Source organism: Dicentrarchus labrax, unplaced genomic scaffold (genome assembly GCF_905237075.1).
Source record: "Dicentrarchus labrax unplaced genomic scaffold, dlabrax2021, whole genome shotgun sequence".
In the NCBI taxonomy this organism is placed as follows: domain Eukaryota; kingdom Metazoa; phylum Chordata; class Actinopteri; family Moronidae; genus Dicentrarchus; species Dicentrarchus labrax.
Genome location: NW_026136702.1, coordinates 25,279,494 through 25,384,025, shown reverse-complemented (window position 1 = coordinate 25,384,025; position 104,532 = coordinate 25,279,494). Strand labels below are relative to the sequence as shown.

The 104,532-nt window shown below is 40.5% G+C and overlaps 2 protein-coding genes across 2 annotated transcripts; both read right to left on the bottom strand.

The window, feature by feature from the left end:
• Positions 1-551: 551 nt before the first annotated feature.
• Positions 552-53,254, bottom strand: fbxw4 (F-box and WD repeat domain containing 4). The gene is made up of 9 exons (XM_051424103.1): positions 52,865-53,254; positions 49,030-49,125; positions 48,067-48,252; positions 46,980-47,112; positions 46,214-46,299; positions 17,948-18,013; positions 5,487-5,624; positions 873-1,014; positions 552-771 (listed from the first exon to the last, which is right to left on the bottom strand). Exons 1-9 carry the CDS (start codon positions 53,047-53,049, stop codon positions 637-639), a joined length of 1,167 nt encoding a protein of 388 aa, XP_051280063.1. The 5' UTR covers positions 53,050-53,254; the 3' UTR covers positions 552-636.
• A 13,123-nt stretch (positions 53,255-66,377) lies between these two features.
• Positions 66,378-73,489, bottom strand: fgf8a (fibroblast growth factor 8a). The gene is made up of 5 exons (XM_051424519.1): positions 72,883-73,489; positions 72,752-72,788; positions 71,694-71,874; positions 69,552-69,658; positions 66,378-67,531 (listed from the first exon to the last, which is right to left on the bottom strand). Exons 1-5 carry the CDS (start codon positions 72,912-72,914, stop codon positions 67,247-67,249), a joined length of 642 nt encoding a protein of 213 aa, XP_051280479.1. The 5' UTR covers positions 72,915-73,489; the 3' UTR covers positions 66,378-67,246.
• Between the last annotated feature and the right edge of the window lie 31,043 nt (positions 73,490-104,532).

Genomic DNA, 104,532 nt, shown 5'->3' with positions numbered 1-104,532 from the left:
TAAATCTGTGTATATATGCAGCAAATCAGTAATAAAATGTATCCTCTATCCCTAACCTTATTTTGGAAGCAGTTCTTAATTATTTTACTGAGTGAAGTGAAAGTGAAGGTGCTGCGAGAGGACAGACAGACAGAGCACAGCACTTCCACACAGCACCTATGTGTCTGAATTTAACAAATACTCCAATGTTCAGCTGTGGAAACTCACCTTTTTAGACTTCTACAGGCTACTTTGAATTAGTTGAGGTTTTAGTCAGACTTTAGATGGAATTATTTTAAATGCATCACATGTAACTATCTCTCCTTTCTCTCCAGCATGAACAGAAAGCCTGCACTATGAACCTGGGGTGCAGAGTCTGAAAGACACAAACATTTACCAATGAAAGATGCTCTCCAGTTAGGAGTTTGGAGATAGAGTCAGGATCACTGGAGTGTCCCTTTAAACACTTACACTCATAGCTTGACATGTAGAAATGCTCAGTTCTTCCAAAACCAACAGCAGAGCACAGAACTGATTGGTGGATCAGCAGTTAAATTGAAAATGGGAAAACATTCATTGTGAAAATAGACAGCTTTATTGAACAGAGAGTGTGTGTGTGTGTGTGTGTGTGTGTGTGTGTGTGTGTGTGTGTGTGTATCATCTGATGTAGACAGGGTTCTGGCTGAAGTCCAGTGAGTGCAGGGTGGTGGCCAGCGCTGCGTACAGGTGAGAGCTGCTGAACCTCAGGCAGTACACCGGGCTGCTCACCGGGTCTGTGCTCAGCTGGAAGAACTGCAAACAGCATTACGTTTATTGTTTCACATCTGGAATTCAGCTCATAAAATCTTGTTTTAAACTCTCACTGTATATGTCCTGGGGATATATGTACACACCTGCAGGCATTCAGTCTGCCGTTTGTCCCAGAGTCTTACAACGCCGTAGTACGAGGAGCCGCTGGCAATCATGTGATTTCCGTCTGTCTGGATGCAGTACAGGGCGCTGTCATGAGGCTCCTCCCACTCCATCACACACTTCCTGTTGGGAAGGATGGGAGAGTTTGATGAGATGAGTAGAGATGAAGAGGATATTTGTTTTTTTCTGTAGCAGCACGTAATGACTTGTTGAAGATGCTTCTTCCTTGAAAGAATCTTCCCAAATGCACTGCAGTGTGTCTGGGGTTTTACTGACAAAGACTGCTCAACAGCGAGGGAGAAGCAGTGATTTTTAAGGTGGAACAGTTTTATTCAGTGTTTTTAGCGGTTTTAATTGTTTTGGAGAGGAGGAGACCTCTGAGGAGACCTCTGTGGATAATGGGGCTCCCGGTAGAAACCTCCTGAACCATGAACACTGCAGGGAGAAACTGACTGCAATGACAGCAATGGTGGAGAAGACAACTCCCAGGGAGATTATGATTACATTACATCCGCCTTAACCATACACCACCAGAACCCCTCTCCATAGACCTTTTTAACAGATTTATTTTTCTGCAGGGGGACCAAAATGCACTGGACAAATTAAAGCGGCAGTGCATAGTGCAGAGTAAGTTCACACAAATGAAGCACAATGAACGAAAAACTCCTCCTGAGACATATAATCGTTGGTCAACTAAAGTAAACTATAGTGAGGCTTTAGATGTTAGCTAGCTATTCATTTGTCCGTGTTAGTAAGCAAGCTAGCCAGCTAAAAGCACAATCACACGATGTGGCTCATAAAAATCACTTCAAATAAAAGTTTCAAACAATGTGAACTGCAACAACACAGGTGAGATCACATCTGTGTGTATGTTGTAGAGGTTTGGAGACAATGCTGAAACTCCATCTCTTGTTTACAGGAACACCCAATACTGTAGTTAACAAGGAAGTGTGTGTGTGTGTGTGTGTGTGTGTGTGTGTGTGTGTGTGTGTGTGTGTGTGTGTGTGTGTGCAGTAGAGCAGGGTGGTGGTGGCTGTGGTTAGGAGAGGGGAAGTATTTTGGGGATAAGTATTTTCTGCCAATAGACATCGATCCTCCATTAGTGCAGCCTCATCAATAAGTGATGGAGAGACACCAGGGGCAGACAATGGGGCAGCAGAGATGTCTGGAGGTCTCTCTCTCTCTCTCTCTTACACACACACACACACACAGATAAAACATACAAATGCACACCTCTATGGGGGAGGTCACCCACTGTCATCCTGAAAGTGAAAAACACAAACTGTACAGAAACGGTACACACAAACCACACACACACACACACACACACACACACACACACACACACACACACACACACACACACACACACACACACACACACACACACACACACACACACACACCTTGAATTCTGATTTAATCTATACTCGCAATAACAGAATTATATAAAAACATATAAAACATCATGGAGAGATAGCAATCTAAGATGTGTGGCTAGGTGATAGGTAGGGCTTCAACTAACCAATCAATGATGATGATCAATCTGTACATCATTTTCCTGATTAATCCATTAGTTGTTTGGTTCAGAAAATGTCAGAAAATGGTGAAAAATGTCAATCAGTGTTTCCCAAAGCCCAAGGTGTTTTGTCCACAAAACAAAGATATTCAGTTCACTGTCATAGAGGACTAATGGAAACTTTGTGTACAATCACCTGAAAATAGGAATCATTGTGTTTTTGTTACATTAGAATGAGACAAACCAAACACTGGCTCTATACAGGGTCTTTCACATTTCCTGTTCTCATTCCCAGGTTGTCAAATGTAGACGCCAGCAGTGTTCAGTTAGTTGCAATTTAAAACTTCCCCCACTAGATGTCACTAAATCCTACACACTGGTCCTTTAAAGCATAGTTAGAACCATTAATTGGGACATCAGTCATTTGTGGAAGGATAACATGATGCATTCACTGAGTTACTGGCTAGCTTTGATTTGTGATAATGTAACTTTAATTTGTAATTATGTAACACTATATCTGATATTTATCACCAAATACCCATCATGCCTTTTTTATTACCGTTAAGGTTTGGCAATATGTTATATACGATGAGACAACATACACATTTTAACTGTTGCATATATATTATTTTAGCTGTTCATACCATGGCAACTATCGGTTTAATATTTCTGGTTGTATCAGAGCAATTTTGCAAATCAGTGAGCAGGACTGATTTATTGCAATATATAATATGTTTATATTACTGCAATGTAGGTATTCAATTTGCAGAATTAACCAAAGACAGTTATATTGTCAGGGCAGCTCTTCATTAGAATTTTCAGAAAATGTATTATATTACAACATAGTTTGTTGTATTTTAATCATTTCATTTTTAATCATTTGATCTGACTGTTAGTGAATTGTTCCTATAGAAGAAACAATGATAACTAGCATTCACAGTCAAACTGATCATTCACTAGATCTATTAAGCACCATGAATCTCCTTTTTGTCTATTGCAGAGCATTTCTCCCCAACTTCCAGACAACCCGAATCTCCAGCACGACCCTGGGAGCTTTTCGAGGGCCGGTTAGATTTGACCGTATGAATTATTGATATCTAAAGAGGGACCCCCCTCTGCCAACCTTCACCCCAACCCAACCCCTTTCAGAGTCCCCAGAGCGATCTGACAATCAGATCTGATTTGTCTTACTTGACTGATCCCCCAGAAATACGGCCTGACGCCCCTCTAACCCTAAAACTAATGCTGCCCCTTTTCCAGCCATGTTAGGGTCCCTGCTGGCATATAGTGAAGTGAGGGCTGCTGCATTAATATGGACACCACAGGGCTGCAGGTTAGCTCCATGTGCTCACACTGCTGGAAATAGAACAGTAGGCTTGGGATGATTCCTACACCACGGTCTCAATGTTATGTCTGATGCTTTTCCATCTTGACAAGAAGATCTAAGGAAGGCAGGGACCTAAGGTTTTTATGAGATAAGTGTTCAAATTTAAAGACAGTAGATATTCTCATAAAGTAACCAAACTATTCGTGCAGGAATATGCTGTAATATTAGCGTGCTGACTGGCTCACTTAAGATTTACACCTATGATGGACAAGACCCAAGATAATCCGATGGTTGGACTTGCCATTGTGGGTTTGATTCAGGTTATGACGGAAAGAGACCTTTTTAAAAAAACTAAATAAATGCACGATGTTCACCTGGTTAGCTCGACATGTGGAATAAAATAAAATAAATGTGTGATGTTTCAATAAGTAATCGAGTAAAAGAAATTTGATCACAGTATTGACCAAAATAATCAGCATCATGATTTTTGACGTATTCGAGCAGCCCTAGCACACACTATAGACAGGACTGTAGAAATACTGCTTTCAGTTTCACTTTTAAATGCTTTTATCTATATATGCTTTTATTAATCTTATAGCACTTCAACTGACATTTCAGTCACTTAAATGTCTTACTCTGATTTCAGTGCTTACTTTTCAGCTATTAGTATGGTTTACATACAAACTAATACCTACAAACAGCTATCTGCATATGAATGCTGAATCTATAGGCAAGTGACTGAGATTTTAGCACTGGAAGTGTGCTGGGGCAGTATTCACAAACATTCCGAGAGCTGCCAACTTAGCCTAAATCTTTCTTGCAGGAAGTCCTAGTCCTTCTAAAATCAGAATTTACTCAAAATCACTAGGAGAAACTTTATTAAGTTTAATGAATTCGGCCCCTGGTTTCCATTTGAAGTCCGAGTTGTAATGACTTATCATGTTTGAGCAGGCTTTGGTCACATGCAGGTTAACAGTTAACAAAAAAGGCTAAACGCATTGGCTGCAATACAATCTCATCACCCATCAGCTTTCGTCTGACAAGGATTTAGTCTTTTATTTCTGTACTTGAATGTATCTGCATTCATATGCAGATATGTGTTTATAGATTTTAGCTGAAATGTGTCTTTCTGGTCATTTTCGTGAATCAAGTTGCCAATTGGAATGCAGAGGATGCCTCAGCCCGGATATCTGCTTTCTGGATACACCGGAATCCCCTAAACAATGGCTATTGCCCCCGGAGGCCAAATCGTCCGAGATTCCATTAACTGCCTACTGGGTTTAAAGTAGAATGATTACACTTTGAAAATGACACCTCCACCCCTTTTAAATTCTTACACTTCAACTGCTTTAAGTGCTTCAGCTGTTGGCCTCAAAGTGTTCAAATCTAACACACTAAATCTAAAATATTGGACCACCAACCCAAAACCCCACCATGTGTAAGTTTGTTACTGTACAACGCCAGCTCCCCAAAAGGTTGCTAAGAACCCGAATGGTACCTTTGATCTGTTGTGGTAAAGATCTAAAGCTCTGTACAGTAGATGCACTGTAGCGGTCCATATTTACCAAGCAGATCCCACATTCTCTGACATACACTGCGGTTGGAAATATGTTAGGACCATTTGTTAAAACTGTTTGATTGCTGCATACTAACAGGATGTAATGTGCAGTTATGGTCTCAAGATAAAATCCTAAGGAACACTAACAGTTCAAGCTGAACCTGACAAAAGCAAGATGGCGGTGGGCGTACCGTGGGAGCCGGAGGTCCCAGAGTCGAATGAAGGTATCATAGCCGCAGGTAAAGAGCTGGAACGGAGACTCAAACACCATGTCCAACACGCCGGCCCCGCGACGAAACTGTGTGCCCAGACTGCACACACACTCCGACCTGACGGAGGAGAGGGGGATGGAGGGGGAGGAGAGAAAAGGAGAAATTAACATGTGCTTTTTCACATGTAGAATACGATAATTCCCATGTGACATGAAGTAGAACTAAAGAATAAATGTGACAAAGGGCAGTGAAAAAAGTGATAAGTCAATTTGCAGTTGGCTTCATTTAAAATGCATTTCACTGTGGGGGCAGGGTTGATGTTGAGTGGTATTTTCCTATAGAACTCCATGCAAAAGTAATCATTACTTTTCTTATTACTCCCCGCCAACAGTAATTAGTTTCAGTACTAGTTATATTACTTTTCTGCTAAATCCCACAAAATTGGTAATTCCGTCCTTTCTCCCCAAAAATTCAAAGATCAGTCATATGCTCTTCTCAGACATAGAATCTGTAACACAGCTGGCTTCATCTGTCTGGTAAAGTGATGGCTTCTTGTCATACTGACATACAGTAGCTGTTTTTCATGAAAATGCTCATTATGGCTTTATACAGACACAGAAAGAGGCACAATGCTTGCACTGTAAGTGACAACTGGGACCAAATGCATAAAATTTAGAGCATAGATTCATGATCAGCGTTGGGCTTGTTACTCAAAAACTGTAATTTATTATTCATTACACGTTATTCTTTTCAAAAGTAATATCATTACTTATCTAGTTACAGTACCAGTTGTATTACTTTTCTGCTACATCCCACAAATTCAGACTTTATGTGTTCCTCTGTGTTAGTGTCAGGGTAATCGCCCGGTAAGAGCAGCTAAAGGTTTAAACTAACAGCTTTTTGTGAGTCCATAAAGGTTATAGGCTAGATGAAAAACACATCTGGCTCAAACTGATGCAGAGACACAATCTTTTAAAGAACGTCTCTTATTTAGAGACATAAAGTCTATTTTGCAAGTTCTTTTATACCTGGGGCTCTCCTGTTGCCTGTGTGCATTTACCCAATGATCTGTCTGAAAGATGGAGAGTCAAACATTTCATCCACCACATATCAGCCACAAGCTTCATCAGTTCTTTGTTTCTTGTATCCTGATGTCCCCGATTAAAATCCAGTTCTTTTTGTAAAAAAACAAAGTAATGGGAATATATCCAGCTGTAAGAGTTTCTTCCAAGCTAGCTTCCTGCTTGATGACATTCACGATTATAAAAATGAATCTGAGGATGTGATTGTAGGAGGTGACAACAAAAGTACAGCTGTCACTATTATTTCTGGGCGGTAACTAATATATTAAGGAAATGTATTAGTAATTAGCCTGGACACATTTGAATGAACAGAATTTTGTCATGTTTTTATTATTATATATATTTTATATATTATCTTATTATTACTACCATGACCGTTTTTCATACTTGTATTATAGCATTTCAAGTTACATTTCCCATCTTCAGTGAAATTGTGTGTACTTGAACTGACACAGTGTTGTCTGCGTGTCAGTGATCCTGGATTAGTGGACACGGCTCTGAATGTGGGCCTGGGGACACACATAAGTTGTGTGTATGTACAAGTGATAAATAAAGTTTGTGTGTCTGGGTTGATGTGGTGTGACCTGTGTGTGTGTGTGTGTGTGTGTGTGTGTGTGTGTGTGTGTGTGTGTGTGTGGAATGTGTGTGAGCTCCATGCAGCACCATGCTCTTGTGATCACAGCGCTGTCCCGCTTGCTCCTCGCCTCTTGATTATTGGAGAATAACTTGCACTCAGCAGGGCGGATTATTGCAGAATAACTGTCTCTTTGTTGCCATTTAATACCCTCCATGACCGTGACTGTGTGCGACTCTCGCACGTTTGATACCTGCCCCGTAGCAACCATTTAAAGGAGGCCGCTGGCCTTGGCGACCGAGCGGCCCTGTGCTTCGACTCGTGCCCCCCTCCCTCGCCCTGGAGCTCAATCCACAGGCTCAGGCTGGTAATCCCCCAGCCTTACCCCAGGGGGCCTTCTTATTGGACCAGGGCTTTCCCCACAGGTCGCCTTATTGGGTGAGAGCTTTCTCATTGCCAGGGTCTCATGACTAAGCCCAGGCCAATGGGGAGTCTGTGATGAGGCTGAGTTTGTGTCTGTGTGGGGTAGTGACCCCTCGTTTTCCCCTTACCACTAAAACCAAGGAGCTTAGCACATGCCACACAAAAAGAAACTCATTCAAGCCAAAGGGATACGAGCCTGTTCATTCATAACTAAATAATGATGTCTCCATCACAGCACCAGCTCTCTAACTAAAAAGAGATCATCAATTCATAACCCTACCCTCTGAAATCCTTCACACTAGCTCTGAAAAACCAGTTTGAAAAACAAATGTGAGAAGAAAATAAAAGCTAGGTTTCCATAAAATGGACCTGACATCTGTGCATGGATCTTAAAGCCAGTAATAGCACCATGCGATGAGCTGGTGCACCGTGCAAAACAGCAGGGATTCTCAAATTGGTAGGTCACTGGCTTTTATGGGCCGCGTGTGATTACAGGATGGAGGCGTAAGCATATAATCTGTCAAAGTGACTGTATCTGTTAGCGAGCAGCGGTGTGATGTTCTGATCTGACCATCCTGTCTGTTGCTCGTCTGGGTCCGTAATGCTGAATACCTGAGTCTGGCCTCAAGCATGCCTGACTGGAAAGCGTCACATGGCAGGCTCTAGAACATAGCTGACTGGCTGAGTCATAAGCGTCTGTCCTCAAAGGGTTGTGAGGGTGAATGACAGGGTGGCGTGTGTCAGTTACTGTTAAAGTCATCAAGCACAAATCAGTGGAACTGTAGTAATGCCATACTGCATGTGGAGTAGGTTAAGTAGGGGTGTAGCTTGTCATGGACCTCAGTTTTGGGGTCATGGGAGGCACATTCCCGGTAAATGCAAAACAAAGGAACAATAAAGAAATGCATGTCATTTCTGTAATTTCCTTTTACCCCAGGGGGCCTAGCCTAGCTAGGGAGACTCAAGACTAGTAGCCACTGCTATTTAGGTAAAATGTGGAGGAAACGGTGTCAGGTCAGGACGTAATGTATGACACAAATTGGAGTTGAAGAAATTTAATTTTGGGTGTAATAGGTACACATTTTTAAAATTGTAGAATGTAATAATCACTTTACACCAACAAGATTAACAAATGAAAATAATTATTCATTTCCATATAAGTTTTTGTCAAAGCCACAGGGAGCCACTGGAGAGGGTTTAGAGAGGTGAAGACCCTTACAGTAACAGTTATTGTGCCCACATCTCTCCAGTCATTCCAATATCCTAAGCCAGTCACCATGGCTGAAGGCTCAGCTTGGCCATTGTATCCCCCTCAAAAAAACGTTATCCGGGTGTGTTGAACTAGTATAGATTCCAAAATGTAAGGTAAAGGGATTCCAGTATGTTTTAGTGCCATTAAAAGTTTGACATGAGCATTTGAGAGTTAAACAGCAGGGAGCACCAGAGGGGCAGCAGCATTATGGACCGGCTGCAGCAGTCTAGTGGCAGGTGCAGGGTGTTTCAGTTTGAGTGGTTTATATCATCTGGATAACCTGTGGTTAACTTGTGATGGACTGACTGCTCCTGTTTCTTGACTCCTCAGATTTAGTTGCATAGATGTGGCCATGTTCCCAGATCTCCCCCATCTTACTTAAGTGAGTGTTAGTCGAGTGACTTGTAAATCACCATAGGTACACAGCACATTACGAACATAGGTCACATGCCTGAAAGATGCAGTTGATATAAAATGCTGACAATGCCCAAGCATAGAATGACAACAGGTCCAGTGTGTAACATTGAGGAGGATCCTGTCTCTGTCCTTCTGTTGTTACCTCTGTTCTCTCTCTCTCTCTCTCTTTCTGCCTGTCCGTCTGTCTGTCTCTCTCTCCCAACTGGTCGAGGCAGACGACCACCCACCTAGAGCCGGGGTCTGTCCTAGGTTTCTGCCTCTTAAAAGGCAGTGTTTCCTTGCCCCCGTCGCCAAGTGCTTGCGAATTGGCACTATACAAATAAAATTGAATTGAATTGAATCTGGGCGGCTTAATTGGAAGGTTGTTGGTTCGATCCCCAGTTCCTCCTGCACACATGTCGAAGTATCCTTGAACAAATATCTCCTGATGTCGTGCATCGGTGTGTGAATGTGTGTGAATGAGTTAGTTTCTGTTCGATGGACTTTGCCATCACTGAGTGAATGTGTGTGAAAGGGTGAATGTGGCACGTGGTCAGAAGACTAGAGAGGCGCTATACAAGTACAGGTCCATTTACCAATCTATTATCAGAAATATAATATAATATTCATAGGTATGTTTTCATTAGTGTATAATCACCTGAAGATAAGAATCATTGTGTTTTTGTTATCTTAGAATTAACTGTTTATCTACAGAGGAAGCCTCTTCCGTGGAGGATCTATGTTGAACCTCCATGTTTCTACAAACCAAACACTGGCTCTACATAGGGCCTTTTGAGAGCCACTGTAGTTTCTCCTATAGCTGTATTTAGTTAGTTGCAATCTGCATGGCAGGGCCCTACCAATGGCTCCCAAATCTTACCTTGCCACCAAAGGTGACTGGGGTTTCAGTGTGACTCCCTCCTGGGGACAAATCATTATCCTCCTTTAAATCTTTTCTCCAGTCTCACATTTATCATATGGCTGTTTCATAACTGATGGTATTCGTTGTGTATTATTTATATTATTTTATCTTTCATATCTTACAAGGCCCAGTGTGTAGGAGGCATCTAGTGGTTTAGTTGCACATTGGAACTCCCTCGCTTCATCCTCCCCTTCCAAGTGTAAAGGAGAAACTATGGTGGCCACAAAATGTGTGGGAAATGGCATGGGGGCCCTATCTGCAGCCAGAGTTTGGTTTGTTTGTTCTGGGCTACTGTAGAAACTGTTTAACATGGCAGCGTCCACAGAAGGTGACCTGTGATAGATAAAAACGGCTCATTCTAAATTAACAAAAACACAACAATTATTATTTTCAGGTGATTATACACTAATATACTATTCCATTCTGACAGTAGAGCCTTCTAAATGTTACACACTGTAGCTCTGGATCTAATTTGATGTTTTTACTGTAAAGCAACTTTGTTTTTACAAGTTGCTATATAAATAAAGTTGTTATTATTAAGATAGATAAAACCTTTTGGGAATGTAAGCATGGTATACTGGAAAGAAATTGTGCAGCTTATTTAATTTGGATGGAGAATGTAATCATAACAGAAACACCAAATGGCCAAAACAACAACAGAACCCAGGTTGTAACCCTAACCCTAATGACAATGATCCTTTAAGCCTGATGTAAAAGGCATCATTAAAACAACAAGGATTCAAATGGAAATGGTTTTAGGAGGGAAATAATTTTGCCAGTTGAGAACGCTGCAGTGTGGCAGCTACTTTGTGAGATGGGCAGACTGGTGGCCCTAGGGGGCACAGACTTAGTGATTGTTATGAAGGGGCTACTGGCTGTGTGACACACAGGGTCTAAGTCCTGATTTCAGCCAGTCTGTCTCACTGCAGGAGTCAGGTTGGCTTTAGGGGCCACACACACACACAAGCTGTGAGAAGAATCATTAATGAATTGACAATGTTGAAAAAAAAAAAAAAACAGAAGAAGCTAAGGGAATTATCCTTTAGTGTGGGGACAGTAAAAAGCTGTGTGTGTGTGTGTGTGTGTGTGTGTGTTTTTGTGACACAAGTGGCTGGAGGCTGTTGTAAAGTTAAGTCTGAGCTCTAAACAGGAGCCTGGGGACGCACTGGGAAACAGGCCCTCTCGTCAAAAGCCATCAGACAGGTAGAAAAAAACCCGCCCTGCTGAGGTTTTTACTCACCCTAAAACAAACAGAGGGGAGCCACACAACCTGCTGCACATCCACCCAATTTACCCCGCACCTCTGCGCCCGCTGCAGCAGGAGGAATGTGGGCTTTCCTGGCAGAGACGGCGAAGAGGAGGGGCGCTAACTGGTGGGACCCATCAACAATGAGCACCTTCAAAATGTCACATACACGCGTGCACCGCAAAGACAATACCGCTGCAATTTGTATAACAGAGCGTCCACCCCGACGCAGACATTTCACCCCGCTCTTTTCAGTTCCAGGAATGTCAGGAATCCTCGCCTGGCCGTTTGATTGTAAAAAAAAAAACAAGAAGGGCTCCCTTTCTAAAGGAACAGAGGGGAATCTTGGGAGTTGGGAGTGATGGTCAGGGTCCTTTCTCTTTGATGCTTTTTTCCCCCTCTGTGTTTAGCCATGAGCGAAGACAGTGTGAAAAGTTCGGGTGCTGCTCCAATGGCGCCACTTGTGTGGGATCCCCCTCTATATGGCTGATCATAAGACCTCTTTGTGCCGCCGAGATGGAAAAAAGAATTAATTGCAATGGAGTGAAAAAGAGAAAGTGTTAAATTAAATTAAAATCAAAGCCACCAGAGCTCAATGGGAGCACAGGCTTTATGACACCCCGTTCTTTCTTAGTGTTACCATATACGTTTTACAACCTGATGTTAGCCTATTGGTGCCAACCCAATGAAAATGAAGGTAGAAGTGTAGAGTAATCGTGGAATTTCTTTGCAATTTTTCTGTACAATTATGATCTAAACTGCTATTATTTAAAAACATTTAAATTCAGGCTGTATTCATTGTCTACGTAGTAAAAAACAAGAGTTTGTACCATACATTATATAACCTAAGAAAAGAGCTTCAGCTGTTTGAATAAAAGTAAATCTGATTAAAGTTGCTTTTATAGTCAATGAAGGTGATGTTTGTTCAGCATCAACCATGTTTAAATAATACTGTATGATTAAAAATGGGCGTCACCTGTGACAGCACCCACCTGTCACTCAAAGTGGCCATGCCCCTAATAACTTTAAGCCTTAATATAATTTAAACGGGTGAGTTATATATGAATGCTGCTTGGTGCTAACTGGCTACTACATTTGATGGCTAGTTTGTTTATTTTTACACCCTTTCTGTCCAGTGAAAACCATGTATCTCCAGATGTGTTAGGGATTACCTGTGTAGGATTTAGTGGCGGTGGTGTTGCAGATCGCACCTCCCTCGCTTACCCCTCCGCCTCCAAGCGCAGGGGAGAAACTTGAGTGGCCACAAAAATGTGTGAAAAAGTGAATAATGAATCTAGAGCGTTGCAGCTTCCATAGAAGGCAACTCACAGTGTCTGTAGACATAAAAGACTAATTCTAAGGTAACAAACACAATGATTTCTATACTCAAGTGATTCTACACTTATGAAAACATAGCTATGAATATTATATTCCATTTCTGACAATAGATCCTCCTTAATGCACTGCTTGAATGATGAGCCCTAATGAAAACATTTAAACAGTATGGCTAAAATGATTGATTTGATTAAAAATTTGAATATGACAAACACAGTGAAGACTTCTGTCTGTCCTTCAGCCTGTAAAGACTTCTCACAGTGCCACCACTATTTTGCAGAGGCAGGAAGTGGCTGCTTGCGGTTTCTTTTCTGTGATCTGCCGGTGGCGGCAGCTGTTTTGCTGGTGGTTGTTTGGTGATGCAGGTGGAACAGTGTCTTGTTTATGATGTTTTGGCTCAGATGGATGTTGAATCAAAGGGACATGCAGTTGTGCTAATGCACAGGGTGTGAGGCTGATGCTGGTGGGTGCTGCTGGAAGGTGTGTAGGGGTTGATGGTGGTGTGTCATAGGAGGAGGTGTCGGCAGTGTCTGAAAGTATTACTGGAACTGTGGGCGAGCCAGTGTGTTTACTAGTGCATGCAAGTTTTTATTCCTCACAACTAAGGCTTTAACATGTGAGGTGTTCATTTCAAATGGAAGGATATTAGCATATTAGTATTACATTTATAACAATTTTTTAACAACAACTTCCAGTTTGAAAAAACATTATTTACACTAATCATTTATTTGTTCTACTATTATCAAATATTATTATCACTATGTTATTCATGACTTTGTATCACTTCTGTCTTTACTTTCTGTAAACATTAGACACAACCGCTGTGGCTATAAAATTAAACCAACGTAGAAGCACCAAAAACTGCAGTTCCTCTAACGGCCACTAGAGGCTGGCTCCATTAGTGAGTCAATCTCCATGAGGCCCCATATTAAAATGGCCAGCTTTACAGCAGAAATAAAAATCTTTTCAGTCTGCTACAAGAATCTGTTTTGATCTCTATAGCTAATTTCCACGTTCATGACAACTGTACAGAGGAATTTATGTATAACTCACCTGTTTGAATATTAAGGCTTAAAGTTATGCATAATTAAGGGCGGGTCACTTTGAGTGACAAATGGGTGCCGTCACAGGTGGCTGTTTTCAGTAACCAGCATTCATTCAGCCTGCCTCAGCTCCATCCACGCTCCACCTCTTTGCCCATTTTTGGATTAGCCGGGAGCCAGTGGAGTCAGGACTGCCAAAATGGCGACAGCCAGAGCCAACAACACTGAGCTTCACTATGGCTCTTCAGAGACCTATGGGGGATATCACAGAGACTACGTCAATGTTTTATACAGCCTATGATGGCTACATATGTACTCTGTCCAGGTGTCCAGATACTTTTGGCCTTCCAGCGTATATGCCATTAAGTGTTGAAAATTGATTTAAATAAACATAATCCTGAAAACCCCTTTTCAGACTTTTGTAGTGAAGATCGAAAATGATTAATCTGGACATATCCAGAGTTTCGAGATAGCAAATAGAGTGTAGGATGTAAACTTATTTCAGTTGGACAGAGGGGACAGAGGGTCAACTGATTCTGCTCTGATGTGAAGCATTTATAGTCCTCTCTCTCTATGTGTGAGTGTGGATTAAAGCGATTAGCTTCAATGTAACAGTACATTTTGAACAATGCACCCTGATCACCCTCACCCTCACCCTGCACCCAAACACAGCCTGGTATGCTGCTCTCAGCTGTTTATCAGATAGAAAATCATAACGGTGGGTTGTGTGCGTGTCTGTGTCAGACACTCTCAAGGTGCCTGCATGTTATATGAGGACGATAGCAGCAATGGCTCTGACCACAGTGAGCCTTTCTATCTGCCAATAATATCTGGATGAACAACAATTTTTAAAGGGAGACATGATGGAAATTCAAAAGACGACATTCTTTAAAGGACCAGTGTATAGGATTTAGTGGCATCTAAGTGAAGTTTGCAACTAACTGAATACTGCTGGCGCCTGCATTTGATGTTCTGGAAATGATAGCGGGGTGTGAAGTGTGTAGGACACACTACGGTGGCCACAATTCGCAAAAAATAAGAAAGGCCTTATCTAAACACAGTGTTTGGTTTGTCCGTTCTGGGCTACCTTCATGGAAGGTGCAGTGTGATCATACACTAATGAATTATATACTTAATCTGCCAATAGATCCGCCTAAATTTTATACACTGGACTTTTAATTAGACAAACACTGGCCTTACTGAAACGTAATGGAGTGGTAACTGTTGCAGTTTAATAAAAAATTATTAATTGGATTACCATTTTAAAATACATTTCTAAATAAAGAACAATAAACCACCATGCATACAAATTACAACACTTCACCTTGACTAAAACCATAGCTAATCTTACAGTTGACAATCCATTATCCATTATCATTGGGTAAAAATACATCACCATTATTTTGTCTTTAAAGCAGAAAAGTGGGCAATCTCACAGTACAGTGCAAGTTCTGTCTTCCAATCTTCCAATACACAAAGTAATCAAGTTATGTTACTTTAATAATGTGATACATGGATTACATTACTGACTAAATTAATTAACAGGTAATTAGTAATTAGTAACCCTCCAATCCCTGGGCAGGCTTTCTAAACCAGTAGGTCCCAACCACTAGGGGTCACCAAAGCTTCACAGGGGGTTGTAAGGCCCTCTTGATTTTAAGTAATATAACATAAAAAATGAATTTAGTTAAAAATTAAAATTGTTATCATCATCGTTATTCAGACATGATAGGACCATTGTAGAAACAGTGTGGTATTTAGTATGTCGTCCACAGAGGGAGTGCTGTCACTGCTGGAGAACAGCACTGTAATGATATGAAAGAAGACAAGTTTTCTCACTTCTCTCACAGACTGGATCACTGATGGATTTTAAAATTGAACTTAACTGTATGGACCCCAATATGCATAAATATACAAATACAACAGGTGAAAATAACACATTTATACCACATGCAAAAAACTACATGTTTTTGCCTAAAACTGTATTGGATTAGCTTAAAGTTGGCAGGTGTGTAAAGGGAAGACTGCTGGGTACCCACAGAAGCCATTTTCATTTAGATATGGCATGACACCAAGCATGACATTGTTACCAATGGATGTGTTAGGTCATCTAGTTTCATATGTTTTATATAGTTTTAAAATGGAGCTGGCTACAGCCTCTGAAAGAGTGCAAGTGGAAGAGAGTGTGGTGGCACTTGGGGTGGCCAATCAGATTTCAGAGGTGCCAGTGACACCCAAGGGTTCCCCTCTGGACACACCCCTGCAGTTCAGACTTCTGCCATGTTGGAAATGTTTTGAAAATGTTTCAGGTCTGAACTACCAAGATCAACCCTGTCTCCATTACATACTTCATATTCACAACAGCAAGCGCCAGTGTAACGATTATCTGTATCTTAGCCGATAAATTATCAATAGCATGGAATCATTTTCAAAGATGGTTTAATGAACATTGTGTTCCATCATAAACGCATTTCCATGTCAGCGGCAGGGCAGTTTTGCACACATTATCTAGGTCTGTTACACCATGTAACCATGTCAATTTCCCCTCACCAGCTGCAACCTCCAGAACAACCTGCCCACCCATCCCTGTTTCTCCAGTCTTGTCCCCTCCTCAGATTTCCCAGCCATTCGGGAGCAGGAAGCAGCTTTTTGTTGTGTTGTGTCGTGTCAGCCTGTTTTAATTGGCCCAGGTAAAGCTGGGAATTACAGCAGCCTTGGCAGGGATATATCAGGTTTAAGCCTCTCCTTTCAGAGACAGGAATTTCCAGAGGCCCCTCATTTCGAACTGCTCCTTGCTTAAGACTAGCGTGTTCTGTGGTGTTTTCAAACCCATGCTTCACTTGCTTTTTGGAGTGATAAAGGGCCACACTGTTGCTGCAATCAGGCAGGGATGCAGTTATGTTTAACAGGGAAAATTGACATCAACAGAAGCCATTTGGGAATTAATATGGTAAATAAGGTATACAAGAGGACATTTTTTGGCAGTGGAACTTGTCCATAACTGATAATCACAGTGTGTTCAACCCATAATGCACTGGAATCTCTCCCTCTGAAAACACTGAAACAACACATAGAATATATGAATGCACATGCACTTAAAGAAAGACACACACAAGTGTATGTGTGTATTTTCTAAGAGGAGTTGATGGTGACTCTACTGAGACAAGGTGTGGTTGAAATGAGAGAGGAGGAAGAGGAGGAGGAAGAGCAGGGTCAGTCTACAACGAAGCCAGCCAGATGAGACAGTGAGAACAAGAGTATCTTGTACTTTGGTGCTGTTACACTTTAGTGTTTTACAGTAACATTACAGATATGTTGGCTAAGGATCCGCTGATATGGTTTTTCAAAGCAGATACAGATACAGATTATTAGTAGTCAAGGAAACGGTAACCAGTATTTGGAAGCGATGTACATTTGCAGTAAAATTAAAGAAACTTTGTGTCAAAATTTAGAATAACCAGTGGTGGAGTGTAACTAAGTACATTTACTCAAGTGCTGTATGCAAGTACAATTTCTAAGGTACTTGTCCTTTTTGAGTATTTCCATTTTATGCTACTTTATACTTTCACTTCACTTTTACTCTTTTTATTTAATACCTTCAGTTACTATTTATGGATTAACAAATAGTTGCACATTATCATTACAAAATATAAATCAACTATTACATGATGATGTAGTATAATAAATTAAGCTACACAGCAGTATTAAAAAAACATCTAAATTAGCTCTACCTTTGCCAGCTGCAACATTCAACAATGATATCATCATCTGCCATCTCATGCAATTTCCACAATTTCTGTCATTTGGATTACAAGGCCAGTATATAATAAGCAAAATGGTATAGCTACATCACTGTTTACAGTAGATTTGATTTGCTGTGCGTTGCTTATTGCCAGGTAAAAAAAACAGTAAATAGAGCAGCTGCATCTGTTTTATGGAACTTTTTAGTATCGTTAAAAATTTTGAGCACATATATGGGAAACAATGTCTTTAATGTTATTTAAAGAAAGCCCTACTAGACCTTGACTTTGACCATGTGTGTGTCTGTGTGTGTGTACAGAACTATGTATCATTCAGCAGTAGCACATGGGATGACAAAACATCTGATGTATAGAGAACAAGATTTTCTGTGTTACAACAATGTACGGTGATGCTGTAGTGACTTACCGTTTAACATCCCAGATTCGAAGAGGAGAGAGGTTCTCACAGCATGCAGTGCCTGTTACAAAGGAGCTGTAAACAGAGAGAGAGAGAGAGAGAGAGAGAGAGAGAGAGAGAGAGAGAGAGAGAGAGAGGGAGAGAGAGGGAGGGGGGGGTGTAATTAAATCAGCTGAACTAAAACTCTTGACTAACACATATAACAGTCAATATATTAGAGCTGGCATCACTGACAGTTTATATAGTGGACAGAGCTTCCAGGTCTGTGAAGCCAACGCGGAAGTGTCTGTCTAATGGCCAGCAGGAGGCAGCTCCATTGGCTGTGAAAAATAAACTCTGATAGTACTGATTCTTATAGGGAAAGGAGTCTACTTATGACTTGATTTATTGTCTCAGTAAACAGTTTCCTAATGAGTTTCTGGTCTCAGTCTCTAGTTTCAGTCTTCTTCCATACAGCATGATGTTCATTTAGTAACTGATGGTCCCATTTAGAATAAAACAGACCATAAAGCAGGGTATGCTTTAGGGCGGGGCTACCATGTGATTGACAGCTCATTCTCAGTGAGTCCATCCAGCTCAACACACCAAACTCAGATCAAACTGTCAAACTAGGCAGTGCTGATCAGATATGAATCCAGATTCTGTTACTGCGTGCACTATTATGTGTGTGACCAGGAGAGCCATTGTTTCCTGCGGCAGATGAATAGTAACTGCACATCCAATAAGTGCAGCTCAACTCGTTGTCGTACGTCACCACTGGGCGACGTCACAATAGGTTCACACTTGGCTGGCACTAAGGGCGTTTTCACACATACCTCATTTGTAAAACTGTAGGAATTGAGAAAGGTGCCACCGACCACAGTCCGGAACAAAAGACCAAAATTTGGTCCGAACTAAAGAGGTGGTCTCGGTCCGGATCAAACTGAACCATGGTTCGGTTCGTTTACAGTATGAAAACACTTTTTGGATGGTTCGGACTTTCGGACCAATTACAGGAAGTTACCATACGTACCATAGAAGAAGAAGAAAAAAAACGGAATAAAACCCCCGCCAGAACAAGCAAAAATGAGTCGTGGAAGTACGTGGGGAGAGGAGGAGATTATATGCTTATGTTGGTAGTAATACCATAATAACGCAATCGGGATTTGCTCATTCATTTTCATTCATACGGAAAAGACTACCCACCAAAATGACCACACAACAACGTCAAACACACGCCCGTCTACTCACCGATCAAAGGGAGACGCAACACCGGTACGTGGTGACAACACGCTGTAGGTATGTCATGGAAAGTTCTTTAGTGCGCTAGCAAAATTACTATGTGAAACCGAAAATAACAGGATCAAATGTATACAATGTAAGCAAATGTGAACCTTGGTCCGGACCTTGGTCCGGACTTTTAGGTGTGAAAACGCCCTTAAACTCCCTACGTGCCACAAACTCAGATTTGACATATTTATATAGTACAGAAAAACAGTGGTGGTATAAAAATAAACAGAACAAAGCCTAATTTACCACCAATCAATAAACCATCACCAACAACTGATTTACCATCTTGGCCAACTGTTAACTGTCTTCTTTCCAAACGTGGTACGTTGCACCAGTGCACACAAGGGTTTGGAGAGTCAACTGCAGAAGTACCCCCTGGGGTACAAGTACCCCTGGTTGGGAATCACTGTTCTAGAGGACAACTTGGCCAAAATGTAGTCACATCTGTGGCTGTTGTCAACTCTTCCCATGAAAGTGGAAGGATGAGAGCACAGCAAACATGTACTTCACTGTTGCTCTGCAGCAGACACAGAATACACACTCTGGGAACAGGATAGAGTTCCATAAACTATTATACAAAAATAATACTAGACTACAGTCTGTCCTTCTCTTAGCAAATTATCATGACAAAGCCAAATAAATGTTAAAAAAAGATCCAGATTCTCCTTGCTGTCACATAGCAGCACACACACGCCCCTTTAACCCTGCCTCCATCCACCACACATTGTTTCCCAGCAGAAGAAAAGAGAAGAAAACTACAACAGTCGTGATCCTTTGATTGGAGTGGCAGGTTGGAATTAGCAGCCTAGGTATGCACAGTGAATGCCATGCATGTGGAGAGGTGGGGGGAGCGGTGAAAGGAGAGGGGAGGAGCGCTGTGGGAGCGGGCTGACGAGGTGTGTTTGGGTGTTAGAAGCTATGTAGAGGGTGGGGTGGTGACCAGGGGTGCTGGTGGTAGGGGGGCTTTCTGTTGGGCCGGGCCTGAGTCTCAGGGCTTAGTGCCCTCCTACAGGGTTGACGGACAGGGGGGAGGACCCGCCTGTTTCACACACAGAGATAGTTGGTGACAAATGCTGCTGGCTGGATGAGAATACTGTAGATGGAGATCTAGAAACAGTGGCAACGGGAGAACCCTAAATCCTAAAACCCAGAACTGAGTTAGCATTTTAGGTTCCCTCTCCTCAAAGTCAATGGGTTTTTGGTTAGATGTCTGAAAATGAGGTTTGTGGTTAACATAAACATAAGAGATTCTCAGTTTGTTCTACCATATAAGACATATCAGCGAGTACCCCGCCTGTGAATGCTGAATCGTTTACGTCTCTTAAAAACGCTGGCTGCTAACAAGTGTCTAAATGAGACTAGAGAGGTTGTCTGTGACATTAAAACACAGAGACTGATCTACTCATTAGTCCGCCTTTACAGCCTCGCTACAGCTCTTGCAAACTGTTCTAACTTACTTCTAACTTTACAACTTGAAGATTTCATTACAAGTTGGAAGTTTAGTGCTGGTGAAGTAGCGTAGTTCATTTATAGCCTAATGTTAGCTGTTTCCTTTTGCCCATCACGTTTACGCTTCACAAATCATAAAAGTGGTGTTCATTAGTGAAGATGATCCTGCTGAGTATCAGAAATCATTGTTCACCACAGAGCGACAAAAATCTCTCTTGGTTCTCCACTTTTTACCTTAACCAATGCAATGAAGCCCACTGCTATATCGGAGCTGCAACTAAATGTTTTTAAATTAACCTGAAAACCAGTTGATTATTTAGCAGATTTAACATATACGATAAACCAAAAAACAAACAGCAAGAAATGCTCAAATCTTAGAGGATAAGACCACTAAATGTTTGGTATTTTTTACCAGATAAATGACTTAAAATGATCAGAATTATCTTTCCTTTCATTTTTCTGACCCAACTGACATTAACTGACATTATTTCAGCACTAATACACAAAATGCTGGGTTAAACTGGGCAACACACTGGTTTTGGACATTTTTAGGTAGTAAGCGTCCAAATCTTAGTATCTGTCTCATTATTTCATTGGCTTACCAAGATGACAGCACTGGTTTTAGAATATTCTCCCGCTGATCTGTCAAGGATGAATACTTTTGTTATTCTTAAGGGTATAGACAACAATGCTAACAAGTCATTTGCAGGCTGCAGATGAACCAGATGTCTTTATGGAGATGTGTATGGCTAAGAAAATTCCAGAGATGGTTTCAGAGACTGACTGTACGTATATTCAAACCAGCAACCACATTTCTGTTGACCCCAAGGTTAACTCCCTGCCTGTAGACCACAGTGAAGGGAAGGAAGCTATTAGCTCCAGCTGTGGTGGAGCATAGGTCAGGAACGCTGTCAGAATGTGATACGAGACTGTACCTTCTTTTAACTACTCAAACAAGACAACCAGTGCCACTGTTCTGTTGTCACACTGTATCTTCTATGTGTGGAAACTGTGCTACGGTCCTGAGACGAAGCTAAAGCACTGGCAATGAATTTCATTAGAAAGTTCAAAAAGTAATGATGAACGTGGACAGGCAGTCCTTAAAGTCAGTTCAGAAAAAATGGAAATTTGGAGCACCCCAGTAGTTCACCTGGTGGAGTTCGCACCGCAAGTAGTGGGGCTGAGTCCTTGCCTGCAGCCCTTTGCTGCATGTAATCCCCCTATCTCTCTCTCACCATTTCCTGTGTCTCTTCCCTATCCCTATCAAACACTAATTTGAACATCTACAATGTAATATGATCTGATACAATCAGAAGCTTTGAGTGGTCAGAAGACTAGAAAGTAGCATTATAAGTACAATCCATTTACTATTTACCATTAAAAAAAAAATCAGGAAACACTTTATAATAAGGGACACAAAATTCTGAGCAGGGACTACAGAGGTACTAGTCAGTATGATGCACCGTCATTACGTCAACGAGTTGGAGTATTGCCATTTTTTAGCATAATAAAAGTCATACTGTTATTATCATGAACAATATGTTTTGGAATATCGTGAGGAGTGGGGTGTGTTTGGTGTGGGGGGTGGGTTAAAGGGGTGGCAGGACAGGACAGGGCTGGGGGGGGCAGCTTAATGGGCCTGACAGCTGCCTGTCAGGCCCATTAAGCAGTGTGGCCCATTGGCAGGCCCCCGGTAATTAGTGTTGGGTAAACTTATTTATGGTCCAAATGGGTCGGGCGGGGCCAGGACCAGTATGCGTGGTGGGTGACCTCTGACCCAGCTGACACAGGATACAATAGGGTTACGGTCACACTCACTATCTGGACCCTATTACTCTCCATTACTCACATTACTCACCCCTCACTGGGCCGTGGGGCTGGCAGAGGCAGGACAGGGGACACCGGCCGTACAATGAAAGAGCGACTCCCCCCCTTCTCTCACCCCTCTGAAGCACCAACCAAGCCTGATCTGAGGTCAGAGCTTGCACTGATATTATAGCTGCTAAGGTCAGAGCCTCTCTCGCCTAATGTGGGGCAGGTGTCCCCCCTAAACGCACACATATACGCACACCAACAGTCATATCTCTGACCAAACGGAGTCACCCTCCTCTGCCCCAATCTGTGCCCCCCGCCCCCCCCACTCCTCCTCATCATTAGCAGCATGCTGGGCCTCCGCTGCCGTTTGGGTAACCTCATCAGCTGGCTGTATTATCTAAGGGCCTGTGTGGCAGGGTCACACAAACTAACCTCAATGGGAACCCAGCCACACTGATACACAAACAAACACACACACACACACACACACACACACACACACACACACACACACACACAGATATGAAGAAACACATCTACACGTCTACACACATTCTCATGCATGCAAACACACACTCTTTCATGTAGGCTGAAGCACAGACGTGTTCAGCAATAACACACACACACACACACACACACACACACACACACACACACACACACACACACACACACACACACACACAAAAGTGTGAGAGCCCCTGCTGGGGGTTGAGTCCAACAGTACCAACATTGTTAGCTCCAAATCAACACGCTGACCGCACACAGAGCACCACACTTTCCCAAAACCGCCGCCGACTTACTGCTGCTGTCCAGACTGCCACCATCCTTTGATCCCAGTTCAGTACACAACAATAACATCATCTACAGGACAAGGACCCCTCAGTGCCCACAAGTCTGTTGGAGTTTACTCTGCAGATTAGGGATGAGACAATGTAAAATAGTAACACGTATCACCATAAAAAACATTATTCCATTATTTTGATCGTGAATGTCCTCTCATGACTGTACATAAAAAAGCTGTCCAGCTCTCCAGCATTAAGTCTATTTTATTACATTTATTTTGAACAAGGGGACAAGAGTGAGCCAGAATCTTTCCAGTCATTCCAAAATCCTAAGCCAAAACCGGATATATATATATAGACAACAGAAAAACAGAAAACGTGTGTAAAAAATATGTACATTATACTACAGTATATAACAACATATAGAAAATGTAAAAATATGTACACTACAATATATAACAGCAGTGTAATGAATTAATACTAATAATGCTGAGAGCTGTGTGCTAATGGGGGAAAAAAAACTGTATGCAGTATAACGGCAGTATTAATGACAGACTGACAATGTAGTGCTTTTGATTATCATCTGTAATGTGAAAATGAAGGTTTTTACACAATCAAAGACATAAAAAGTGCCTGTCCGAACTGGTAATCGCACTGCACCACAACAGAAGAAGCAATGCCAGAGTTTGTTCTGGTTCAGATAACAAACTTTTGTTCATATCACTCTCCCCTGGGTGTTAAAGAGGTATTACATTACCAAAATCTGCATTCCTAAATCATTATATCATCAAATAAATAACTTAAGTCATTGGCAAATCAATTCATTTGTGTGAACCTTTTGTGCACTTGACAATGCATGATATTAAACAGTCATGCTGTACAGAGGGCTCAGATATAGCCAAATGAAAGCCATGGTTTCTTCAGCTGTGTGATATACAAACAAATCATCAATTTGCAATTAGAGCTGCAATATTTACTATATTCTTACTATTATTAATTAATTGTCAGCTATTACATTAATTACTAACTACTTTGATAATCTATTAAACATTTTGAGAAAAACATCCAAATTCTCTGATTTCAGCTTCACTAATGTGAATATCGTGTATGAAACAGCAGCGGGCTGGAGTACATCTTGGACCGGTTATTTTACAGGGCTGACTCAGACAGACAAACATTCACGCATGCATTATACGGTCAATTTAGATTTGCCCATTAACCTAATCTTCATGTCTTTGGACTGACACAGGAAGAAAGGCACTATCTACAGCTACAGTGTTTGGTTTGTCCGTTCTGGGCTACTGTAGAAACATGGCGGTTCAACATGACAAAAAAAACTACACACTGGTCCTTTAAAAGTAACTAGAGATGAGCATTTAAAAGGTTATTTTCCAAAATAAAAGCATGCCCTAAGACCCCCCTACCAACAATTTGTTACAGAAAGAGTAAAAACAGAATGTTTACCTTTAGATACCTGAATTTGTATGATGGGATTCTACAAAGGTGGTTAATTATTCTTTAATTTTCTGTGTATCTGCAGTAGTTATTTGTCTCTCCAATAGAATCACAGGATCTAACCTGGCCACCCGCAGAAAAGAAAGTTCTGACTATGCCCAGCTTGTCTGGCCTGCAAATACATTTTTACTTTTTAACATGGCCCCTTCAATGATTGAGTTTGACACAGCTGATTTATTATATAAAATGTGAGAAAATAGTAGTAAATGAGCAACACAGTTTACAAAGTAAATTAGTTTGAGCAAATTGCTCAAACTAATTTAGTTAAGTTTAACATGACAGATAACCCAGTTAAAGAGAGAATAAAGAAGAAAAAATCCATTATTGCTTTCATAGATTTATCTTGATGAAAAAAAAATGGATTCAGACTCGTGTGCAGGTAGCCTTGTCAATGTTGTGGTACGATGCTAGCGCTCCCCTTTGTGAGTTTTGGGAAGGTGGTAAAAAAGTTGGTTTCAAGCCCTGTACTATAACTTTCATACATCCTGCTGTAAACATATACCTGAATTTCCTATAGAATGGAACAGAGGAATTCAGGGAATAATATTTTTATTTACAATCAAAGGTATTTTAAATGATCACTTACTGAATAATTGGTAGCATAAAAACAACTTTTTTGGTTGATTAGGCTACACCGTAAAGTTATTTCATAAAAAAAAAAAAAATTAAACTGATCTTAAGTAAAAACATTCTTGATCAAGTAGCTTTAGTAATTCCAAGTAACACTGACTTAATTTTGTAATTTTTATTAGTACTATGAAAACAAAATACCTAGTAAAAAGTAATTTGTGTGACTTAAAATTACTGGGAAAACCTGCTTAATCAAAAATCTTTTTGAACTTAACTAACCATTAAAAAAATGTTTTTGTTTCAACTAGTTTTTCCACATTATTTAGGTCAACACAACTTATCGAAATAATGTTTGCCACTTAAAGGGTTTATGTTGCAATTTAATTATATGGTGGTAATAGGTCCACTCAATTACTTTTTATGTGTGTATATATGGGCCATCAGCAGCACTGCTCTCTAAATATTGGTATCGGCCATTGAAAAACCCATATTGGTTGACCACTGTACTTAATCTCATCTCATTATAAGTACATGGCATATATTTGCCAAATGTAATACCTAACAGCTCAAAAGTGAAAAGGTTGGAATTTCAGTGCGTGGAACCTGGTTATGGTGGCACTTGTGACACTGACTGAATTAATTGTATTCTTGCCTTTCATAATGGCCGTCTTGACTTTTGTTGGAATTAGGAATTCCAAACAAGTCTTTCTATTAAGAGGACATAATACAAACACAAAAAGTAAGTCAGTATTTATCTCAGCCTCTGCCCCTAGGACCAATTACACATGAATGCAAGAGAACAGCCCACATCCCTGCTCTGGGAATGTGGAGGCATTTGGCGCTGGACTCCAGGGGCGGTTTTAGCTTTGCCCAGCCATCCCCCCCCCCACCCCCCCACTCCCCCCTCCCATCAGAAAGAGGGTTGTTAATTTGTTGCGCTTGACCCCAGGCTTTGTGCCTGACGTGTATCTAGTTTGTAAAAAGTGCTTTTATCTGCTTTCTAAATATGTCTGAGCTCAAAGGGTTATGATGCTTTTATATCGGTCAGGGAGGGAGACAATGGCCAGAGGGTGCAAGTGCTGACCCCTGCTGACACACACACACACACACACACACACACACACACACACACACACACACACACACACACACACACACACACACACACCTCTCTCACTCTCTCTTTCACTCCTAGCCTCCTCTCCCTTGCTCTCTCCAGCCTTTTCTTACAGAGCGATATGCATGGGCAAACATATGCATGCACATAAACATGTTCTTTCTTTCTCACAAATTCACGCTGTTATGCATGGACACACACACACACACGTATGCCCAGACCCTGTTGTCCCATCCCCACCCCCCCTGCAGTCCTTTTGGCTTCTGTTTGTGTCTCCTGTGTGTAGGGTCACCAGGACATTCCTCGGCCGGCCCCTCTGCTCTGTTCATCCGGCTGGAACAGACCGGGACCCAACACAAGCGTCCACACCAGGCACACACACCAGACACAACAACACGCTAATGTTAGCTAGCTGAGTCTGGAATCTAATAACTAGATAAAATGCAATATAAAGTTTGTAAGTATAAATACAATAAATCTGTTAAAGCAAGAATATGTAGCTTTTGGTGAACAGAGGCCATAGTACTGGATAATGGTCTGTATTTGACGCCAATCAACTATCTTTCTTTGCTCTTATTGGTTGTTTTCATCCAGGCCTGGTGGATTCTCGCAAATGCCATAGTGAAAGTTTCAGCAAATATGACAAACAATTTTTATAAAAACGACCTACTGCAGCTTTAAATGATCATGAAGACTGTCACATTAATGCAACATACTGCTCAACAATATAAAAATATCACATTACGAGATCACCTGCTAACTGTGAGTTAAGTGGTGTAATACATTGACAGAGAGAGCAATCTTCAATAGACTGATACATTACTTGATTGTATTACACTAACCGGAGTTAGTGATTTCACTCCTTTAATCTGTTTAATTGTGATATCCTGTGTTTAACACTTACATTTTCAACTCATCAAAATTGGCAAGTCTCTACATCAGGGCTGCCCCAGGGCTAAAACTTTATGGTGGGCCACGGGCCAAAAGCAAAACATTTATTATATTGTAAAAATAAAATTAAAATTAAATAAAACTGCATAAACAGCTATTTACATTATATATATTTTTCATTAATTTCACATTTCTTTTTACCAGAAACATCTGGTGGGCCAAATTCAAAACTTATGGGACGTCAACTCTGGCCTGTAGGCCCCACATTTGACAGCCCTGCTCTACATCACCAGATGCTGCAGGTCTAGACAAATCCAACAGATCCTTTTTTAGCACAAATGGATTGACATTCAGATATACACAATCATTTCATGAAAACACTCATTTCCATTATTTCCACCTGCATTCTAACTAACAAGACTGAGATTCCTGTTGTTGTCGTTAGCTCACTGTGCCGGCCTCCACCTCAGTGGATCGCCAACTTCCTGACAGTCAGCAGGTGGGCTGGGGAAAATGGGCCTGGGCTCATAAACAGCCTATCATATAACTTGATAATGGAGCATACAATATGACGTCAGTCACCACCTACATCTGTTACATCTCAAGAAACAATCCACAGGCAGTCCACGACGATTACCTGTATGCCTTCTGCATAAAATGGGTAAATTCAAAGTAAGGTGGTAACATTCAAAATGAAGTAGTTGAATTCAACCTTTCTTACCTGGTCCCTACAACCTGGTTTTTACATTATTTAACTACCTGGTGTTCATTTCCTGATGACTTTTATTTTTTTTATGTGTTATATTTTATTGTTTCTATTGTATTGACCTTCAGCCTTACCCAATTCTATTTATTGTTGTTAATTTTGTTTTTATCTGTTGCTTGAGTTTCAGTTAATGTAAAGCACATCAGGAAGCACGTTTGTATGAGTGTTGCTATATAAATAAAGTTGAGTTAAAAATAGGTCATTAAAAATGATTGACTAACTATCGGTATCGACTGAAATCAAACATTATATCTTGATACATTTTTTAGCTATATCGTCCAGCAACAACCTGGTCGAGACAGACAGCCACCCACCTAGAGCCGGAGGATCTGTCCTAGGTTTCTGCCTTTTAACAGGCAGTTTTTCCTTGCCCTTGTCGCCAAGGTCTTGCTCATGGTGGTACTGTTGGGTCTCTGTAAATAATGTTATAAAGAGTTCGGTCTAGACCTGCTCTATTTGAAAAGTGTCCTGAGATAACTTCTGTTATGAATTAGTACTATACAAATAAAATTGAATTGAATTGAATTGAATTGAATTGAATTGAAACATCACATCCAGCATCCGAACAATCAGCAGTGGCACCCCCCAGGGATGCGTGCTCTCACTGCTGCTGCTGTGCATTGTGGTATATGAAAAGTCATATTCTTTATTATTTAATCTATCATTTATTTTGTTAATTCTTTAGAGTATACATTTTTCAGCAAGGGTTTTTGTTTTGCATTGTTTAACGTATAACCTGACAAGTTTGATGAAATGACAATTATTCAATTTTTAATCTCAAGAAAAAACCCTCTCTTAATCTGGCCATTACAGTCCACTTTTGATACATTTCAGATGTTTTTTTTAAGTTCTGACAAATCAAAATGTATGCTTTTCTCACTTTAAAGTATCCAGCCTACTGTCACTACCCACAACTCTTGTCAATTTTTTGTCAAATTGAAATAGCTGTGAGTGTACAAATACTTGGGAATCTGGCTGTACACTTCAGACCCATGTGGAACACCTGACAAAAAATGTATTTCTGTATAGAGACAAATCACTCTTCTCTTAGTTGAAAGACCATTGTACAATTATGTCTGCTGTTGATATTGTATATATGCATGCCTCTTTCTCTACCTTCAAACTCTTTCCCTCCACCCTCTGGTCTCATACATATAGTACTTACTGTATAGTGTCAGGAAACGATTTTTTTAACAAAATATAAAACTGAGCTTGGAGGAACTGATTTCAACAACAATGAGAAAAACTTGACTCATCCTCTGCACTATAGACAAATAGTTCTACTACTTGTTCTTTGTTGTGTAACCTTGAGTTGCAGAATGACAAATAAGTCATTGTTTCAAGTATTTGCAGTTCGATTTGTAATTGCTTTTCTTAATATGAAACTAATGTCTAACTCATGTATCTGTCTGCCCATACTTCAACTGCATATGGTTATTCTTGTACACAGTTCTCTATTAGGGTTGCAGCAGTATATAATTGTAAGGAAACCAAAAATCACATGTACAATTACTTAGCTACAGTACTGACTTCTACTATATTATTGTTATTTAAAAAATATATTTAATTATTCTGTATTATTATTATTTTTTAAATAGAATTTTGCCATACTTGTGTTGTCTAAAAAAATAAAATTATTTAATTGTACCGTATTAGTGTTATTAATATAGGACATAATATTTTGTGAAATTATAATAAAGCATTTGTTCAACCCAAAATATTTAAAGCGTACATTAACCATCAATTTTGTGACCCGCAATGTGACGGCCTCCCGCCATTAGGTCACAGTGTTTCCGCTTCAGCGTTTAACAGGCAGTTTTCTAACAAGCGGAGATGTAAACAATTAATCCCAAAATGTCCAAGAAGAGAAAAACTGATGCAGAAGGAAGGCAATTTAATGAAAGGTGGGAAAGCAAATATATGTTTGTGCTTCAAGGAGAACAAACGGTGTGTCTTTTGTGTTATGAGGCAGTGTCGGTGGTGAAGAGTACAATTTACATAGGCATTTTGACACCAAACACGGAGATAAGTATGTTAAATTTAGCCTCCAAGAAAAACAACAAATCACCCAAGAATTAAAAGTCAGACTGCAATCGCAGCAGGAAATGTTCACCAAAGCTACAGCCAAAAATGATGCAGCAGTGAAAGCTAACTTTATTGTGGCTGAAGAAATCGCCCGAGCTTCGCTGTGTTTTTCAGAAGGTGCATTTTTGAAGCGGTGCATACTGAAGGTGTGTGAGCATACAGATACAGACTTCTCAGTTTGTCAAGAAACACCATTGCAGACCGAGTTAAGGAACTCACTGGAAATCTGACAAAACAGCTGGCCGAAGAGACACGCACTTATCAGGCTTTTTCATTAGCTGTTGATGAAAGCACAGACAACACAGACACAGTGCAGCTGTCCATTTTTATCCGAGGTGTGAAGGCGGACTTATCTGTCACTGAGGAGCTCTTGGATGTAGCTGCCATGCATGGGTCGACAATGGGAAGGGAGATTTTTGAGGCAGCGTAGAAATCCGTAACTGAAAATAAATTACCCTGGGAAAAGTTGGTGGGGCTAACTACCGATGGCGCACCTGCAATGTGTGGAGAAAAAACAGGCTTGGTTGGACTACTAAAAGACAAACTGCAAAAAAGTAACTGCCACACGCCTCTGACAACATATCACTGAATTATCCATCAAGAAGCTCTTTGTGGAGAAGTTCTGGAAATGAATGACATAATGACCACGGTCACTGAATCACCACCAGTTTCAGCTGCTTTTGCAGGAGGTAGGCACGGAGCAGTTCTGAGAACTGTCAGATCCAACCTGGCTTTGTGACTTTGCCATGCTGTGTGACATAACGGAACATATCGCCCAACTGAATCAGAGGCTGCAGGGACGCAAAAAAGTCATCACGCAGATGCACGACATGGTCACAGCTATGCAGCGTAAACTTCAGCTATGGAAGTCCCAAGTGGAACAGGACAATCTTGCCCACTTTCCCGTTTGTCAGAGCATCTCAGCGTCAGTCTCAGGTGCTTTTTCCTGCGCTCGGTTGGCAACAAAAGTAAGCTGGTTAATTAGAGTTTGATTGGCACTTCTCTGACTTCAGAACACAGCACTCAGACTTTGGAATTAATAGAGCTTCAAAGCGATAGTGGCCTAAGAGCAAAGTTCCAGGATACTGCAATTGAGGACTTTTACCCTCTGCTGCCCCCTGACTTGAAGCCACAGCTCCGACTTCATGCTGCCCGTGTTCTGTCCATGTTTGGCAGCACTTATCTGTGCAAACAGATGTTTTCAATAATGAATCTGAACAAAACCAAGCACAGATCGCCCATCGCTGATGACAACCTCCACGCTGTTTTGCGGATTGCTACAGCACAAGACCCAAAACCAGACATTGGTACACTGACCAGGGGAAAACGGTGTCAGGCATCTGGTCAGAAACAAAGCATTTTTAAAACCTGACTTAAAAATAAAATGGAATGTATTTCAACCAAAAAGAACAGTTTAATATGTGTGTAATTTAATGGTTGTGCTTGCATTTTGTTTTGTGTTGAGGGTGGTGTGTAATAGGGTGTATCAGGGATCTACTTGGTGTGATCAGGGACTTATCAACCCAAAACCTGATCAATATAGTTGTGAACTGAGACAACTCTAATTGTTATTTTGAGTTAATGACACATCCTAAATATTAATCCTGTTTGGCCCGCAACTTTGACTGTGTTTTAATTTTTGGCCCCTTGTGTGATTGAGTTTGACACCCCTGGGGTATATGCCATGAATTTTCTCAGACGGTTATCTCATACCGTTGCAACCCTACTCAACATAATTAATTAATTTCAACTATATAATGGATTAATGGATACTTTTACTTATTGATGGATTAATGTAGACTAATTAATGGATACTTGGAAATGGCCTAAGGCCTTCATCAGGAGGTAACACACTTCCCTGCACTGAGCTATATCCCCATGAAGACCAGAGCACAGCAAAACTATTTGGACTTTGTTCTTTTGAACAAGCAGTTTAATCAATGGATGCTTTAGAAAGAAAAACCAAAGGCCATTTGAAGCAAATGAGAAAACAGCATTTTTTAAGCCAAAACAACAAAGTCGCAATCCACAATTATTTGGTGACATTTTTGGTGCGAGGTAGTGAAAGGAGGTCTCTGTGACAAGTGTTTGTATGGTTGGGGTCAGCGAGGAGCGCGACTGACAAGTTTTAAATTGGGAAGCACTAGAAGCAGAGCTTCAGTGATCACAGAGCTTTGTCCAGCTCAAAATGTGGTGGGAGTGACGCTCATTAGGATAATGTGCTGTATGAATAACACTGCCGCTGGTACACATCACACACTCCCACGCTGTTTATGCTCCGCAGTGCCTAGATCAATACACATGTCTAATTTAACACTTTGGGTACAGTGATTTTTGTCCAATTCAAAATGTAAAACCTGGCTAAACAAATTATTATTCAACAAATCGATAAGTTCCATAGGAAAGGAAACAATCGGACCTGCTGCTTTAACACAAGACATCCTAAAACTTCTATTTGAATAAGCTTGTAAATCGGAACACAATAATTTACAATAAATTTGGTAATTCAATTAACACAAAACATTATCTGGTTCCAGCTTTATGGATAGCTGATCTGAAATGAGTTTGGGCTTGTGAAATTGTATTATGGGTGAATATGTGCTTACAGCTGCATTCTTGTAGAATTTAAATTTTAAATTATAAAAATAAAACTATTTTTAAGATTAATCAATCAATTGTGTAGTCCAAAAAAGTGTCTAAAATCCCCTTCAAATGTCTCTTTTTATCTGAGTTGAAAAACACAAAGATTTTTAAATTTACAATGATCAATTTAAAACTATGGAGGATTACAACTGTCAAAATAAAAAATAATAATTAGTAAATAAATACATTAATAAATTGACATTTCAGTTTTAACTTGCATCTGTTTTTATTTACCTTTCTATTAATTTATTGACTTTCCCATTTAGTTTTTCCTTTTATTAATTTATCCCTTTTAAAATATATCTATTTTTGTATTATTTCCCCATTGCATTTTCCCCTCTATTTATTTGGCCAAATGTATTTATTTCTTTGTTTCCATTTTACATTAGTGTATGCATTTATTTATGGAATTAAACAATATATTGATTTTCAAAATTGTTGATTTTCTCTCGAATGACAAAACTAATATTGATTTCAACAATATCACCAGCACCATCTTACAAACAAAATCATTAATCTGAAAATTCAACAGACTAATCGATAATGATAAGTTGATCAGAACAGTTAAAGAAGCTTATATAATATTTTAATAGAACAAACTGTATTTCCCCACTCTATACAGTAGATTTTTTAGTAGTAGTCATTATGGAAGTCTCAAGTTTAACAAGCTGAATACTTATGTGATCTATATATTTCTGTGACATTGTGTATATGTGCAGCTCAAGACAATGGAAGAAAGAATACATCTGTATCATATAGTATTATAGTAGTATTGTGCAAGTATCAGTTGTTTTGAACATTTGGAGACAGACATGTTTGTCTCATTTTTAACATAAGGCGGAGTGTGTCTTGCAAAGCAAATACATGAAAACACTCTTCCCTTGTAAACCTGAGACCCGAGAACACCTGTATGAGGCCGGCATGTAATGAGAGGTCTTTCTGTGCCGCGTGTGTGTGTTCCTCAGTGTGTGTAGTAAGTGCGGGGCGTCTGCAAGGTGTGTCTCTCCTTAACAGATTGTCTGCCTGTAATGCGTGTCTGCATGAAGCTATCTGTGTGTGTGAGGAATGTAAGGTGTGTGTGTGTGTGTGTGTGTGTGTGTGTGTGTGTGTGTATGTAATGAGGGGGTTCAGAGGGAGCTGTGATTATTCTCGCCTCCTGTGGTGTGGGTCCTCTGGCTCTGTGGGCCCCAGGGAAAGCGCCCTGTATTTAGCGTGTGGGAACGCACATTCTGCCCCCTTATTGCTGCATTGTTGCAGCCTCGCTCTTTTCTTCTCTTTTTTTAACTAATTGAATTCTTGACTCCTGAGCCACAGGGACGGCTCGGGAGAGACCAAAGAGAAAGACATGAATTTCAGGCTTTTTCTTGCGGTTGAGTGGGGCAGAGCAGTGGGGGTGAAATTGGAGTGTGTGAGGTTGGGTGGTGGTGGTGGTGGTGGTGGTGGTGGCGGCGGGGGTGCAGTCAGAGAGGGCCGGCTCTGGCTGGCTGGGTGGCTGCTGTGGCGTCACCATGTACTTTGATACCGGAGGTCAAAGGTCGTCCTCCCCCGGCGGTGGTGAGAAAGTGGCGAATTGGGGACGGTTTATCCAACAATCATTTTCTCCTTTTGGAAACTTTCAAAAGCGCTTTTGGCCCCTGCAACATCTTTGTAGTTGTGCTTGAGGAATTCTAGACAAAACAATCTGAACCCCCTCCCCATTCTCACCTCTCTTCAGGGTAGCTTCTCCCTTGACTGGCTTCTGCCCAGCCCCCCTTCTCTACACTAGTGGTCAGTGTAGCGTACCCCCCATGCCAAACCCCACCCACCCCAGCTCCAAGTCAGGATACCCACCTAGTCTGGCAGGAAATTGGCGCAGGGCAATGTGCAGACTTTACTGGCTCTATGCTACTTGGCACAAGTGACCACCAGTCAGATTAACAGGCTTTCTGATTGTGAGAAGGGTTTCAATGTTTCTTTTTTCACAGGACTGTAATAAAAAAAAAGATCAGTCATATGCTCTTCTCAGACATAGAATCTGTAACACAGCTGGCTTCATCTGTCTGGTAAAGTGATGGCTTCTTGTCATACTGACATACAGTAGCTGTTTTTCATGAAAATGCTCATTATGGCTTTATACAGACACAGACAGAGGCACAATGCTTGCACTGTAAGTGACAACTGGGACCAAATGCATAAAATTTAGAGCATAGATTCATGATCAGCGTTGGGCTTGTTACTCAAAAACTGTAATTTATTATTCATTACACGTTATTCTTTTCAAAAGTAATATCATTACTTATCTAGTTACAGTACCAGTTGTATTACTTTTCTGCTACATCCCACAAATTCAGACTTTATGTGTTCCTCTGTGTTAGTGTCAGGGTAATCGCCCAGTAAGAGCAGCTAAAGGTTTAAACTAACAGCTTTTTGTGAGTCCATAGAGGTTATAGGCTAGATGAAAAACACATCTGGCTCAAACTGATGCAGAGACACAATCTTTTAAAGAACGTCTCTTATTTAGAGACATAAAGTCTATTTTGCAAGTTCTTTTATACCTGGGGCTCTCCTGTTGCCTGTGTGCATTTACCCAATGATCTGTCTGAAAGATGGAGAGTCAAACATTTCATCCACCACATATCAGCCACAAGCTTCATCAGTTCTTTGTTTCTTGCTGTCCACAATTAAAAGCCAGTTTCATTTGTTAAAATCACAGTAATGGAATATTTCAAGCCACTGAATGTAAGCGTTTCCATCATCCAACCTAGCTTCCTGCTTGGTGACGGGTACAATTATAAAAATAAATCCAAGGATGTCATTGGATAGTTGCATTTCTAATCAGTATGGGGCGACAACAAAAGTAATGTTGTAATATTATTACTGTAATATTAAGACAAGGAATGTCTTACTGCCCAACACTATTCACGACCAAAACTGTGTACACCCACAGAGACAGAAAGATGCAAACATATTGTTTTTGATATACTTATGTTTACATTTCTTATTTATATAGCCACATATACAGCTAATTCTGTTTTATAAATTTCAATCATTGTGGAAACACAATTATCCATAATCAATGTAGAACCTCCCTTAAACGCATGCTGCGTGTCTGCTCTCCCAAGTTTTCTAGACCCGTTAATGGGAAGAACAGTAAAAAAGAAAAATGTTAATTTAATTGATTGTGTTGCATGGGGAAAGGTTCTCTAATAGCATCAGAACAGCTGTCATTAAACACGGCTGTGGCTATTTATAGCACCCATACCACTTATTTATTACATGTACCTGTACATCATCGTCGGGGCAATATCTTAATCATCATTATTAAATGACAGATGGATGATCAATGATGAATTAATAGCATTCATAACAGATAGTAAAAAGAAAATTTAAATCTTATCGAAATCACAATCTGGCCAAGTGCAATATTCAAATCGCAGAATCTAATTTCCACAAATTTCCAATCCTAAAATCTGTCTATATGCAAATGGCTTTTCTACCATCATGTGGAGCAATAGATTATATAATCATTAAACCTGTTTCACAATTCAGAGTCAAAGGAAAAGATCAATAAATAATGGGTTGAATGTCAGTAAAAAAATATATAAAAAATGAAACTGAAATTGTCAAATAACCTAAACAATGTTTCCCTCAAATCTTATTTTTCATGTTTATCTCCTGAAAACTGTGTATACCCCTGTGACGTATACATGAGGTGTGCACATTCTTACCGCACATTCTTCTTATATAAATATCAGTTTGTGTGGGAAAACGGCATATGCACGGTTTTTGTGTACATATTGGTTACAGTATACACCTGGCCCTTGGTGTATGAGGGAAGCTGTGTCATGCATCAGTGGAACTTGTTACTAAAGATTTGCTGTCCTTTTTTGGTACAGAAAAGCCAAATGATGTATGTGTCCTTATTTACTAAATGAGGTTTTAGCAAAAATCTTGTTCAATCACTGATCTTTTTTATTTTGCATATTTAATATTTTATACCATATTTAGTGTTTTCTCACATGCAAAGATGAATACACAATTGCAGCAGCAACAGGACAGTGACTGTAAAAACTGTTATACTTAGCAGCAGCTAGAACACCATGGATGCAGTTTGATCCAAAAGAAAAAACTAAGAGAGACATACAGATTCAAATCCAACACTCATGTCCACATAGGACAACTACAAGCTGGACAAGCACACCCTTGTCCAAGAAACCCTATCAGCCGTGACTCAGTGTAAGAGCTGACCTGCTACTACACATCTGAAGCTGCTCCAGCCCACACTTCAACCTGTTGGGTCTTGTTTGGGTGAGAGCAGGGTCTGCAGGAAACACCTTACTCAACTATTAGCTAACCACCTGCCTCACTTCCTATTGCCTGGACCTGCACACACCAGGTATACAGCACAGAAGAGAAAGCTGAGAAAGAAAGTGAGAGTGAGGTTTAAACAAGCAGGAGACTCATCACCAGTTCATTAAAATATGGGTGTACCAGCATGGCACTCTACTCAGAATACTATGGCCACACCTGGCGTACAAGGTGCACAAGGTCTCAACATGTGAGGCCTTGGAGAGGAAAATAAGTTCTCACTTCAGAAGAGGATTGGGGCTGCCTCAGAGTCTGAGCAGCATTGAACTCTATGAGCATAATAACAAGCTGCAACTGCCACTTAGATCCTTAGAAGAGAAATTCAAGGTGATGGGAACCAGGGAGGTGTTGCAGTACAGGAAGTCCATTGACCCGAAGGTGGCCAAAGCTGGAAACAGGTTGAGGACTGGGAGGTAATTGAAGGCAACGGAAGCCGTTCATCAGGCAGAGTCAAGGCTGCACCAAACAAGCTGGTGGGAGTGGTGACTCAAGGCAGAGTGAGGCTGGGATCTTTTCCAACCTCACAGACTGCCAAGGGGAAGGAGAGGAGCTGCCTGGGTCAGTGGGAGGTGAGAGTAGCAATAGAGGAGGAGAGGTCATGCAGGAATGTGGCGATGTGGCAGCAGGGAAGCTTGGACAAGGTGGGACAATGCACTGGAGAGGAAGGTGACATGGGCTGAGCTGAGGCCCACCAGATCAAGATCCTTGTCTTGACGGTGTTTGACATGCTTTCCAGGCTGTCAAATCTCCACACATGGGGCAAAGCTGAGACACCAGCATGCCTGCTGCGCTCCAAATGTGGAACCCTACAGCATATCCGGAGTAGCCGCTCTAAAGCAGTAGGAGAGGGCCAATACGTTGGTAAGTCCAGAAGGTCATTGCAGAAACCATCAGTTCTGGATTTGAGCAGAGCAAGTGGCCCTGCCCCTCAAACAGGCCATCACCATCTCCAGAGGTTGGTGCAACAATGACCTTCAGCTAATCACTTTACCGGATCACTTCAAGTTGCTTTACGGAAAATGTAGGATCCAGTGTTTTCAGAGCTTCACCCATGCAAGGGACTAAAAGAAGTTATGTCTCTCACAAGTTGCCCAACTTTAGAGAAGTGGAATACTAAATCACTGGAATATTTCTTTTAGCTTTCGTTTGGTCAATGTGAAATAACAAGACGTAGCAAAACATACTATTTGGCTTATATGTATTTGGACAGTGAATTTTTGTCTTTGAACCTGTGTTAGGAATCTTGGCAATTGCAAGAGACTCACCACCTTGAGACCAGATATCAATTCTGAATTGTGTCTGAATCCTCGAGGTGAGTCCTCAAGCTTGAGCTCACAGTCCCCTGGGGAAACCGCTTGGACAAGGCCTTCGAAATAAAGGTCACGAGGGCTGGCTGGTGAAGGCAGGCATGGTGGCTGGTGGGCAAGATGCTTCCGGGTCTAAGTTGAATGCAGGGGATCTACAGTGCAATCCTTGGCCAGAGTCAACAGTACATGGGCACTAAGGGAGAAAGAACAGCCATCCCTGACACCACAGATGTTTATTTAATGACCGTGTAAGCTAAAAGTACTGATTAGAATTATAAATCAAATTAGAAATTAGAAAGCATTTTCTGTCTTGTTCTCAACACTGTGGTCGAGAGAACCCCTGAAAACCCTGTACAGTTGAGGGCCACACAGGGAAAAAACAGACAAAAAATGAATCTGACCCCGTTTTACCCCTGCAACCTCCTGTAGTGCCTCGTCATATTTCATAGACCCTGTCCAATATGAGCTCCATCAGTGAGAGCACACAGTATTGTGTGGAAAAAGGAATATGAGTGAGAAAAGCAATCTGAATGGGGAAAAAAAGCCAAGGTCCATGGCTGATGGGATCAATATCTTTTCCGAGGCACCAGGGAGCGTGGACGGGGGCGGCTGCCCTGGACTAGCCTTGGCATTTCACCACGGCCACAGTAATCCTCACTAACAGACCTTGAGATGATATCCAGTGGAACAACAAAAGCACAGGGATGGAAACAGAGGTGGGATGATACGTGTGTGGGTGTGGGGGATAGAGTAGTGTTAAATCTATAGATTATCAGTTCTACACAAATTGATTACCCTTCAGTTGGTCGATATATATATCAACATCATTTGATTAATTGATACCTACAGCACACAGGAATCACTGTAAAGGACAAAAGTAGTTGTAGTCAGAGCCCGGTGTTTCTGACCTTTAAAGGGGCAATCCACAAATGTTACACATTAAAAATCAACCCAGTCTGTAGAAACAGCTGTACAATGTCTTAAATGGCTTTGAAGAAACTTATATCTGAGAAAATAACTTTAGTGATGTCATCAGGGTGCTTAAGTGTGGAAAAAAAACAGAAAGCCGACACTACAAACTGCGGGTGCAGAGTATTTTTTTGTTATTTATTCATCAATTAAGCAGGAAAGGTCTGGAGTTAATTGTTTGGCATTTGAGGAGCTCTCAATGCAAGTTTAACAGGCCATCCTTAGGATGCAAAAACAAAACAAGTCCATCAGAGACAAAGTGGGAACATGGAGTGGCCAAATCAACAGTTTGGTACACTGAGAAAAAAAAGAAAGCACAGGTGAGCTTTGCAACACAAAAAGGTCTGAACATACACCAAAAGACCACTTCACACCATTCAGACAAGTGAAGAACACTCTTCTGAGGTAGGCATATCATTCTCCAAGTCTACAGTAAAGACTTCAGAATAGCAAATACAGAGGGTTCACCACAAGGTGCATACCACTGATAAGCCTGAAGAACAGAAAAGTCAGATAAGAAATATAGTTCTGGAACAGCATTCTTTGAATAGACAAAACTGTATCAGAATGATGAGAAGAAAAGGGTATGGAGAAGGCTTGGGTCAGCTCATGATCTGATGGACAGAATTCTGAAGTGTAAAGAGATATACTATCAGCCCAGATTCTACTTAAGTCAACAAAATAATTGGATATGGTAGTGTAGAACTTACGGCACAAGTGCAATAATGCTCGGTTAAACTTTAAGAGAATGGGATGCATTTGGAATGACTGCATTCACACAATCATACAAATAAAAGAAATTGAAATGCTGTTCCTGTACACTCAATTACAGTTACATTTCTAACACAAGATGCTCTCCCTCTCTTCCCTCTTGTTCTGTGGCCAAAGGCATGCTGTGAAGGCAGCTACCGTTCACCCCATTCACTCTGAACTAACCTTTAAGTATCTCACAAAATCAGTCAAAGTGGCACATGGCACAAACAAATGCCACGAACTGTTAAAGACAGTGAATTACGATGCCCATCTTGAGTTGTACATCTGGGAAGAGGATCAGCCTCCTGACTGGAAACCAGGTAGGCTACTATTTTTGAAGGCAATGTAAGAATCAACACTATACCTACAGTATATTCAGCAGATGATTATGGAAATATATAATTTAAGAATAATATAATATATAAAAAATAACAATTACTCAGGAATCGCCCCCAAAGCGTAATCTCTATAAACAAATATATGGGGACCAGGATTTTGGTACTGGAGCTGTTCTGGTGTCTGCTTGTAGTCCGAGTAGTCAATCATGTTTGAGTGGGCTTTGGTGGCATGCAGGTAAAACAGTCCATGTGGAAAGCAAAGAAGTGGAACACATTGGCTGAAATGCAATTGTGGAACCAATCAGCTATGGTCTGACGATGACTTAGCTTTTTCTTAGCTTTTTGAAAAATGGATCCGCATGTGTGTTTCTTGTCTTGGACTGAAGACGAAGTCCTGGCCCAGATAACCATTACTCCTTTTCTGGATATCCGCAGGGTACACCAGAAGATATTGGTCGTTGCCCCAGAGGCTAAATCATTGTCAGATGATAGCCGTTTGATTCTGAGATTTAAACTGAAGTTGTATGAAATCAGATATGCTTTTTGTACTCAGGTAAATGCATGTCAATGACCAGGACCTTGCACATCAAGCTTGTATAAGGTCTTATATCCATTCTGTGATGGCTCAGCATGCAAACTGTGGAAACTGATACTGTATGAAAGTGTAGTGAAAGTGAGTATTCATCAGTTCTCCAATAAATATCTGCATCATAATATCAGAGGAGAAATTTGTTATTCTTATTATCTGATCATAGAGCAGATACATTGGTGGAAGTCTACCCCTACTGTTTTAGTTCAGACTTTTTTATTGGTTGCAGCTCACTGAGTGGGGCTTTCATCCCTAGCTATAAAGCACTTTCTTAACAACTGTTCGATTTTGTATGGTTTGTTCTGACTTTTGACTTTTTGAAAAAAGTATTTTCCTCTCGGGAACCAGCTGGAGGGGTGAGTTACTTGGTGTGCGGGGCAGAAGCGGGTTTAATAGGTTTATCAGTGAGTTGACACCTGGTTTCCAGAAGAGTTTTAATTAACCAGGCCGCTGGTCAGTGAGAGGTAGGGAGCAGGTTTCCATTATGAGGGGGCGGCGGGCTGAGGCACGGTCTGCTATTTCAGCCAGCAAATTGGAGAATTAATGATGTGGATAATCTGCCTGTTCCTCTCAGATCTGAGAGACGCTCAGAGGCCTGGATGAGACAGACAAGGCCACCATGCATGTATGCTGATATACTGGATTTCTTATTTCCTGGTGTGAACAGCCACAGTTTTAGACTGAAAATTAGGAAATTGTATCTTCTCCTCACTTATTTATAAGCTTATATATATGCCAATACAAGAAGTAGTTTATCCTTTGTGTAGTGGAAAGTACAGATGTGAAGGTCCAGGTGGTGGATGGGCATGTATTGGATAGTAACACAGAAATTCAAATTCCCAGGCTGTACACACCTCACATTGTTGACATGGGCAGGTATGCCAAAGAAGAGGTTTGGGATCCAGGAGACAACATAGGCAAATTAGAAAAATTAACTGAAACTAACATCCCTAATGTCAGGGGAGTAACATTATTGATGTTAGTTTCAGTTAATTTTTCTTTCAATAGCCTGACATAAATTAACCAGTAATTAGTCAGTTAATTCTCAAAAGACCCAAATGTTGTGAAATACAAGAGGCACTGTTGAGGCCCTATGTCTCCACTGCAAAAGTCAGCTTCTCTATGAGAAGCGTGTATATAAATTAACCATCATGTTACACTGGCTAAAACCATTATTGGTGGTTATCTGATTAACGGGTGAATTATTATGAATCATTTTTACTCCATTAGATAACAGTTGAAGTTTAAAACTGTTTTCTGAAGAGATATTGATTTCAAAGTACTTCACAGTATTAAGCAGATAAGGGTAAAAGAGCAACTTGCTTCTCTAGCTAGGTATATCAGTGTTTAAATGGTGGCACGTGTAGACCTAGGGGTACACCTAGGTGTACTAGGGGTGGGTGGCTGTGGCTCAGAGGTAGAGTGGGTCGTCCACTTATCGGAAGGTTGGTGGTTCGTTCCCTGCATGTCGAAGTGTGCTTAAGCAAATGGTATTACTGTTACTGTTTTTAGTTTCTGTTCTGGTGAGCAGTTGGCACCTTGCATGGCAGCCACTGCCATCAGTGTATGAATGTGTGTGAATGGGGTGAGTGTTGCATGTAGTGTCCAGCGCATTGAGTGGTCGAAAGAATAGAAAGGCGCTGTAGGGGGTTTGTGAGATTGTTTTTTTTTTTCATGTTAATTTACAAATATCAGTCATGCATAATCCCTAAAAGAATTATACTATAAGTTCAATAAACAATTTCAATGTTTGGTATACTACATTTTATAATTAGTATTGCTATTTTCAATGCAGTCGTTAACTGCTGTTAACTGTCAACTGCAGTAAACCCTCTGTGTTTCACATTCAATTATAAGTGTAACTTATCAAAAAGACGCAGTTTAATGCAACTGCATGTTGTACAGTGTTATTGCATGATGACAAAAAATTGGTTTGCGATGAATTTAGTGATTTAGTAGATTCTAAACATTTGAAATTTAGCATTTAAGTGTTTTCCAGTTACAAGGTTGTTGTTTAATAAATCACTGATTGCGCAGCACATTATGTAGCTCTTTTTATGGGCTATTCTTTCTACCAAAAAATGTTAAGCGCTGGTAAGGGCTGAAAAAATATTTCAAAGGGGGTATATTATGAGATACAATGAGGTAGATCACCTAAAGATGTAATTTACTGTATTTAGTCAACAGAACCCTTGCTATTAAAAAGGGAAAATAAATATAACAAAGTCAGCATCCTGCTATGGTGAAACCACAGGCGCTAACATTAACTACTGTACTTTGCTTTAATTAATCCTGAAGCTGCATACAGGAAATTATTCAGCGAGATGGGAAACCCCAGACCTGTGATGTTTCCACTCTGCAGCCAGATGGACGGTCACCTGCCTCTCTGCTGGACTAGCAGGTGCTGAAGTCAGGATACTGTTACGGCACTCTGCATCAATGCTGTGATCGAGTGTGTGTGTAGTGTCTGGGTGTAAACATGGCTGAGAAATCAAAGGCACTTCTAAATCACCACTACAACAAATCTGCTCTCTGAAGCCCATTCCAGCCAGTACCTTCCTGGATATTTTAACAAATCACACTAGATGTATGTTGACACTGGTGGGAAAGCTTTACTATTCTCTATAAGTGTGTACACCATTTCTCCAACTTCAACAAAGTCTTCTTATAAAGCTTAACGTTCTACCAGGTGGTGCTGCCAGAAATCCTGTTTTACAAACTTTGTAAAAATAAAACTAAAAACCACATGGTAAATGATTGTGCATGCTACGCGAGGAGGGGAAAGGTGAACAATCAAAGCACAAAACACAGATTGGCATGGGCTGTGAAATCCATTCATTCATCACACAAGTGAACTGGTATCCTGCATTAAACCCAGTGAAACTACAGCAGTACTCACAGTAGGACTACCTACAGTAGGAGTGCAGTGCCATGTCTTGTTTGGCAAATAAAACTACATGATATGGGTTCTATTGGCCCTTTAAAGCTATTCAAGTGTTATAAAAGAGGGTGAGATATATTTTTTAGAATACATATAAAAAAAATAAATCAAATCAAGTCATTTTGAGACAAAACCAAATCTTTCAGTGGCCAGAAGGGAGCTGTAATCACTTTTGGAACATTTCCCAAAACTATTCCTTTCAAAAATGTTACATATGCAAGTGCAAGTTTACTCATGTATTGCCATTTGAGAGAAAATACTACCATGTTGTCAAGTTTTAGTCAGTTCAGTAAAAGACTGATATACCACTGACATACACTACTCACAAAAAGTTAGGGATATTTGGCTTTCGGATGAAATTTCAGAATGTACATAAAATGCACTATAACCTTTCCAGGTGATCTTAATTTGAACTTCTCTACTTAAATGCCCTACTTTCATGATATAATATCACTGTAGCATCAAACTTTTTACATTTTCATTAAATTTCACCCGAAAGTGGAATATCCCTAACTTTTTGTGAGTAGTGTATATATAACAGCTATTCCACAGATGGTTTCATATTTTTTCATATTATTTTCAGTCTCCAATACTGGGTTGGTTTCAATACATTAAAGCTGGAGTAGGTAATTTTTAGAACAATGCATTTTTATCATATTTGCTGAAACTTTCACTATATCCTGACAGTAGAACATGAGACAGATAATCTGTGAACAGTTCCTCTGGCCCCTCCTAGTGCTCCTAATGACATTCGTAAGAATCCACCAGACCTAAACGAAAACAACCAATCAGATATTGGTTCAGATATCAAATATAAAAATAAACTTTGGGTTGGAAACTTGAAGATAGTTGACTGTTGAATCTCATTCCCAGGGTTCCAAAGCGTCTGTATTTGAAGCCCTGGGAATGAGACCTTTCACAGATTATCTGCATCATGTTCTACTGTCAGCAAGTTCAGCAAATATAACAAAAAAATATTTTTATAAAAGTTGCCTATTGCAGCTTTAACTGCAATGTATGAAGAACAAGCATTAAAATATAAAAATCAGTTAAATATCATAACTGCCAGGATGGCCAGTAAGGCACGCTGCCTCACCTGAAATAAAGATATACACCTGCCAATGGTGGAGGATATTATTGTAAACATCAACCTTTAAAGAAAAAGAGCATATGTGAGATGTTAGCATGTGTCAGAGATTTTTGTAAGTCAAGCATTCTGCGCTGTGCTTTTGCAGTCATCTGTACAGAACGACTACGCCTAGGGAGAGTAGCAACAGTGCTCAACTTTCTCCATTTATAGACAATTTGTCTAACCGTGGACTGGTGGACATCAAGGCTTTTAGAGATACTTTTGTAACCCTTTCCAGCTTTATGCAAGTCAACAATTCTTAATCATAGGTCTTCTGAGAGCTCTTTTGTGCGAGGCGTGGTTCACATCAGGCAATGCTTCTTGAGAATAGCAAACTCAAAACTGGTGTGTATTTTTTATAGGGCAGGGCAGCTTTAACCAACACCTCCAATCTCGTCTCATTGATTGGACTCCAGGTTGGCTGACTCCTGACTCCAATTAGCTCTTGGAGAAGTCATTAGCCTAGGGGTTCACATACTTTTTCCACCCTGCACTGTCAATGTTTACATGGTGTGTTCAATAAAAACATGAAAACATATAATTGTTTGTGTGGTATTAGTTGAAGCAGACTGTGTTTGTCGGTTGTCGTGACTTAGATGTGATGATATGACCAATTTATGCAGAAATCCAGGCAATTCCAAAGGGTTCACATACTTTTTCTTGCAACTGTATGTCAGGATCTGTCAGGTCAGCAGGTGAATGTTTGATTGATCACATTTTACCTTGTGGTCAGGTCATAGCAATGCAATGTCAGACAACATTCTGAACCTATATGTGTTTGTCTTTTTCTGCTTATTCGCAACCTATGTCCTGACCCCAGCTACAGAGGTTACCTCCACAAGAAACATTATTCAAAGGAGAAATAGACTTTGCAACAAGAAAAGGTCCACCATCAGGCTCAAGTTAGTTTGATATCACCATCTGAACATGTTTAACCCAAAAAGTTTTTTCCTGGGGTAAATCCTATTTAACTGAGTGACTCTGAGCAAATGCTTACCTCAGCGTGGGACTTATAGCAACGGACCACACTCTGTCATACATGGGAATTGTGTCTCTGGGGCAGCTGGAAGTCAAAGTCCAAATCTAGAGAAACAAAAGTCAACAGTAAGAACGTTTCATGTTGCATGCATGAGCAGTCATGCGATGGTACAAACATATATTGCTGAAACTAGGGATGTCCCAATCCCATTTAAACGACTGGTATCAGGGCCGATTAAGGCATTTTTAAATGAGCTTTAGAGATCCAATCCGATCTTTTGTTTGTACGTCAGCTGTTACACGAGTGCACAGTGCAGCCATCGTCAACTAGCCAACTCAGACAGACAGCATTGCAGTGGAGAGTAATTTATTAATGTAATCCGCACAAATAATGTACAGAGAACAGAAATTAACACTCAATAGAATACAGTTAATTCAGGTAACTTTGCATGGAAGCAAACACTGAAGAGAGACACTCCCCCAAGATAGCGACAAGGCCAAAAAAAAAAACGGTATCATATTGGGACTCGGTATCAGCAGATACTCAAAATTAAATGACTTCGATTGGATCGCGGGCAACAAAACTTGATTGGGTTTTGAATAGCTGAAACATCAATGAAGCTTGAATCTGAGGTGAAATGTAATATTTTCTTGTTCTGAAAAATATAAAGTGATGGAAACAAAACCCTTTAAAGCAATGAGGTTTACGTGCTCCAGTCTTGTCTTCTAAACACCATGGTACTGTGTATCACATTAATAAATCTGAATTGTAGATGTGCTCTGACCCGGGTTGTTCTGTCTCTGGATCCACTGATGATGAGTCCATCTTTAGAGTCCAGGCAGTTGACTTCTTGGTTATGACCTGATAACTCCATCGACATGTTTCTCCTCCTGCTGTGGACTAGGATCTTGCCATCACTGTCACGGACAAAGGGCAGTTAGTTTTAGGACTAGCCTGATATCTAAGCCAGCCAAAATATCATGAGGAATCCTTCATTTAAAAACAATAATATATTATCATCCTCCAGTATGGGTTGATGATTTCCTCCCATCTTAAGGTCCAGTTACAAGCCTATTCCAGAGCTTTTAACCATATTTCATGGCCTTCAACAGCATATGAAGTCAGAAATCCAACACTTACTAGGTCACACGATGACGTGAACAATGATCACAGTTTGATTTGGTTGAAATCCTTCTTTTTTTTTTTATCAAATTCATTGTTAGGACACTTCATTTAGCATAATGGTCTTTGCTCATGTGCCACCCAACAAACAGTGTGTTAAGGGTTCTTTAACTTGGAGTTTGAGTTTTGCCAAGAGGTCTTTTGTCTGTGCAGCCAATGGCTATAGCTATGTTCAGATGGAAAATCTCCCTTTTGCAGGAAACATGTGTCTTGTTGGAATGGATGTGTTGCTAAAGGTACTAGTGAGAAAATGAAAAGCAATTCAGGTGCAATCCAGTTTAATTCATCGGTCAATAATGTTATAAGATAGTATTTACATCCCTGGAATGCTGTTATCACAGGAACAATCATTTTACCCTCTGTTGCTTTGCCCACAAGGTAACCAGTAGAATTGTCCTGATCATGTTACAAAGTAATGAACAAGGAATGTGCACTTACATCTAACTGATTGGCCAACACAGTGTGTTACTGGTAGGGCTGGGTATAGTTTGAAAAATTACGATACCAGTACCAATCAGTACCAAGATGGTAGAATTGTTGGCTGGTTTGGTTTTCTCCTATAAGTTTATGATGCCTGTGGACATAACTGGTTGTTGAACAAGGACTACCATATCTTTTTGTAAAACATCTGGCATCTGTTACTTTATTAGCTCTGATTGTTACACAAAAAGGAATAGGGCATGAGCTACCTTCCACCACTGATCAGGTGAGAGTCCGTCAGAACAAAGCGGCAGACATCACCCTCGTGGCCCGAGTAGATTTCAAATGGTTTATGCTGGAGCCGCCCAGAGTCTTGCCGCAGATGGTACGCTCCAATATCAGCAGCCTGAGACAGAAACAATGTGTCTCTGTCCATCTGCAACCATGGCAACAGCCTGAAGGCAAGACACATAATTTCTGATTTTAAGAAAAATGTAAGCAATTTCGAAATTATGAGAATAAAGCTAAGATGAATGGAAAGTCACCATGATTGACTCCGGTAAAATATGTGTCTGACATATGAAAAATACATTATGATTCCTAAAAAAATAGTTAAACGTCTCTAGAAACATCTTGCCTATAGAAAAAATGGATATCAATCTCACATCTGTGTGTTACGTATGGAGTCAGGAGTTGCAACATGGTTTGCCTAGCTTAGCATAAAGACAGAAGAAAACAGTATATAAAGTGTAAATTCTCATTGTATACATATTCGATTTCTCATGTGTTACACTGCATTTATTGGCAGTTGCCAAGGGGTGCATGGAAAGATTGAAGAGAAGCTCAACACATTTTTGTGTATATATCCTCTTATTGAGTTAGCTGTAACTCCTACTTTACATAGCTAGCAAGCACACAGAAAGTGAATTGATGGTTGAGATAGATAGCTAATTATTTTAAGCTTACTGTATTTTACCTATACCACAATTTCTAATATTAACATTTAAATGGCTAAATTGACAGCTAAAGGTTATTGATAAATGCTTGAAATTCTTAGCTTAGTAGTTAGCTAAAAGTATTAAATGGTGACAAATTGTGGATAAATTGTTCAAGTAGTTAAACGTAATTGATAAATTGTTGAAACAGTTCACTAAAAGTCGTAGAAAAAATATGAAAGATTAAATAAAAAATGGGTAAAAGCGTTTCAGCATATAAGCAAATGACTCACTTACTTTGTTTTCCATTTGAGGGGAATAGCCCTTTTGCAGACCCCATCATACCAGTTTTGAGCTATCTTCACTCTGTCCTTCAGGGGGATGTGAGGATATCTGCAATAACAGTGACAGTTTAACATGACTCTGCTTTTACCACCATGGATGTATAGGGCTGAATGCCATTTTAAATCATCCACATCCCATCTACCCCATAGAGGACATACAGGAACACTGTTCTTCAGTCTGCACAGCAAATAGCAGACAGATATCTGCAAATAAAACTAGCATTAGGAAATAAAACATACCAACAGACTCCACATTTTTTTAACTGTTTCCAAACATTTGTTCTTGTGTAATTACTAAGTGCTAGTGATAATAGTAATAAGTCTAAGTATTAGAAAAATTGTGAAATACCTAAAGTAGTGGATAAAATACTGTAGATTGCTTTACTTCACTATAAGCCTGAAAGAATGGCAAAAAAGCTAAAAGTATTGAGGAAAATGGTTGGTGTGCTTTCCAGATATTATATCATTTATTTTGACTTCTGAAGTTTCCTTATTCTGATGACTTGCATCCAATTCAAGTATGTAGGACTCTTTCTAGCGGTGAAGACTGCAACCAACTGAAAAAACGCTCAGCTTCCAAGTGTGTAGGAGAAACTATGGTGGCTAGAAACTTGTGAAAAGTCTCAAAATTCCAAAAAGATCTTAAATTCACTGCTTTGGCCATCATTTCTATTGGTTATGAGAACGTAATAAACACGACGTGCCCTGGTGGTCTAGGAGTTAATGTGCCAGCTGTGCCTTAATTCCCGCTTTTCATCCAACCGTCAATCCCCAGCTTTCTCCCCCCATTATTTCCAAGCAGCTCTCTACTGTCGGCTATCTGATGAAGGCATAAAATGCCCTTAAAAAAACCATGGTAAACACCAAGTAAACTGCTGACAACTGGTCTTCTCTACCATAGAGAAGCCAGGCACTAACACAAGCACTCAGACAATTGGAAACAAGACAACAGATGATCTAAACCACTTTGTTTAGAGTGAAAGTAAACTGAAAGTTGCTGTTTACAACATTCATTACAATTTCAGTCTGGGTGATCATTGTGCTTCTTGTCTTCATTTCTCCCCTAAATGAGTCCGACAACCTGCGATTGCCTGACTGCTTACTGTGTTTCTTCTCACCTCCCACTTCTTTTAGCAATGTTACTGCATTCTCCGATCTCTGCAATTAACTCAGTAATTACAATGTTACACCTGATTAAGAAATGTACAACTATTACATTCAAGATATAATAAAAGTTTTCCTTTAACAGATTAGTTTGACAACTCTGCTCTAAAACGTACTGTATTCCTTCCAGAGGTTGATATTGTAAAGCATCAATCTGATTCATTTTGAGATGCATTTTTTGCCAACCTGGGGAGAGCTGGAGAAACTTAACTTCAGCCATAAGTCAAAAATATTATGGCCTCCTCACTAAGTATTATGCATGAAGCCATTGTCAGCCAGCCTGTCACTGGGGCTAACATTTACAGTATGAGGCACAATGTGGCTTAATGCATTACCCCCACAAGAGATGGTGGACCTCCTGTAACTTAACTTGTCTACTCTTCCATCATGATTGACAGCCAATACAATGTTATGTCATTCAGATTTTAATACAATTTATTATTTATTTTTTGTGATTTACCGTTAGCTATACAAGCTAGCAGCTAACTTTAGTAACAATATCTAGCTAATGTTAGGCTAACGTTAACGGTAGCGTTAGCTAAAAATGTTCCACCGGAGCTTTAGCTGGCTAACGTTGCGTTCTCTCCTGCTGTGTTCAATGACTCAGTTCATCGAGCTGCTACCTTCCCAGAGAAAGAAACTGGTGATGCAAGGCCCTTCGCGCTAATATTTCCATGCACTCGCGCTCCCTTCTGGCACGCGCACCTGTTCGCAGTTCACTGAATCTCTGGTACCTACACCCCCCCCCGCCCGTACCTACACCCCCCCAAAACATTCTCTCATCGAATCTACACGGTTCACGTAGGTCACCTATTTTGGTTTCAAAACGGCGAATTTGGCCCAAAGGTGAGTGATTTTCATGTATGATAGGTACAATGAGGGGAGAACAGGGGTGGTTGTCACATCCATTAGATCTCACTTCCTAGAGGGCGCTGTTAAAAAATTTTGGCCTTGAAATTTTATGAATTGGGGTCAGAGGTCACCTGCAGGGTCATTTCAGGAGTAAGACACTTGACATTGAGGTGAGAGGACTTTGTGTTTTTCATTTCAAACTGTAAATATCCAGCTAATAGTTCTTGGACAGGCTTCAACATGGGGTTGTTAACTGAGCCGCTAGCAAGAAATCCCAGTTGGGGATGCTTGTCATATTCTCTTCATGGTCGGTTATCACATATGAGTGATAGTGAGTGACTTACATAGTATTATTGTTCTGTATACTGTATATCAAGGATCACAGGGATCATTTTCCTCTTTATTGTTCTCTTTATGCAGGAGATGTGTTAGGTGGTTTGAATAAAATGTAACTTTTTAATTTAATCTTTAAATTATATAATACTCCCCCCATTAAAACAATGAAGGGACAACCAACCCCACAGTGTGTGACTTATGGTGCTATCCATTTGTCTCGTAAAATCCCCCGCCCGAGTTGGAAAGTGTAAATCTCGCAGCTATCTCGCGACATTTCACCGAGACACACCCCCTTTTGGTCGTAATATCAGCTGTCCCACTCGGGGCTCCTCAGGGTACACCGAGCTGAACGAGGAGGAACGTACGACTCACAAAACAAAGATGGCTGCGCCCATATTTCATGGTAATTGAGATGTATTTTCTTTGTATTTGTACTACGTTGGCTGTTTTAATTTTCGAGCTGGTTTGCTAAATAGGCTAATGTAGCTCACAATAACACTAGCCTGCCACTGCCCCTGGTGGCTCGAGAAGAAATATAACACAGCTGCTGCACATGTTCTTTCCGACTCATTGTGTAGCAAACGCCCAAAGACAAACTGGAACGCTATAAGTGGTACAAGCCAGGCAATTACTTCACGTTCGCGAGTTTACAGATGTGGTGGTGTTTCACAACACCAAAGATAAGGTGTCTTTTGTAGTCTGTTATGAAGACAAAAAAAGGATTACGAATGTAAATTGGGTGTGGTGTGAAAAACATTTCAAACCCAATTTTATTTGAATTCTATTCTCTTAAGGGCACAGGTTTTGAGGGATTCAAATGAATGCAAAAAGGGTGATGACCAACCCCATTTTCCCCTAATATTTACTCGTTCTTGTAAAATTAGGGTACCACTGCCAGAGACTGGGGTGCTCCCTGCTGCCACCATAACACATTTAAAATTGCCTGAAGCAATCTGTGAAAAATCTGGTTCCTCTCAGAGCCACGAAAGATAGTTCACTGTAGAGTCTCATTCCCAGCTCATCAAATATCCACACTGGGAATGAGACTCAACAATCAACCATCTTCAAGCTACCAACCTAAAGAGTCTTTCTATCTCTCTAGTGCTCTGATTGGTTGTTTTGGTTCAGGCCCAGTGGATTCTTTAAAATGCCATTAGGAGCAGTAGGAGGAGCCAGAACCAGAAGTGTCAGGAAATAACTGAAGAGTGTGAACAGGATAGTCCTTCTTATACATTCTCTAAGTGGACTAACTTCGAGTCAGTCACATAATAGTGAAATTAAAATAGGCTACTCCTAATTTTTCTGGGGACCCCCTTGAACTCTCTCAATGACCTCCTGGGAGACCCTGGACCCTAGGTTGAGAACCACAGGTTAAGGCTAATGCTAAGCTAAAAATACACAGCGGGTTTCTCATCAGTGTGTGACCGTTCTCTTACATGTCCGTCCCACTTCGAGTAATTCCAGTGTTTAAAAACTCTTTGGCAATCGTCCTCCACACAGCGTCCCGGTTCACAAAGTGGTAGATAGTTTTACACACTTGACAGAGGCGACTGAGAGACTTGTAGTCCAAGTAAGACAAGATATGATAGAGAACATCCTCTGGCAGCTGGGATAACAACATGGCGAGCGCTCTGACAGCACCGCTGCTCCCCCCTCGCACGCTCTCCGTCCGGGTCCCGGCGGTGTGTTGCCTGGCACACGGTAGTAGTTCGTTAAAACGGGTGTTAAAGAAAGTAAACAATATTCCATGTTTCAGAGAGGAGCAGGACAGAGGAAACAGGAAGCCATTCCAAAAACGAGCTGACGGGGGATGACGACGGAATTACGTGCCGAGCGTCATGACGTAAGGCGATGGTTTTGCGGCGAGTGGTTTTCGCGCTTTGAAGTGGCAGTACAGCCTCCTGAGAATCCAAAAAGACATTAAAAAAAGGCACATTTTATAATTTGGTACGGAAGCCCTAAAGGGCCATGTATTCATACATTTTATTTCCTCCGTTTTCCCGTGATAACGAGTTGATTAATTCGAGATAACGAGATAACGACTGTGATATGATAACTGCGGTCAAGCCAGCCGCTTACTCTGATCTCCGTGGTCAAATCCGCCGCACTTAAATTTACAGCGTATTCACTTCCGGATTTCAAAATAAAGGTATTAAGAACAGTAAGCTATAATTCGAACCTACATTTAAAATAAAATATGTTACATTAAAGTGTTTCATGCGCCCATGATGAATAAAAAACATACTTAATATCAAGCATTTCTAATGCACCAATTTGGAGAAATTCAACAATAAAATTCCACATTTGTACCTGCTTTTACTGTACCTCAAATATATGAAAATATGCCACTTGGAGATACAAATATGAAACTTTTGTTTTGGCATTTCTTCACATTGGTCCCCAACTGGTCGAGACAGACGACCACCCACCTAGAGCCGGAGGATCTGTCCTAGGTTTCTGCCTTTTAACAGGCAGTTTTTCCTTGCCCTTGTCTCCAAGGTCTTGCTCATGGTGGTACTGTTGGGTCTCTGTAAATAATGTTTTAAACTATAGAGTTCGGTCTAGACCTGCTCTATTTGAAAAGTGTCCTGAGATAACTTCTGTTATGAATTGGTGCTATACAAATAAAATTGAATTGAATTGAATTTAAGTGCAGCGGATTTGACCACGGAGATCGGAGTAGCGGCTGGCTTGACCGCAGTTATCATAACACAGTCGTTATCTCGAGATCTCAAGAAAATTAACTCGTTATCACAGGAAAACGGTGGAAACAAAATGTATGAATGCATGGCCCTTTAGGGCTTCTGTAATTTGGGGGCGTCTCAGAGTTTCGTCTGTATATGAATTGCTGTCTAGATATCCCTGAATATCTGTGCTTTGTGTTGTTACATGAATTAATGCATGTAAAATAGCTCACACCACTTAAAGATGCAGTAAGTAAGTTTTAGGAAAATAACATGCAGGAACACTAATATCATTGCTGAAACTTTCACTGTGTTCCCAGAGTAGTATATGAGACAGATGATTTGTGAAAAAGTCAGGTTCCTCTGGCTTGTTCTATCGCTCCAAATGGCATTTGCAAGAATCCGGACCTGGACAAATGTTTCCAACGATGTTCAAACTCAGAAATCTGTCCTTTTATTCAGGTAACACTGCGTGTCACCAGTTGCCTGACAAATTATCCTCTTTGTGCCTGTGTAAGCGTTGATGTGAGAGAGCCCCTAGTGGCAGAAAAAACATCAAAAATTACATTAAAATCAATCCTAAAACTGACCAACTAACACAGTTACTTTACAGGCGTTACAGGGGCTCTCTGTTTGGTTTTCATTAGCACTCAATAGTACAATACACAATGCTATTTACAATGTTTTGATAATATTTTTGTGAAGATCAATCCAATTTCTGCTTCATTATTTTCGTCTTGCTTCCTGTTTACTCCAGCACACACATGCCCAGTGTACACTGTACATGTTAATATGGACTAGGTATAGGACGGCATACAATGTTAAACCGGATGTGTGGAAATAGTATAGATTCCAAAGGTTTCTAGATGCAATAAATGTATGTGTTTCTTATTAGCTAAAGTGATTCCAGTCTGTTTTTGTGTAATTTTAAAAGTATGAAGTATATTTTCATGACTATTGTGATAATATTGTGTATTGCAATTATTTTGGCCAAGATCATGACAAGACATTTCATATCATCCCATGCCAAGTATGGACAGAGATTATGTCTGAAATGGTGCCAAAACACGCTCCAAAACGTAGTAATGTGGATCTAGCCTTAAATTTAAAAAGCCTTCCCCATTTACATTCAGTTTCTGATAAAGGTTAGTTATCAGCGTTCCCTCCTCACCTCATATTGTGATTTTTACAAACATGCAATAGACTGAGAGTAAAAAACCAGCCCAGCCCTGAGGCCTATTTAGCCACTAAAACTGCCAAGGTTGTGTCACGGTCAAATGACTACCAAAAGTTGATTGACCTTATAACATTTTGTGAGGCGCTTAACCGTTTAGCATCAGTAGCATCAATTTGCACTCATTCACATCATGAGGGTCCTCAAGCCTTCAGTTAGGAGTGGCATCCCTGCAGCTCTTTGATCAGCTGAGCACAACCGCACATAATTGAAATATGCAGATCGTTTTTCTTTCTTTCTCTTTTTTAAAAGACATGTCCCCTTGTTGAAAGCTGCGCTCTCAACAAGGCCATGTCCCAAACACTGGGCCGTCGGAAAAAATCATTTATGGTTGGCTTTCCAGCTGAACTGTCATGGCTAAAAGGAAATGAAGAGGTTGGGAGGAGGGATACGGGGAGTATAGGGGATGTCTGGGGGTTGCGGTGGGGTGTTTCAAGGGGGCTATGGAGTGGGAGGGGGTCTTTCCTTTTGATCTTTTTAGGGCAGCAAAGAGGGAGGGGAGCTCTGCCTGAGCTGGCAAACACATTTAGCTGGTAATTGTTCAGATCAGACTGACAATCAGTCTTGGAAATGCATGGACAAACAAAAGTTTACAGCTCCAATTGGAAAAGTCAACAGGTCTCGCATAAGGCCCGTACATAAACAATGAAACTGTCGAGCTGGAGCTTCACTTTGATCAGTTGTTTGCGTTTCAATTATCCAGCCTGGTCAGACTGGTGGCTTTTGTTAACACTGCTGAATGGGGGCTTGGATTTAATGGGCTGCCTGTCATTTTTGATAGAGAATCCATCCACCTTACTGCGTCTGCACTCTGAACATCCTCAGACAGGAGTTAGTTAGCAGCTCAGTACAGTACAGTATGTAATCACTGCTGCTAGTCAATAATTAGAGTTTGATCTCATTTCTGGAAAAAAAACAAACATGTTAGGTTTCCTTACATCAGGGGTTAGCAACCTTTACGACCAGAAGAGCCATTTTGGTCAAATAAAGAAAAAGAAAAATCTGTCTGGAGCCACAAAACATATATTTGTTTTCTCTCCACAGATCAAGCATACCAGTAAGCCAGCAGCATGGTGGTGCAAGCAAATTAATCTGTCCATGCACTATTAAATTCTTTATTTTCCTCCAAGACGCTTCCTTTTTTGGGATTTGGAAGAAGGGAGACTCAGGACTATTAGCCATGAAGTTTGACAAAATATATAGAAAGTGGCACCATATGATGTATACTTTAGTTGATGAAATGTTGTGTTGTTTTTTTATTTATTTGTGTGTAATAACCACACTGTAATGCAAAGTTATTTGAACAAAAAACTAAATTAATTATAATATTTTTTGTCAAAGCCACAGAGAGTCCCTGGACTGTCTAAAGAGCTGCATGCAGCGCCGGAGCCGCAGGTTGCCTACTCCTGCCCTATAATATATCAGTTACAGACATACAAATCCCATGTTAAATCCAGTATTTAATTATTTGTATATTGGATTTATGCTCTTCATTTTCCAATTTTACTGCTAGTGCAAATTTGTCACTTAGAGTAGTATCAAGTAATTGTAGTTTCTTACACTTAAATGCGTAAGGTGGGTCATGGACATAAAGAGCCATAGAAGACAAATAAACAAAGCACTAGGGCTGAACATCAACAATAAGGGAGCACACTGGAATGTGTGGGAATTATTAAGGGTGTGGCCAGGATTTTACACTGTAGAACCAGGTAAACTAATTGAATCGAAAAGTACAACTGACTCAATTTTGTAAGTTAAAAAACATTCTTGATCAAGTAGCTTTAGTAATTTTAATTGACACTACCTTATTTTGTCATTTTTATTTGTACTGTGAAAACTAAATACCTAGTAAACAGTATTTAATCAAGAATGTTTTTTAACTTGGAATGGAAGATTTTATGTTTCAACAATATATTTTACATTACATTACAGTGTAAGGTAATAATTAGCTTTAGTCGAAGAAAATTTTACTATGAATTTAACTTAAGTGGTAAAATTTTGTATAAAGCAGATGCAGTGAGGTTAGTCTTACTTTATTACAGATAAATATAACAGCTAAATTCTGTTAACACATTTTAGATAAATTTGGAGAAATGCTGCATACAGCTGTAATTCACTTACTAGTTTTAGATTTACTTAACTGAATGCAATTGGTAAAATTAACATAATTTGCTAAGTATTTGTTAAGTGGCCTCAACAAATACTTGAGTTACTTGTACTCAAATATTTTTTCATGCTTACATTTTTTGAGTTAATAAATTTAAACAGTTTAAGGCAACTGTTTTCTCAGAGAGTTTGAGTTTAACTAAATTATCAAGTTTTACAGTGTACCTGTCAAAACGGCTGATGTAAGATAAAAATAATATAAACTTAATCAGTTATTAGAGTGGCAGCCAATTAATTTGTATCTAATCTAATTGTTACTGCTGTAATCAAGTTATAGCCTACTTTATGTGATTAACATCAAATCTCTACACTTTGGGGGATCATTAAGAATTATTTGGATGCATACTTGGCCTTATGATGATTTCTAAACTGAGATAAAGACGAAAATGGAAAAATCCGAAGCATTTTAGCACTGTGGCACTTACATTTTTGTAATGATATAAAGTCAACTTTTCATCATCAATGGAACATATTATTATTAAATCATCAATACTTGAAATACTGCACATTTAAGTTCAGTTGAACTGAGTTATTACTTCAGCAGTTCATGGGAATGACTGATTTTTTAAGAGGATTATGTTGTGTCAACTTACTTCTTTTATTAAGATATCCTGAGTTTTGGGGCGCTCGGTTAGCTCAGTCAGTAGAGCCGGCAACACATATAAGGAGTTACTGCAGTGGCCTGGGTTCGAATCCGACCTGTGGCCCTTTGCTGCGTGTCATCCCCTCTCTCTCCACCCACCTTTCCTGTCTCTATTAATAAAAGCTAATAAAAGGCCCAAAAAATAACAAAAAAAAAAAAAATATCCTCAGTTTTTACCTCAAACATGAAAATAAATGGTAAATGGACCTGTACTTGTATAGCGCCTTTCTAGTCTTCCAACCACTCAAAGCGCTTTTACACTACGTGCCACATTCACCCTTTCACACACATTCACTCAGTGGTGGCAAAGTCCATCGAACAGAAACTAACATTCATACACATTCACACACCGATGCACGACATCGGGAGCAATTTGGGGTTCAGTATCTTGCGTAAGGATACTTCGACATGTGGCAGGAGGAGCCAACAACCTTCCAATTAGTGGAAGACCCACTCTGCCTCTGAGCCGCAGCCGAATGTCTGGCAATGAAACCCCATCGTGACATTTGATTCCCTTAAACTAACAAACCCATAACAGCAGAAAGAGAGAAGGAAAATGAAAACAATCAATAATAGGGACAGAAATAATAATAATAATAATAATAATAATAATAATAATAATAATAATAATAATAATAAGCTGAGCAATGGAACAAATAATAAAAAGGAAAATGTTGACATTTAATGACGACTGAGCACTAAATGTGGAAATATAGCACAGATTTTTATACAATTTATAATATTTTACTTTGAAAACCATCTATATACCATCATCTATATTCCCCTCCCCTTAAAAGTGAAATCATTACAGCATATCGTTGCTTCCATAGCTCTCTAGATGGCACCTCGAGCATTTGGAGATGTCTCTCAGCTCCAGTTTAAGCAAGTTTTAGGGAGTTCAATATTTCGAAGTGAGTAGTCTTTGTTTCCCTTGACACCAGTTTGGACCATTCATTATATGTAAATGTCTCATTCAAATCTGTTTTCTTTTTAAGTTGACTTTATATTATTACAAAAATGTAAGCCCCAAAGCCCCCAGATTAATTGTCTACCATTTTGATAGTCGATTGATTGTAAATTGTTTTTATCATGCGTCAGCGGGTCTGAAAGGTAATGTTATCATTTGCTTCACTAGAAGAAAACTTTAACTTCAATTTAAGTGTGTATGAGTGTAGGTACTAGTTTTACGTTCAATTAACTGTATGAAATTGACTAACTTAATTTACCCAAGTTACCTTAACAATAAATACTTGAGTTACTTTTACTCAAATCAAATATTTTGCTTAAATTATTGGAGGTAATACATTTAAACTGTTTATGACAATCGGTTTCCTAAATAATTTGAGTTAAACTAACTCATCAGGTTTTACAGTGTTGACTTGTTTACTTAAATAATATCTTGATAAATCAAGACAGACAAAAAATTGGAGCTATCTCTATACCTGATGAACTGGCATATTATAATACTGACAAAAGTCTTTAGAGAAGTTCAGAATACAATGACTCTCCCACCATTTACAGCGGATAGCAGTCAGCCCACAGGGTCAACAGGGGCTGTTTGCTCCTGGGAAACTCCTCATCTTCTGAATGTTTGGTAGCATGTACAAGTGGCTGGAGGTTGTAAGTGCTTTTTGATGGGGGCAGCTTCTGTGTCGTCTTGTGGCATTCGAAGCCGCTTAGGGAGGCAGGGTCGCGTTCTCTGGTCACCCCTGCTATTCTACGGCCTCCACACGGGGGGTCAAGGCAGGGGTTAAATTGCTCCCTAAGCAAATGAAGAAGGTAGCTCTGTTTGTTTGTCCGGGGTTAAGGACGATGGTTCGAGGCTCAATAAAACGGATGAAAGCGTTACCCCCGTTTTTCTGCACTGGAATTGCTCCACATTTGCATGGCAGCACTGGAAACACAGAAGGTGTGATTTTTCCCACAAGCCAGTTCTTCTGAGGTTCACTCTGGCTTTACAGACACTGGAGGCTGTGGTGGGGGCTGCAATGCAGAGGGCAGACTAGGGTCCTAATTTAATCAATTTACACAAAGTCTACTAGCCTTACACTGGGTCCACCACATCATACACCAATGGAGCCACCTCCAAAACCATATTCTCCCTTTAAAAATTACAAAACTGCATTTTATCAGTGTTTTTCTATTGTTTTTCTAATGTCATTGAGTTATCACAAAGCACTGGCTTTAATGAATGGATCTGGTGTCTGCAGGCTTATATGGGAAGTCCTAAGGGAAGAGCCCCCTGTTAATCCAATGTGGAAGGAGTTAAGCAGATTAATGTCAAGTATTGTCAAGAGCATTTAATGCAGTGGGCAGTGGATTAGACAGCCTTTCATAGGTCAGGATTAACTGCTGGAGGAAGTCGTCCAGTTTAGGTGCGTCCCCTCAGCTAGTGCAGGGTCACACAATGTTTTCATCAAGGCAAAGATCATGTTATGGAAATGGGATGGGATTTCCATGGCAACAAATAAAGATTAGCATGCAGTATACATGTTGGGAAGATATCTTTTTCATATTTTAGAAGGCAGATGAGACAGTCTGACTAAAGTTATTTATTTAATGTCCAAAACCCAGCCATCCTTCATGAAGAAAATGCTTCAGGCAGAGAATCTACAGCAAATATTTCATTAATTCAACAAAGCTTCAGATATTAAATATTTGGTCTATATCATCTCAGCAACAGTTAACTGTCTTCTTATTTTAGGATCAATATATGTTCTTAATGACATGTCCGTATCTACAACTTTATAATGTTGTAATCATGGTTTGTAACTCTATTACATAATGCCTTTATTGACATTAATACCACCACTCTAAACTGTGAATGACTGATCCATTTCATGCTCTGCTTGGAGTATAATCTGATTTTATCTTGATATTTACTGCTCTTTGTTTGATTTTTTCAAATTAGTTGAATTAAATGCCTTTCTCTTTGTTATCATGGAGATTTAGTATTGATGTAGTAATATTATTTGGATGGAGGTTGAAATTGTCTGTTTCCTCTTGTTGTGCTAGACATTAACAAATTGCTGCATTTGTAGAAGAACAGAACAGCATGAAGAACAGGAGAAATCCAAATGGATTAACAGCTGTAGAGCAGCAATGATAAGTTGCACTGGACTAATTGATTAATCATAATAAATTAGTTACACTTTAGTCCAGAACAGGATACCTGTACAATTACGGGCCACACTGCCAATATATATGGTAAAGATATTCATGGTCCAAAGAACACAATTCCTCATTAGTTTGATGAGTTTGTCAGCTATCTCATAATCTACTCAGATGGCAATGAGGTGAACCCTTATAAACAAAGATTTACTCTGTAGGTGGGAAGAGCTGAGGTGATGTCACATCACCCAAAGTGTATGACGACAAAAGGTCTGAGTCTGTAGCAAAACTAGGAGTTTTGAAACCAGTGCTGATATGTTGCATGCACACACTCACATGCTCTCCACACACACACAGTCAGAGCTCGCTTGTAGGACAGCAGATGCTACTTTGACACAGTGCTGTCAAAACTGGTCAAACTTTACATTCAGTTATTAAAGTTTGAATATCTGTTTTTGCGCATTAAGTCCATAAAACAATACATAACATAACTCTGCTGTCTATTGATCAAAAGACATGACCTTCTCTGATGTGAGTGCTTCTGTGTTGTTAGCAGTGTATTTTTGTTGTTCGAGCTTAACCCAGTTAATTTGGTTTTATTCTTCATTACAGCATAAATTACTGTTTTTCATCACTCTCCACTGAGAACTATAAAAAGCTAGCCCACAGTGGACAGCCAATGGTTTGCGTTACTTTGGACCAGACCTAGGTGACATCCCATGACAATTCTGAACATGCCCACACCCTCAAATGTATATGGACAACCTTGGTATGTAAAAGTTTGGGTTTCCCTGCACTACAGTACAAACAGTTCTCAGTTTGAAAACCACCACAGTGAGCTGAAAAAGGTCTTTGTAAAGTTTGTAATTCATTTTTGGGAACATGCTCATGCAATTGACAGCACAAGTCTGAGAGAGACAGTGTGAGTGAGGAGAATGAGCGCTTTGCAACAAATGTCCTCTTTTTTATGGCCAACTTTCAATCAACAGTGCTGGAACTATTTGCTCTCCTGCTGGCAAACAAACACACAGACGAACACTGAGAAACTGACATATGCACACACACAAACACACGCACACACACACACACACACACACACACACACACACACACACACACACACAAGATGAGGTTTCTATCTGTGATGCAATAAATATGTTTTTCTTAACAAAATGGAAGGTAAAATGATTATAGTGCTATTTTAAAAGTATGAAGTACATTTTCATGATTATAGTGATAATGTTGTGTATCACAATTATTTTGGCCAAGATTATTGTGACATGAAATTTTGCCTAGATCTAACTCTTCCGCACAAACGTACCTGCACACACACACACTAGTGCCTGCTGTGACTGTCCAATCAGATTTAACGTTTGTGTGTTAAAAAGCAGGAGATGAAAGAATAACAGTGGAGATACTAAGAGTTACAGAACCTGAAGGAAGCTAAAGCCTAAAAACAAACACAGCGGTATCATCCTCACAACAGCAAAGCGCTGTGACACTGACATGCTGCTATCTGCTAAAAAGGAAGGGAAAGGGGGGGGGGGGGATCTTCATGACTTCAAATGACCTTGTTATCCCTGTTGGGATCAGACTAAGAATACCCTCCCTGTTAGCTTTCCCTGGTCAGGTTTCATGTGGGGAGAAACCAAAGGCCACAGCGTTTCCTTTCTGTTCAGTTGAGAGCTGCTGGTTTAAGAAGGTTAACGCTAGAGAAGAAGCACACTCAACAAACCTCCAACTAAAAATAACACTGAAAATCCTGTCAATACTGTTGTAAGTAAAGGCGAATAGACAGATGAGGTATACAACGGGTTGCGACTTAAATAAGGTGGGTCAGGCTAAGAACTGGACTACTATATACTATATACTAGTGTTGCAACAGAGACAAGTCTGTGTAAAGTAATAATAAATATGATTTCTGAGTTTCTCACACCAAAGCAAAAAGTGTTATTATCCGCCCTGCCAAATTTGAATTCAGGGGGATGGGAGGATGAAGTTTGGGGCGGGAGATGGTTGGTTCGGCCCCGTTCACCAGTGACAACGGATTATCCGTGAATCCCAGTCACTGCAAAGGAGGGTGTTGGTGGTGATTCTCACCTCTCCATCAACATAGCTCTTCACAAAATTGGTCCACCTCTTTCTCAGAGCATAATCCTTCAGAAATTTAAATAAAGTGACCGAGCTGATTTCTCACATCCAGGGAAGATGCATTTGCGGGATGTTGAAGGCGTACTGCATACTGCAAACGTTTGTAATAGTCTTGTAAAGAAACAGTTGTAATAACTAACTGTAACTGTAAGTACGTTTTTGTACCATTACTGTGTTAGGGGAGAGGTTATGCTAAGTATGGCTCCAGAGTGTCATCTAGCCCCGGCAAAAGAAATCCGGAACCGAAAACTGGTGAAAAATAGTTTAACGGTCTAAGTCCACAATTCAGTACTACATAGTTCACAGTCTTTTATAATGTTTTCAGCAATTATTTTATGACATGTATAATGTGTTCAGAGTTAAATCACTGAATTTCCTTTACAATGACTTTAAAGCAGCAACAAGAACTTTCATTTTGTGTTGATTTTGGCGGCCCCTTTGGACAAAGAGCGGTAGTGTTTCGGCTGCCTTGTTTCATTGGTTTCTAGGGGAATCCGACCTGATGGCAGGCATTAAGAATAACTTCATGTGATGGTATAGATGATGGTAATGTTTATTTATGTAGGTCATATAGAGGCATTCCCTGGCAGCATTTTTTGTAGCATAGGGAGCGCTACATGTATGTACCATTATGGGTAAGTACTCGACATAGCTGGTGGTTTGTGGTTTTGGTTGGCTAATATAATAAACACAACATGTGTCATGCTGTAAGTAACTTTTTGATTTAAGTGCATAAATATAACCATAAGAAATCTACATTTTGTGACTTGCCAGATACGTTAGCACACTAGTTATCAAGCTATGTTGTGTGTGTGTACCATAATATTATCAAAATACTACAAAACTTTAACTATGATATCATTGTAATGTAATTTAAAATAAGTTTTGCATTTTCCCACCATTCAGGATTCAACAACAGTCAACAATAATTATTTTAAATGTTGTCCAGGTATGGAGATTTTTGTTCTCTAGCATTTCTAGCTGCGCCCCAACACAACAGGGATAAATCCAAGACTCCAATCCAATGACAACCATGGCTACCATTTTATATAGCTATAGTCCAGTAATTAACACTGGGTGTCTGTGGAAGGACATGGATGTGCTAACACGTGTTTGCCAGCGTGTACAGTCTGCGGACATGAAATTTAATGTTATGCTGTCCCTTGTTGACCGAGTATTTCTTGAAAGTGCTTGCCCTTTTCCAAACAGCTTCCAATGACAACTTCCCAGATTGTTCTGTGTAACTGATAAATTTCATACTTCAGTACTGTGAGCACTACCAATGAAATGGTATTCTTCTCCATTGTACTGACAGATATCTCAAAACCTGGAGGGGTTGGAGAGAACGTATGTTGTAATCTGGCAGAACAAACCTTTAATTAAAGGTTTTCCAAGGGAACAAGCAGATGAGCAAGTGCTTGACTCAGGCTTCAATCTGACTGGAGGAAGAGCTTCAGCAAACTTAACCACAGTTTCTGGTCTTGGGTCACTGGGTCTGTTTGGCTTCTGTTTCCACCTTTGGTCCACTTGTTGGTCTGTTCAAGTTGGGTTTACATACATACACAGCTGGGTCTACTTTTGTTGCAACTACAAGATTTGATCCCCAGCTCCACCTGCCTACAACCCAAGTTGCCGATCTTGCATGGTAGCTTGCTACCATTCGTGTGTCTATTTGTGTATGTCAATGTGGGACTGAGTCGCAAATAGTATAACGCTTTGGATAAAAGTGTTATATAAATACAGCCATTTGCTATTTATAATAAAGCTGGGTGAGAACTTATTCCGAGCTTTCCTTTACTTGGGACACGGCATCACTTATTAGTTCACCATTGTGGGAAACATGCTTATCTGCTTTCTTTCTAACAGCGAAATGAGGAGATATTGAGCTCATGGACTGAGCTGGAATCGGTATGTAGTTAGCCTAGCTGAGCGTAAAGACTGGAAGCAGGAAAAAAAGCTAGCCTGGCTTTGTCCAAAGTTCAAAAATACACCCACTGACACCTCTAGAAATCACTGATTAACTGATTATACTAAAACAGAAATGTAAAATTTGGTCTTATCGTGCCTGCACAGAGACAAAAAAAACCTTGCTCAGATGCCATATCTGGCAATTTGTGCTATAGCTGGAGACATAAAACATACATACATCACTGAGTGCGCATGCACCGACAGTGCATGCTCCCTGTTTACAGTTAACAAATTTGCCTCCGGGGATCAATTAAGTATTTCTGATTCTGATTCTGATTTTGGTATACCAACCAGCCATAACATTCTGAGCAACTGAGCACCCTGGTTCTCATAATGTTCTGCAGCCCCTGACCCTGTCTCTGGGTCTTTTCCTTCCTTGGAGCACTTTTGATAGGTACTGACCTCTGCAGACCGGGAACACCCCACAAGAGCTGCAGGTTTGGAGATGCTCTGACCCAGTCATCTAGCCATCACAATTTGGCACTTGTTAAAGTCGCTCAGATCCTCACACTTTAATTCAGATTTGCTGGTACAAACATTGCGTAATCCTTTATATCCCTTAAACATATGTTAAAACGTTAAAAAAATATTATTTAATGCTGGGTTTGCACACAACTTATTCATTTTAGAGCATGAGATAAGTGAAGTGTGCACACAAATGTGTTTTTTATTTTCTCTACACCTTACAGGCTTGGTACAGGTGCTCTCAGACTAACATTAAGCTAAAATGTATTTACACATAGTTAAGTACATATGCATATAGATATAGCTCAATGTGACGCGAAAAAAAAAGGATTCTGTAATTAGAATGAGAAACTTTCTCAAAATATTGACTTAGTATCTGAGAAAGATTCTTATTATGATGATTTACAGAATCCTTGTTTTCCCTGTCACATTGGCGGAAATGGGCCTCCATACAAAGAGGATAAAGATGGTCAGCAAACTTGTGGGGGTCTCATGAGGGCTTCACAGACGGGTCCAAAGCAAGCATGTACCAAACAAGAGTTTATTATCAGTATTTTAATGTACATTTATTACACATTTTAAATAAATATTCCATCCTTAAAATTATTTTACACATCCTCAAATAAAAATATATTTATATATGTATAAAAACAGACATTCAGGGGGGCAACAAGACCACAAGAGGGCAGGGGGCAGTGGGTGTGTTGAGGGGTTCCTTACACTTCAATGCATTTTGTACACGTCAACATTACAGAACAGGAAACAGGAACAGGAAACCTGTGATTATCAAATGTAGCTGCCACATTGTTCCATCAGACGCTGTTGAAGCTCTGTTTCACTCGAACCGTGTGAGAAAGATACAGAATGATCCCAGTCGGGATGCAGCATCTAGCAGAACACTCGCTCTCCGACGCAGTGTGTGACAGTTTGTGTCTCCGAAGCGCAGCGTTCCCTGGCAGTGCGGTCAATCAGGGCCCTTCAAGTCTCCTTGAGCAGCAGGCGAGAGTCCAAAAAATGACTCCACTGGTCAAAATGAAACAAAAAACTAAACCAAAACAACACTACTAACATGTCCCCGGTAAGTCAGACGATGAGTTATGTGCATCTAAAAACAAACTTTTCTTTTTGTTTTTGTTTTTTACACAGGTCAGTACTAAGTCTGGAGTACAAAAATAGATTTCTCATGTTTGTTTTTTTTTGTTTATGTACAGTTTTTTTTTACTTTGAGAAAAATAGAAATCAAACTACACATTAAGATATAGTAATGCTCAGTATAAAAAATGTCTCTAGAGGTTTTCTGTGAGAGCAGAGGAGTGTGTCGGCTGCTGGTAATTCAGTCAGTCAGTCAGTCAGTTTCTCCTCTTTCCCTCTGTCTTTCCTATCTTCTTCCCCCTACTCAACGCTCTGACGAGTATCGCGTACGTTTAGTCCTTTGACTGAAGGGGTAGTGGATGAAGTCGAAAGGGTGGTGGTGGCTTGGGTGGGCGGGCTGCTGCCCCTTCGGCAGCCTCTTCATGAAATGGACCTCGCGCTGGTGCTGGCGTGTCCGTGAGCCTTTCCGTGGCCGCCCGCGGCGGGTGAAGGCCATGTACCAGCTCTCGTAGCGGGCGTTCCTCAGGGCCGTGTAGTTGTTCTCCAGAACGATCTCAGTGAAGATACAGTCGCGGCCTTGTCCGTTTTTCTGCAGAGACACACACAGAGAAAAACAGTCAGCGGGAATGTTCAGAGCGGACTCCTCGATGAACATTTACAGATGGGAAATATCAGATGTATAAAGGTTTCCCTGTGCAGCCTGTCCCCTGCATGCACACACACTCACACACACACACACATAGCCCTCCCCTCATACATGCAGCATATGCTACAGTCATTACAGATCAGAGAGAGGGGGATGACAGTAAGCGATGACTCTTCTCCCCCTTCAGAAAACATCCAGCAGCCCTTGTGGGTCAGTAGCTGTAGGACGAATCCTCCCGCCATAAAGTCTTAATCAGCCCCCAAGTGTCACTTTCACTCCTGGTTTGATCTGCTGTTGCATTTGAGGCTAAATTTAACCGACCAGGTCAGCTTGAATTGAATAACAATCAATAGACTCTGCTGTGTTCTGTTAAGGCCTCATTAGACAACAGTGCAGCTCAGGGATGAGACGGTAAATTATTACACTTTCTCCCGTGATAAAATGTACAGTAAGGTCAGCTGACACAGTATTAGCTGGACTAGCCTACTGTAACAAGCTCCAACCTTCTTGGACAAATAAGTGTGTTAAAAATAGTCATGATGATACACCCATGTGCATACACCCAAAAGACACACTCTCTGTTCATTCTTTCTCTCTACAACACACACACATACACACACACACACACTGGGGCCGGGGCAGGCTGTGACTGGGCCGGTAGCTCGGGGCAGATGGTGTACGAGGCAGGGTGCTGGGTGGGTGGAGGGGAGTGTGTGTGGGGGGGCTGCAGAGAGGCTGGCAGCTCTGTTTATTAGCCGTCACAGTGAGAGAGGGCCACTGAGATAGCCTGAAACACACACCTACACACTCACATAACAGCAGCAGCAGCATTAACTAAACCCTGACCTGCACCTTATGTTGTAGCCTGTAATATATCATATAGCTAGCATTAGTCTCCATTAGCCTCTTATCACTCATACTCGTTGTAGGAGCATGAAGGAAAACACCTTACATTATCTAGCTGCTCGTGACCACATCTAGCTGCACCAAACACACACACACCTTGGAGGTTACACTTGTGCAACATGCTAAGAATATAGCATAATATGCTACCATCTAAAAAAAGCCAAGTGGATTTGAAGATATGCTGTGCAGCTTGGAATTATTCTTTAATTAATAATTGTATTATTTTTTTTTTTAATTAATTTTAAATTAATAAATTAATGCTTTGAATAAAGGAAGCTCACAAATATATAGTTTAGTTCTAGAAAGGAGCTCTGTAATTCCCTAAAACAGCTGGGCACTGTGGATTTTAGTGTTTTAACGTCACTCAAACAGGAGGAAATGGTGCAATTTGTTGGGGACTATTTTCAGCTGTGGACTAATACACATACGGTAAGAGGAATGTGCTTTATCAGGGTTTTGCTAGTGAGGACCCAGTCGATCTGTAGAAAAATAGCTAATTCTAACGTGACAAAAAGACAATGATGTTGATGATTAATTTCAGGTGATTATACTCTAATGAAAACAAACCTACGAATATTATATTCCATTTCTGCCAATAGATCCTCCTAAATGTTACACACTGGACTTTAAAAGGGATTTGTTGCGATTATAGATAGAGAAAAATAACAAAAAATATATATAATATTACCAACCTCATTGTTTGAAGTATCATAAACACATGTAAACTGATGGATTATTTTGGAAACTAAACTATCTACCTGTGTCTTATCCAAAGTAGTCCCCAGCTAATTCAAAATTGTGTAAATTTGCTCTGTTTACTGTGAATTTGACCTGTCTTCAACACAAACCTCCTAGATTCAGCTGCAGATTCTAGGCCTCGATATCTTATTCTTTCCCTTTTCACAATATGACGAATGGATCATTTTCTTTTCTCTGCACTCGAGGTTGTCCTTCACGAGACAGTCCATGAGACATACACTCAATCCTCCTCCGACTAAGGTTCTATGGTTGCCACCCTTTCGCCTCTGATTCTGCTGTTTGAGCTTTTTCTCCTCACCTTGCCGATGAGCTTCCCCCTCTTGTTCATGCAGATGTAGAAGCCTGTCTCAGCTCCCTTGATGCGTACTCTGCTCCCGAACGTGTCCGTTTCCACGACGAGTTTAGCTGCAGAAATCAAACCAAAAGAGTTTTTTTAGCAAACACAGCTGAGAACAGGACGGTCGGTAAAAGGTTAGCGTGATCTTTCGGTGCCTGTCCCAAATGAATGACTTAACAGTGCACATAAAAGCATCGACAACACAAGCAGAAATGCTCAAGCGTGCTTCCAAGCGTGCACACTCTCTCTCCTCGCACACACTCTCGTACAGCCGAACACGTGGGACCATTCCTGGGGATTTATGCGAGCTGGAATTCTTGCAAAATGATAAAACCACGTGTCTCTTGATTCTTTGAAAGCTAAAGAGGCGATCCTGGCAGGCCCATCAAGAATTCCTTTAAAAATAAATCTGCATTGACCTCACACATAAAGCTCCACATTTGTCTCTATATCCCGGGAAGCAGCGAAAGAAACAGGAAATACGGACAGTTGACAGAGCATGACTTTATGGAGCTTTGTACAGTTTTTACATTGCTCTTCAGCGAGGTAAAATAACAGGACAATGTAGGTGAGTTTTACTACTATTGGCCTTTTGCAGAGTGACAGATAGTGTGTATCTTCAGGTCATTAACAGTCTGGTGTGTTTGCACTGCTGTGATTCGACAGTCTCGTGGATATTGATCCGGAACATTTACAGCCAATGGCAGACCACTTTTTATAAATTCCGTTTCATTCCACATTGTCTCATAAAACCGGTTCCAACAGGGTTACTGGGGTCACTGAGGATGGTCAGGGCCTTTTCCACCCACCCACTGACTAACCACTACACGTCTGAGAGTTACAGTTGTGGTCAGAACCAGCAGTTACAGCTGAGCTGGATGAGTCTGTCAGACATGGGAGAGATTTCCCCTTTCACACTTTTTCTCTCATTTCATACAAAATGACTTCAGGTGACCTGAATAGCTTGCACACACCTCTTTTTGAGGCCACATGTGCACCCTGCAACAGCTGAGCCCTGTGCAGGCAGCAGCAACAAACGCTTTATCAGTAGGTTCTTTATGGAATTCAGATCACTATAAATACAACAAAAAGTGTGGGCCTGACCGGCTGCAAAGCTGGATGAAGAGTTCTGAGGCTGGACGGAGTGGGGTTGAAGGTGGGGGGGCGGTGGAGTGGGGGGGAATGAGCTATGCAGGAAATGTTCGGGAGGTAGAAGTAAGATGACTTCTAATGGCTCTTCCAGACCCGCAGGATCTCTGGAGGATCACCTCCAGCACCATCTACAATCCACCGGACAGTTTCTCTGAGCCTCTTCCCCTCCAGCAGCACAGACTGGGATCACAAATTGCCCAAACAATGACCACCGGCACCACCACACTGTTTGGTTAAATGGGGTCAAGAAAATGCTGATGATAAGAGGTTTCACTTTAGTCTGGAAACTGTAGCATCTTGGTGCAAGATGGCAGAAAGTATATGAACAAATTCTGCAAATAAGCTGATTTACATTAGGAACACTTTCTCTCATTGCATTTGGTCATTTACATATCTTTATGTAAAAAATGTGACTTTTAAGGTACTTTTTGATTATTTTTCAGATATTTTGCTCTTTAAATGCTTCAGGCCTAGGATTGCTGCACCTATCTCAGTATCAGTTTAATTCCATTAGAATATTGACCTTGAGCCATTTTAGGGAAAAACAACGTTGGGAATAATTTCAATGATAAAGCAAAAAAAAATTTCGGAAGTATGCTGGAAAACTCAATTGTACAAAAAAAATAAAAAATTTAAAATATAGAAATTAAAATGTAAAATAATATAAATGAAGTGGCCAGCCGGGGTAGAATGTGAAACGGTTTTTAATGATTTGCATGGCGGAATTTAATAAAAACTGGGAACGTGGAAATTTCCGTTCGCTGAACGGACAGCGAAGTGCACAAAGTCAAATAGTTCTCTTCAGGTGGCCTTATTGGAAAATAAAGGTAAAATGTATTATCTAATTCAAGAAAAATAATGGAATTATTTGAATAAGAAAACAAATGAATGAAAGATTTAAAAGCGTTTTTAGGGGGGTTTCAGTGCTGGGTACCACTGGGATTCTCTTACCGTGCACGTCTCCGTCGTCGGCCATGGCGTTGATCTTCTTGTTGGGCAGGACCTGCACATGCTTGCCGCTGGTCCGGCTGTACAGCTGGTAGATCCGGATCAACCTGCGGCTCACGCGGTCCGTCACTTTGCTCTGCTCGCTTACATGCTGCGTGAAATTAGGCGGGGACTGATTGGTTACCTGTCAGAAATTAGATGTCACCACAATCATCAGTACGTGTACATTTGTCTTTTTAGTGCGTGTATTTATTTATTTTTGATCATTATTTTGCAAAAAAAAAGGGAGGAAAAGTGAGGACTGAAGCTGAGAGTGAAGCCAACTGTGTGTCCTCTGGTAGGAAATGGTTTAAACACAGAGGGGAAAGACATCCTAACGCAACAACAGCTTGTTGTTGTTTTTTTCCCAGAATGACAAGTGTAACAAGTTCCAGGAGAGCCGTAGCCAAATTAAATTAACAGCTTCCAAAAAAGACGCACGGTGTGATTACAGGTTGTGCGTACAGGAGAATGTGCGCCACACCAAAAACACTCCACGAACGGGGTGAAGTCTCCACTGTCTCATCCTCCAAACTATTTCAGCAAACTGAAACTTTTAGATTATTTTTTAAATTTCTCTTTACTCCGGCCTCCCTCTCTCTCCGCCGCGCGCCGCTGTGATGGAATGAAAGACGGGGACGTTGGCCCCGGTTACTTTCAACCCCACGACATTTTTCACAAGACTCGCAAAGCATTTCCCTCTGCCCCGATGCCCCGTCTGTGCCCGCGCGTCCCTGTGCCAGGGCCGGTATGTTCATCAGCAACCTGCCAGCAGGCCCGCGCGCCCCGCTGCCCGGCGCGCCGCGGGAGCCATCCCATATTGTTGTATCACATAATGTTATGATGATCCCTCACCTTTCCTCCTCTCCCTGTTACTGCAGCTCAAGCTTTGACTGCCATATGTTTTACAGATTTTTAAAATATATATATCCAATCCATATTTTAGCCCATAGTTTTTTTTATTTTTTTTAAAAGGCAACAGTTTGAAACATTTATGTAAAGAAAAGAAAGCAGTGACATACCTGAGCATAGTAGCAAAACGCAAATAAGTGTAGAAACCTGCGAAGGAGAAGAATAACATGCATTTAGTGAGTGCGCGGAGGAGCATTAACAGTGCGTAAAGGAGTGGAAGTGGCGGAGGAGAAGCACTCACAGATAGCTGAGTCTGGATGGGATGGGTCGCATGTTGGATGGAGGCGGATGAAGCTCTTCCAGTTGATTCAGAAGCTGCAGAGTCCGGCTGATCTCGTCAGTAAAGGAAGTCCAAAGATTTCACCCGAAATCCACAGAAAGGTCAGAGGTGCTGACGGATAAACTCATGCGCGCACATTCATCATCAAATCCATCACAGGCTCCGCTGAGTCATTAAGTTCTCATGAAAATAAAGACTGTTTCTGCGAGGAGGGAACAAAGTCTAAGTGCACTTGCAGAAGCGGAGCTGTACGTTGAAGGCGCTGCAGGTTTTTTGTTCTTCTGTGTTTTTTTTAAGTTGCTGTCAGGCTGTATACCTCCGGGTTTGTAATCCCTGTGGTGCTCTGCGGCCTTCAGGTGTGTGTGTGTGTGTGTGTGTATGAGTGTGTGATCCCGCTCGCAGAGGAGACTGGTCTGGCTCCTCAGTGCCTCTCGATGCTGCTGCTGCTCCGCTCGGTTGTGTCAGGACTGCAGGCAGGCTCCTCTCTCTGCTCCCATCCCACTGCGCTCCCGTGTCAAGCCTCTCGCTCGGCGCTTCGCAACACCCCCGGTCAAAAAAATGGCAGGCTGATCTGCTTAAGAACAAGCCCCCTTTTTCTGCAGAACAAAAGCGGACGCCCCCCCCCTTCCCCCCCCCTCCCTTGATTTAAAACATCTCTTTACCTGAGGAGCGGTCCTACACCACTTGGAGGGGTGAGAAAGAGGCGAGGAGGAGCCTGGGCTGTGGCCCCCAGCGCGCACTCTCTGCCCACCACAAGTCCGTGAAAAAAAACACACACTAAAATAGAAAATGAGCTCCTCTCTTCGTGATCATACACAGTTGTGAGTGCATCAGCTGTAACCCCATGACCCCCGCACACCCATCTCCCCATCCCTCCTGTCCGTTAATACTCCGCAACTCCAGTTCTGGGATGCGCTCCCGGCTCAAGCTTTGTGTATTGACAGAGCAAAGTGTGAGACATATTAAAAGGATTACAGGCGATTAGCGTTTTTAAAACACCCCCTCCCTTCATTTGATAAAGAGAGCGACCTCTCCTGTTTCTCAACCGCGGAGACAAACAGGCTTTTGAAGACTCATTCACGGATTCATCCCGAGTAACGCATGAAGTTCTGAGCGGAGCTGCCGAAGGTGACAGAGTGAAACATCAAGTCCGGCAGACATGGACATTCACACCTCGCTGACATTAAACAGGTTTTGTTTTTGACATGAGAGACATTAATTATCTGCAAACCGCGCCCATTATCAGTTAGACCTTATTGATTGATTTGACCATTAATTAGACTGCTCGGTATCGGCCATCAATAAGGACACAGAAACTCAGCGCAGTCTGATTAATAAACATCATTTAAGGTGTCGTTAAATTAGCAGTGAAGGCTCGGAATGGCCCATTGAGGACATCACTCAACTCTGTATGTAGTGTAAAAGCAGGACTGCTCCAGGACGGAGGGGCAGGGCCAGCAGGGCAGGAGCCAAACAAAAGGAGGGTCATGTTTTATTAGCAATACTTTCTTTAGGGTAACCTGCACATCTGCAAAATTATTAATAAAACATGTTCACATTGGTTTAACTGACGTCTCAAAGAGCCTCAGCCTCCCCACCGCGGGGATGGTTTCACTGTCAGCCTGTAATGCAGGGTTGAGCCACCAGTGGGCGCTCCAGAGGAGATATTAGGTGTATATTCTGAGCCCCCAGTGTCCTTGATGGCGCAGTGTGACAGCATTAAAGACAGTGCGGAGCTGCGAGTGGAGCTGTGCTCTGTCTGTTATCTGCTGCACTGACAGGCTTCATGTTGTCAGATGGTTTGTTTTTCTCTTTCCTTCCCTCCCTCCTATTAGCATTAGTGTGTGTGTGTGTGTGTGTGTGTGTGTGTGTGTGTGTGTGTGCGCGCGCGCGACAGAGGATACAAGTTAAATATGTAAAGACATGAAGTGGATCAGTGTGTGTAAGACGATGTGCACAAGAGTGTTGGTGTTTGACAAAAAACTGTATAAAAGCTAACGGAGTGTGTGTGTGTGTGTGTGTGTGTGTGTGTGTGTGATGAGCGGCAGGTAGCTGCCACTCTGTACCCTGGCTCAGGGCCGGGCTGCCCTCCCCTTAACCCCAGGAGCCCTGCATCCATCAGCAGCCCTGCAGGGGGCAAACACCCTTCCCCCTCTGCTCCTGCTCTCCCTCTTTCTGTCCCTCCACTCATGGCCAGAGCTCCTCCAGTGTGGGGTTATTGAAAACATATTTTTACACTAAAACTAAAAGAAAAATTCATATTTGACAGCATGTATGCCAGAAAAGAGTCAAATATTCTACATAATTATATAGAGAAAATGTCTCTAGAATGCATTTGGACCATCATGCGACATTTCAGTTTTATACCTTTAAGCTACTAGTATTTTGCATGCTTTCGCCCAGTTACGACCAACTGGTTATGCCTTAGGTAAACATTTTTAAGCTTTAGAGTTGGTTTCCATTGATTTTATGGCAAAAATCACCTTGCAGCAGCTTGAAACTGACCTTAGATAAACTGCAAACATCATTAGTGAATTCAAAGTTACACGATGGCTGTGTGTTAATGCAGTGTGAGGTGGAAACCGGCACACATGATTGAAGTTTAATCTTAAAGCAAATTGACTTTCGCACTGTAGTGAAGTGAAATAAAACTCAGCAACATCTCTTTCCATGATCCACAGGACACGCTAAAACTGTTTACACTGGGACTATTTCTTCAGTCATTCCAATTAAATGTGTGCTCTCCTCCTATTATAACTTCCCTTTCTTTAATTCACTACCTCGGTTACACCTCTCTCTCTCCCTCCATCATTCCTGCTCTGCATTCTAATGTGCAGCCATCTGCCACCTCCTCTCCTCCCTCTGCTCTTCCTCCTCCCTCCATCGTCTCTCTCTCTTACCCTCACCTCTCTAAGCTGAGGGGGACGTTAGTTTGAGGGTCTCTGTAAGCTTCACGGACGAACTTCAATCAAATCAACGAACGTAGCCAAACTTTTACATAGGATGCTGACTGGTCTGCATCACTGTGGTTGGACATAAGGGCATAGATTGAATCCCGGCAGGATGGATCCACACACAGTCTTGCGAGTCCAGCTGTTTCGCAAAGTTTGGGCTAAACTGTTACGGACTACTGGTGCTATATGCGTATAGCCTGAGAGGTTAGCGTAGCATGATGATGCTACTAGCATCAGAACTTCTTCATTGAAGAGCAAAGAATGACACTGGCTTTACTCCAAGGAAAATATGTTTTCTCTCTTCTCCTGGCTTCAGTAGGAGTTTGATTACATTATATGGTTCAGTGATTTGACTGGTTGAAGTTCACCTGTGATAGACAGTGATATACAGATAGTTCTGGCAAGTATTCCTTTAAAAGTGCCGGTCCTTTTCCAGTTTACAACGACAATGGTTCTGTGTAACAATCCCTCCGGCTGCATCACACTGCCCCCCAGATCTCTCTCTAACAACTCTGTGTCTTCATAGCCTCAATGCGTATAAAGGGGCAGCACACACTTTCAGACAGTCTCTTCTTGGAAGCATTCATACCTTGTAAAGGTCAAAAGTGAATGACAGTGGCACAAGCCGTGCCAAAAAAATCCACAGCATCATGTTGTAGTGCATCATTTCCTGTCTTCTGGATCTCAACCAGGATAAGCTGGATCACTTGTCTTTGACCACTTTTCTCGGATGTACTTCAGAATGGTAAATGGTAAATGGACCTGTACTTGTATAGCGCCTTTCTAGTCTTCTGACCACTCAAAGTGCTTTTACACTACAGCCACACATACACAGTCACACACTGATGTACAGCATCGGGAGCAATTTGGGGTTCAGTATCTTGCTCAAGGATACGTTGACATGTGGCAGGAGGAGCCAACAACCTTCCGATTAGTGGAAGACCCACTCTGCCTCTGAGCCGCAGCCGAATGTCTGGCAATGAAACCCCATCGTGACATTTGATTCCCTTAGCACACACGAAGTAGTCGAGGTACAGTAGCAGAGGTGTGATGAGAACATGTGATTAATTTGTTCCTTTTCTGGAGAGTAGACACATGTCTAAACAAGACTGGTGAGTAGGATTTTACATGAAAAACAAAAGGCAGTTTGTTTTGACATGCATCATTCAGTGCTGGCTAAAATTTCTTGGAAAGCGAATCACCTTCATTCCATAGCAAATAATTAGGGCTGAATTTTGCTTTGTGGCGCACCTGTTCAATGGGTTCTAACCCTAAGCTGCTTTTATACTTGGCCAAAGCTTAAGGTAGAACTTAAGGTAGTGTGAGAGCGAAATCTCAAAGAACAAGAAAAAAACAAAAAAAGCTGACATCCAAACGTGTGCTCAAGCAGGCTTCTGCACCAAGTACAGGTGTTTCTGTGTTTGGAGAGAGATGACCTTGAACTTTGCCTCTCCTTTTGCCAATTCTCCATGGTGGAGAGGTCACGTGACTCAGATCTGTTTGGTGACACCTGAAGTTCATTGTATGTTGATCTGTACATATGACGTCTATTAGATGTCTGTCTGTCCTGGGAGAGGAATCCTTCCTCTGTTCCTCTTCCTTAGGTTTATTACCTTTTTTACTCATTGACTGTTTTTGAGTTTTTCCTTATTTGAATTGAAGGTCTACAGATAGACGATGTCATATGCCATACATATTATATAGACCCTAGAAACAAATTATATTGGGCTACATAGATAAAAAAAATATATAAACTGACTTGACTTCTAATGAACTTAACAAAATGATAAGTTGAATGCATTTTAAATGGATGGATGATGCTGGAACCAGGTTACCAGGTTCTCCTGAATTTGGATATTTATAGTTTAAGCTGGTCCAAATAAGAAACACAAGTTACTGTATATACTGAATATAACTCAGTTTGAACTGAATTTAATACTAACCTTCTTAACTCTCAAACAATGCACGCTGGGAAGTCCCATACCTTGAGTGAAGTCTTACTGGTTCATTCATTCAACTAAATATTTGAAATGAAAAGACTTCAAGTCTCTGAAGTGGTCTGAAAATAAATAAGCTGAATTATATTAATAAAACTTCAATATTTACATTGAGATAAAGATTTTTAAAAAGATTTGTTAATTCTACTAAATTCCTGTGAATGGTATCATACAATACGGTACACAAAACTGTGAGTATAGATATTTAATGAATTGTTAGTCCTGAATAACTAGAGGACTGTGCATCATACAGTATAACAATGAGCTACTAGAGAACAGACTGGGAGATACAATATTAATGATTTGTGTGATTTTCTTTTGGTGATATGTCTCAATAAAACACAGCTGCTGTCAGGTCACTTCAATGGTGAGTCGTGTTCTGTTGTTCTGCTTTTCCTCAAAAACATTTACATCCATCCAAATGATAGACAGAGCCAGAAGTCTCAAGTAACTTTGTGGTCCTCCAGTCACTTTCTCAGAGCCCAGTCATTAGGTGTGCCTTCAACTGTTTATCCATCTGGATGGAGAAACAGAGAGAGAGAGAGAGAGAGAGAGAGAGAGAGAGAGAAGAGAGAGAGAGAGAGAGAAAGAGAGCCTGGCATCTATGAACCTACAGACATTTCCAGCCTCAAATCCAGGGCGTCTTTGATTGCCCTGCTGGATTTGACCAAATATACCCTCCTTCAACGAACACATGGTAGCAATACCCATTCCATATGACCACTTAAACCCAGTACAGTCTTCAGCGGCAACCCCTGTGTGCCTCTGCTTTGGCGCCTGGATCTGTTCAACACCGAGTTGGACAGTGAAGCCATGTTTGCAAGGAGATGATTCTGCAGAGCATCTCCATCGTCCTCAGTATCCATCTGCCTGGAGCTGTTCCTGTGAAGTGCTGACTTGTAGTAGAGGTGGTAAGGATGTGATCAAAAGTGATATGACTGTATGCAACTAGAGAGCCCAATTTAAAACAAATGTACATTAATTAATTTCAAAGGGCTCCCTAAAGACTAACAACACTCATTTTTTTTAATAAGAAAGCTTTGTCTAATGACTTTATGCTACTGACTAATGTTACTTTTGCACACATACCTACACACCATACACTAAGTTGTTGCAAATTACCGCAGTTATTCTCCATGTAGCTAAAGATTACACCCCGCCACCATGACGAATCCACCTAATTGCATGGCTGTCTTGTATCTTTCCTCAACATTTTTCAAACTGCCTTTGGAAACATCAAGTGTTTTCTGATCTGACCCTGCCCCTATTGGAAAAACTACATAATTTGGTAATGTCTTCCAAAACCGTTAGAAATCATAGTTACAAAATGGATTCTTGGGTTTATGCACAAAAAGTACTTGGCAAAAGTGAAGAAAAGGTTGTGGTTTGGGTTACCATGCCCCCTGTCATCATGATCCAAAGAACTACTTGGTTGAAGGACAGTGTTAGTCTTTAGGCTTTGGTTGCACAACCCTGTGCTGTACAATGATGAATGATGAAGCCACCCACCTAAAGCTGGGGTCTGTCCTAGGTTTCTGCCTCTTAAAAGGCAGTTTTTCCTTGTCACCATCGCCAAGTGCTTGCTCATGGTGGTACTGTTGGGTCTCTGTAAATTAATTTATAAGGAGTTCGGTCTAGACCTGCTCTATTTGAAAAGTCTCCTGAGATACTGGAGCTTCTGTTATGAATTGGCGCTATACAATTAAAATTGAATTGAATTGAAATGTTATAGGAGTGCAATGCTAATTTGGGGGAGTAAGGTTAGGGAATAATCATAGTCATTAATGAAAGAAACCAATGCTGGTGGCGCCCTGTTAGCTAACCTTGTAGAGCTTGCACCCTACATACAAAGGCTGAGTCCTTACTGCAGCGGCCTTGGTTTCATTCCTACCTGTAGCCCTTTGCTGCATGTCATTCCTTCTTTCTCTCCCCATTTTACTGTCTATCTTCAGCTGCTTCTGTCAAATAAATACTATAAAAGCCCCCAAAAACTCTAGAAACCAAAGTTGACTGTTGGTGAGAAACTGAAATGAAGCAGCCGCCCATGCAAAAGTCACAACACTTCAGAAAATCCTCCTTCCATCAAAGTTCAAATGTCAAGACAGTTAGCATTCATGTCATTGACCGTTTTCAATCAACAGATAGATGAATAGATTTTGGTCTGAAATGTTGCCATTGTAATTGCAGGTGTGACTGAGCCTTTAATCAGCAGAGGAGGGAGTAGAAGAATCAGAAGAATCAGCATCAGAATTCCTTTATTGTCATTGTCACGGATGTTAAAACGAAATTGGTTGAGCAATCTATCCTCTGTGTATTTAAAAAAAGATCTAAGAATAAATGAATAAATAACGCACGGCAGAGCAGCTTTCACCATGACAGAGAAAATATAGAATGTACAGATGAAAACAAAGACATTTAAAAACATATCTGTATGTGAGACAAGAGGTTAGGAAGCTGCAGAGTTCTTCACTTCATCTTTCATCAGAGTGGTGGAAATACTGCTTTCCAGTGTCAGTGTTCTTGATATATCTGACAGGATGATGATAGAGAGGGAAACTTACCAAAGAAGCAACTAAATTAATAAATTAATAATGAAGTATATTTTTTATTCATTGAAGAATGCCTGTTTGCAGTGCAATGCAAGAGTTTGTGATGTTCTTCCAGTCTGTGGGTGTCACCTAGTTCCTGATAGAAGGGTTGAGGGCACACTCTGACAGAGTCATCTAATTACACACCCAGACCTGCACACTGATACACAAACACACACACACACACACACACACACACACACACACACACACACACACACACACACACACACACACACACACGAGAGAGCTGGACTGTGACTCTGACCTGGTAACACAGGGTCATGTTGATACTGAGGTCAACTAAGAGTCTCTACAGAGAACATCACATGTGTTTCATGACTTAATGAGTCACTGTGAGAGCTCACAGTGAAGCAGACTTCAGTGTCTGCAGTCCATGTTTCTGCTTCACTGACATAGAGCACACACACCTGTTTACCAGACACAGTAGACTGACTCCCTTGCCATACAGTTGCTAATCTCAAACTCTGAAAAGAGCAACTTAACCTCAGCTGGAAGTGGATTCACTCACTTTGTTCGTTACTGTAAAACACTGTTCACTGACTGTGTTTAGTTTGAGATAAGCGGCTAAATGTCGAATAAAATGAATGCAATAATATTCCTTAACCAATTATTTAAAGGAAGATTTCGCTGGTTGACAGCTTACATTTATCCTGCTTGCATTCCTACTGATAGCATTCAAACATGGACACTATCCAACAAAAAGTAACGTTCCTGTTCAAATGATAATGTTTTGTAACTTTCAGTGTCGTGCAAGTTGTGGTGGTTGATTACAACTGTTTTGTTGCAGCTTCTTGTCTTATTTCCAGTGGAACTGTAGATACATTTTTATTGGTTCGCCAGACCACCAAGGTTCCAAGAATCTTGAACCGAACAGGTTCAAGAACCAGAACTAATTTGAAAACACTATCTGAGGAATTTACATGTTCAATAAACTACATTGCTACATTGATTGGACATCCACATATTTCCCTTTAATGCTGTTCAAGGTCAGTGCACTGCTGTTTTAGACTGAGTCCGGAATGGCGGGCAACTGAACCGCGCTCAGCAGTCTCCCAGTTGACACTGCCAGACCAATGGTCTAACTTCATCACTCATACCGTAAGTCAGGGAAAGACCTTGGGGTTTAAGGGGCTGGCCCCACTTTGCTGTGGTCCAGTAAAAAGACACACACTTGCACTCTCTTTATATGAGTGTTGTCATGTTTTATCACAATATAAAGCACATATGCAACACAAATGAAATGTGTTTCTATTAAATTGATGTACTGTGGTTCATGTGAATGCAAGTCAGTGATCAGGTCTTGAACCAGTGCTGCCTCTGGATCTGCTTCAGGCTTTGCCATGTTCTCTGCCTTCACTTCAGTCCACTTCACGTCACTGGGCTGCTATTCACATCCTCCGCATGCACACACATATGTACAAAGGTGAGGCAGTAAAAATACCTGGCAACCTGCCACTGCTGAGAATTAGCTGAGCTGAGTGAATGTCTAAGAGTGCTGCAGCAACCAGACTGTGGGCACACTCATGCTCACACACATACATAACCACACACTTAATGTTTCATATACACATGTGTGGGAACACATGAACATGCAGAATCAGAGACACTCAAAAACATAAACACAGACTCAAATGCACAAAAACACGTGTAACTATTTATGATATGCTGCCATGCTACTAGATGCACACATGCATAGGGAAGGACATATACACAATATGCACACAAAAGGGCACAAATAAGAAATAATCAACCATTGCATCTGCACACAGATATTCAATATTCAATAAAAACACACACATAATTAAATATAGGACTTAACACACAGTACTAAGCACACATTACCCAAACACACACTTGTGAAGGGGTGGGCAAGCTGGTGAGGTAGACGGGTCTGAACCAGCGTGGGAAAATGTTCCCACAGTTGGCAAGTAGAGCAGCGTGGGTTTAAGGCGGAAGGTGCTCGGTTCACACTGATGGACTCATTGTGTGAGGTGTGTGTGTGTGTGTGTGTGTGTGTGTGTGTGTGTGTGTGTGTGTGTGTGTGTGTGTGTGTGTGTGTGTCTGTGTGAGAGGTGTGGTCTATGCAACTGATTGGAATCCCAACTGGTCCTAAATTTTCCCGCCGTAGCTCTGTGTATGTGTGTGTGTGTGTATGTGTGTGTGTGTTGAGAGAGAGAGGTGGTTATTTCTGATCAACACACACCTCTGCGAGGCCAATCGATTGAGTGTGTCTTTGTCAAGCAGAACACTGATAATTGGGTTGCAGATTAATTTTGTCAGCTGCAGCTCAACACCTCACCGCCTGCAGTCTGTGTATGAAGCCAGATTAGATTGTGTACAGGAGAGAGTACACCTAACATGGTGTCTGAGATCATCAAGCATCCTAACACCTGTGTGTGTATGACATCACTGACAGATGTATTGTGGGCTCGACAAACGAACGGACAGCATCCTACACAGATCACATTGATTGATGCCATTTGCAAGCTTTAATTTCTTAATGAATTATCAATATTATTTTTTTCAGCATGACATCTAATAACACATATTTAACTATTCAAAATGTGTAATGATCAAGTGTAGCTATATATATATAATGTATTAAAGAGAGTTTTCATGCATATTTGTGCACGTATTATCCTAGGACAGAAAAGGCATGTGGAGGTTCTCAGGTTGCACCCTGGCTTTCAATATTAAAGTGGAAATAGACAACGCTTTTGCTTGATAACTTATCATTATGAAGTAAATGTTGATTCCAAAGAGTAATGGCTACAGAATAATGACACCATCTGCATTCAGATTGGTTCCCTAAAAGCTTCATCTGTCTGCCACCAGGCACGATATTTCCCATGAAAATTAAGGCTCCATTTAAGACACTCATATATAGACTAATTAATGACCAAACTCACACTTTGCTTAACTCAAATTCCCAGTGTTCTTCAAAAACTTCAGGACATCTACAAACTACCCTGGTGCCAAGACAGATGAGAGTCATTCTCCTAACCAAGATACTAAACAGGTGGATGTTTTATACAATCCAACCAATGCAGCTCATCCATTCTAATAAGAAAGCTTCACCCTGTGGAGATGTTGCATTTGAGAGACAGTTCTGAGAAATGTGATAGTGGTATATTAGCAAACCAGACACCACCTTTTAACCATAAAGGTAACCAGGTGTAATGAAAGTGGTAAATGGAGTGCATTTACATAGCACACAACAATCTGAGAATAACACAAAGAGTCCCTAGGAATTACATTCATATTGAACATTTACGCACCTCATGATTTAGTCCCATGGCAAAGTTCAGGACGTGGTACGTTATAATCTTCTTTAATGTTTCAATGTTTTAATCTTTCTACAATATCTGTGCATGGAAAAAGCAAACATCAAATGTTGGAATGTGATAAGACACAAACTTGTGTTTCCCAGTTTACAGTCAGATGTGCTACTAGCCTCGTCCTCCTGCGTGACTTCCACACACTTTATATAAGATAGAAACACTGGCACAGGACGTAGGTTATGAGATACTGATGAATGCAGAATCTGTCACAAGGGACCAAGACATATGAATAGTTTTGATTTCCATTTGTAGTCAGAGTGGTATCAACCAATGGCGTTTGAGCAGGCTTTGATTGCATGCAGGTCCATGTGGAGAGAAAGAAAGGCGGAACTCATTGGCCTGAAATGCAGTCTTGGAACTTGTTGGCTATCATCTAAATGTGTCTTTCTCGTCATTCTTGCGTATAAAGTTTCTAATTGGACGGCAGAGGAAGTCTTGGCCCGGATATCTGTTATCTGTTTTCTGGATATCCATTGGCTACATCAGGAGCATTGGCTGATGACACCAGTGCTGAATTGCTGTTAGATGATAGCGATGGGTTCTGAGAGTGAATCTGGGTTGTGCAGTGGTTTATACTGATGAGTAGATGCAAGTCAGTTCCGCTGCTGTATGGGCTAACATAGAAAACACTGGTTGTGGGTGTTTTGGCATGCGTCATAAAGGTTGATCAAACATTTATTTACCTTCAGATATATCATAACCACACGTTTTTAATCACTTACTACTCCTGCTCCCACAAAATGTCTCTGCTGAAATGCATTACCTGGCTCTTTTGGAGGCTAAAATGAAATGAAGATAAAAACTTTTTATTTTTTAATGAATGATGACTGAATGATGTTTCTTGGCATGAAAATTTAGAAATTCCAACACAGTGAACATCAGCTTATTTGGCACTGGTTCTAACATAACATTATTTGCTACTTATTTGGCATATAGAGGTGTAACCTAATATGGCAGCGTGTCATGACAATGACATTAGTGAGCACACAGGACAACATCAGGTGACCGCAGTCTTCACATTCCTGAGAGGACAACCACCAAATGGGCCTGATGCTGAGTGGAGCAGCATGTGTGACATCTCTGACAGACGCACCACACACACCGGACACGCACACACGCCCACACACGCACACACAGACACACATACAACCCCAAGTGGTCCCGAGATAAATCTGAGCAGTCCCAAGCTGATTAAAGAGAAATTTAGGCTGCTTGAGTCCAGTTCCAGCTTCTGAAATACATCTGTAGGAATAAGAGAAACTGGCCAAATGTGAAGTTTTCCATAGTGATGCCGTTAGGTGATTTTATAGCCCATATGGGAAGTGAAAAAACTGTGACTCTGATTTAGCTGTTTACAATGATCAGAAAGCAGCTGATCTTGCAAAGACAAGCTTTCAGTAGCAGTGTTAATGTAGAAAGGTGCTGAGACAGAAAGCGAGAGCAGAACCAAGAGGAAGGTTAGGGTTAAGTGGAACAAGCGAGAAACTGAGCGGGTGGGAGAGATCAGGCAGTGAGCAAGAGGGGAAATAAATTGAAAAAGCAGAGAGTAATACGGGGTCTTGCAGGAATTTTTTCGAAGAGGGAAAAAAAAAAGGGCCGGTGGAAAAGGGAGACGCGGCATCGTGTTCAGAGCTGTTGTGTTTCTTTCGGTCTCCCTCTTCAAAGGGACGCTGGCCCTGATGGCTTTACCATACGCTGCTCTGGGGGTTAGAGCTGGAGCACGACACTGCGCAGTACCTGCAGGACTGGAGCTGCAGGGAGCGGGGCTCCTGATGGCCCCGGGCAGGAGTTAGCAGGCAGCTTCAGCACGGAGCTCCAGGTGAAGCTGCAGACATACAGCACTCTGACGGGCTGCCAGCAGATGACAGAGAGGCTGAAAGACTGCCGCACTGCTGGAAGGAGTGTGTTAAAGTGAGTCGAGCAAAGAGGTGGCAAGGTGTGACACAGTGGGTTTGTGAGGGTTTGTGAGGACTTGAAGTTGAATGCATGCAATGGAGCTTGGAGCACAGCTGACACACAAGAGTGGTAAAATAACATTTCTCTTGTTATTTGTGTTTTTGTATTCATTGTTGTGTTTTGTTTTTTTACACTTTTTATTTGTTGTTGGGTTTTCCTAATTGCTGTTTTGATTTCCCCTTCAAGACCACCGTACAATATAACATTTTACATCACAGGACATATATGCACATGTAGCTAAACCTGTATTGTCTTAATTCTAAGACTTATTCTAATTCATTAGATTTATTTATATAGCACATTTTATATGCCTTGTGTAGAGTCAATGTGCTTCAAAATAAAAAGCAAAAAGGAAAAAAGGTCATACATGACAAAACAAATAAGATAAGAACATAATAGGAAGGTATTACATATATAATAAGATAAGATAGAAACATATAAGATGGTATTATAATTAAAAGGGAATAAGATAAGTTATTATTAGAATTAAAAAGGGCATAATAAAAATAATAATATTAATTCTAAAATAATGGCTTTCCTAGTTAACTATACACTTGCTTTACTATTCACCGGTTCACTTGTAAGAGGTAGAATGAGTTATTTCTTCAAACAAAATGTTTTAATTTACTGTAATTGAATTAACATTATAATTTTAACAATTAAATAAAACATAGCAATTTGAAATGTATTTTTATGCTTATTTTTTTGCACAGTGTCTGTTTGCTGTTGCTATGAATATTAACCAAATGAATTAAAATGATGAGAATGAATGAATGAATAAAAGGTACGGATCAATCAGTCAATCAATCAAGCTTTATTTATTCAGGCAAAACACATATTGTTCCAAAAGAGGATTTAGACCAGTGCATTCCAAAACAATTACAAAAAAAGGTTAAATGAATAAGAAAACAATAAAAGTTAGGTAGATGATAGGAAAGATTGAATGAAGTATCCGCATCCTGCACAACCTTGACCTTTGACCCCTGCTTGGTGGCGTGACCCACAGAAAACTGAGGTGTAATTTAGGTGCTAAATCCATCAGAGGGGCCTCTCTGCCTCCTCTACACTACAGACATATTTTCAATCATTTTCCTCTCGCCTTTGATGCCCTACTTGGTCACCAGTCCGTATTTAGGCAGCACCAGAGCCGCAGTGGAATGCTCCGTGGTGGTACTGGGATGCCTGAAGGGTGTGGGAGGTTTGCAGGGGCAGCAGGGCTATGGTTAAGCGGGGGAAGACAAGGCTGTCAATCGGATGCATTATCTCACCCCTGGGTGGCGACAGAGAAGGTCGCTCATATCTGAGAAAGACTGATAACCCCGAAGACCCGCAGAGCAGAGACCCTCGCTGTCCAGCTAGATGGACTGACAGCACATTCACTCCTCCACACACACCTTCTCGTCTTTCTCTTCTGTTCAGTGTGGGAGTGCTCAAACTGAATGGAAGTCTATGCCAACTAGATGCTCATACAGATGTTTCATATTTTGAAGGTGAGACTACTTTCATTAACCTTATACATATATAATAATATATATAATACATTTCTACAATATCTGTGCATTGCAACTATAGTGTAGTCAAAATGAGGGAAAGATCCCAATGGCATGAAAGGTGACTCTTGGATGAGTTCACGAGTAGATTTCTAATTACCAAAATGCAGGAACAAGTACACTGCTTTGGAAGAAGACAGTTGTCCAGTCTTTGACTTATGAGAAATTGAAAATGAGAATCATTATGACATTTGGAATGTAAGTTAAAGGTCCAGTCCATTTAGGAGGCTCGCCTTCCATGGAGTCTGTCATGTTTTTACAGTAGTAGAAGTTTCACGGTCACCATGGTTTCTCCTTCGCCCTTGGAAGGAGAGGGTGAAACGAGGGAGTTGCAATCTGCAACTACACCACTTAATGCCACTAAACCCCACACACTGGGCCTTTAAAGTGATGATAGTTGAGTAAGTGGGACTGAGTCTGTCCTCATCCAGCATATTTGTTCTAATTTGGACAGTGAACTCTCTTTACCTTCCCAGAACATGCTGCAGGACCCCCTGTCTGTGTTTATGCTTATCAGCAGACTGAAATAGCTACCAGGCTTAACAAGGAACTTGTGACACCAGGCCTGTCTGAACTAAAAGCTATAGTGCTCTGAGAGACTGGTGTGCTGGGTGTTTTGGGAAAATCGATTCTCTTATTGAACATTGGATATTGGCCAGTCACTATCACCCACCATCAACCTCTAGTATGACCTTGCTAGCCCCTGACCTAAAATCATATGGAAAACATGGCAAACATTTAATGACATATGAATTGTTCAGTTCAATCTATTATTGATTTAAATGCAGTAATGTGTTTCCCTCATCATAATCTTAAAAATTCCTTAATAGACAGCTTGAGTGTCCCACTGTGGTCTAAATGGTCTTTTTTATTCTGATGAGAAAACATTTGGGTGAAAAACACTGAAAGGTTTAAGCACATTTTAAAGATAATTAGTATTCACACAGTAATGTTGCAGCTTTAAGATGACAAATGTACATGAGTGCTTAAAATCCACACCTTCACAGATATATCATCATTAACATAAGCTCCCACCAGAATAATAGGATGATCATATAACATGTTTCTTGAAAACAATCCAGAAACATCTCACTTTGGTAATGACTTAAGTATGTTGCTCTCTGCTTAGAGAGAGAGAGAGAGAGAGAGAGAGAGAGAGAGAGAGAGAGAGAGAGAGAGAGAGAGAGTGTGTGTGTTGGGGGTGGGAGCGGGCTGTACCAGTTGATACATCTGATGTGAGACGAGCTGGCTCTCTGACAGGAGCTGTCACTGAAATAGCAGGGGGGTCCTTATCAATCAACCCCCCTAGCTGCCAATCAAATCCCCTCACCATGGCAACCAGAGCCCTGTTATCTACACAGCTGTCAGCTCTCTCTTTCTCTCTCTCCCTCTCTCACAGAGTTTGGACCTCCCGAAAGGGACCAAATAACGTGAGGAATGAAGTAACAAACATGATGGTAGTAGGATCACAATAAAACTTCAGAAAGAAAATGTAAAACATTGTGGGACAGCCTCCCTGGGGACAATGTATCATTTCAGCACTTCTGATTAGAGACTCCTGAGTTTTTGTTTTGATCAATCAGAAGCAAAAGACAGTAACTGTACCAGAGCTGATGCAAACATTAGTGTATCGAGGGGGAAGAGAGAGCAGCTCATGTGACAGTTTTGGCAAAAATAAGTTATATATGAACTTAAAGCTCCTTCTGCTGCCTGAAGGGCACATGTGGATTCTGAACCAATCCACACTTTTAAATAAAAATCCTGCAGACACACGCAGAACTCAGTGCCCACCTCTGGTGAGCGTGGCCATACCCACCACTGAGGTCACCAAGGTATCTTTTCTGATTGGTAGATAGACATTTATAAGAACCAGTTGAACACTGATGTACTCAATGTAAAACACTATGATGAATGGAAAACACTTCTTCTCCATTCATCATAATGACTTGAATACATGGTAACAAATATATTAAATTTTTCCCCCAAAAACAATGTGCACAGTGTACATCCCAACCAACACAAAGTTGCACATACAGTGGTCTGCATACAAAACAACAGAAGAATTTACTGTATACAGTTACAGTAAAAAATCCTCTCTTCTGTTTGGGTCTGGCCACAGCACCTCATCCACATCACAAGCAGTGTTTTCCCTGGCCAAGCAGCGGGGGAAATATCGCCTAGCATGGCGAATCCAGCCATGAAAAGCATCAACTGCTATATCTAACCCTAACCTGTTGCCCTTTATGCTAAAGCTCTGATTGCTAATTGTAAAACTGTGTGACAGGTGTTTGCCCATGTGATGAGTCAGTGTGCATAGTAGGGCAATTAACTTTAGAATTTTGAATGACAGTGTGTTCCTTGTGAAAACAAGATATTTTCTTCATGAAAATTGTGCCAAATGCAGAGAATTGTGTGTAGTGTTTTGAAAGAAGTGTGTTTTAGAACTGCAATTTGAGTGTAAAGCAGGAATAGTGCTTGTAGTTTAGCAGAATTGCTTCAGGGGGGTCGGTGCATGAGTTACATGTTGTGGTCATTGCGTCTCAAGTACCAGTAATTGTGTGTAAACAATTGAGAAAAACTGTAACATCCTGCATACAGCAGTGCTGGTGAGGTGCTCCTAAATGCCTGTGTAACTGCGTCTGTGTGTAAACACATAGCTAGCTTAATGCTAAGAAAACAGCACTGAAAATGTCCTTGTTATAGGGTTAGGGTAGGGTAGGGTAATGTGGTTAGGGTTGTGCTGAATTAGGGTACTGGCACCTTTTTTGGTCTAATTCAGGCACTGTCTGAACTATCTGATGCTGATCAGTGTAAATACACTCAGAAGATAGAAAAATATTCAAAATATTGTTCATTAAGTATGTTGTCTTCCACATGTTCATGAAGTTTTAATATTAAAAATTGACAATAGTAAAATACAGTTTTTAGCTTTAATTTGACATAAAATCTTTAATTCTTTGGCTTTTTAATGTTTAACTAAAAATATTTACACATGTAAAAATAATTAATTTAAATGTACAGAGGAGTGCTGTTATTATTTGATTTTTCTTATTTTAATCATAATTTTTAAAGTTATAGAACTGGCTCCTCTCGTCACATGTCGAAGTATCCTTGAGCAAGAAACTGAACCCCTAACTGCTCCTGATGCTTAACAAATACAGGAAAAATCTGTAAACAGGAAAATCCCTGTAATATATATATATATATATATATATATATATATATATATATATTACAGGGATTTTTTTTACAGTGTATAAAGTAACAAAGACGTGATATTATATGATATTAAATGTGGTCCAAAACATCATTTGCAGCATGAGTCCACAAACATCAGGATCAACCCCTGACTAAAATGAGTGATGGAAGGAAGGTTTAAATGGTGGAGCAATATGGTCTCCTGTTTCTCTTTCCTCTTTTCTCTCAGTCTTTTCTGTCATCAACACACACACACACCCATACACACACACTGCACTACAGTCACAGAGGGAGAAAGGCAACCTGTGGGCTTTGTTTAACAGTAGCCGAATGAATATGTAAAGAAGAGCTCATAAATAGAGAGCTGAAAGACACCCAGCTGAGGTTGCCTTGGGCCGGCCTCCAGCCACACACACACACACACACACACACACACACACACACACACACACACACACACACACACACTGGTTCTTTCAGGCAAAGACAAGCAGCACTCAATCAAAGGTCTGTAAGGGAAATAGTTGTTAACAGATCAATCACCTGTAGGATGAGACCAACAGAGGGACAATCCATCTATCGCTAAAGCTGTATGCTAATGAGATGAGACATCACTGCTAACACACACTGCTGCTGCTCACGTGGGTTTTTGTGGGAAAAATGGGAAGCTTTGGAATGATCACAACTGGAAAAAGTTAATAAGCTGATGAACAGACATGAATTCTGACGGGGGCTTACAACAATACTGATACCAACCTGGTGTCATTCCCAAGTCATCAAATACCGTTGCTTGCTCAGCGGCCCTCTGTAAATTCACAGTAATTTACAGGCCAATAATTGCAGTAAATTCACAGTAGCATACAGTAATTATTTTACAGTAATATACATGAAAATCACAGTAATGTATTGTGTTTCTACAGTAACCAGTCACAATATTACTGTACAAATACAATCATTTAACATTTTTAATGTATTACTACTGCAACTCAGTAGCCAGTAAATTCCTGTAAATTTACAGTATGTGAATTACATTAACATACTGTAATTTTACATATAAACTGTAGTTTAACAGCAATGCGTTGGCCCATATTTCAGCCCATATTTTGTAGATTTAAGGACCACATACACAAATATATACTATAATTAATCATCTTTATTATACATTTACAGTACATTATATACTGTACATTCACATAAACAATATCTTCAAAGTTGTATTTAGAAAAAAGTTTATAATAATACATATCACAGTACTCTATATGTGTTTTGGTTGTGTGGCTTTAACATCATCTCAAAAATATTTTTGCACTATGGGAACATCTGTTTTTTACCATGGGTGTCAGTAAAACAGTCATTACCTTTTGTACACCCATTTCTATTTTGCGTAAAGGTCCAGTGCGCCGGAATTAAAGGCATCTAATGGTGTAGTTGCAGATTGCAGCTCACTTCACCCTCCCCTTCTAAGCACGATGGAGAAACTGGCTGCAAAATGCATGAAAAACACAAATGGCCCTATCTAGAGCCAACATTTGGTTTGTCCCTTTACAGCCATGTTTTTACAGTAGTCATGCTGTAGAAACATGGCTGTTTAACATGGTGGACAAAACATACCTATGAATATTATATTCCATTTCTGACAATAGATCCTAAATGTTACAAACTGGACCTTTAAGTACTGTGGTACTGTAGAAATGTCCCAGCCCACAAATCCTATTCTACAGACCTAAAAGGTACATTTGGAATGTTTGATATCCAGTCCTATTTCCTACTCACTGACTCATGACGTGTTTGATAGGTAGAGTCCTCTCTCAGCTCAGGCTATGCTATCATTCATTGTTTTTCCAGACTGATCACAAAAGTTTCAAAACATTAGATAGCAAGATTAAAATATAAACACAGAAATTAATGACAGCATGGATTGAGCTGAGAGATGACTCTACTGATCAAACACATAATCATTGTGCAAAATAGGGCTAGATGTCAAATTCCAAAACTTACAATCTAAGAGAGCCCCTTTGTTTGCTACAGATCCCCGCAACAATCCCAACATGATCAGCATATGCCCATAATAGTCGAAGTAATCACAGTTAGTTATTTTTTCCAAATCTTTCAGCCATAGAAAGAGCAATCAGTTTTACATCGCTGTCCCAGTACTTGCATCTCACTGGAACCACAAGTCTTTCCTTTGCAAACATGGCAGAAACAACCCACTCAAAAGGGGACTTGTGTCACAAAATGGCCACATGGACATTATCTCAAGGTCCGTTAACTTCCGCCAAGATGGATTTATACCTCCATGCTGCTTCTTGCCTTAAATTTGGTTCAATTTAGACATTTTCAATATTATTAAACTTTAAATAAACAAGCAAACAGCACAGCAGCAGTGCCGTGGTTTCAGTGCCGTTGACAGCGCTATCAACTAAAGAGTCACGGCACGGTTAAGAGGAGGAGTCTCTACATAGTCTTCTGATTTAAATATTACAGTCCATATCTGATATACATACTTCAGTGTGGTTAGTGTAGCTTGGTCTAAGCAGAACTTAATTTTTTTTTGTTCTGTTCATTTCTGTTTGACTTAAAAGGGACAGTTAACCAATAAACAATAGTTTTGCAGACATTCATTTAGTCTTACAGTTGTTTAGAGCTGACTTGACTTGAACTTGAAGTTGGACACCAGTGATGAATCAATCATTGTGTTGACATTGCTGGTGCTTAACTTAAGTCAAATAAACTGTTAATGACTGTAGAACTAAATTAATGTGTGAGAAACTATTTGCAGGTTTCAAATATAGCGATAGAAAGAAAGAGAGTAATAATTGGTTTTTGGTGAACTAAGCCTAGAGAATAGGATATTTGACAATTAGTTGACTAAGAACTTATTTTGTTGTGCACAGCCTTCCTGCACACCCTCCAAAACATTATTTAGGAAATACCGTACCAACCCAGAAGCAAGCCACACAGCGTTTTACATTACCTTTGGATGAACTCTAGGGTGCATGAGGACTACTCAGGACAGTGCACGTTGAAGTTGTAGTAACTTGGAAGGAGATCAGCGATTTCATTGACAAAGTTGGTATGTGGTCCCAGTTACTTCAATTTAAAAAGCACCCAGGCTGTAGGCTTCATCACCTAGGTAGACATATAGGATTCAACACGATTTATTTACTGTTGCAGTGTTTGCTAATAAATAGTTGACAGGAAATAAATGTGGGCCCAAACTGTTTCCTAATAACCCAATATATCAATACAGCGTTTTTGTAGGCTACATAAAACGTTTATTTATTTATATTTACTGTACTAAAAATCACACAATGGGATTTTAAAATCTTGTCCTATACCAGATTTCTCTGACAGCTTGCTACCATAACTTATTAGGATTTCAATTGTTTTCCCAAATAATTAAATACTGTAAGAAAGCTAACTACAGAAATCAAGGTTCTATTGTCACACACATTGTACACAACACAGTGAAATCTGATCCCTGCCTTTAGCTGACCCATCCCAATTAATAGGGCCTTAAAACTAAGTTAGCATTAAAACTAATGCTAACGCCCCGCTAACCAACCCCACACAGTGTAAGCATTAAGCTAACATAGCGTTAACTTAACTTATAAAACATAATGTCAATGAGCGTTAAGCTAGCCTTAAACTAAAGTAAGGTTGAGCTAGCGTCAAGTAAACGCTAACGATAGCTAACATGACAATATAAAGTTACTGTTATTAACCTGCCACAAACATGTTTACTAATCATAATTGAGAGGTACATTAAGTAAAATATATTTATATGAAATGTATGCTGAAATAACTGCACATATCTTATTAAGTGACACTGCTCCAGCTCTGGAGTGTCTTTCAGGACAGACTGAAGTTCAATTCCAACCTCTCTGTGATTCAGATTCAAACTAGTAACGGTTAACGTTCCTCCTACAAAAATTTACTGTGAAACCCTGGTAATGGTAACAGTGTAGGTATTCTTTGGACATGCCTGCCATTGAAGTCAGACAATGTAGTATGAAGAGCAAGCTCATATGGAGGTGGTGGGGTGGATGAAACAAATAACCAAAAGTCAACCAGTTCTGTTGTATGTAATGTATATGAGTTACGTTAAGTACGTTATGTACTTAAATTACATCAGGTAAACAACATAACTTGTGATCTTTTCCTAATCCTAACTAAGTCGTCTCAAAACTTGACTGTTTCACAACTTTAACCACGCAAGCTTTATTTTAAAAGTCTAACCAGACATTGTATGTCTTCTGTTCTTGCTAACTTGACCACAGAGGGTGACCTACAATGTCGTATATTGAAGCGGAGGGCTTTGACAAGCTGGTAGTGAAAAGGTTTATTGAAAATCTGATCTAAATTGATTCTACCTTTGTTTACTATATTTGATTTATAGTATTGTAATTGTTTAAAACAACCTTGTCCAGGTAACAGAGTTCCATTAATCTGAATTGGAACACTCAGATGATAGGGTTGATAAGGGAAGAAATAGTCCCTATGAAAAGTGTTGACACTGTACTCTGTGGCTCATCCAGAGTAACAGGGATATAAGAAAGATATGCAACATGACAGATGAATGGAGTAACAAAGTCTAATAATCTGCAACAACATGCTTTGTCCACATCCTGTGCAGCAGGGATGCACTGTAGCACTACAGTAAGTTGCATCTTGGGTGTGGGCATAAACACAAGCCACAATGTTCTTTCCCTGTGGGACTTTTGTAATTCTGCTGAGCTTACTTGGTAAAGCAAGGCCTCAGTGTGTCAACACAGTGGGATTGTGAATGTGTATCTGAGTATTGAGTATTGAGTGCTAATGCCACAGTCAGAGAGAGAGAGAATGGAATGGTAGACAGAGAGACAGAGAGAGAGAGAGAGAGAGAGAGAGAGAGAGAGAGAGAGCATGTGTGTGTGTTAGGGAGTGAGAGGGAGGAGAGACAGAGCATTGCATACATAGTTGAAATAGCTGATGTTGACTTGTTTGTGTGGAGTCGGAAATGCTGCATAGATGTAAGTGTGTGTGTGTGTGTGTGTGTGTGTGTGTGTGTGTGTGTGTGTGTGTGTGTGTGGTGATGTGTTTGTGTTGAGGTACAGCCACTCTGTGCTGTTTGTCTCCAGTCTGTGGAGTCCCGCCAGCCGCTGTGGATATCCTCCTTCCTCTCTGTTCAGGTTGACTCCATCAACTATCCCTCCCTCTCTCCCTCCGTCCTATGTCACTCACTCTTCATTCTCATCTCCTTCCCTTCCCCTCACCTCCTCTTACTCATTCTCTCCTACAGTGTCCGCTTGAGCCATACATTCGCTTTTTTCTCCTCCTTGGCATTGGTTTGGATTACAACCATTGTGCATCAGCAAAAATATCTTTAGGCAAATTAAACACTGTTTAGTTCTTTTTCTTTATGTATCACTATGAGTAGTTGAAGGCAAACACTTAATATGCCTACACCCATGATACACCTACACTGCATTAACATCATATTTGACTACACTGGCACTGAACATTGTTGCACATGCCGATTAGGGGTCGCCAGAGTTTCAAGGGGGAGTCACAAGGCCTTCTTAATTTTAGGGGGTCGAAGAAAATTTAAAAAATACTTGTTCATAAAAATATCAGGAAAACTAATATTGATAACTAATAATCTGCTCAAAATTCATCATTCATCAAAATCTCTAATTTAACTTCGGTTCCTTTCATTTGTTGTGTTCACTGTTTATCAGTTGTTCTCTACTGATATTATTATTATTGAAATAACTTAGTCTGGGGTCATCGGTTTACTCAATGATAGAAAAAGAGTACCAGTGTTGTATATCATTAATATAGAAAAGCTGCATATGGATAAAGCTCATAGGAGATTGGATTTTTTTAAATGATCAGAATCAATAAATCAGAGGCAGAGATATCTTGACTTTTAGTCCTGAGTACAGGTCAAGCTCCAAAAACACTGAATCCTACATTTCCAACAATGCAATTATTTTGGTTTAAAACAGTAAACTAAACTAATCTAATCTAATCTAATCTAATCTAATCTAATCATTTGTGAGTAAAAATAAACATATGACAGATTATGTTGGATTTGGGAACCTTAAAGAATGCAGCAACAGGCAAAGCACCTCCTACAGAATATATTTCTTTCTTTATCTTTCCATTCATACTCTCTCCTGCTCTCATTTTCTTCCTACCCGTCCTTCCAGCTCCCACCAGTTATTATTGTGGCCTGCTCGCCACTGCTGGCGCTGTAATCAACATAGCTGTGGCGGCCCGCACATTAAGCGAGGGCTGTGCTGTGATTTGGACAAATTGCGATGAGATGTCTTCGCTTCTCCAAGGGTGAAAAACACTGGTTGGGACACATGGAGCTGGATCAGGAAAAAAGAACGTGGACTAGAAAGGGAAGGGAAATATTCTCTTTGTCAGTGGGAGATGGAGAATGTGATGTCTTTTTAAACTTAAGCTCTCGTGGTTGGTGTAGAGAAGACATAAGTCATGAAAATGTGGTGAGCCATGAATAGTCTGACAGAACACTGCATGTTTGAATACATTCATGCTGCCATTTATTGGAGCTAGCTAGCAGAGTTTCAGGAGCAGGACCACACCTCAATTATTCTACTTCTAGCAGTCCTATAAATACCCCACCTCACCCTGTCCTCCTCTTTTAATTTCTCGTTTATGTTTCTTCCTCCTCTCTTTAGGGTTCTGGCGGGGTCCGTCGCACCCGGGGTCTATGGCGGATTGCCTGCCAAAGCTTCCTCACACCACACTGCAAGCTAGTTCACGCTTTGTACACCAATCGTTTTATTTAATAAATCACTTCAAGGCATCTTGTTGATAGTATGTTAGCTAGTTGTAACTTGAACTGTGAAGAATAAAGTCTGGTCAAAAATGATTTATAATTATGTTCCTGGTATTCAGGAAGCTAGCAGACGAGCTCAGCTTCCTGGGCAACTAGAATCGCGAGGTTCAGCTAGGCTAATGTGCTAAGAACACGTTATTCTACTTTTATGTTGTCATACAGACCATAGATATCAGGGGCCGTGTGAGAAAAGAAATTCACGTTTTAGCTTCCAAGTTGTAATTCTACATCTGTAATGTTCAGAATTCCTACAATAGTTTCAGGAAGTATGAACAAACTGGTAGTAAAATGGCTGCAAAGCCATTATTGCTGCAGTTAGCTAAATAAAATCCCATTAACACTTATAGGGTTGATTCAGCTACTCCAAAAGTAGCTATTGCTTGTATCTTATTAACAAACTGTCAGAAATAAAGTATATGTATAAGTTATCCAATTTTGTCACCATAGCTTGAATGCTACATAGAGAGCTAGCTTTTATGTTTGATATTTAAATATATATATATATATGTGGGCCCCACATGGGTTATGTTCGGCTACATGGGAACCAAGTGGGTATGGGCACAAAGTGGGCATCTTATCTGGGTTCGCCCATGTGGGGCCCTTATATGCATCCTAGTTGGGTCACTAATGAGAAATGAGAGCATGGGCTCAGAGTGGGCAACATAAATGGGGCCCATTTGGGTTGCTGAATGCCCAGTTTGACCCCACCTACCACCCAGTGTAATCCTGCATGAAGCCCACATACACAATTATGGGGCCATTACAGAACGTGTAGGCAATCCCATGTAGGGACAGTTTTTCAGTGCATCTAATACCCACACAGGCCCCACATACAAATGTTGGCTGGAAAGCACTCTTCATATTATTAACTATTGCTCCCTGTCCCTACTTGCCATTTTCACTGTGATCCAGCTATTTTCATTATTTTGTCAGCTCTGCTTTTAAGAAATCTATTATCCAGAGTATCAAAGGTGCTACAATTGATTTGAAGAAGCAGAGTTTCTGTCTGCATTAGCAGACAAAAACTGGCTTATTGATGAAATATCTGCATGTCTGAACACCTCTATGGTTTTGTTTATTGCTGACAAGACTTGCAAGTCTTTGACTGAGACTTCATATCAGTTGTGAATACCCAAGGCGTCTGCCGTCTGCAGGTGCATACTGACTCAACCAGTCTGATGGATCATCCCACTGAAGATACTACACTGAGCAGAATGTTGCTACATAAATCAGTTTGGAATGAAATGCTTCTCTTATATTTTGCATTCTACTCTGTATGTTTTGGACTCTCTTTTGTAGCTTCATTGAGTACTTGCTATGCTGTTATCATTTGCTTCGTTTATTACCATTGTGAGACACTGGTAGTGATAAAAACATTCCCCTCCTGTATCGTGGCCTCCAAAGAATGTTACAGCCAAGTCATTACAACTATGTCTAGGTCTGATGTCCTTAGCCCTCTATGCCTGTATCTGTATTCTGAAAGCTTGGCCTGTTGCTTGATTTACACATCTGACGTTTCACATTTTTCACAGGCTACAGAGTTGGATGGGACCTCATACAGAGTGCAATAAAAGTGTTCAGTAAAAAGTATAAGACAGACTCCAGGGTTAAAAGTTGACCTAGGTCAACCTCACAGATCAGAGCTGTGTCTTCCGGTCCTGGTCCAGAATGTGGCCGCTGCTGAAATCACAGGTTACAGATGGTCAGTTTGCACTGGGCTCTACGTGGACTGAGCTCCACCCAGCAAGGTTGGAAAACACCTCTGACCACAGCTCCTGTGGCCAAGCACAGTCAAAGCTAGGCGTTATCACCTTGGCTGTGCTCCCCTGCAGACCAGATGTTACTGTGAAACATCAATTAATCCACAAGCTCCAACAGTTCATATTGGCCTCCATGGAAATGTTTGATGTGTTTCAGGAGTTAAGCTGTCATGAAATGCTGCAGAAAAAAGGATTTGGTTCATCCCGTCCCAACTTGATTGGACTACATCTATTTCAGTTAGTGGTTTGTAACTTTATAGTATGACCTGCATCCTGGTTCAAAACACAACACAGCTTTTGCGGCTGTAATACATTCTAGTTTACCGAGTCGGCTGTCTGGAGAAAATGGATACCTCTCTTTTGTGTCTCTTTCTCTCTGCCTGGAGAGTATAGAGGTGGATTCCTGACATCCCTTCCTGTCTGGCCTCTGTTTTGCTACCTTGTGTAACTAAATTCAACCTGTCACTGAGGGTTTCATCTGTCTTTTCGGAAAAGGGAACCATGAGTCATACATTTAACATACATGATGAAAAAGCATCAACAACAGAGATTCCTAGAATTTGATTGGATTTGGATTTTAACAAATAATTTGTTGGGATTGAATAAAAGTTTTACCAGTGTGGCATGGTAACACTTAATTCCTTATCCATTATATTTACCCACACTATCTTCTCAATGTTTTATTGGACTTTGGGACGAAGACATGTCTGTCTAATATGTTTTTTCCTCAATATATATATATATAATTTCTGCATTAAAATCCTTAAAAAAGACATCTAGTCCTTCTACCTCATTAAAAATTCCAGAATCTAAAGTTTATGGACTTTTCCTGCTGGACACAAGATGTCTCCTACTTCACTGTAAAGTCCATTCTCAGTGGATGTGCGCTGGTGGCTTCAGGTTTCTACATCACACTGTACAAGTTGCATACTGGACCAACATACTGTTGAGTATGGTTGTATTCCAAAGATTGATCACTTTAACTTGTGTGTCTTTGAGTATCATGAAGCACTGGCAGGATTTTCTGACATTTGTCTTGGTAAAAATGTAATTTTTGTTTCACTTTGACTCTATTGGAAGGAGCTCTTGAGTACTTTAACTGTGCTGATGCCAGTTTTCTCAAGGGAAAAAAAGATAAATCACCACCAAATAATGAACGAGGAGTAGCTGATTTTAAAAGCTCATTAATCCTAACTACTCAGAAACACCCAGTTAAAACTTAAGTCCAATGGACAATTAGTTCAAACGTGCACCTCTGGTAACCTAACCACTATTAACACCCAATCAAACTGCTATTCAGCTCTCCAAAACCCAAAGAGCTGATTGTATTTTTACACCCTGGCTCAAGTCACAGCTCAGCCAATCTTAGAAGCATCTGGAGAAGCTGCTATTGTTGTGTTTCGTGTATTAGTGACCATAAAGAGCCTTCATAGGGCCCAATAGACCCACTGTGGGATCCCAGGGACCAAACACAGGGGCCACAACTGGGAAACAGTTGTATTGTTATTCATAGAGGCAGACACTCTCCCTTTTGAGCACCGTTGGGGGATCCACCATTACAGGTAGTTGCGAACTGTCGCTACTTGTTGAGATGAGGGCCTGGTACACAATGAGCTGTTGCAGGGTACAATGACTTCAAATAGGTTTCAAGGTAAACTGCCTCTGCACAACAGAAGGGCTCCTGCCCGTCGGGTCACAGACACTGAGGGCCACCTTGCGTATTGAGCCGTGTATTGGTGATTTGTTGTTTTCGGGGTTTCGGGAGTCGTAAATGAACAGAGTGATAACATGTCTGTGTCGCGTTTGCCAGTGAAAGGAGGGTGAATAGAGGTGGGCTGGGGCTGATGTTGTTGCGACCCCAGTTGAGCAATAATGTTGTGATCAAACAGATGGGAGCTGCACGGGAGCACGGTCCAGTCCGAGGGGTCTAGGCAGACTCACAGTCTGAGTGAAGAGCTGTTATTACCACACATGTATCTCTTCCACCTGCTGTCTAGTTCCAGTCCTGTATCATAAAGAAACAAGCTGTGGCTGAATGCATCACTAGTGTCCTCTAGTGGCAGTTTCTGGTAAGTGCAAATCAACTTCAAAAACTCTCATCATCATCTTATCATCATATTTGTACGTATACAATAGCATATATCTATACAGTACATTGCAGATAACTTTGTGCCTATGAGAACATGTTATTGAACATAAATAAATACATTTGACATTTAACATTTACGTTACCTTCAGCTCAGCAAGCAGTCAAGACTATTAAATTACAGAGGAATACAATATTGAATTTCACTGAAAAAAAACCAAACAGCTGGGCACTGTAGTTTAGTTTGTTAGTTTTTTGTTTGTTTGTTTGTTTTTGTAAACACTGTTTATTAGTTTTCTTTTATCAGTACAAATGACGAGGACAAACAATGTCTCCCATCCCCCACCCCACTTTCCCAGACTCTTTCCAATAGCATAAAAACAGGACATAAAACTGACAATAATATTGTTTTCATAATGCAAAAAAAGTAGCAGTACCAACATAAATATATATATGAAAAATAAATACATGAAAATAAAAAAGGATTAAGATAAATAAAACATACATTAAAATGAAAATAATAGGTGTAGCCTCTAGTAGTCTTGCCATTATTTCTCAGTTGAGGTGATGCTTACATGTATCTTTAAGAAAGTATAAGGTTTCCTTATGTTAGGGTACCTCTAGGACTTACAGGAATTAAACAAAGGGTTGTAAGGATTCCTCACACACATTTTGTCTATTTCTTAATATGTAAGTTATCTTCTTCAATACCATACGCAATGCCATTTCATTAACCCATTCTTTGATACTTGGCCTATTAGTTTTCTTCGAGTAAAGAGCAATAAGCTGTTTGGCTTGTAAGATACAACTTTTTTGCAAGTCTATATTCCTTCCTCCTTAGTTTTAAGTTTGAAGGGTACAAATTCAAAATGTAAATTTTAGGATCAAGAGGGACCTCTACAGACGTGATTCTGTCCATCACGAAAGTCCATTATTTTACTACATTCCCAAATACAATGACACAGGCTTCCTCTATATTCATTACACTTATTACATGTGTATGGTATATTATTGTTAAAGTAGTGTAATTTTACTGGTTTTACATATATATGCATTAATCAATTATATTTCAATAGAATTAGACAGGTATTTGCAGTTTTCTGTGCATCTTCACAAACCATGTTCCAATCCTCCAATATTATTTCCTCATTCATATTTTCAATTCAATTCAATTCAATTTTATTTGTATAGCGCCAATTCATAACAGAAGTTATCTCAGGACACTTTTCAAATAGAGCAGGTCTAGACCGAACTCTTTAAAACATTAATTACAGAGACCCAACAGTACCACCATGAGCAAGACCTTGGCGACAAGGGCAAGGAAAAACTGCCTGTTAAAAGGCAGAAACCTAGGACAGATCCTTCGGCTCTAGGTGGGTGGTCGTCCGTCTCGACCAGTTGGGGTGAGAGAGAGAGAGAGAGAGAGAGAGAGAGAGAGAGAGACAGAGAGAGAGAGAGAGAGAGAGAGAGAGAGAGAGAGAGAGAGAGAGAGAGACAGACAGACAGGTGCACAGCAACAACAGTATTGGCAATGGCAATCTAGCAGGACCATGGCAGGAGGCTCCACCAGGATCGATAAGAACCTGCGAGACGAGAAAGCACAAGAACTCCGGGGAAGAAGTGAAGTTAGTAACATGCATTAATGGGACATGAATGAGTGCAGAAAGAGAGAGGAAGAGAAGAGCTCAGTGCACCATGGGAAATCCCCTGATAGTCTAGGCCTATAGCAGCATAACTAAGGGATGGTTCAGGACTCACCTGATCCAGCCCTAACTATAAGCTTTATCAAAGAGGAATGTCTTAAGCCTACTCTTGAATGTGGTGAGGGTGTCTGCCTCCCGAACCACAACTGGAAGCTGGTTCCACAGGAGAGGAGCTTGGTAACTGAAGTTACTTTATATCTAATATCTTTCCTCCATGCTTCTAACTTTCCCTCTGAGGACACTTAGGAACCAGAAATTAAGAAATCATAGAAAGAAGAGATCAAGCATTTACTATAACAGTCCTTTGTGACCTGTTCCTTCAGTGAGCAGAGGACTGGAATGTCATAGTTTCAATTCTGACTCTGATGCTGAGGAGCTGCGTAATTGCAGGTACTTAAAAAACTATTTTCTTGGAATATCAAAATTTTCTGTTATCTCCTGATATGACACAAGCTTCTTCTCTTTGTATAGGTCGCCAATTTTCCTCAGTCCCCTCTCTGCCCATGTACGGAAGCCCTCATCTGCTCTTCCAGGTTCAAACTCAGCATTGCCCCAGATTGGACTGAAATGTGTCTGAGAAATGTTTTAATGTTTTTGAATATCATACCACACATTTATCATATTCAGTACAATAGGATTATTTGTTGCTTTCCTCAGAGCTTTCACTTTGGATGAGTGCATGTACATAGTGGTAGGACTGGTTAAGTAGAGCCTGTCTCTAAGTCTACCCAGGCTAGAGGGAGTTAGAAAGATCTATTTGTTACAAGTACTGTAAGAGGCTGACTGCAGGGCAATACTGTATCATATATACACACACAAGAGTACTTTGGGGAGGCTCTAGCCTTCAAAATAAATATTCGATGAGCTTTAAATTATTAAGCCTTGTATAATACTGTAAGCCTGTATAATGAATAAATTGGGGTTACAAAAAGAAATTGAAATATTATTCCAAATTGGGGAACTGGCTTTGCAGATCCTGGCTACAAATAAATGTTTAATGATTTGATCCTTTTATATGTTTTTCTATGTTTTATCTTTGCCTATATTGATATTATGGCTGTGCTTATGGCTTATTTCACCTTCTGAATCTTTTTGTTTGGCCCACAAAGATGAATATCTTCAAATCATTTGATATTCTGTTGAGAAACATCTGGTAAATGAATTAATGTACAATGCAAATTCTGATGTGCACACTTGTTAAAGTGATTATTTATGAAATCACTTTTCACTGCTGATTTAAATGTTCTCATATTAAAAATGTGCTACACGGCATCATAACAAATCTTCCAAGCCGCAGCATAATGCACGAGTTTAGTTAGGACACTATTAAATGGTTAATCATTAACCATTGACCCTGACAATAGCCTTGCATTTCCACTTACACAACATACTGCTCATCCACATCAAAGCCAACAGGTGGAAAAAACACCCTAACACATACACATTGAGGAATGAAATGCTGCAATCAACATGTGACTGCCTTTAATGATGTGGGAGAATAAACATGTGAGTATGGAGTGGTAGGCAGAAACCAGCTCAGATCTGGAAACAGCTCAGATGCTTATTGGCCCTCCACGTTAGCATTAAAGCATCTGTGGCCA

Excerpts from the sequence above, each read along its gene's own strand:
- fbxw4 (XM_051424103.1), bottom strand. The coding sequence starts at position 53,049 with ATGTTGTTATCCCAGCTGCCAGAGGATGTTCTCTATCATATCTTGTCT. Across the intron at positions 47,113-48,066 it reads CACCTGATCAGTGGTGGAAG|TGATGGCAAGATCCTAGTCC; the intron begins GTAGCTCATGCC and ends TGTCCGTGACAG. Across the intron at positions 1,015-5,486 it reads TGGGACCTCCGGCTCCCACG|GAAGTGTGTGATGGAGTGGG; the intron begins GTACGCCCACCG and ends CCTTCCCAACAG.
- fgf8a (XM_051424519.1), bottom strand. The coding sequence starts at position 72,914 with ATGCGACCCATCCCATCCAGACTCAGCTATCT. Across the intron at positions 72,789-72,882 it reads CCATCCAGACTCAGCTATCT|GTTTCTACACTTATTTGCGT; the intron begins GTGAGTGCTTCT and ends TCTCCTTCGCAG. Across the intron at positions 71,875-72,751 it reads CGTTTTGCTACTATGCTCAG|GTAACCAATCAGTCCCCGCC; the intron begins GTATGTCACTGC and ends AATTTCTGACAG.